Below are 143,628 nucleotides of genomic sequence, written 5' to 3' on the forward strand. Positions count from 1 at the left end.
GTTTGTGTCAAGAACTGCAGCGCTGCTGGGTTTTTCACGCTCAACAGTTTCCCATCTGTGTCAAGAATGGTCCACCACCCAAAGGACATCCAGCCAACTTGACACAGCTGTGGCAAGCATTGGAGTCAACATGGGCCAGCATCCCTTTGGAACGACACCTTGTAGAGTCCATGCCCAGACAAATTGAGGCTGTTCTGAGGGCAAAAGGGGTGGGTGCAACTCAATATTAGGAAGGTGTTCTTAACATTTTGTACACTGTGTATTTGGTTCAATCACTTCACTTGATTGAATGTTCGAATTGCGTCCTCTACAGTAGGCTTTCGGGATTCACTGGTTTTACTGGTCATTTGATTTAACCAATGTTTGAAGGGCTTAAACCCGAACCATCCAATGGGAATTGTGGGCGGGCTTATTTTGAAGTAGGGGGAGCAATATTAGCATTACTACAGCAACATTAAGAATTCCGGTTTTCCGATTTTGCCTTCAAAATTAAGTCTGTGTTAAAACGCTGTGTGTATGATACAAAATTCATAATTTTTGCAGCTTTGCACATCGCATAATGTTAAAATTACGTTACAAAATTTAAACTAAAGAGAATTACTACTTTATATAAGATAAATAATATTATAAAGTGGGGCACAATGAGAAATGTTTGGAGCTTAAGTAAATTAATGTAAAGAAGATGTTCTACAGACCCTACTGATCTAGAACTGGAGTCTATATGGTGTTATTTCTTGGGGGCCTGAGTTGTAAATACTCTGCAACACTTTCTATTAAAATTGATTTAATTGTTACTTTTTTGTCAACAATCTACACAAAATGCTCTAATGTTAAATATATCTTGATTAGATAAGTATTCAACTCCCTGAGTCAATACATGTTAGAATAAGATGTGATTGCAGCTGTGAGTCTTTATGGGTAAGTCTCTAAGAGCTTTCCACAACTGGATTGTGCAACATTTGCCTATTATTCTTTTCAAAATTCTTCAAGCTCTTTCAAACAGGTTGTTGATCATTGCTAGACAACCATTTTCAGGTCTTGCCATAGATTTTCAAGCAGATTTAAGTCAAAACTTTAACTCGGCCATTCAGGAACATTCACTGTCTTTTTGGTAAGCAACTCCAGTGTAGATTTGACCTTGTGTTTTGGATTATTGTCCTGCTGAAAGGTGAATTCATGTAACGTTCGTCGTCTGGAGGAGAAGAAGAGGACCAAGATGCAGCGTGACATGTGTCCATAATGTTTTAATAATAAAACTGAACACTGAAACAAAACAATAAACCGACAAACGAACAGTCCCGAAAGGTGAAACACAAAAACACTAAACAGGAAATATACAAAAATAACAAACGAACAACGAACGTGAAGCTATACAAGAAATGTGCTGACACAAGCAACTAACATAGACAATCACCCACAACCCACAATGACAAAACAGGCTACCTAAATATGGTTCCCAAACAGAGACAACGACTAACACCTGCCTCTGATTGAGAACCATATCAGGCCAAACACAGAAACAGACAAACTAGACATACAACATAGAATGCCCACTCAGATCACACCCTGACCAAACAAAACATATAAAACATACAAAGCAAACTAACTATGATCAGGGCGTGACAGTACGGTGTGGACTCCGGCCGCAAAACCTGAACCTAGAAGGGAGGGTCTGGGTGGGCATCTGTCCGCGGTGGCGGCTCTGGCGCTGGACGTGGACCCCACTCCACCATAGTCTTAGTCCACTTTATTAGCGTCCTTGGAGCGGCGACCCTCGCCGCCGACCTAGGACTGGCAACCCTACTAAAGGGCCCCACTGGACTGAGGGGCAGCTCCGGACTGAGGGGCAGCTCCGGACTGAGGAGCAAGCCCGGACTGAGGGGCAGCTCCGAACTGAAGGGCAGCTCCGGACTGAAGGGCACCTCAGGACTGAAGGGCAGCTCAGGACTGATGTGCAGCTCCGAACTGAGGTGCAGCTCCGGACTGAAGGGCAGCTCCGGACTGAAGGGCAGCTCCGGACTGAAGAGCAGCTCCAGACTGAAGGGCAGCTCCGGACTGAAGGGCAGCTCTGGCAGCTCCTGGCTGACGGACAGCTCTGGCGGCTCCTGGCTGACGGACGGCTCTGGCGGCTCCTGGCTGACGGACGGCTCTGGCGGCTCCTGGCTGACGGACGGCTCTGGCGGCTCCTGGCTGACGGACGGCTCTGGCGGCTCCTGGCTGACGGACGGCTCTGGCGGCTCCTGGCTGACGGACGGCTCTGGCGGCTCCTGGTTGACGGACGGCTCTAGCGGCTCCTGACTGACGGGCGGCTCTGACGGCTCTGGACAGACGGGCGGCTCAGAAGGCGCTGGACAGGCGGGCGGCTCAGACGGCGCTGGACAGACGGGCGGCTCAGACGGCGCTGCCACAGGACCCACCAGACTGGGGAGACCTACAGGAGGCCTGGTGTTTGGAGCCGGAACTGGTGTTACCGGGCTGGGAACACGCTTCTCAGGGCGAGTGCGGGCAGCAGGAACAGGGCATACTGGACCCGGGAGGCGCACAGTAGGCCTGGTGCGTGGTGCCGGAACTGGTGGTACCGGGCTGGGAACACGCACCTCAGGGCGAGTGCGGGGTGCTGGAACTGGAGGCATGGTACGTGGTGCCGGCACCGGAGGACTGGTGCGAGGGGCTGCCACAGGAGGGCTGGTGCGTGGAGAAGGCACCGGATAGACCGGACCGTGGAGGCGGACCACTACAGGTCTCGAGCACCGAGCCTGCCCTACCCTACCTGGCTGAATGCTCACTGTAGCCATGCCAGTGCGGTGAGGTGGAATAGGCCGCACTGGGCTATGCACACGTACAGGAGGCACCATGCGTAGGGCTGGTGCCATGTACCCCGGCCCGAGGTGACGCACTGGAGACCAGATGCGTAGAGCCGGCTTCATGGCACCTGGCTCGATGCCTACTAGCCCGGCCTATACGAGGTGCTGCTATGTACCACACCGGGCTATGCACAGTACTGGAGACACCTTGCGCTCTTCCGCATAACACGGTGTCTGCCCGTACGCTCGCTCTCCACGGTAAGCACGGGGAGTTGGCTCAGGTCTCCTACCTAAGGCGTATTCACATTGCCTTCTCACAAGACTGCTATAGAGAACATTCACACATAAACACCAAAACTGCTACTGTTTTCTAAAAGGCAGATGCTGCGGATCTGACTTTTCTGGACAACACATCTCGGAGGTGCAGGTAAGCATACCCATGACAACCTTTTAAAATACCTACCACTTCTTTCCGAATGAATCCTCTCCAATTCGTCACGAGTCAACGTAAACACACTATTGTTTGGAGTGGCAAGCCTGAATCCTAATTGCCTCATCTGACAAAACACACTTCAGTGTATCCTCGTTTATTTCGCTGTCAACCCGCTCCCTTTACATGTTGCTCATCTGATTCAGTTTTCATAGCGCTTACGATTTCCTCATCTGATAAACCTCTACCACAACTTTCTGTCTCTATGTGGTAGTATTCATTCCCAATACCTTGGGTGTCTGAGATTTGATTGGGTTGCACCACTGACACTCCATCATATGAACTCTTGGCTACATCAAGATGAAGCTCAGGAGCTTGTTCTTTATCCTCAAAGGTCTGTACATTTTGCATATTAAGTTGGCAGTCTGAGGGTCTTCTCTGAGCAGTTGACATTCCCTCATTTAAACTCTCCACAGGCAATAGATTTTGTAACTGAGCCTCAGTTGCATTCTCTGTTTGTACCATTTTGTTTCATTTCACCTTGTTGTCACTAGCAATAGAATGTAGAAATGTGTCACAGTCCACTTTAAGACTAAATCAAATCAAATGATATTTGTCACATGCTTCGTAGTCAACAGGTGAAATACAGTGAAATGCTTACATACGGGCCCTTCCCAACAATGCAAAGAGAAAGAAAATAAAGAAATAATAGAAAAGTAAAACAATGGCTGTAATTTGTAATAGCTGTACTTGAACTCAACATTATTCTGAGTTGCATAGAAAAGTAGCAGATTCTACATCCTTTTGACTATCTAGAGATACGCGAACACAGTCAGCGATACCAATTTGTACAGATGTCACATGCTAGCATTGCTCGTTTACTGTTATTTGGTGATTTACAGAAACAAATTCCTCACCATCTTTACGTTTCACTGCATTTCGCTTCCCCACTGGTGTAAAGTACTTAAGATTAAATTCCTTTAAAGTACTATTGACTTTTTTTGGGGTGGGGGGGTATCTGTACTTTACTTTACTATTTATATTTTTGGCTACTTTTACTTCACTACATTCCTAGAGAGAATAATGTGCTTAGCAGGACAGGAAAATGGTGCAATTCACGCACTTATCATGAGAACATCCCTGGTCATCCCTACTGCCTCTGATTTGGTGGACTCACTGAAAACACAGGCTTAGTCTGTACATTATGTCTGTGTTGGAGTGTGCCCCTGACTATCCATAAATACAAATTAAAAAACAGTGTTGCCGTCTGGTTTGCCTAATATAAGGAATTTTCAATTATTTTTATTTTAGCAATTACATTTACTTTGATGATTAAGTACATTTTAAACCAAATACTTTTAGACTTTTACTCAAGTAGAATTTTACTGGGTGACTTTCACTTTTACTTGAGTCATTTTCTGTTAAGGTATCTTTACTTTTACTCAAGTATGACTATTGGTTACTTTTTTCCACCACTGCAATTAGTGTACTATCTTTGACTGTGTGGCACTGACTTAAGTTTGTGCTGTCATCCTCATCTCCTATCCCAATTCTTTTCTTGAGCGGATGGTCGGGGGCCGGACCATAATTACAAATCATTTGTATGCTATTAAATTGACCGCAAGAAGCCTAAAAATATATAATGTTTGACTAAAACATAATAATTTCAAACCTTGCTTACACACTGCCCTATCCCATCTGGACAAGAGGAATACCTATGTAAGAATGCTGTTCATTGTCTACAGCTCAGCATTCAACACCATAGTACCCTCCAAGCTTATCATTAAGCTTGAGGCCCTGGGTCTCAACCCCGTCCTGTGCAATTGGGTCCTGGACTTTCTGGCGGGCCGCCCCTACGTGGCGAAGGAAGGAAACAACATCTCCACTTCACTGATTCTCAACACTGGGGCCCCACAAGGGTGAGTGCTCAGCCTCCTCCTGTATGCCCTGTTCACCCATGATTGTGTGGCCATGCATGCCTCCAACTCGATCATCATGTTTGCAGACGACACAACAGTAGTAGGCTTGATCACCAACAACGACGAGACAGCCTGTAGGGAGGAGGTGAGGGCACTCGGAGTGTGGTGTCAGGAAAACAACCTCTCACTCAAGGTCAACAAAACAAAGGAGATGATCGTGGACTTCAGGAAACAGCAGAGGGAGCACCTCCCTATCCACATCGACAAGACAGCAGTGGAGAAGGTGCAAAGTTTTAAGTTTCTCGGCATAACCATCACGGACAAACTGAAATGGTCCACCCACACAGACAGTGTGGTGAAGAAGGCGCAACAGCGCCTCTTCAACCACAGGAGGCTGAAGAAATGTGGCTTGTCACCTAAAACCCTCACCAACTTTTACATATGCACAATTGAGAGCATCCTAGCGGGCTGTATCACCGCCTGGTATGGCAACTGCACCGCCTACCACTGCAGGGCTCTCCAGAGGGTGGTGCGGTCTGCACAACGCATCCCCGGGGGCAAACTACCTGCCCTCCAGGACACCTACAGCACCAGATGTCACAGGAAGGCCAAAAAAGATCATCAAGGACAACATCAAGGACAACAACCACCCGAGCCACTGCGTCTACCACCGCTACCATCCAGAAGGCAAGGTCAGTACAGGTGCATCAAAGCTGGGACCGAGAGACTGAAAAATAGCTTATATCTCAAGGCCATCAGACTGTTAAACAGCCATTACTAACACACAGAGGCTGCTGCCTACATACAGACTTGAAATAATTGGCCACTCTAACAAATGGATCACTAGTCAATTTATTAATGCCACTTTAATAATGATGTTTACATATCTTGCATTACTCATCCCATATGTATATACTGTATTTTATACAATCTATTGCATCTTGCCTATGCCGCTCAGTCATTGCTCATCCATATATTTATATGTACATATTCTTATTCCATCCCTTTTTTATTTATTTATTTTTTATTTCACCTTTATTTAACCAGGTAGGCAAATTGAGAACACATTCTCATTTACAATTGCGACCTGGCCAAGATAAAGCAAAGCAGTTCGACACATACAACAACACATAGTTACACATGGAGTAAAACAAACATACAGTCAATAATACAGTGAAAAATAAGTCTATATACAAAATGAGCAAGTGAGGTGAGATAAGGGAGGTGAAGGCAAACAAAATATATATATAAATAAATAAAAATATAAAAGGCCATGGTGGCGAAGTAAATACAATATAGCAAGTAAAAAATAACACTGGAATGGTTGGTTTGCAGTGGAAGAAGGTGCAAAGTAGAGATAGAAATAATGGGGTGCAAAGGAGCAAAATAAATAAATACAGTAGGTAAAGAGGTAGTTGTTTGGGCTAAATTATAGATGGGCTATGTACAGGTGCAGTAATCTATGAGCTGCTCTGACAGCTGGTGCTTAAAGCTAGTGAGGGAGATAAGTGTTTCCAGTTTCAGAGATTTTTGTAGTTCGTTCCAGTCATTGGCAGCAGAGAACTGGAAGGAGAGGCGGCCAAAGGAAGAATTGGTTTTGGGGGTGACCAGAGAGATATACCTGCTGGAGCGCGTGCTACGGGTGGGCGTTGCTATGGTGACCAGCGAGCTGAGATAAGGGGGGACTTTACCTAGCAGGGTCTTGTAGATGACCTGGAGCCAGTGGGTTTGGCGACGAGTGTGAAGCGAGGGCCAGCCAACGAGAGCGTACAGGTCGCAGTGGTGGGTAGTATATGGGGCTTTGGTGACAAAACGGATGGCACTGTGATAGACTGCATCCAATTTATTGAGTAGGGTTTTGGATGCTATTTTGTAAATGACATCACCGAAGTCGAGGATTGGTAGGATGGTCAGTTTTACAAGGGTATGTTTGGCAGCATGAGTGAAGGATGCTTTGTTGCGGAATAGGAAGCCGATTCTAGATTTAACTTTGGATTGGAGATGCTTGATGTGAGTCTGGAAGGAGAGTTTACAGTCTAACCAGACACCTAGGTATTTGTAGTTGTCCACATATTTTAAGTCAGAGCCGTCCAGAGTAGTGATGCTGGACAGGCGGGCAGGTGCAGGCAGCGATCGGTTGAAGAGCATGCATTTAGTTTTACTTGTATTTAAGAGCAATTGGAGGCCACGGAAGGAGAGTTGTATGGCATTGAAGCTCGCCTGGAGGGTTGTTAACACAGTGTCAAGAGAAGGGCCAGAAGTATACAGAATAGTGTCGTCTGCGTAGAGGTGGATCAGAGACTCACCAGCAGCAAGAGCGACATCATTGATGTATACAGAGAAGAGAGTCGGTCCAAGAATTGAACCCTGTGGCACCCCCATAGAGACTGCCAGAGGTCTGGACAACAGACCCTCCGATTTGACACACTGAACTCGATCAGAGAAGTAGTTGGTGAACCAGGCGAGGCAATCATTAGAGAAACCAAGGCTGTCGAGTCTGCCGATGAGGATGTGGTGATTGACAGAGTCAAAAGCCTTGGCCAGGTCAATGAATATGGCTGCACAGTACTGTTTCCTATCGATAGCGGTTAAGATATCCTTTACTTAGATTTGTGTGTATTAGGTAGTTGTTGTGGAATTGTTAGATTACTTGTTGATATTGCTGCACTGTCAGAACTAGAAGCACAAGCATTTCACTACACTCGCAATAACATCTGCTAACCATATGTATGTGACCAATAAAATGTGATTTTATCACGTATCTCTCTATTATGTTTGGGAATACTTGGGAACAGATTTCTTAAATTAAAATCACTTAGAGTGGATTTCCTGGTGGGTTTTTTTACAGTATTTTATGTCCAACAATCAAAATAGTTTTTTGTTGTTGTTTTCTTTGCTCAGAAGACTTGAGGGCCAAATAAAACCAAAAAGCGGCCAGTTGAGGAACCCTGCCCTACTGAGTACTCCCCACCCACTTTTACATCTTCCCAAATAATAGTTTTTTACTCTTGTTATTTGCATTTGGGGCATTTATTGACTTTGAAACACGTTTTAAACCCCACATTAAATGCAAATGTCACTTAAATATGAACAAATATGAATCATCGTTGATATTAAGACAATTCTTTTTCATACGTCATGAATAAATACAGGTTAATGACACTTTTCTATTATTACGAAATTCCGTGACCCGGAAGCACCTTTTTTTTTAGTGTTGGTGACGGGATGCTGTTCTCCACCATGAACAAGTCTAATCGGTTTCGGATGAGCAGTTTTAAAATATTTGATTTAATGTTTAATCAGCGGAACATTCATGAATTAACATGTCGGTTTGCTGTTGTCCTTATTTTAACCTGCCAGTGTCTGGCAGACGATGGATACGAGATGGATGACTTTTTAAAAAGGGAGTACTCGCTTACCAAACCATACCAAGGTAGGCTATCCAAACGCTTTGCTGGCGTTGGGTTTCACAATCAGTAACTATTATTTTTCTTTCGAGACAATGTTCACAAACATTTACATTTGTAGTGTACAAAAACACTATTGAGGTGTTCCGCAAATAAGTATATTATTATTGTCTGTACGATATGGGTATTGGCAGAATAGTGATAACTCAAGTAGCTAACAGTACAGGGTTTCCCAATCTCGGTCTTGGGGACGCCAAGGGGTGCACATTTTGTTTGTTGCCATGCTAATTCAAATAATCAGCTCATCATTAAGCTTTTATTATTTGAATCAGCTATGTAGTGTTAGGGCAAAACCCACAAGTGACACCACGTCATGCAATTGCATTTGATTACACATTGATTCCCAAAAGGAAGCCGGTAGATTATTGACAGTAAAATAATAGGGTGTAGTTACGTAAATGTGGTTGACATTTTTTGAGTGTTGTTTAATCCAAAGTGGATCACCACATTAAACAACCATTTAGTACTGACATTATATGTAGATATGTACTTTACAAATTGGTCCCTAGTCTAAAAGGTCTTGACAAAAATCCATATTTGTTCTCAAAGGTGAGCAAAAGTAATTTTCACATTGTTGTGATCCAATGGTGAGAACACCGGACAAATATGTCCGTTTTTTAAACTGCCTATATCAAGTTATACTGATTGATTGATTGTGTTTGTGTAGGGTTGGGCTCCTCCAGTTCCTCTTATTGGGACCTGATGGGCAATGCCATGATCACCACTGAGCATGTGCGACTGACCCCCGACTTGCAGAGCAGACAAGGAGCAGTGTGGAGCCGCGTTGTGAGTTCAGCTCTTTCCATCCCCGACGTAAACACCAGCACACTGCTGCTTATCCTTGAACAACCTGAAACCCCTACATCTCTGCACTTGAAGAAAATACATCGTAGTCTATCAATAGGCCTAGCAGACGTGCCACAACGTATGGCAAACGCATCACCTCATTTGTAGTGACTATACCATCAATTAGGCCTATGCTTCCTGACTACATGTACAACTCTACAGCACATAGCATTTCAATATACTACGACAGCTAACATGCCTTGCCACAACCGTCTTTTCCTCATTCCCTGTACTGTCTGTGTCTGTATGCGCTCCGACTGCAGCCCTGTTTCCTGCGTGACTGGGAGCTGCAGGTGCACTTTAAGATCCACGGCCACGGGAAGAAGAACCTGAATGGAGATGGAATGGCTCTGTGGTATACCAAAGAACGCATGCAGACCGGTACTGAGCTTGCACTGTCTAACACACAAACCAGGGTTATGTCCCAAAGTGCACCCTATCCCCTATATAGTGCACACACCCAAGGTTAAAAGATGGTCTCAAGTGTTGTGGTAATATTACAATGATCTCAGCATGGTCTTCCTAAAGTGTTGACTGCCAGGGTTTATCACCTGCAGGTCCTGTGTTTGGAAACATGAACCTCTTCACTGGCCTTGGAGTGTTTGTGGACACCTACCCCAATGAAAATAAGAACCATGAGGTATTAAACTAACCCCCCATACGCTCACTCATACACACATACTCAGGTGGACACCCTCAAAACGTATTAGTGATGGGGGTTTGTCTATTCCCAAACACTTATCATGTATAATTGGTTTGGGTGTGCAATGTTGTGTGTTTACGCTGCGTCCTGTGTTTCCTTGCATCCCTCTTGGGCACACAGAAGAAGTACAATCCATCGACTCAGGTAGCTACAGTAACCTATCAGCCAATCCCAGTCATCCTCTGGCTGAATTGAACAGTGCATGCTCATTTATTTCTGTCCTCAACACTCCACCTATCTCATCATTGTTGACTAACCCGCATCATACATATCGCATGTCTCATCCCTTTTGTGTCATGCAGTATGTGATGTATGGATGTACAGACTAGTGTCAGAAGTTGTTCCTGTTTACCTAAGACATTTGGATCTTGGAGTGCTTAATGCATTTAGTCACTGGTTGTCTCTCAAATGACAACATATTTTCTAAATGGGGGTCATTTCAAAAAGCCATGACACCCACCATCTCCGATTGTTCAGAAATAATTTCTGTAGTTAGAAATAGATAAGATTAGCATTCCTGCAACAATTTTTGGGAAATAAAATTAGCTCTGTGTGAAATTAAGATAATTGATTGCACCCAAATTTGAGATTTTTTTATTTAATAGGATTCATATAATATTCAATAGATATGGTACCTTACATTTGATTTTGACAACTTTTTTTCTAACAATGAGTAAGACATGAGGAAACCAAAGAAATTGTACAAATCCACCCACGTATCCCCCCGCCACCCCCCCCCCACGACAATCCCACCCCAACATTGAGTATACAGTATCAGTTCTTTTTGTGTGATAAATAGTTTGTAGCTGCAACTCTGAGCATTGTTTCTTCATACTATGTAAAGTATTCCCAGCACACACAAAAAATATTCTCCCGGTCAAGGATATTAGTCACTGAATACATCCTGAAATTAACAGGTTTTGGCCACTAGATGGTGCTGTTTCTGCTTAATAGTATTAGAATCCCTCAATGTTAAATGGATAGTTTACCCAAATTACAGTAATCCTTTGGCTTCAGCTTTTCATTTTTTATGAATTTGTAAACATTTCTAAAAACATAATTCCACTTTGACATTATGGGGTATAGTGTGTGCATACACATATTACCCCATAATGTCAAAGTGGAGTTATGTTTTTAGAAATGTTTACACACAATCTACTATATACATGTTGTTTGGGTCTGATTGGCGTGGGGGGGGGGGGATCCATGGATGGCTTTTGACCATTTTCTGGATTCCTCATGTGAGTGATTCCTCTCTCATTGTGAGAAAAAAAAAGTTTGGTCCAAGTCAGATGTTAGGTACTATATTTATTGAATATTATATCAATCCTATGAATTAAAATGGCCACTTTGGGTGCAATCAATTATCTTAATTTCTCAGAAACCAATTTAATCAACAAAATGTTTCAGGAATGTTAATATTATTTGTTTCTAACTGGAACAATCAGAGATGGTGCTTGTCAATCCTCTTGCTTGTGCTTTTTGAGGTGGAATGACTCATAGTGAACTTCTTTTGACCAAAGTACTACATAGTAAATAGGGTGCCATTTCAGATGCAACTAGTGTGTTTTAAAGGGATAGTTAGCATTGGCTCACGAAACAACCCCTTAACTTCCTTCATACATAAAAATGGTATCCATGAGTTCATCTGACTCTGGGTAAGTGATCTCGCAGTATCCAGTCTTTCGCAGTATCCCTCTGGTCACTGATTGACATTATCAGCTGGCTTATCACAACTACCTCCGTCTCTGCAGAGGGTCTTTCCATACGTATCTGGGATGGTGGGGAACGGGACTCTGGCTTATGAGCACGATCGGGATGGCCAGTCCACAGAGCTTGGCGGGTGCACAGCCCTGGTGCGCAACATCCCCCATGACACCTTCCTCCTCATCAGATACACCAAAAACCGACTGACGGTGAGAGAAACACACAAAGCACCATGTTCAATAAAGCGTTCACTAACATTACATATTTATTGACCTATGTTTGACCTCCTGACCTACAGATACAGATAGACGTTGATGGTACACAGAAGTGGCAGGACTGTCTGGACCTTCCAGGGGTACGTCTGCCTCGGGGCTACTTCTTTGGAGCCTCCTCTGTTACTGGAGACCTGTCAGGTACTGGGCCTCTCTATGAACATCTCAGAACAACACTGTTTTTATGGTTCACTATTTGCATTCTTCTCACTGGTTTTTGAAGTCCGTTCATAGCAATCAGATCTGTCATGTCTGAATGGAGAATGGTGGAGAGCCTGTGTAGCGCTGGAGACCTGGGTTTGATCCCCGCGTCCACTCTTCCTACTGTGCTTCCACTTTCCTGTTTCCCTCTGTTTCCAGCTGTCTGAATAAAGTGTGTAATGTTAAATAATGTTGGATTGTATTGATTTAGGTGCGGCAGATAGCCTAGCGGTTAAGGTCATTGGGCCAGTAACCGAAAGGTTGCTGGTTCTAATCCCTGAGCCAACTAGGTGAAAAATCTGTCGACGTGCCCTTTAGCAAGGCAATTAACCCTAATTGCTCCTGTAAGTCACTCTGGCTAAGAGTGTCTGCTAAATGACTAAAATGTCAAATTTATTTCTTCCGTCCTCTCGTTTCCTAGACAACCATGATCTCATCTCTATGAAGCTGTACCAGCTGACTGTGGAGCGTACTCAGGAGGAAGAGGAGGAGGAAGAGCTCACCCCCAGTGTTGATAACTTTGAAAACTTGAACAAAGGTAAGATAATGCAAGCCAACAGTTTCACGTCTTGCACGCATGATTTGATTTTGTTTCAGAAAAGGTGTGATGATTTGTTTTGTCTGTCCAGTTTCAATTAAACTGTAGCATGAGGTCATTTTCTTTCGCCAATGTTGTTTGTCTCTCATTACAGTGGAGGTGCAAGAAGAGGGGATGAGTGGAGTCCAGCTCTTCTTCACCATAGTCTTCTCTGTCATTGGTATCTTTGTACTGGGGGTGGTGGCAGTGGTCATGTATGGGCGCTGGAAGGAGAACAGCCGCAAACGCTTCTACTGAGAGGGAGAGCTGGGTAGTCTATGGCTCTATCCCAAATGGCACCCTATTCTCTTTTATAGTGCACTACTTTTGACCTGGGCCAATAGGGGTCTAGTAAAAGTTGTGCTCTCTGTGGGGAATAGGGTGCCATTTGGGACATAATCTGAGGGATACTCTGTGAAGGAGCACGAATGAGGATATAGATTTTTAAACATACAACAAACATGCTGTCTGCCATTCATAGTTTTACTACATAACAATCCCCTTACCTCATTAATACTTCAACTGCGACAAATGGACCGTTCTCGGACCATCTCGGCCAAAATAAATCAAATGTGACCCCTTTTTTTTATGACATTTTTTTTATACTGTGAGATGAATCTTTTTTGCCTTTTGTTTCACCTTAGTGTTGAACGTAAAACCCAACGCTAGCTAATGTAGGGAAGGAGACAATGACCTGTGAATTGCTGACACTGTCATCAGCAGACTGCACTGGCTTATATGCAGTGTGCATGATGGCTTCCAGCCTATCTGTCATGTTCGGCCGTTGAGACTTCCGAATTGTTTGCGCTGACATGAAATGCCCGTGAGAAGACTTATATTGAGCTGCCATAATAACTAAGTAATGAGAGAGAGAATTGTTCTCAACTAAAGTACCTAGCTAGGGCCAGTTTAAGACCAGGGCCATCAAGATAGTAATGAATCAAATAATATTGATGGGGGAACAGATCCTAGATCAGCAGTCCTACTCTGAGATGTGTTCTTGAATATGGGCCCAGGTATCGCTTATTGCAATGTACATGCTCATCCTCTAGCTCTATGTTTTGGTTCATGAGCTAACTTTGTGCTGTATTGCTGTGCTGTAACTACCATTTACCTACAGTTGACATACACTTACCGTAGGTTGAAGTTATTAAAATTAATTTCACTTATAATTCACTGTATCACAATTCCAGTGGGTCAGAAGTTTACATACACTAAGTTGACTGTGCCTTTAAACAGCTTGGAAAATTCCAGAAAATGATGTCATGGCTTTAGAAGCTTCTGATAGGCTAATTGACATCATTTGAGTCAATTGGAAGTGTACCTGTGGATGTATTTCAAGGCCTAACTTCAAACTCAGTGCCTCTTTGCTTGACATCATGGGAAAATCAAAAGAAATCAGCCAAGACCTCAGAAAAAAATTGTAGACCTCCACAAGTCTGGTTCATCCTTGGGAGCAATTTCCAAATGCCTGAAGCTACCACGTTCATCTGTACAAACAATAGTACGCAAGTATAAACACCATGGGACCACGCAGCCATCATACCGCTCAGGAAGGAGCGGTGGCTGTCTCCTAGAGATAAATGTACTTTGGTGCAAAAAGTACAAATCAATCCCAGAACAACAGCAATGGACCTTGTGACGATGCTGCAGGAAACAGGTACATAAGTATGTATATCCACAGTAAAACGAGTCCTATATCAACATAACCTGAAAGACCGCTCAGCAAGGAAGAAGCCACTGCTCGAAAACCGACATAAAAAAGCCAGATTTTCAACTGCACATGGAGAAATGTCCTCTGGTCTGATAAAACAAAAATAGAACTGTTTGGCCATAATGACCATAATTTAGTTCGGAGGAAAATGGGGAGGCATGCAAGCGAAGCACACCATCGCAACCGTGAAGCATGGGGGTGCTTTGCTGCAGGAGTGACTGGTGCACGTCACAAAATAGATGGCATCATGAGGATGGAAAATGATGTGGATATATTGAAGCAACATCTCAAGACATCAGTCAGGAAGTTAAAGCTTGGTCGCAAATGGGTCTTCCAAATGGACAATGACCCCAAACATACTTCCAAAGTTATGGCTTAAGGACAGCAAAGTCGAGGTATTGGAGTGGCCATCACAAAGCCCTGACCTCAATCCCATAGAAAATTTGTTGGTAGAAAAAGCTTGTGCTAGCAAGGAGGCCTACAAACCTGACTCGGTTACACCAGCTGTCAGGAGGAATGGGCCAAAATTCACCCAATTTATTGTGGGAAGCTTGTGGAAGGCTACCCGAAACGTTTGACCTAAGTTAAACAATTTTAAAGGCAATGCTACCAAACACTAATTGAGTGTATATAAACTCACTGGGAATGTGATGAAAGAAATAAAAGCTGAAATAAATAATTCTCTACTATTATTCTGACATTTAACATTCTTAAAATAAAGTGGTGATCCTAACTGACCTAAGATAGGGAATTTTTACACGGATTAAATGTCAGGAGTTTTGGAAAACGGAGTTGAAATGTATTTGGCTAAGGTGTATGTAAACTTTCGACTTCCACTGTATCACACTTTACAGACCATTGGATTGTTTTCTCTGAAACGCTCTACCCTCTTTTGTAAGTTGTTAGACTGTTGTCCACCAGCCATCATCTCAAGCACAGATATCAAAACCGATCATCTCACCTGTGGCATATAGATATATCTAAAAAATATAAATGCAACTATTTTACTGAGGTACAGTTCATATAAGAAATCAGTCAATTGAAATATAATCATTAGGCCCAAATCTATGGATTTCACATGACTGCGCAGGACCAGCCAATCAGAATGTGTTTTTTTCCCCCCAAAAAGGGCTTTATTACAGACAGAAATACTCCTCAGTTTCATCAACTGTCCGGGTGGCTGGTCTCAAACGATCCTGCAGGTGAAGAAGGTGGAGGTCCTGGGCTGGTGCGATTACACGTGGTCTGCGGTTGTGAGTCCGGTTGGACATACTGTCAAATTCTCTAAAATGACGAGGCGGCTTATGGTAGAGAATTGAACATTAAATTCTTTGGTAACAGCTTTGGTGGACGTTCCTGCGGTCAGCATGCCAAATTCATGCTCAACTTGAGACATCTGCCATTGTGATGTGTGACAAAACTGCACATTTTAGAGTGGCCTTTTTATTGTCCTCAGCACAAGGTGCTATGTAATGACGTGCCACAACTGTCAGGTGGATGAATTACCTTGGAAAAGGAGAAATGCTCACTAACAGGGATGTAAACAAATTTGTGCACAAAATTTAAGAGAAGCTTTTTGTGCATATGGAACATTTCTGGGATCTTTTATTTCAGCTCATGAAACAACACTTTACATGTTGCGTTTTATATTTTTGTTCAGTATATTTATTCTAATTAATAATGTCAACCTATATTTACCTTTTATGATTGATCAAATGTCTGTTGTTCACCTGTGAAGTTTGTTGGTTGTTTTCTATGTTGACAATGTTTTTTAAACCATATTATTGTTATGAAAAACTGTACATTGTCCATCCACGGTGTCATTGAGCCTCGTGGCTAAACTGTAATTCAAAAATAAGTTAAAGTATCCTAACGGTTGGTTTGTAATCAGTTACATTACCAATCCTCTCCAGGCACTTATTTTCTGGTTCCTTACCTGGGTCGTATTCATTAATGCAAACCGTAGTAAAACTGTTTTGCAATGGAAACGGCTTAGAGCATTTGGGTAAACGGTTAACATTGCAAAACGTTTTGCTACGATGTGCTCAAATGAATGTCAGTCTCTAAAAGGTTAAAGGTCGTACGTGAGAGTCCAGGGCCGGCCCTGGGCATAAGCGACATAGGTGGTCGCCTGCTGTTGAACGCAATATCGAAATTTGGTTGTGCATCAGTCGTTTTACTCGTGTCATTCACTTAATTAGCCCATGGCAGCATAAATGTTTTTGGGGGTAAATTAATCTGTCCAGCTATCTATGTCTGAATTACTGACCGGGAACAAAGTGCATGTGCCCAGGGACCTCATTTAACAACCATGCGTACATTTCTTACTAAATTCTGGCATTTGTGGAAATCTAGAATTTGCATGCGCAACAAATTGTTGGGGTTTATCACACTGTGGCAGGCAACATACTGTGCACGTTGTTTTGATAAATAAGAGCCATACTATGTTTGTTTGCGCGCTACAACCCCGCCTGGAAACCGTCCTCCTTGAACAAGAGTTTCTAAAAGAAAGCACAATGGCAAATTTGATCACATTTCTGTAGAGGTGTGGGCATAAAGTTTTTATATTTTTCAGAAAATAAGGCATGCCGCCTATAGCAAGTGCCAAACACTGGATATACTGTCCTTTTGCATAAAATAAGCATATTAGACTTCATGGTGATTTGTGATCTCCTTATTAACTGCATCTGTTTTATCATTAGGCCTACTTTTTAATGTTTTTATTAACCTACCATTGTTATAATTCCCGTGCATCAAATACCTAAATTTTCCCCAAAATAGCCGTATTTGCTTGCAATACAGTTGATCAACCACTAGTTGTGTGCGTGGTTTGAGATTTATGTGTCTATAGGCACACTATCCTGTCATGTTCAAAATGGATAAATACCAACCTTTGCGGGAAAACTGAAGTATGCAGGTCTGGAGGCTTTTTGTTGTTGTGTGCACACACCTTGATAAATCAAGCCCCAGGGTCCCTGACCTCCAGGGAGCACCCATTTGATTTTGTTAGTCACTCAAATATCATATTTATGGGAAAATGTGTGGGATTTCAGCAAATTCCTTTTAAAATGTCAAAAATGTCTCTCCGCCTCATGGCAGAATGTATAGAATTGCGAAAAACGAGCATTAAAACTGCAACGTTTTTTCTACACCCCATGTCAAATCTCCCCTAGGCCCCCCAAAAGGGTAGGGCCGGCCCTGTGTGAAACTCCAGCGCTGTATTTCTGTCAGTTCATGATGAAGCTCGAGTAGATAGGGCCCGATGTGCTGTTTTAACCCAAAATGTTTACTTTAATGTTGACATCTATAGTTAATTATGTTTGGGACTGTGTGGTATGAGAGTAATTTATTGTGTCATAAAACATCTTGAAGCGACACAAACTTGACTATTTCAATCTTTATTTTGGTGTAATGAAAATGTGAATGCTGTTTGGCTTCTGTCAAAATGTTAAATTCTTGGAAATCTACCGTTGTAAAATATTATCTTGTTGGTCTATATGAGGAGAATGTGCACTGTAGTGCTCTTGTGTCAAATCTTTTTGAATAAAAATGTATATGACATTCTTTCTCATTTGGAAACGTCCTCCTTTGCCAAATGTCTATTTACCCCTCTTAGTGTTCTTAGACGGGTGTGACTAGGTAAAGAAGGAGGCATACTCAGGTTATGTATGGATAAAATATATATTTTTTACGTTGGTAATTAATACTGTAAACTAAGTAATTACCTCTTCAGCCAAGGACGGGAGGTGACGATGACTGGTGTTTCTGATAACAGTAGATCATCTGGCGTCCAATAGATGATCAGGTAAAAGGGACTCCTTCCAGTCCACTTAAACTCTGTAAATGATTAGAAAAGGCAAGTCATTGCCATCTACAGTATTTGAATACAGTCTATTCATTGTTCTGGCATTTACTTGTTGTAACTTAAAACAATTTGACGCTGTGTACTGTGGGGCGGGCTCTACTCTCAGGTAGTACACTTAGGTGTCAGTCTGCTCACTGCATTGTTCCCTTTTTGATTCTTTTTTTCACTCTTATGCCACCAGGCTCCAGCCCTTACCTTTCAACACCCAGAAGGTTCAGTGTAACACCAATGGTACACAGGTATTATATCTGCTGTTTTAACTGAGGGAACATTGTGGATTACTTTTGATCACTTTGTTTGTAAGGTACTGTGTCCTCTTTGATGTAAAATATATATATATATATGTATTTCCTGTAGAATTTACTGAGATGTTTAAAAGTTATGTTATTTAAAATCAGCACAGTTATTTAGATTTGAAGTAGATTAAAAATATATTTTATTGTACAAAGTATATCTAGACTTTAAAAGAAATCTGCAACGAGCTCTGAAAATGTCTTATTGTTAGTCATTGCTCTGTAATGGTAAATCCTGCAATGAATTGGAAGTCTCAATGGCAATTTAAATGTTAAATGAAATAGAAAATGTGCTTGGAACAATACTTTGCATAGGAGTGGGGCTATAACATGTTTGGATAGGTCAGGCACCGTGCTCGGTGTTGTCATACCAAACAGTGCTGTCTTGTCAACACTTCAACCATCAGACATGAGGAGTAGTCATGGTCACTTGAATCAACTGCTTTCCTACTCTGAAGCGGGATTAGACATTTTGTATCCTGTTTCATTTATTTGCACCGAAGAAAATAAGTGATAAACAACAATAATATAGATCAACCTTTCTTTTTTTTTTAAGGTATGCAGGTGTGGTTGGAAGCCCAAGGGATTATATAAAAACCACATTACAAAAAAAAAAACAGTATACAATACATAAGAACAAAAATTTAAAAAGCTTTAAAACAGATACCAAAACCCACTAATCATAAATATACAAATGAACCGATCAGCAATCACAAAAAATGTATATGTTTTGTTTAAATGTGTGTGTGAGAGAGTTGGGCTATATGAAGGAGATTACTGAGTAGTTTGGTTCATAAGGCTGACCCCCAGTATTCGCTTGAATTTATTGAAGGATGATAAGGTTTTGGCAATGTGAAGATAAGAGTTCCAGAGTATGGTACCTATGTATCTAATAGAGAATTTACTATGTGAGGTGTGGCAGTGTGGAGGGTGAAGGTTATCACAAGACTGTTATATAGATGGATTTCAAAATAAACTTGGAAGAATCCTTTGAATGGTTTAGGTAAACTGTCTGGGAGGTATGAGTATTTGTAAATTAAAATGCATAATTGGTGTACATTAATGTCATCAAGTTATTGAGGGAGCTAAGGACCCAGGGACTGAACATCTCCCTCTGCAACTGGATCCTGGACTTCCTGACGGGCCGCCCCCCCAGGTGGTAAGGGTAGGCAACAACACATCTGCCACGCTGATCCTTAACACTGGGGCCACTCAGGGGCATGTGCTTAGTCCCCTCCTGTAGTCCCTGTTCACCCATGACTGCGTGGCCAAGCACGACTCCAACACCATCATTAAGTTTGCTAACGACAACAGTGGTAGGCCTGATCACCAACAACGATGAGACAGCCTATAGGGAGGAGGTCAGAGACCAGGCAAAGTGGTCCCAGGACAACAACCTGCACTATCGAGAGCATCCTAACCAGCTGCATCACCCCCTGGTATGACAACTGCTCGGCATCTGACGTAAAGGCACTACAGAGGCTAGTGCGTACGGCCCAGTCCATCACTGGGGCCAAGCTTCCTGACATCCAGGACATATATACTAGGCGGTGTCCGAGGAAAGCCCAGTCACCCAAGTCATAGACTGATCTCTCTGCTACTGCACGGCAAGCGGTACCGGAGCGCCAAGTCTAGGACCAAAAGGCTTCTTAACAGCTTCTACCCCCAAGCCATAAGACTGCTGAACAACTAATCAAATGGCAACCCGGACTATTTATATTAACCCCCCACCCTCCTTTGTTGTTACACTGCTGCTACTCTATGTTTATTATCTATGCATAGTCACTTTCCAAATTACTTTGACTAACCTGTACATTGACTCGGTACCGGTACCCCTGTATATAGCCTCGTTATTGTTATGTACATTTATTGTGTTACTTTTTGATTGATTAGATTTTTTACTTTAGTTCATTTAGTAAATATTTTAATAACTATTTTTCTTGAACTACATTGTTGGTTAAGGGCTTGTAAGTAAGCGTTTCACAGTACGGTTGTACATGTGACAAATATGACTTGATTTACATAGACAAGATATTGAGTATCTTAAACAAAGGTGCAGATGGTGCTAAGTAATTAGAGGTGGCTAGTCTTGCAAATGTATTTTGTATGAGTAATTTGTGTAGGTAGGAGTTATATGTACTGGCCCAGACAATATTACAGTAAATGAGATATGGGTCAATTAAACTGTAGTATAAAGTTAGGAAGCAAGCCTTATGAACCAAACCACTAATCTTTCTGATGATACCAACAGATTATCACTTTGCTGCAGAATTCTTTTAATATGATCTTTCCAGGATAACTTTTCATCAATTAGAAGTCCAAAGAATCTAGTGTTCCATTTCATTCCCATCAGCTGAGATTCTGGCTCTCTTTTTACAATACTTATTATTCTTACTATTGAATAAAATAAAGTTGGATATTTTAAAGTTGAAAGGTAATTTGTTTATCCTGAACAATTCAGAAAACTTGGCCATGCCAGAGTTGGCTTCATTAATTAGTGAATCAAAATTCTTGTGTGATAAAATCAAATTGGTATCATCAGCAAAGCGAATGGGAAGTACGGTAGAAGGCCCAGCAGCAAGGTCATTGATATAGATTTGGAATAACAAAGATTAAATTATTGAACCCTGTGGGACTCCACAGGATATATTGGCCCTGGTAGATGCACAGCCGTTTGCATAAACAAATTGTTCTCTATCATAAACATAACTATAGAACCAATTATATGTATATTCATGAAAACCATAGTAATGCAATTTAGAAAGTAATATTTCATGATCAATCGCGTCAAACGCTTTGGATGCATCTAAAAAGATGCCAAGAATGTGTCTGATTCAGAGGGGTTGGGTTAAATGTGCAAGACACATTTCTGTTGAATGCATTCAGTTGTACAACTGACTAGGTATCCCCCATTCCTTTTCCTTTCATTGTTGTTAAGAGCTGTAAATATTTTATCCACAAGTTGCAAAAGAGCCATATCTGTGGAGTAGTTTTTGCAAAAACCATATTGGTGCTCATATAGAATAGTGTTGATTTAAATGTTTCAACATTATCGTTCACACCATGTTTTTCTATGATTTTAGAAAAACATGGTAGTGCAGATATTGGGTGATAATTTGTCAAAGATCTTGGATCCCCAGATTTATAAACCTTTGGCAATTTTCTAATCTGTAGGAACAGTACCAGTTTGCATATATTTGGTGAAGGTATACGTTAGAGGCTCAGTGATCGAGGAAGACACTGATTTCACCAAAGAGGCACCAATCTCATCATGACTTGCAGCTGATATCTTTAAGTTACCAATTACCTTTTACACCTCCATTACATCAGGTGGATCAAATTGAAGCAGAGAAGGGAAATGTAATACAAGGGATTTCCATCAGTTTTCAATTTTCTTTGACAGAGGAACCCACATTCACAAAAAGGTTATTAAATTCACATGAAATAACATCAGGATCACTGTAGCTCTTACAGTCGTATGAAAAAGTTTGGGCACCCCTGACAATTTCCATGATTTCCATTTATAAATAATTGGGTGTTTGGATCAGCAATTTCATTTTGATCTATCAAATAACTGATGGACACAGTAATATTGCAGTAGTGAAATGAGGTTTATTGGATTAACAGAAAATTTGCAATATGCATCAAAACAAAATTAGACAGGTGCATAAATTTGGGCACTCCAATAGAAAAATCACATCAATATTTAGTAGAGCCTCCTTTTGCTAAAATAACAGCCTCTAGACGCTTCCCATAGCCTCTAATGAGTGTCTGGATGAAGGTATTTTGGACCATTCCTCCTTACAAAACATCTCCAGTTCAGTTAGGTTTGATGGTTGCCGAGCATGGACAGCTCGCTTCAAATCATCCCACAGATTCTCAATGATATTCAGGTCTGGGGACTGGGATGGCCATTCCAGAACATTGTACTTGTTCCTCTGCATAAATGCCCGGGTAGATTTTGAGCAGTGTTTTGGGTCGTTGTCTTGTTGAAAAATCCAGCGCCGGCGTAACTTCAATTTTGTGACTGATTCTTCAACATTATTCCCAAGAATCTGCTGATATTGAGTGGAATCCATGCGACCCTCAACTTTAACAAGATTCCCAGTACCGGCACTGGCCACACAGCCCCACAGGATGATGGAACCCCCACCAAATTTTACTGTGGGTAGCAAGTGCTTTTCTTGGAACGCTGTGTTCTTTTGCCGCCATGCATAACGTCCCTTGTTATGACCAAATAACCCAATCTTTGTTTCGTCAGTCCACAGCACCTTATTCCAAAATGAAGCTGGCTTGTCCAAATGTGCGTTTACATACCTCAAGCGACTCTGTGGCGTGTGTGCAGAAAAGGCTTCTTCCACATCACTCTCCCATACAGCTTCTCCTTGTGCACAGAATTGTTGAACGATGCACAGTGACACCATCTGCAGCAAGATGATGTTGTAGGTCTTTGGAGGTGGTCTGTGGGCTGTTTTTGACCGTTCTCACCATCCTTCGCCTTTGCCTCTCCGATATTTTACTTGGCCTGCCACTTCTGGCCTTAACAAGAACTGTGCCTGTGGTCTTCCATTTCCTCACTATGTTCCTCACAGTGGACACTAACAGCTTAAATCTCTGCGATAGCTTTTTGTAGCCTTCCTCTAAACCATAATGTTGAACAATCTTTGTTTTCAGGTCATTTGAGAGTTGTTTTGAGGCCCCCATATTGCCACTCTTCAGAGGAGAGTCAGAGAGAACAATAACTTGCAATTGGCCACCTTAAATACCTTTTCTCATGATTGGATGCACTTGTCTACGAAGTTCAAGGCTTTTAATGAGCTCACCAAACCAATTGTGTGTTCCAATTAATCAGTGCTATGTAGTTACAGGTATTCAAATCAACAGAATGACAAGGGTGCTCACATTTTTGCATAGCCTATTTTTCACATCTGATTTAATTTCATACAACTTAATATTGCTACACTAAAGATCTTTGTCTGGACAATACCCCAGTACTCAGCTTTTATTAGAAAATGAATGGCATGCCACTGTGATCATTTTCTGTGACGACAGATTAAATTATTATGCAGCCTCAGAAGGGTGCCCAAACTTTTTCATACGACTGTATTTCAAACCATTTCCAACAATGAGATGGGATAGTTGTAGAATCCTTTTTCTTATTCAACAGTTAATTAATGATTTTCCAAGTAGAATTTATATTATTTAAGGATTCTTGGAATTTGTTAGTCAAATATATTTTTGGCATATCTGAAGTAGGTGAGTAAATTTGTCATAATTTTAGTAATTTGCATAATTCAAGGTAGAGGGATTTGTGAGAACCCTTTTCCACAACTAGCTTTTCTTTTACTGAGGATTCTTTGAGACCGGATGTAAACCAATGTTTCCAGAACCCTTCTGCTCCACTTTTACGTGGTTTAACTAAGGAAAGGCCTGAACAAATAATATAACAAATATTGTGGTTAAACTCAAATATGCAAATTGATTAAATAAAAAAGTTTTTTTGATAAATAAAAAAGGTATAATCGTTGTAAACAATATTATAAATAGGACTGGTGGAGTTATGTCACACATGCAGCTAACAAAAATATATGGAAAAGTCTGCTCTACCCAAATTTATAACCAACTAATTGCAGCATTACCGCAAAAATTGAGGCAAGTGGAAGGGGGGACAAGTTAGGAACTTGTATGTCGGCTGTGCATTAAAGACCAAAATTGGTTAAGGAAAATTGTGATAAATAAAAATATATACCAGTTTCATATAAGGACCAAAAAATTGACAGCTGTGCTATATAGATTGAAAAATAGTTTCGATGTACCAATTCCATGGCACATGGTTTATGAACTGATATGCAAAATGACGGCAGATTCAAAATCTATAATATTTCAATTATTATACAAAATTCTTGCAACCAATAAAATGTTATATATATGGGGGATACAACCTTCCCAGCTCTGCAGATTTTGCTGCGAAGAGACAGAGTCATTAGATTATTTATTTTGGTACTGTCCATATGTAGCTTGTTTTTGGTCACAGGTCCAGAAATGGCTGAAAAATTTCAACATTTACCTAGAGCTAATGCTGCAGATAGCAATACTGGGTGATTTGAAAAGTCATAGTCAATCAATCAATAATATAATACTTTTAGCAAAAATGTTTATCTTTTATTTATAATCTGTAGAAACTATGAGAATAGAAAGGTTCAGATCTTCTGTGAAGCATCACAGCACAGTTGAAAAATATATGGCAAATAGAAATCCAATATGGATGGTGTTAAGAAATAGATGGGAGGAGTTGAATGGAGCTGTAGATTGGGACTAAAAACAACAAGATAACAAATGTAAAATGTTCTGTGTCTGTGAAATGTATGTAGGTTCAGAACTTTTGTGAAACAGCACAGTTAAAAATATATGGCAATTAAAATTTAAAAAAAGGGCAGAGGAAGTACTGAAAACAAACAAAACTATTGTAAAATACATTGTGTCTGTAAAATGTATATAGTGTGTATAAGCCTTAGTGTTGTTGTTCATTAGTTTACTCCAATTAGGGGAAGGGTTGTTGGGTTAGCGGAAAATAATAAAGGAAAATATATTTTACAAGATATGTGTGTGTGTATATATATACACCGCTCAAAAAAATAAAGGGAACACTTAAACAACACAATGTAACTCCAAGTCAATCACACTTCTGTGAAATCAAACTGTCCACATCAAACTGTTCACAAGCAACACTAATTGACAATAAATTTCACATGCTGTTGTGCAAATGGAATAGACAAAAGGTGGAAATTATAGGCAATTAGCAAGACACCCCCAAAAAAGGAGTGATTCTGCAGGTGGTGACCACAGACCACTTCTCAGTTCCTATGCTTCCTGGCTGATGTTTTGGTCACTTTTGAATGCTGGCGGTGCTCTCACTCTAGTGGTAGCATGAGACGGAGTCTACAACCCACACAAGTGGCTCAGGTAGTGCAGTTCATCCAGGATGGCACATCAATGCGAGCTGTGGCAAAAAGGTTTGCTGTGTCTGTCAGCGTAGTGTCCAGAGCATGGAGGCGCTACCAGGAGACAGGCCAGTACATCAGGAGACGTGGAGGAGGCCGTAGGAGGGCAACAACCCAGCAGCAGGACCGCTACCTCCGCCTTTGTGCAAGGAGGTGCACTGCCAGAGCCCTGCAAAATGACCTCCAGCAGGTCACAAATGATAAACCAAATGATAAACCACAGCTAGATGTTCTTTACCATTCGGCCATCAGATTTGCCACCAATGCTCCTTATAGGACACATCACTGCACTCTATACTCCTCTGTAAACTGGTCATCTCTTTATACCCGTCGCAAGACCCACTGGTTGTTGCTTATTTATAAAACCCTCATAGGCCTCACTCCCCCCTGTCTGAGATGTCTACTGGAGCCCACATCCTCCACATACAACACCCATTCTGCCAGTCACATTCTGTTAAAGGTCCCCAAAGCACCACTGGGTCTCTCCTCTGTTCAGTTCGCTGCAGCTTGCGACTGGAACGAATTGCAACAAACACTGAAACTGGACAGTTTTATCTCAATCTCTTCATTTAAAGACTCAATCGTGAACACTCTTACTGACAGTTGTGGCTGCTTTGTGTGATGTATTGTTGTCTCTACCTTCTTGCCCTTTGTGCTGTTGTCTGTGCCCAATAATGTTTGTACCATGTTTTGTGCTGCCACTATGTTGTGTTGCTACCATGCTGTGTTGTCATGTGTTGCTGCCTTGTTGTCTTAGGTCTCTCTTTATGTAGTGTTGTCTCTTGTTGTGATGTGTGTTTTGTCTTATATTTATATTGTATTTATTTAATTTTTGAAGTCCCAGGCCCCCGTCTTTTGCCTTTTGGTAGGCCGTCATTAGAAATAAGAATGTTTTCTTAACTGACTTGTCTAGTTAAATAAAGGTTAAATATAGTTCATGCCTTACGTGTCCAAGACAACCACACATTTGTGTTAGTTTTGTCAGTTGGGGTGCACTTCCTATGGAATGCACATTGACACAGTCCACATAACACCACTGAAGACTTCAGAGGGTTATGACATTTAGAGCAATGTGTTTTGTTTGGGTCATGTGGTTAGGTGAAACACATGAACAAAGTAGAGTAAATATGGGTGTGGTGTGTATGCGTGTGTCAAATCAGTGGACTATAGCTGAGTCACATGGGGGGGGGGGGGGGGGGGGGGGGGGGTTCTGGGCCATTCATCGGGGAAGAAATTCGCATTTCATATGTGCCCTCTCCATCTCCATCTCAATGAGTTTAGGGCCCAGTTTGAGTTGATCTGCCAGGAGTTTATTGGCCTTGAATTCTGTGTCAAGCTTCAGGCTTTACGTTCTCAATTCCATCGATTTAAAATGTTATTGAGCCTCGATTGATTTTCGAGGTAGTCTTCTTTGAAAGAGTGCTTGTCAGGTGTTTCGTTTGGAAAATGGTGAAATCCTCAGACACGGTTTTGAACGCGGTCTGGCTGGTGACATTCGCACCCTTTAGCTCCTCCCCCATCCTGTTATCAATCAAATGAACGGTAAGCATTAACGGTTCGACATTATATTGAATTGTGTGTTTTTCTTCAGGTTGATGGGATCATCGCCATAAGGAAATATGAATCGTCCCTGTGTGAACTGCTTGAAAGGTTCTGTCACCTTCCTCAACTTCATCTGCTGGGTAGGTTATCATGAACTCTTTATGGTCTCTAAAGCGTGGTGACATCTGTAATATCAAACTCATCCTGTAGAGGGGATAAAAGCATAAACATCACTTTATTCAAGATGCTTTCTATACTTTCTTTATTCCGATACTATACTGTCATCAAAACAAATGATTTTCCTAAGTTAGTTAAAAAAAAATCTAAAATTCCCACATTTTCGTATCAACAATTTGAGAGATCCACAGGATCATGTATTCCCCTTTTTGACCCCAAAGTAAGCCTTTTACACTTGTGTCTTCCAGTTGTGTGGTGCCTTCATCGTGGGTTTTGGAGAGTTCCAGATGGTGCACTCTAGATTTGGCTCCCTCATCACGTCCTTCTGGCCCATCTACCCTGCCAACACCCTGGTAGTCACGGGTACCATTGTGACGTGTGTCTGTTTCCTAGGAATCATGGGGGCCCTGATGGAAAACCGCTGTATGCTCATCACTGTGAGTCTGCACACACATTCTTTCTTTCTTTTATTAGGTCATTTGTCAGGGACCACGCACAGTAAGTCTGTGTCCCAAATGGCACTCTGTAGCCCCCGGTCAAAAGTGGTGCACTCTAAAGGTGCCATTTGGGACGCGCCCATGGTCTACGAGTAATTCGGGATCCATTGTAATTGCAGTTTTTCATCCTGCTGTTTATCTTGATGCTGGTGGAGCTGGCCATGGCCTGTGTGTTTCTGGTGTACGAGAGGGAGGTAAGAAACATCGAAAAGGGTTCTCTGCTGTCCGCATGACTTCTATTGACTAAATAAAGTGTAATGGTGCTAGTAGAAGTCATGTAAACATGTGACCTGTGTGCAATACAGATTGACACTTTCTTTGAGAAAGACCTGATGCGTAGCTTGGCGACATACAAGAATTCTACGTCAGAGGGGAACTTAACCATTAAAGAGGACTTTGATGTTGTCCAGCATATTGTGAGTATTCAGTAGGTGTAACGGTAAATTCGTACATATCGCACTGTATACATAATACAGGCTGTACCTAGACCTCAATAACATTCCAGTACATTTCTCCATTCTGCTTGTCTGGACAATGTTGTTACAGGGTGGTAACCCAGTGGCTTTGCTGTGTTCAGTTCAGGTGCTGTGGGGTCCACGGCGTGGCAGACTGGGAGGGCAACGTGCCCCTCTCCTGTTGTACCAAAAACCCCTGTAACATCATCCCCCAACCTAACTGGCAGGAGGTGTGCTTGTTTCTCTGTCAACATCCCAAAAGGTACCCTATTCCCTATATAGTGCACTGCTTTTGTCCAGAGCCCTATGGGCCCTGGACATGTGTAGTGCACTATAAAAGGGAATAGGGTGTCATTTTGGATGCAGATTTTCATCTTAAAAATTCAAAAAGAAGTATCAAGAACAGCCACAGCAACATAACCTCTGTCTCTTTCAGGGCTGCCATATGAAGCTCAGGAACTGGTTTGCGAGGAACTTTCGAAGCACTGGAGCAGGTGTCGTCTCCCTTTTCCTTCTACAGGTACAGTAAACATCACCTTCTACGTCTTTTCTAATTTGGGTCAATGCGATTACCAGCATAGGAATAGAATTGCTATAGAAATACAAGTGGTCATTATTTTTATGATTACCATCAGCCTGTTTCCTCTTCCTTAGTCTGTATGTACTTTGGTCTGAGTTAGAATGTACTGACAAAGTATCCAAAACATGTTTTTGTTCTTGTTTGCAGTTCCTTTGCATGTGTTTCACCGTTCCCGTCTTCTGCCAGTTCAGTCGTAATGGATATGGTTACAAGTGAAAGGAGAACCCATGACTTTCAACTGGCTTATGATGCAATACAGGATTTAATGAACTTGAGACAAAATAATAATAGATTTAATTTATGTCGAGCTTTTTAATACATGAAAAATCTCAAAGATGTATTGATGTCCTATGTGGCTCAGTTGGTAGAGCACAGCCCTTGCAAAGCCAGGATTGTGTGTTTGATTCCCACGGGGGACCATTGCGATGCACTCACTGTGAGTCGCTCTGGATAATAGCGTCAGCTTAATGACTAAAATGTAGATGTCATAAGGATATCATTTTCCTTCGCGTGTTTAGTTTTTGTTTGATTGTTTATTTAAGCAATAAGGCCCGAGGAGGTGTGATATATGGCTAAGGGCTTTCTATGCAGGACGCAACACGGAGTACCTTATTGCGTTCATTAACTGGTTACCAACGTAATTAGAACATTAAAAATAAATGCTTTGTCTTACCCGTGGTATACAATCTGATATACAACGGCTGTCAGCAAATCAGCATTCAGGGCTCAAACCACCCAGTATATAATTAACCAATAAGGCACGGGGGGGGGGGGGGGGGGTGTGGTGATATATGGCCAGAATACCACGGCGAAGGGCTGTTCTTATGCACGACTCAACGCAGAGTAATTATAAACTGGGTGGTTCGAGCCCAGAATGCTGATTGGCAGACAGCTGCGGTATATCAGACTGTATACCACGGGTATGACAAAACATTTATTTTTACTGCTCTAATTACGTTGGTAACCAGTTTATAATAGCAATAAGGAACCTCTGGGGTTTATATTTGACCTTTCTGAGAGAAGTAATGTTATGAGTAGTAGTACTTAGCATATGACCAAGCATCTAACAAAATAGATTGGCAAGAACAGTTGCTATTGACACTTTGAGTAATTTGAGCACAGGAGGTTGGTGGCACCTTAATTTAGGAGGACAGGCTCACGGTAATGGCTGGAGCGGAATTAGTGGAATGGTATCAAATACATCAAACGCACGGTTTACATGTATTTGATGCCATTCCATTTGCTCCGTTCTGGCCATTATTATGAGCCGTCCTTCCCTCAGCAGCCTCCTGTGAATTTGAGCTATCATTCTGTATTTTTGTCTTTTAATTTCATTCTGGATAAATTGCACCTTAGAGACTAATATGTATGTATGTTATTGTGATTGTTTCAAACCTACAGGAAAATAAACACTACTCAACTGGATTCTTGACTGCTCATACCTGTCTATTAAACCACAGATTTGCATGAAAAATTATGTGGATGTGCATAACAGCTTTTTACTCTTACAGTGTCATTCTGGATATACAGTGCATTTGGAAAGTATTCAGAACCCATTACTTTTCCCCCAAAAAATGTACATTATAGCCTTATTCTAAAATATATATATTTTTTATTCCCCGCATCAATCTACACACAACACCCCATAATGACACAGCAAAAACAGTTTTTTAGAAATATCACATTTACATAAGTATTCAGATGCTTTACTCAGTACATTGTTGAAGCACCTTTGACAGTGATTACAGTCTTGAGTCTTCTTGGGTATGACGCTACAAGCTTGGCACACCTGTATTTGGGGAGTTTCTCCCATTCTTCTCTGCAGGTCCTCTCAAGCTCTGTCAGCTTCGATGGGGAGCGTCACTGCACAGCTATTTTCAGGTCTCTCAAGAGATGTTCGATCGGGTTCAAGTCCGGGCTCTGGCTGGGCCACTCAAGGACATTCAGAGACTTGTCCCGAAGCCACTCATGCGTTGTCTTGGCTGTGTGCTTAGGGTTGTTGTCCTGTTGGAAGGTGAACCTTCACCCAAGTCTGAGGTCCTGAGCGCTCTGGAGCAGGTGTTCATCAAGGATTGCTCTGTTCTTTGCTCCGTTCATCTTTCCCTCGACCCTGACTAGTCTCTCAGTCCCTGCTGCTGAAAAACATCCCCACAGCTTGATGCTGCCACAACCATGCTTCACTGTAGGGATGGTGTCAGGTTCCCTCCAGACGTGACGCTTGGCATTCAGGCCAAAGAGTTCAATCTTGGTTTCATCAGACCAGAGAATCTTGTTTCTCATGTTCTGAGAGTCTTTAGGTGCCTTTTGGCAAACTCCAAGCGGGCTGTTATGTGCCTTTTACTGAGGAGTGGCTTCCGTCTGGCCACTCTACCATAAAGGCCGGATTGATGGAGTGCTGCAGAGATGGCTGTCCTTCTGGAAGGTTCTCCCATCTCCACAGAGGAACTCTGGAGCTCTATCAGAGAGACCATCAAGTTCTTTGTCACCTCCCTGACACAAGGCCAGTCTCCCCCGATTGCTCAGTTTAGCCAGGTGGCCAGCTATAGGAAGAGTCTTGGTGGTTCCAAACTGCTTCATTTAAGAATGATGGACTCTTGGGGACCTTCAATGCTGCAGACATTTTTTGGTACCCTTCCCCAGATCTGTGCCTCGACACAATCCTGTCTCAGAGCTCTACAGACAATTCCTTCGACCTCATATCTTGGTTTTTGCTCTGACATGCATTGTCAACTGTCGGACCTTATATAGACAGGTGTGTGCCTTTCCAAATCATGTCCAATCAATTGAACTTACCACAGGTGGACTCCAATCAAGTTGTAGAAACATCTCAAGGATGATCAATGGAAACAGGATGCACCTGAGCTCAATTTCAAGTCTCAAAGCAAAGGGTCTGAATACGTATGTACATTTCAGTTTTGTATTTGGTATAGCAAAAATTTTAAAAACCCGTTTTCGCTTTGTCATTATGGGGTATTGTGTGTAGATTAATGAGGAAAAAAACTATGCAATCAATTTTAGAATAAGACTGTAACATAACAAAATGTGTAAATAGTCAAGGGGTCTGAATACTTTCCGAATGCACTGTATACTGTATGATTGAAACAACGAGTAATATTTTTCTTCATTAAGTATTTCTGAACATTGTTTTTTTATGGTAGAAAACATCAAGCCCAAATTACCCTCAGCGTAAGGGAGAACAGGGTTCACATCTTTGCTAAACGTGGCAGAGGAGGCTGGTGGGAGAAGCTATAGGAGGATGAGCTCATTGTAATGGCTGGAATGGAATAAACGGAATGGTACCAAACACATAAAGCACATGGAAAGAACATTGATTTCATTCCAGCCTTTACAATGAGCCCCTCCTCCCAAAGCTCCCCCCACCAGCCTCCTCTGGAATGTAGGTAATGCGTCACAGAAGTTGTCATTTTGTCTTTCCCCTCAGTGCTATTTTGAAATGCACGCCCCTCGCAAGTTCTCAGTATAAATTTACCATAATATACCCTAGAATAAGGAAGTAGAATGAATTGCCTTCAGTCTACTGAGAACGGGAAGTACCAGTACAGCCAAGTCAAAGGTGCAGTAATCCTCTAAACAACGGATTGTAAAGGGTATCGGGCTTGATTTAAACTTGTATCACTATTTCAACTGACAAGGTAAGCACAATGTCTCAATTTTATTAATTTAAATGGGAAGTTATCTTTCATTTCCTGTAAAAGAGTGACGACATTTGATTGTCTTTAGATTGTTATGAGTGATGTGTCTAGTCTAATAGACGTCAGGGGATAAGAGAAATTGGTCATGTGTATATGAAAAGCACAGGAGGTTGGTGTCACCTTAGTTGGGGAGGACGGGCTCGTCGTAATGGCTGAAGCGAAATAATATCAATGATGCCATTTCATTCTCTCCTTTCCAGCCATTATTACGAGCCGTCCTCCCCTCAGCAGCCTCCGCTAGATTATTCTCAAACCTATGAGAATAATCTAAAATTAAATGTTGGGAGTGTTATATATTGAAAACATGTGTATTTAATATAAAAACAACATTTCTATAGTAAAATCATATAACAAGAAAGATGAGGAAGTTTGGGGATTCTTAGGCTGTGTTTATACAGGCAGCCAAATTCTGATATTTTTTTTAACTAATTAGTCTTTTGACCAATCAGATCAGCTCTGAAAAAGATTTGATGTTAGAAGATCTCATGTGATTTGTCAAAAGACCAATTAGTGAAAAAAAGATCATAATTGGGCTGCCTGTGCAAACTCAGCCTTAGAGGTTGTTTGGCTCAGTGAGGTACATTTAAATATGACTAATAATCACAGACACAGTATGGTGTCAGAGGATAAGTGTCATTTGGGTTAGACACATTGCACAGGAGGTTGGTAGCACCTTAATATGGGAGGATGGGCTTATGGTAATGGCTGGAGTGGAATTAGTGGAAAGGTATCAAATACAGTACCAGTCAAAAGTTTGGACACACCTACTCATTCAATGGTTTTCTTTATTTTTACTATTTTCTACATTGTAGAATAATAGCGAAGACATCAACACAGTGAAATAGCACATATGGAATCATGTACTAACCAAAAAAGTGTTAAACAAATCAAAATATATTTTATATTTGAGATTCTTCAAAGTAGCCGACCTTGGCCTTGAAGACAGCTTTGCACACTCTTGGCGTTCTCTCAACCAGTTTCACCTGGAATGCTTTTCCAACAGTCTTGAAGGAGTTCCCACAAATGCTGAGCACTTGTTGGCTGCTTTTCCTTCACGCTGCGGTCCAACTTATCCCAAACCATCTCAATTGGGTTGAGGTCGGGGGATTGTGGAGGCTAGGTCATCTGACTCTCCTTCTTGGTCAACTAGCCCTTACACAGTCTGGAGGTGTGTTGGGTCATTGTCCTGTTGAAAAATAAATGATAGTCCCACTAAGTGCAAACCAGAAACGATGGTGTATTGTTGCAGAATGCTGTTGTAGCCATGCTGGTCAAGTGTGCCTTGAATTCTAAATAAATCACAGTGTCACCAGAAAAGCACTCCCACACCATCACACCTCCTCCTCCATGCTTCACGGTAGGAACTACACATGCAGAGATCATCCGTTCACCTACTCTGCGTCTCACAAAGACACAGCGGTTGGAACAAAAAATCGCTAATTTGGACTCAGACCAACGGACAGATTTCCACCAGTCTAATGTCCATTGCCTGTGTTTCTCTTCTTCTTATTGGTGTCCTTTAGTAGTGATTTCTTTGCAGCAATTCGAAGGCCTGATTCACGCAGTCTCCTCTGAACAGTTGATGTTGAGATGCGTCTGTTACTTGAACTCCGAAGCATTTATTTGGGCTGCAATATCTGAGGCTGGTATCTCCAGTGAACTTATCCTCTGCAGCAGAGGGATTTCTGGGTCTTCCTTCCCTGTGGCGGTCCTCATGAGAGTGCTTGATGGTTTGTCTGACTGCACTTGAAGAAACTTTCAAAGTTCTTGACATTTTCTGAATTGACTGACCTTCATGTCTTTAAGTAATGATGGACTGTCGTTTCTCTTTGCTTATTTGAGCTTTTCTTGCCATAATATGGGCTTGGTATTTTACCAAATAGGGCTATCTTCTGTTTACCACCCCCTACCTTGTCACAACACAACTGATTGGCTCAAACGCATTAAGAAGGAAAGAATTTCCACAAATTAACTTTTAACAAGGCACACCTGTTAGTTGGCATGCATTCCACTACCTCATGAAGCTGGTTAAGAGAATGCCAAGAGTGTGCAAAGCTGTCATCAAGGCAAAGGGTGGTTACTTTAAAGAATCTCAAACATAAAATATATTTTGATTTGTTTTTGGTTACTGCATGATTCCATATGTGTTATTTCATAGTTTTGATGTCTTCACTTTTATTGTACAATGTAGAAAATAGTAAAAATAAAGAAATAAGTGAGTAGGTGTGCCCACACTTTTGACTGGTACTGTACATCAAGCACATGGTTTCCATGTGCTTGATTCCATTCCATTAGCTCTGTTCCGGCCATTATTATGAGTCGTCCTCCCCTCACCAGCCTCCTGTGATTGAGTGGGTGTACAATTCCACCCACATTTCCATTCTGCAGTGGGATGAAACACTTATGTTGGTACACTTTCACAGATTTTTCCTCAAGGAATAAGGGCTCTATTAAATCTGTAAAGCTGAAGCGTTACATAGTTTAACATAGAAATCAAAACTGTATTGGTCTAAACATGTTAAAAACTATGATGAAAACCATTTAAAAATGTTCAGCCGAGTCCCATGGGTAAATTTAAAGGAAGTAAACCAGATACAGCAGGCTAATTTCCTCACACTGTGACACTTGATGGCCTCACTACTCACTCAAAAACAGTACCCAGTTCCTTCTAATTTCTTCAGATGGAGAAAAAAAAATCTGACTCAGTGATGTTCTTACTATTTTTAACAATTGTTGCTGTGTATTTGTGTGGTATATGTTGCTGTTTTCGCTGATGGTCTGGGTTGAAGACACGCTTATCATTGATGTATTGGCACAATATGTGTTTATCTGTCTCTTGTTTATTTTGCAGGTCTGGAAGCACTTCTGGGAAATGGCTCAAAATTGCCTCAAGTGTTTGAAATACACCATGTGTATGGTTAACTTCTTGTGCTTTGTACGTATCTCCAACCTCCATCTATTAGCCTTCTACTCTTACTTACTCAATGAGATTGAAACCCATGTTCAGGATTGGGGAGTAACTGATTACATGTAATCAGTTACATGTAATCGGATTACAAAAAGCATTCCGTTACGTTAAAAGCAAAAATGTTGTAATCAGATAAACAGATACAGTACTTCTTAAAAACTACATGATTACTTCTTGGATTACTTTTAAATTTAGAAAAAATGCATTATGCCACCTTTCTGTTTTCTCAATGACATTCAAATCAGCATTGAAAAAGGCACAAGTTGAAGTTTGTCCCACATAAGCGAGTCTGACCACAAGTCAGAGACTACTATGATGACATATTAAATGTGTTTCCCGGATACATTTTGTCTTCTTCTAATGCCTCTTAAGGTTAAGGGGGGAAGTAATCAAAAACAGTTACAATTTTGGACAAGTAATTAGTAACGAATTACATTTAGAAAGTTACGTACCCAACGCAACGCAACCCTGCCCATGTTCAATATTTCAATTTCCATTTATCCTGTATATGGTACATTTTAGGACAGCCTCCTCCTGATAAGCTTGACAAGTCCTAATGAGACTGCCCTAATATGGACACCATAATTATGTTAAATGACACCATATTCTGTATGATGTATGTTGACGCCATGTTGTTGTGTTTGGGTCAGATGTGTGGAACGGCAGTGTTTGGTTTTGGAGTGTTCCTGATGTTGAACACCAAGGTTTCTGCTCTCATCCCCACCCTGTCCTCCTTGAATCTGGCCAACACCCTCTTCATCACCGGCATCATCATCACTTGCGTGTCCTTCCTGGGGTTCCTGGGGGCCCTTAAAGAGAACCGCTGCCTCCTCATCACTGTAGGTCTCACATGGATCTCATATTTGACATTATTTTGTATTCATCAGAGACATCGATCTCTTCCTTCACTGTCCTTGCTTTAAACTGACTTACAAAAACATGTAAATAATCTATTTTTATTTATCAAGGTACAATCAATCATTAAAAGTGCAACGTGATAACATAAGGATGTGCATATACTCCGTTTTTCTTGGTTTGCAGTTTTTCATCCTGCTGTTCATTCTGATGTTGGTGGAACTGACTCTAGCCTGTCTACTGCTGGTATATGAGAAAGAGGTAAGATAAAGCAGGTGCACCATCAGATGTTGGTAGGAGGTTAAGGGGTGAGAGAAAATTAAGTGAAGAGATCATTAATACACTACTAATTAGGACTTATATTAGGACTTGAGGGCCAGAGTTGTGAGGAAAGGTCAAAGATGATAGGAGATCGTGTTTTACGAGACGTTCATACTGCTAAGAAATGAATATGTGCGCTTAGATTGACAGATTCCTAGATAAGGATCTCAAAGAAAGTCTGGCGAAATCCAGGGATTCAACTAAAGGTGGGAATTCCACAATGAACACGGACGACTGGGACATCATTCAGATCACGGTGAGTGTGAATTGAGAAACACAAACTACACAATGAAACTTGGATGCCCCCTCTTTCGCCCTGCCATAGTTCAGAACAAAATTGAGTGGAAATATGTAGCACATGTAATGATAACACTGCTTTTCTCATGCTCAATTCTATTACATTTAGTTCCAGTGCTGTGGGATCCATAACACAAGTGACTGGAAGACCAACGTGCCTAAGTCCTGCTGCCACAAGAGCCAATGTGCTCCCGAGAAGCCAGTATACTGGAAGGCCGTATGACATTATATATACAATATCCTCTCATGATTAACAAGCCTCAAATGAACTAGAATACTGTAGAAAAACAAAGCTGATGTCACTCAATACAGATATGTTCTCTTCTTCATCTCAGGGTTGTTACAATAAGCTGAAGGTGTGGTTTGAGGAGAACTTCCTCGTCACCGGTGTTGGTGTGATTGTGCTCTGCATTATCGAGGTATGATCAGCTTCCCTGCTAGTTAATACAGGGTGTCGGTGATCGGTTTATCTTGGCATTCACGTAAAAAATACGTATTCCAGACCAGAAGCATCTTGTCATCTGGTGAAAAGTAGTGCACTATATAGGGACTAGTGTGCCATTTGGGACGCACACCATATTCCTTAGGACGCTATTCAAGATGAGTAATGTATAGGCGAGAGGCCTATACACTACTCATCTTGAATAGCGTCTAAGGACTAGTGCGTCCCAAATGGCACACTAGTCCCTATATAGTGCACTACTTTTCACCAGATGAATAGGGTGTCATTTGGGATGGTGTTGCATAACTATACCAGAACACCATGTAGGCTAACGCATTCATTTTGTCTTTTCTATGTTGGTAGGTCCTGGGCATGTGTTTCTCCATGACTTTGTTCTGTCACATAAGCCGGTCTGGACTCGGCTACAAATTATGAAAATTCTGCTTACCTGGTTAGGACCTTTCTGTTCTAACTGAAAACATCTGTCTTCAACTGTTTTACAGAGAATTTCCATATACAGAACTATAAACGCACCTTTGAGATTTTATACACTTAAATTAATGATTTGTTTTTTTGTTTGTTTTCTGTAATATAATGCCGTCAGTTCATGCTCTCTGAGGATTCATTTCATGCTAAAAGGCAGGCACTTTATAATGTAAACCCAAATAATGCAATAAACATTGAGCTTTTAATTCATTTTAACACCACAAAGAATCTGACTAAAAGCACTTTTCCCTCCTGATCCGTAATTGTATAGATTTTTCTGCCATCAGCAGAAGACTTGGAAACAGATTTCCTAAATTAAAATATCTTGGGAGTTGAAAAAAAACCTTTCCCATCACCATCTTTCTAACTACACAGTATGACAGCTGCTTGTCAACATCACATGATTTCCTGTTACTTTCCACCTGCATGGTGAAACTGAATTTAACCACTTCTTCTTTTAGTGTAACTGATGGTTTCACTTCACTAATATAACAACGAAGCAGTCAGTAAAAGGACCCTCCTTTCTGCGAGAGAACTTTGTTAAAACTCCTGTGTGAAGGTGTGAAAACACCACCACCTTGTTTGTTGTGGGAGTTTACAAGAATCCTTTCTGTTTTGCATTTCTAACATCTACATTCAGGTCCCTTTCTATGTAGATTTGCAGTTTTTCATACCACCTTAATGTTTTCTCAATCCTCGGGCAAGATATATTTCACTTCAGATTGAGATATGAAGTGGAATCAAAAGCAACACCTTGCAGGGACATTTACAAATATACTTAAGAATAAAAAAATACATTTAAGCATTGCACAGTTTTATTTAAACAATAAAATCCTGCATCCTCAATATTTTAAGACAAAAACTAAAAAAATACTAAGACTTCCTTTAAAATAATTGTGTTCTTTTTTGAAACCGTCACAAAAAATAGAAACAAGTACAATTTTGTCATTTAAAAAAAATGTAACTGTACACAGCAGAATATACCATTTATTGCAAACTGAACACCCCTGATACCTCAGAAACTATACACACACAATTATTGCAATTCACCTAGAGATATGCAAAACTAGACTGACAGATTCATTCATTCTCTTTACTGCTCTGAAATATGACAGCTGTTAAATGAGTCCGGTTCATTTCCCCACGCTGCCCCTGTAATTACCCGGTGTCTGAAGCACAGCAACTGCTATCTTCAATGTGATGTCATGCCTTTAGCGCAGTCAATTTCAGGGGAGGTCCATTTCTTTCTATTTAACTTGTACAAAATTTCAGTAACTGTGGCACTTTTGTCCTCCTCTCTGAACACACAACAGAAGAAACAATATCCTCTTTGGAAGAGAGAGGGAGATGCATTTGACTAAACTGAAATGGTAAGATATGTCACTTAGAGAAGATATCTTATTTAATAGGGAGGTCATTAAAGAAACCAGAGTCCCTCTGAGTAACAAACGTACTCACTATCAATTCAGCAGAAACCGACTGCCATTATGGTAAAGCAATGCCACCAAACATAAGAAGCTAGACTATTCCTGCATCATGGACACCTCTAAAATGCACTGGATACTTTAAGAGATAAACTCGTCTGTAAAAGGGATTTCATTTGGAAAGATATGTTTCATTCTGAAGCCTTTGGGCTATTCAAATTATTTGTGTATGACCTACACCTGGGACAAATTCATGTTTGATGTGCAATGTCTTCAAAAACAGATTTTCCATGCCTTTTTCTTTCTTTTGCTGCATATTGCATTGCTAACAGTATAAATGCCACTTCAATGACATTCCATATTTCCTGGGTCTGACCAGAGGAGGGTAACGACAATGTATCCCAAGTCTCAGGAGGATACTGAATCCGCAGTAGGGCGGGTATATACACCCCACCTCAGTGGGGTGTATACCACATTATTCCACCCCAGTAAATAATGCAGTGCTCACTACAGCCATGGGTGAAGTTAGAGTTGCAGAGGAAAATGTAATGCAATCAAAAGCCAATTAAATGCACTTGACAGAGTATCAGCAATCTGAAGCTCAATTAGAGTAGTTTGAGACAGTACCATGTCTTGAAAGTACATTCCGCTAGGTTAGAGAACCCAAACCATCCATGATTTAAATGCTGCAAAGAGTGAGCTCTTATCACTCGGTAAACATTTCATCCACCAAAAGGTCCATGACAGCAGATGTATCACACCGCTATCTGCAATGACAATAACATCAATAAATAAAATGAGAAATGTAGTCTTTCCCAACCCTTGTCTACCAAAATCTCCAAGTCAAACCTATTCACAAAAGCCAACATAATTGGAATGAGTAAATAACAATAGGGTACCCAGCCCCTCTTGAAAACATTAAAACATCTAGGTTAAAAACCTGTATATCTGCTTTTTATAGTAAAAAAAAAAAAAAAAGTCAGTTATTGTTTGTTCAGTAACCATCACCCCACAATACAATCTGCACTAATTTAAATTGATCGTGTCAAATACAGTATTACGAAATCACGCCCTCTACTGTCCAAGCCATTTCCAGCACACATAAGACCAAAAACAACAGACCCCTTATGGGTTAAAATCACAGTTACGATTAGTTCAAATTAAGCATGACACAAAACATAACAAGTTACCATTGACGATTCAAATCTGCCCCTCGTTGTAACCAGTATGCAGCAACAAATAACAGTCATCCCATCCCAGTTGCACCATGGAGCAATCTACTTAGTATCAATTGAAAAAGCCTCACTCAAAATAACCATCAATGCACTTTCACTGAAAGGAGGAGGAAACCAATAGGCCCGGGGTATTCAACTCTTACCCTATGTCCCGGAGCCTGCTGTTTCTCTGTCCTACCTTAATTACACCCACCTGGTGTCACGTGTCTAAATCAGTCCCTGATTAGAGGGGAACAATGAAAAAAACAAACAGTGGAACTGGCTTTGCGGTCCAGAGTCGAGTCTGAGGGCAATAGGCTAATCACTGTTAATACCAAGCAAGCAACCAACCATCTTTCACTAGGTACAACACTCAATTTAAGTAGCAACCCACGATCAACAGCAATTGGAAGCAGGAAGAGGAGAAGTCATTCATTTAAGTTAAAGGCTACCATTTCCTAAAGGCCAGTCAAAGTGTAAAAGCTAATACAATCAGGAATTAAGAAAACAAACAACGTTCCAAACATTGACATCTTCAAGTTATTATACCCCCATAAAAGTTATATTGAAAGCAGGATTCAGATAAACTAGGTGTCACGTGATTGATAATGAGTAAGCTTCCTGTGTCACAATGAGCAAAAAGCAACTACATATAAGTAAGGCAGCTTGTTTTAACCAGATCTGCTAGCACACGTGCTTGTCCATGGTGCAATGTAGTCAAGCTGACTTTAAGCTTGTAAAGCATTGAGAATACTCTTTACTTGTTAAGACTACAGGTTTCAGGCCATACAGAAGGCCTCTGGGTTAAACTAGCCTATGTATTCACTGGAAACAATGCAAAGGTTTATATACGGGTCTGGGTCATATTAACTAGGCACCAAATGAAAGAAAATGGACTGAAACAGGGAGGGACTACCTAACCATGTCCAATAAGAAGCTCTTGTTTTCGTATTTCCGTCGCAAAAAAGTTTTGCTTTGGTGTGCACTAATAAATACGACCCTGCTGTGTCTATTAAAATGGTGCCGTACACATTTGATGCCGCCGTTAACTTGAGTCCCAAACTGCTTGTCTTCGACAGTGGCATTTCAAATCCATGTTGTATAGCAGCTTATTCATGGTCATATCCTAAGACTGCACGACGACACTATGATTAACCGAAACCATTATGGGACCAAAAGGACCAATAACTTAAAATATGGTCACAACAACCAAGTGAAAGTCATCTTCTGTGCATGCCATTGTGGTTCTGTAAGCATTTCTCTTTCATCGCTTGCACTCAAAAGCGCAAAACACTGACGTCATTATGACACGACTTCAAAGTCTGGCGTCCCGCACTTAAAAGCAGCCTTGAGAAATCCATAGCCAGGCCAGTATAGGAATGTAGGGGTTCAGACCTGGCCTGGCCAGTAGAGTGACAGTATAGGAATGTAGGGGTTCAGACCTGGCCTGGCCAGTAGAGTGACAGTATAGGAATGTAGGGGTTCTGACCTGGCCTGGCCAGTAGAGTGACAGTATAGGAATGTAGGGGTTCTGACCTGGCCTGGCCAGTAGAGTGACAGTATAGGAATGTAGGGGTTCTGACCTGGCCTGGCCAGTAGAGTGACAGTATAGGAATGTAGGGGTTCTGACCTGGCCTGGCCATTAGAGTGACAGTATAGGAATGTAGGGGTTCTGACCTGGCCTGGCCAGTAGAGTGACAGTATAGGAATGTAGGGGTTCTGACCTGGCCTGGCCAGTAGAGTGACAGTATAGGAATGTAGGGGTTCTGACCTGGCCTGGCCAGCATGTGTTCCAGTGTGTCTAGGCCTGTGAGCAGGGGGAGAGGGAGGGGAGCTGTGTGGTTCTGATGTGTAGTAGGGAGAGTCTGAGGGCTCAGGGGGTTGTGCTGTGGAGTGTCGGCGTGAGGAGGGGTTACATTTGGTGGTGGTGGTGTTGTCTGTAGGAGCCCCAACCAGTGCCAGAGGAAGGGGAATGCTGGGTTGCGTCCCAAACAGCAGCCGATTCACCTTATACTGCATTACCTTGACCGGGGCCCATAGGGCCCAGGTCAAAAGTAGTGCACTATGGAGGGAAGAGAGTGCCATTTGGGACACAGTCCTGGGGGTGTTTAGATGGGCAGCTGTCTGTGGACTCGCTCTCATGGGAGTAATGCAGCCAGCGTTGGCGTCAGTGGTGATGGTCTCTTCCCTCAGAAGGACAGACAACTCCTGGGCCTGGCTTGGCAGAGCTCACAGGGGCATCAGCCGAGTGGTGTGGAACAGGAGTGGGTTCAGTTCCTCCGCATGGACAGCCCGGTGGAGGGAGGGCTCCGAGGCACTCCGCTCAATTTTTGGCAACAGGTCCTGGACCTGCTCAATGCCTAACATGATCTGGGGCGAAACAAAACAAACATTGTAATAAATTGGCAAATGTACTCCTGCTCATAAACAGCAAAAACCAAGGAGGCCGACATGCATGAAATAAGACAATAAGAGAACAGTAAGTAAAGAGAGGAATAAGTAAAACACCCTCTTGTTGCTGACTATGATAAACCAAGCACACAACAAATGCTTTGGCAGTGCTCTCTCACCTGTGGAAAGAGGGGCCTCTCATCACGTTTGAACTTCAGGCAGTCAATGATGAGCCTCTTCATGGACTTGGGTGAGCTACTGGACAGCAAACTGAGGTCTGGAGACAAGTAGCCACGCCCAACCATAAAGAGTATCTGAGAGGAAAGACAGGTTGGTAAGCACGATATACAGTACAGCAGTATCGTGTTTTTTATGCATGAGAGGTTTTAATGTGAATTATCTTACATAGCATGCATGTTAGCTGCACCCTTCAGATACACTACCGTCGCAAAGAAATGACCTTGTTTTTGAAAGAAAAGCACATGTTTTGTCCATTAAAGTAACATAAAATTGATCAGAAATAGAGTTTAGACATTGTTAATGTTGTAAAGGACTATTGTAGCTGGAAACAGCTGATTTTGAATGGAATCTCTACATAGGCGTACAGAGGCCCATTGTCAGCAACCATCACTCCTGTGTTCGTTAATCCAAGTTTATCATTTAAAAAGGCTAATTGATCATTAGAAAACACTTTTGCAATTATGGTTAGCACAGCTGAAAACTGTTGTTCTAATTAAAGAAGCAATAAAACTGGCCTTCTTTGGACTAGTTGAGTATCTGGAGCATCAGCATTTGTGGGTTCAATTACAGGCTCTCTTTAATCAGGACAACAGTTTTCAGCTGTGCTAACATAATTGCAAAAGGGTTTTCTAATGAAAAAATTTGCCCTTTAAAACTATAAACTTGGATCAGCTAACACAACGTGCCATTGGAACACAGGATTGATGGTTGCTGATAAATGTAGATATTCCATTCAAGATCAGCCGTTTCCAGCTACAATAGTCATTTACAACATTAACAATGTATACACTGTATTTCTGATCAATTTGATGTTATTTTAAAAATGGACAAAAAAATGTGCTTTCCTTTCAAAAAACAAGGACATTTCTAAGTGACCCCAAACTTTTGAACGGTAGTGCATATACAAAACAGTTCCTATCCTCCTCTCAGCAAGTGTTATATTTATTGTGGTTTGTAAACTTTTAATACTTACATATTTAATAATTTCATTGTAAGTATGTGTGCTGGAAGCTGCAACTTGTAAAAAAAAAAAAAAAAACATTATCTCACCTGGTCTCGGTTGTTAATCTGGGAATAAGGCAGAGTCCCCGACATCAGCTCAAACAGCACCACCCCGTAGCCGTACACATCTGACTGGAACGTGTAAGGGTTGGCGTCCTGCATCCGGATCACCTCAGGAGCCTTCAACGGAAACACACACACACACACACACACACATTATTGGACAGCTGACGTAAGCAGATATTTTCTTTGAGAAAATGTCCCTTTTCTAGCTGATGTTACAACTGTTCTCTTTATACCAAAATAATATAAATCACACAAGAGAAATGCTACTCCTTGAAAGTCTAGAACACTCACAAGACATAAAAAAAATCACATGGCTAAATGTAGATTGACAGTTGATGTGAAATGACGCTACACGCAATACCAGACAGTGATATCTAGGTCGTACTCCCTAGACACCAAATGGAAGACAACGGACCGAAACAGGTAGGGACTACCTGAAATTGTTGCAAAACGTTTCTCATTGCAAAATGGTTTGCTACAGTGTGCCGTAATGAATACGACCCGGGAGTGCCAGTAACTTACCATCCACAGAATGGAGCCGCTGGGCTGTTCTACCTGCTCAGAGCCACTCCATCGAGACTTCACCGTTGCCAGCCCAAAGTCCCCGATCTTCACAGTCCAGCCCTCATGGAGGAAGATGTCTGACAACAGAGCTCAGGAACATGGCAGCAAGTAGGTTGGTAGGTGTATACATTGGGAAAAGCCAATCAATCACACATCTAAATAGACGTGAAATTGATAACATTCTACAAAGGTGATCTAGACTTGGACACAAAATATCTTTCTCTGATGGGGCGGACAAACATTTGATCCATTTTATGTTGAAGTGTGACAAATACGAGAGTTAGATCAATTTGTTCTAATACATCTCCATGGATCTGCTAGAAAGCCTGATGTAACACATTCTACTTAGCCTTTAAAAGAGGAAGAAGAAGAGATGCTGTGACACAGTTTGAAGCCAAACAGGCTCACACCAAGCAACATAAAACACTCAAATCATCATGCATAGATTTCACAACTGTCACACAGTGCCACACTATAAAAACATGAATATTAGTGGTTAGCACAGCTCTGAACTGAAAGAAACACAAAATAAAAGGGGTGTTTAAAAATACTTCTGTGGTATTGGCCAGTAGAGGTAAAGGAAGCTCTGACAGAGCCTCACCACACCACAATATTCATAAAGCGTCGTAAGAGTATGACTGCTGATCTAGGATCAGGGCCTTCTTATCCATATAATGGTATTAATCTTCAGAGAGAAAAGCCCAGCTCAAGAAAGGATACTGTTTGATTTCAGGTCTCGATGAATTATATTCTTGGCATGAAGATAACTGGAAAAAAAGACTAATGTTATTTAAAATTGAATATACCAAAGCAGTCAAGCTAACAAAAAAAATACAAATCTGCGACTAAAAAGCACCACGTGTTGTGACGAAAAAGACAGTTGAACCCAGCTCATGAGGCATTTATAAGTAATATTTAAGAATCCATTGCTACGAATCAAGAATTTAAAAGTTCAAAAATAGATGTACAAATTCCAGATTTCCCCTTTAATAACGGTGTGCAAAGAGCTGCAGCCTTACTCCATGCCCTGTGCTGTCTGCCTGGCCACGTCGATGCGACGCATGGTCTCAAACTTGGTCTCAGAGACGTGCAGATGGCGGTACAGGCTGCTGCCCTCACACCACTGTGTGATGATGGCAAAGTTAGGCTTAGTCATGAAGCCCATGAACAGCAGAATGTTGACGTGGCGTGTCTTTCTGCAGGGGAGGGAACCCACCAGGGAGAAATATTAGTCACAACACACACTGCATAACTCTCAATATCACACCTAAAACTGCATGTTTCCTCAACCCACCATCCACCACATTCCGGTACAGCACCGTCATTGAGTAATGTACATACCGGTATACCAGGACCTGATAAAAATAGCATTCATTAATTTGTCAATGTAACTAACAAGAAGAGGGCAGCTACTCACCGTAGCACTTGCATTTCATTTTTAAAGGCTTGCAACTGCTCAGGTGTTGGCTCTGTCACTTTGAGGATCTTGATGGCCACGTCTCCGTGCCACTTGCCCTTGAAGACAGTCCCGAAGGAGCCTGCACCTATCCTTTTCTGGATGTTGACTTCTCGCGAGTGGACCTCCCAGTAGTAACTTGAGTCTCTATAGCCTCCACGGTGCTAAAACACAAACCTATACTCAACACTATTTTCAACAACATCCCCATCACTAATTAACAGCAAACACCAAGGGCTCAGAGTCCCGGACATCACTTTCTAAAAAAGGTGATGGCATCTCCAAAAAAAGACTGGAACAACCGTTGATGCCGTCACCTTTACATTTTTGGGTCTTTCCCCAGATGAAAATCGCCTTCCATAGAAGCCTTTTTAGTACCGCCAGCATATCTAATTTCTACTTACCACTTTCTTTTTGTCGTCAGATGAGGAGGGCTTGCGCTCCTTGTGCTCTGAGGGGGATTTGGGGGGTCTCCTGCCAGGGGAGCCCAGAGAGGGCGGGCTGGTAGAGGGTTTGGGTGATGGTTCAGGAACTGTATATAATACAATACAGTACCAAATGAGCAAGTTATTAAACACTTGCAAGGGGCGAACAATCTCAATAATAATCTCAAATAAATAAATCTGATCATTTTAAAATCTCACCCATTGTATTGTTTTGTATTTTTAACGCATCCTAAAAAGAGAACAAAAACACTTTGCATAACCACTAACGTCCAATATCATTTAAACATTCAGACTCAGATTGATGCCCGCTATAGGTGCGATGTATTCTATTGTAGGGAATGAGAAATGAGCTGTAATAAATGGACTGCTGAAATTGCATTGCATAGTAAATCCTGGCGTGTAATACCAGGCCCTACATTGTGGGTGTGACTGTCTCACCTCTATGATGCTGACACCGGCAGGGCCCACGATGCTGACCATGTGGACGTTGGGGGTGGAGGTGGACCGATGCCTCTGTAGGGACTGACCATCTCCACCTGGCAGAGGGAACCGGAAGGCCGAGGTTGGGGACAGTAGTCCGTGCCTATATGAAAACATAGGAGCACAACAGTACAGGTTAAGGTTCATTTTTGAAGAGTTACCGTTATCTATTGGAGGGGCCCCACATGGCACTCTATTCCCTTTATAGCGCACTACTACTGACCAGAGCCCTATGGGACTAGTAGTGCACTATATAAGGAATAGGGTACCATTTGGGATGCATTTGACTACGGTTCAGATCCACTTACCCAGAAGGATCCGGGGTTAAGGCTATGTCGCTCTGGGATATGGAGTTGTCTGGCAACAGTATGGATATCTGAGGGTACTCATCTGGGCAAGGATTAGGTGTGCACCTGGAAACAAGGTACAGTACACACAGAGGGTAAACAAGTGGTGAGGAGCACTGTTCCAGTCACACAATGCTAACAGTACAACAAATATGAAGTGACATGAGTGACCTTGTGAAAACAGGGTATCTGCAGGTTCCATGAAGTTGAATTCAAGACTTTTTAAAAGACCTTAATGCCACTTGAAATTCAATTTAATGCCAATTCTGAGGTCTGCATGCAACACACATGCTAATATTCTCCTCCAGAAGTGAGCCCATGTAGGTAAAAAAGTACTATTTTTAGTGCTAGCCCATTGAAAGGCTATAGCCTACATGGCTCATATTATCAGGCAGGTGTGCCTTCTTAGCAATGAGCCTGACAGATGTAGTAGCATAGTAGCTACTGGCTAGGCTATACATGGCTGAAGCGCGTGGTTGCCCATCTGCATTTGTTTAGGCTACCCTGGTGGGCTAATCATTAACTAGATTACAAACTAGGTTAAGAATTTTGGCTTCGATATCAATACTAGCTTAGTATAATGATACTCAATACCATAACGGTGGGATAAAAATGCCTTAGTCAAATATACAGCACTGTTACTGTATAAAACATATGTGCTCTCCATCTTTAGAGCTTGGCCACTGGGTATGCAGGCTTTTGATCACACCTGGACCAGCTTAACAAGGTCCTGTTGAGCAGTGGATTTGTAGAATCTTGTGTGTTATAGTGGGCTGGAAGAAAGGTCTACACACACACATTAGCTCTCCCGGAGGTATTATTCTATAACATTAGACCATAAGCCTACACCCAAAAAGTCACACACAAAAAAAAACTAATTCAGTGAATCATGTATCAAATGCCTATACTTTGAGGCAAGGTAGCTAAGCAGGATGCTCTAGACATACTTTTTCCAGTGCCAAGTAAGACCTGAAAGAAGTTAGATGAAATAGCTAACATGCTCAGGGAATAGATGATGGCTATTCAAAATAATCAGATACATTTCCGTCTCTTTAGAGATTAATTTGCCTGCATGTGTTTATGTATATTGTCCTAGGCTATATCCTACGTTACATCATTTACAACCTGAGGAAGTGGGAACTCAAAACACATTAGCTAAATTGCTAACGCTAAATATGAAAAGATTGCTTTAGCCATGCAATTAATCTAACGGTAAATGTAAATATCCTAACAAAACGTATTATTGGTAGGCCTATATACAGTGCATTCGGAAAGTATTTAGGCCCCTTCACATTTTCTACATTTTGTTACATTACAGCCTTATTTTAGAAACCTGCTTTTGCTTTGTCATTATAAGGTATTGTGTGTAGATTGATGAGGGAAAAAAACAATTAAATCCATTTTAGAATAAGCCTGTAACGTAACAAAATGTGGAAAAGGTCAAGGGGTCTGAATACTTTCCGAATGCACTGTCAGCTACTTGATGTATTCACTGGATAGCCTACTCTTTTCAAAGTGGTGTTATTTCTGCTATATAAACCACGTTTCCATCCAGTTTTTATGCGAGTAAAATCACACTGAATAAAAATAAATCATGACAGGTTTGATGAAAACAGGTACGTTCGGTACAATTTTATAAATGCCGACAGATCATTTGTTCGTTCGACACGGTGGGATCTTTTGGTGTCTGTAAAATGTATTATGCGCCAAATTGTGGTGTAAGCACAAATACTGATATAATAACCATCATATCGAATGAAACACGGAGTAACGTGATGATTTGGTGTGTGTGGTCCTCCCACTATGACTTGAAAAACTATGCAATTTATTAGGCTACAGATTAAATAAGTTAATGAACTTCACAGGGTGGTAAAAGTGCATGGTGAGCTTGAAGCTCCTTTCCATTAAATTTCGAAGGTGTTATATTCCGGTGATATGATGATTGATGCTTGACTGCAGTTTGACAAATAAAAATGTTCTCGCTCTTATCCATAATTATTATCATAATTATCTCTCTAGCCAACGCAAGCTGTTGGCTAGAGAGCATGTGCCAAGACCAGAGTGGGCACATTTGCTATTTAACGCAACAGTTTGTGACAAAAGTATCGCTAGAGTTGAAAGTACGATGGAAACGCATTGAATGAAAAATCGTATATATCGTGCACTACATCACGCTTATCAGAATTAATCTCTTCACCAGAAAAACAGGGATAGGGCAGATGCTATAACTCTACCTACATGTACAGATGACCTCAATTACCACGACTAACCGGTGCCCCCGCACATTAACTCTGTACCGGTACCCCCTTGTACATTGCCTCGCTATTGTTATTTTACAGCTGCTCTTTAATTATTTTTACTTTAAATTTGTTACTTTTAAGGTATATAAAAAAAACTGCATTGTTGGTTAAGGGCTTGTAAGTAAGCATTTCACTGTAAGGTCTACTACACCTGTTGTATTCGGTGCATGTGACAAATAAAATTTGATATGCTTTCATTGCAGGAAGCAGGCTAATGCACATTACTGTTCTCCAAAAATGGTTTTAGAACCCCAAAAAAATCACCAGGAACGTTGTGTAGCCCAATCACCGACATAAAAAAACATTGCATTGGTAAGAGGACAGTTTATCATCCCAGCTTTAGTTAATGTTGTCTATCAAACTGTACAGTCGTGGCCAAAAGTTGAGACTGACACAAACATTAATTTCCAAAGTTTGCTGCTTCAGTGTCTTTAGATATTTTTGTCAGATGTTACTATGGAATACTGAAATATAATTACAAGCATTTCATACGTGTCAAAGGCTTTAATTGACAATTATATGAAGTTGATGCAAAGAGTCAATATTTCCAGTGTTGACCCTTCTTTTTGAAGACCTCTGCAATCCGCCCTGGCATGCTGTCAATTAACTTTTGGGCCACATCCTGACAGATGGCAGCCCATTCTTGCATAATCAATGCTTGGAGTTTGTCAGAATTTGTGGGTTTTTGTTTGTCCACCCACCTCTTGAGGATTGACCACAAGTTCAATGGGATTAAGGTCTGGGGAGTTTCCTGGCCATGGACCCAAAATATCGATGTTTGGTTTCCCGAGCCACTTAGTTATCACTTTTGCCTTATGGCAAGGTGCTCCATCATGCTGGAAAAGCCATTGTTTGTCAACAAACTGTTCCTAGATGGTTGGGAGAAGTTGCTCTCGGAGGATGTGTTGGTACCATTATTTATTCATGGCTTTGTTCTTAGGCAAAATTTTGAGCCCAATCCCTTGGCTGAGAAGCAACCACACACATGAATAGTTTCAGGATGCTTTACTGTTGGCATGACACAGGACTCATGGTAGTGCTCAACTTGTTTTCGCCGGACAATCTTTTTTCCGGATGCCCCAAACAATCAGAAATGGGATTCAGAGAAAATGACTTTACCCCAGTCTTCAGCAGTCCAATCCCTGTACCTTTTGCAGAACATCAGTGTGTCCCTGACGTTTTTCCTGGAGAGAAGGGGCTTCTTTGCTGCCCTTCTTGACATCAGGCCATCCTCCAAAAGTCTTCGCCTCACTGTGCATGCAGATGCACTCACACCTGCCTGCTGCCATTGCTGAGCAAGCTCTGTACTGGTGGTGCCCCAATCTCACAGCTGAATCAAATTTAGGAGATGGTCCTGGCGCTTGCTGGACTTTGTTGGGCGCCCTGAAGCCTTCTTCAACAACAATTGAACCGCTCTCCTTGAGGTTCTTGATGATCCGATAAATGGTTGATTTAGGTGCAATCTTACTGGCAGCAATATCCTTGCCTGTGAAGCCCTTTTTGTGCAAAGCAATGATGACGGCATGTGTTTCCTTGCAGGTAACCATGATTGACAGAGGAAGAACAATGATTCCAAGCACCACCCTCCTTTTGAAGCTTCCAGTCTGTTATTTGAACTCAATCAGCATGACAGTGATCTCCAGCCTTGTCCTCGTCAACACTCACACCTGTGTTAACTTCTTATGGCTGCAGGGGAAGTATTGAGTAGCTTGGATGAAAGGTACACAGAGGTGCCCATAGTAAACTGCCTGCTCCTCAGTCCCAGTTACTAATATATGCATATTATTATTTATATTGGATAGAAAACAATCTGAAGTTTCTAAAACTGTTTGAATTATGTCTGAGTATAACATAACTCATATGGCAGGCAAAAACCTGAGAAGTTCCACTTCCTGTTTGAATTTTTGGTGGCAGATTTTCAACCAAGCTCTCATTGAAATTACAGCGAGATATGAGTTCACTTCCTAAGGCTTCCACTAGATGTCAACAGTAAATAGAACTTTGTCTGATGACTAATGTGAAGGGGGGGTCGAAGGAGACAGGAATGAGTAATCACTGCCATGAGGTGACCACGCATTGAACACGCGCGTTCATGTGATAAGTTGAGCGATGGAACGGCGATGCCTAAGTCAATCTAATTCTCCGGTTGGAACGTTATTCAAGATGTATGTTAACAACATTCTAAAGAATGATTCAGTACATCGTTTGACATGTTTCTACTGACTGTTACGGAACTTTTGGACATTGTCACGTTATAGTGGTCGCGCTTTGTGACTTTGGAATTGTTCACCAAAAGCGCTAACCAAAGTAGCTAATTGGACATAAATAACAGACATTATCGATCAAATCAAGCATTTATTGTGGACCTGGGATTCCTAGGACTGCTTTCTGATGAAGTTCATCAAAGGTAAGGAAACATTTATCATGTTATTCTGGTTTCTGTTGACCCCAACATGGCGGCGAATTTGGCTATTGTTCTGAGCTCCGTCTCAGGTTATTGCATGATTTGCTTTTTCCATAAAGTTTTTGGGAAATCTGACAGCGGTTGCATTAAGGAGAGGTATATCTATAATTTCATGTGTATAACTTATATTATCATCTATATTTATGATGAGTATTTCTGGTGAAACGATGTGGCAAAATCACTTGATGTTTTTGGAACTAGTAAATGCAACGCGCCAATGTAGACTCAGATTTTGTGTCATAAATATGAACTTTATCAAACAAAACATACATGTATTGTGTAACATGAAGTCCTATGAGTGTCATCAGATGAAGATAAAAGGTTAGTGATTAATTTTATCTCTATTTCTGCTTTTTGTGACTGCTATATTTCGCTGGAAAAATGGCTGTGCTTATTGTGGTTTGGTGGTAACCTAACATAATCGTTTGTAGTGCTTTCGCTGAAAATCATATCTGAAATCGGACGGGATTTGGTGGGATTAACAACAAGATTACCTTTTAAATGAAATAAGACACATGTATGTTTGAGGAATTTTAATTATGAGATTTCTGTTGTTTGAATTTGGCGCCCTGCACTTTCAACTGGCTGTTGTCATATCGATCCCGGTAGCGGGATGCAGCCATAAGAAGTTATCGAGAGAATCACTGACATGTCAGCTGGTCCTTTTGTGGCAGGGCTGAAATGCATTGGAAATATTTATTTGGGATTCAATTAATTTCCAAGGCAAAGAGGGACTTTGCAATTAATTGCAATTCATCTGATCACTTCATAACATTCTGGAGTATATGCAAATTGCCATCATACAAACTGAGGCAGCAGACTTTTTGAAAATGTATATTTGTGTCATTCTCAAAACTTTTGGCCACGACTGTATAGGCTACCTTGCTCTGCTCTGGCAACAGCCCGACTCACACTGGCACACACGTGACGTGCACACACACAGGCGCACATGTAGATAGCTCTTGAACATCTTAAAATTGCACTTACAGTATTTGATTATTTAATTTTGTTTATTTTTCGTGGTGGCAAGAGTTAAGCAGCGGCACAATATAACGGAAACACTGTAATCGTCTCCTTCATATTTTTTAAGACCTTTGACAATGGGATTTAAGACATTTTAAGATGTAAGACCTCTAAATCAAAAAAATGAATATAAGACTTCTTAATAACCCGTGGACACCCTGTGAAAAGCACAACAAAATTAATCAAGAACATTGTGGGATTTTAAACCTTTTATCACAATGTACTGGAGACTCACCACGCTATTGACTCATAAATCTAGGACAGTATCCCTGTTCCGTCTCCATGTCCTCGACACTCACCGTTTTGTTATAGTGTCCATGTCCACACACACAGTGGGGACTTTGCTGCTGCAGTGCTGGTGAAACTTGTAGCCACATGTCTGACATCTGAAGCCGTTGAACAGAAACTTGTGACAGAAGTCACAATAGGCCAACTTAAAGAAGGTTTTTCGTACCTGGAATACAAATTACTTTAAATATGGTGTGTATTTTTCAGACATTTCAATTGAAGCAATAGGGCAGTATTTAAGAAGGAAAGTGAGGCGAGGGTTTGTGGCAAAGTAGTGAAAGGTCCAGTATTCTAACAAGCACATTCATTAAACGTGGTGGTGGTAACCACTACTGGAAAAATAGGTGTTGCCATACAATACACGAACGCAGAGTGAAACAATCACAAGAGCTACTTACAAAGTTATGCATGGTGAGGGGGACATCATCCAACACCTCTACCAGCAGCTCTTCTCCTACCAGTGGGGTGATGTCAGTGTTCCAATCAGTTAGTCTCTTGCGACTGCAGGAGGGGGTGGTGGATAAAAAGACAAAGGAAATGGGGAGAACAAAACTGAATCAGAAAACTGTATTGCCATGAAAGACAAAGTTGCTAAAAAATGTATTCCGGGGTTGTACATAGAAAGTTAAGAAATATTGTTTGAGCAAAAAAACAAAAAAATTGTGTTATAAATCAGGTTAAAGGTGGAGTGACCCAAAAGGAATCAAATCAGGCTGCCAGTTTAGTTAACCGTTCATAAAGTATGACACTGAGAATATGTCTGAGTCACAAATGGCACCCTGTTCCTTATATAGCGCACTACTTTTGACCAGAGCCATATGGGCTACGACAGACACTTACCCTTCTAGGAGTCGAAACACAGCGCAACAGTCCTGGCTCAGGCCCCTTACTTTAAGGGCTTTATCCAAACTGTCATAAACGGTCTGCCCAGGGCGAACATTCACCTGCCGACACAAATAGTAGATTTTTGAACAAAATAAGAGTTTTATGAAAGCTAGTTCAGCATGTGAACGTGGCTGCTTGTGTCAGAGAAATAACTACTTTCACGTGATAAAATACAACACTAAAAACCATTTGGAGTTATGAAATTTTGTAAGTCACGTAGACAGTTCGTTGTTAAGCAACAAAACCGACGTGTGCGCAATTATGGGTCTCAACAGACAGGGTTGGCTTAGATCGTTGACATGTAAATTATATTTTGTCTCCAATGTTTATTGAAAACAAATACATTTGCACAATGAGCACTTGTCTCTAAAATACACACACACGTGTGTGTGTGTGTATGTATATATATACACTGCTCAAAAAAATAAAGGGAACACTTAAACAACACAATGTAACTCCAAGTCAATCACACTTCTGTGAAATCAAACTGTCCACTTAGGAAGCAACACTGATTGACAATAAATTTCACATGCTGTTGTGCAAATGGAATAGACAAAAGGTGGAAATTATAGGCAATTAGCAAGACACCCCAAAAAAGGAGTGATTCTGCAGGTGGTGACCACAGACCACTTCTCAGTTCCTATGCTTCCTGGCTGATGTCTTGGTCACTTTTGAATGCTGGCGGTGCTCTCACTCTAGTGGTAGCATGAGACGGAGTCTACAACCCACACAAGTGGCTCAGGTAGTGCAGTTCATCCAGGATGGCACATCAATGCGAACTGTGGCAAAAAGGTTTGCTGTGTCTGTCAGCGTAGTGTCCAGAGCATGCAGGCGCTACCAGGAGACAGGCCAGTACATCAGGAGACGTGGAGGAGGCCGTAGGAGGGCAACAACCCAGCAGCAGGACCGCTACCTCCGCCTTTGTGCAAGGAGGTGCACTGCCAGAGCCCTGCAAAATGACCTCCAGCAAGCCACAAATGTGCATGTGTCAGCATATGGTCTCACAAGGGGTCTGAGGATCTCATCTCGGTACCTAATGGCAGTCAGGCTACCTCTGACGAGCACGGAGGGCTGTGCGGCCCCACAAAGAAATGCCACCCCACACCATGACTGACCCATCGCCAAACCGGTCATGCTGGAGGATGTTGCAGGCAGCAGAACGTTCTCCACGGCGTCTCCAGACTCTGTCACGTCTGTCACATGTGCTCATGTGCTCAGTGTGAACCTGCTTTCATCTGTGAAGAGCACAGGGCGCCAGTGGCGAATTTGCCAATCTTGGTGTTCTCTGGCAAATGCGAAACGTCCTGCACGGTGTTGGGCTGGAAGCACAACCCCCACCCGTGGACGTCGGGCCCTCATACCACCCTCATGGAGTCTGTTTCTGACCGTTTGAGCAGACACATGCACATTTGTGGCCTGCTGGAGGTCATTTTGCAGGGCTCTGGCAGTGCACCTCCTTGCACAAAGGCGGAGGTAGCGGTCCTGCTGCTGGGTTGTTGCCCTCCTACGGCCTCCTCCACGTCTCCTGGTGTACTGGCCTGTCTCCTGGTAGCGCCTGCATGCTCTGGACACTTCGCTGACAGACACAGCAAACCTTTTTGCCACAGTTCGCATTGATGTGCCATCCTGGATGAGCTGCACTACCTGAGCTACTTGTGTGGGTTGTAGACTCCGTCTCATGCTACCACTAGAGTGAAAGCACCACCAGCATTCAAAAGTGACCAAAACATCAGCCAGGAAGCATAGGAACTGAGAAGTGGTCTGTGGTCACCACCTGCAGAATCACTCCTGTTTTGGGGGGTGTCTTGCTAATTGCCTATAATTTCCACCTTTTGTCTATTCCATTTGCACAACAGCATGTGAAATTTATTGTCAATCAGTGTTGCTTCCTAAGTGGACAGTTTGATTTCACAGAAGTGTGATTGACTTGGAGTTACATTGTGTTGTTTAAGTGTTCCCTTTATTTTTTGGAGCAGTATATATATATATATATATATATATATATATATATTTACACACATACACACAAAAGTATGTGAACACCCCTTCAAATGAGTGGATTCTGCTATTCTAGCCACATGCGTTGCTGACAGGTGTATAAAAATCGAGCACACAGCCATGCAATCTCCATAGACAAACATTGGCAGTAGAATGGCCTTATTGAAGAGCTCAGTGACTTTCAACGTGGCACCGTCATAGGATGCCACCTTTCCAACAATTCAGTTCGTCAAATGGAAACCCATGAAATGGGTCGGCTGGAGTGGTGTAAAGCTCGCCACCATTGGACTCTGGAGAAGTGGAAACGCGTTCTTTGGAGTGATTGTCACGCTTCACCATCTGGCAGTCTGATGGACTAATCTGGGTTTGGCGGATACCAGGACAACGCTACCTGCCCAAATGCATAGTGCCAACTGTAAAGTTTGCTGGAGGAGGAATAATGGTCTGGGGCTGTTTTTCATGGTTCGGGCTAGGCCCCTTAGTTCCAGTGAAGTGAAATCTTAATGTTACAGCATTCAATGACATTCTATACTATTCTGTGCTTCCAACTTCATGGCAACAGCTTGGAGAAGGCCCTTTCCTGTTTCAACATAACAATGTCCCCCATGCACAAAGCGAGGTCCATACAGAAATGGTTTGTCGAGATCGGTGTGAAAGAACTTGACTGGCCTGCACAGAGCCCTGACCTCAACCCCATCGAACACCTTTGGGATGAATTGGAATGCCGACTGCAAACCAGGCGTAATCACCCAACATCAGTGCCCGACCTCAATAATGCTTGTGGCTGAATGGAAGCAAATCCAACATCAAGTGGAAAGCTATACCTGTTATTGCAACAAAGGGGGGACTGACTCCATATTAAACGCCCATGATTTTGGAATGAGATGTTCGATGTGCAAGACTTTTGGTAATGTAGTGTACATCGTTACAGTTGTTGGTTAGCTAGCTAGCGAATTTTAGCATTGACATGAAAACAGTCAAAACAAGACATGGTATCAAAAGCCACTCAACTCCCCACATGACAGTTTCTGGTCATTGTTGCTAGCCATCTGGCCATCAAAATTAAAAACAACTCACGGCTTCTGCCCCAATAGGTTCTAGGGTTGGTCGGTATGCAAATTTCCATACCTTCATTATCTGCCATCCCGGGATATAAAGTATTACAGGTAGGGGAGCAATTCTTTTCAAACGTAAACTGGCTCTGTTCACTTAACAGAAAACAAACAAAATTCTTACAAATAGCGATGAATCCCCATAACGGATTCTAGGCAAATGATAAGTGCATGCAAACATTTACTACTAAAGACACTTTCTCAACAAGTCTCAATATATACCAGCATATGTTTTGTTTATGACACTGTTCATTGCCAATTGAGAAATATCGTCCTGGCAATCCGCCAATTATTTATGTGGAACATGTTTGCTTTTTGAGTATTTTCACATGTGAAGATAAGCTTTTGACCAATAGAGATTGTTATCTGGGACACTGCCACTGACTGTGGGTTTGTTGTGTGAATTACTGAATTTCTCTCTGCCTGTTTTTTTTTTTTACATTTGCAATGCATGAGTACAGCAATGTATCAATTTAACTAATGTGATCACATCACACCAGAGCTACACGTTGCTCTCACCAATATAATAATATCATATAATGTTGCATGATATCTGGAAACGTCAGTACTTTTTCAATTCAACCCCCCCCCCAAAAAAAACAGTTGGAACTAGAATTTTGTTACGTTCAGTAATTGTCAAATGTGTCTCACGTGATTGTGAGGATCAAGTCTGTATCAGCGCAGCCCCTTTGTAGCGCGATGAGCAAAGTACCTGCTCCACTTATTCATTGCTATTGCTGTCTGGGCAGCATTAGCTCCCAGTCCCCACTCATGCTGGACAGAAGCTAACACACTTGAATTTTATTTTATTTATTTATTTATCCGTTATTTTACCAGGTAAGTTGACTGAGAACACGTTCTCATTTGCAGCAACGACCTGGGGAATAGTTACAGGGGAGAGGAGGGTGATGAATGAGCCAATTGTAAACTGGGGATTATTAGGTGACCGTGATGGTTTGAGGGACAGATTGGGAATTTAGCCAGGACACCGGGGTTAACACCCCTACTCTTACGATAAGTGCCATGGGATCTTTAATGACCTCAGAGAGTCAGGACACCCGTTTAACGTCCCATCCAAAAGACAGCACCCTACACAGAGCAGTGTCCCCAATCACTGCCTGGGACATTGGGATCTTTGTTTAGACCAGAGGAAAGAGTGCCTCCTTCTGGCCCTCCAACACCACTTCCAGCAGCATCTGGTCTCCCATCCAGGGACTGACCAGGACCAACCCTGCTTAGCTTCAGAAGCAAGCCAGCAGTGGTATGCAGGGTGGTATGCTGCAACACGGTATAATGCAACACAGTATGTAAACATTGAAACGGTTCATTACTGTTCGTAGAAAATGTATATCCACACAGGCTAAAACACTTTTACAATGCAACACAATACTGGTAGCTTCCAGCTTGAATTATAGGCTACCTTTCCTTGTTAGTTTAAACGGTGACAATTGACAAATGCAAATGACAATTAACGTCTTAAAAAGACAGCACACACTTTTAGAAAAGATATTGCTTCTTCCATGCAAATGCTGTTAATCAGAACAATAAAATAATGTACTCTTAAGCAGTTGCCAATAAAATAAGTCCTAAATAGTAAAGATTGTTTGTCATCTGTAGCATAAAATGTTCAAATGTCATGATTGTGAATGACCATAGCTGAGTGTCTGGATCAAGTGCCATTCTACGACTTTGGCTAATACGTATTTTTTTGTGGTATTGATTTGGTATTGAGTATTGTGACGGCAAACCTGGTAATCAAGTAAAAATTCTGGTATCGTGACACCATTTTATAGCCATTCAGCAAGCAAGAGGATCGATAGCTGTTTCTCTCCTCGAATATGCCTACTAGTTGTTATTTTTTTATTGCTAGAAATAAGTTGAACTATATTGCTGTTCATTATCTTATATAGGCTACTCGTTCAAGAGCTAGAGAGAGGGGGAATGAGATAGGAGAGTGGAGTAGCCAGCAGAGATGTGTGAATTGCGCAAGAAAGGAACAGTGAAGACAGAGATGTGTAAATTGAAAGTTAATATATTATAGGCCTGCTAAAGTGAATCTTTGGCAAAAAAAGATATACCTTTATCAATAAGTGGTTGCACAGATTTAGATAAATCATGCGCTCAAATTAAGATGTCAAAATAACCACCCATTGCTTCACTAAAATTGATCAATGGCTGATCATTAGGCTATGGACTGCTTGCGTGCATGAGTTTCTATTGTCAATTTCATCTTCATAGCTGTCTCTCTATATCTCCCCCTGAAACGTCTCTTCGTCATTTTAAATTATTTTTAAATAAGAATCTGTAGGACGAAAAGATCACAACGCAGTTGGTGAGAAAAGGCCTTAAGACAGACACAGCTCGTACAGTTATGCAAGTGCCGGTATATCAAAATGCAGTTTGCAGAACGCACAAAAACAAATATTAGACAGCAGGGACCTTAATCCAGGAGGGGATTGTCTCTGCTGCGGTTACAAAGAAGCTTGATCCTGCAAGCATTAGCCACTTACCTAATATTAGCAAAACCTAGCTAGAAATAAGTTATTTAGCTACTCTTAGTTAATACTTATAAGATAAATATCTGTCAAACAGTAGTGAATTTCATACAAGTGTAACCTGATCACCTCACTTAAGTTCTGCTGCAGGAGTGACTCCCCTCACGAAGCTGCTGTTTTTGCTCGTTGTGTTTCTTTGTAAACAAACATGTGAATGGCTCAACCAGCTGTTTTGGGAAACTAGTACCAGTAAGCTTCATAATAAAACAATCTAACAGGTGAAATTATGAACATGATCTGCTTTATCTACACTACATGACCAGAAGTTTGTGGACACCTGCTCATTCCAAAACCATGAGCATTATTATGGAGTTGGTCCCCCCTTGCAGCTATAACAGCCTCCAATCTTCTGGGAAGGCTTTCCACCAGATGAATGGAAGAAAGTCCCTGCAGCAACAAGACCATTAGTGAGGTCGGGCACTGATGTTGGGCGATTAGGCCTGGCTCGCAATCAGCGTTTCAATTAATCCCAAAGGTGTACAATTGTGTTGAGGTCAGGTTTCTGTGCGGGCCAGTCAAGTTCTTCCACACCAATCTTGACAAACCATTTCTGTATGGACCTCACTTTGTGCACGGGGCATTGTCATGCTGAAACAGGAAAGGGCCTTCCCCACACTGTTACCACAAAGTTGGAAGCACAGAATAGTATAGAATGTCATTGTATGCTGTAGCGATAAAATTGCCCTTCACTGGAACTAAGGGGCCTAGCCCAAACCATGAAAAACAGCCCCAGACCATTATTCCTCCTCCACCAAACTTTACAGTTGGCCTATGCATTTGGGCAGGTAGCGTTCTCCTGGCATCCGCCAAACCCAGATTCGTACTTCAGACTGCCAAATGGTGAAGCGTGATTCATCACGCCAGAGAACGCATTTCCACTGCTCCAGAGACCAATAGTGGCGAGCTTTACACCACTCCAGCCGACGCTTGGCATTGCACATGGTGATCTTCGGCTTGTGTGCGGCTGCCCAGCCATGGAAACCCATTTCAAAAAGCTCTCAACTAAGATAATTTTTTTACACGACACGCGCTTCAGCACCCCATTCTGTGAGCTTGTGTGGCCTACCACTTCCTGGCTGAGCTGTTGTTGTTCCTAGACGTTTCCTCTTCACAATAACAGTCTTTCAGTTGACCGGGGCAGCTCTAGCAGGGCAGACATTTGACGAACTGACTTGTTGGAAAGGTGGCAACCTATGACAGTGCCACGTTGAAAGTCACTGAGCTCTTCAGTAAGGCCATTCTACTGCCAATGTCCGCCTTTGGAGATTGCATGGCTGTGTGCTCGATTTTATACACCTGTCAACAATGGGTGTGGCTGAAATAGTCGAATCCACTCATTTGAAGGGGTGTCCACATTCTTTTGCATATATAGTGTATTACCAAGTGCACAAGTTGACCTCAGGTAATTATTTAAAACATACAAATATTCAAATGTATTTAAAAATAGTTTTGGAAAATCATATCGAGGGCATTTCAAAACACCCCGGGATACTGTATATACGGTACACCGCCCAACCCTAATGGGTTCTCATGTTTGAGAGACAAGGCCCAGTTCCAATTTCTCATCTTAGGCACCAGCTGGTGCACAACATTAACTGTCTGCTGCGTAGGGGTTGGGCCTAGTCATTAAAAAGCCGTGAAATATTACTGTTGAAAATAATTCAAATGTACTTGTATGTGAGGGCCCCAAGAGATTATTCTGAATGTCTTACCACGGTCCTCTGTTGATTGGGGAGGAAGACACGGATGGTGCCCCCACCTCGGGGCACGTCCTCCGGACTAGTCTCTCCCGAGGAGGAGCAGGAGGAAGAGTTTGAGGACATAATGACAGGCAAGAAGAGCAAGGGAGGCAGCACTGAGATCCTTCAACAACAGGAGAACTTCATGCACTGGGGATCCGGGGGAGTGAGCCCTTACCTGGAACCTGAGACAAACAGTGCTACTAATTAACAACAATCCATCTGACGCCAATGACCGAGTGAAACAAATGTGCCCATAATCATGATCTTAGATCGACAGAGTATGTTGCAACTAGCTAGGATGATACCACACTGGTGTGTGTACAGAACTGGTAAATAAACAGAAGAGGCCTCATTTTGACATTCCAAAATCCAGCTGCTCACAATAAAATCATTGACTGTTGGGGTTGTTTGCACCACACAAGTGAGCTGGTGTAAATTGTCAATGATTCGAGCAACGGTTATTTCTCATATGAAAATATTACTATTTTGACACGTCAACTAAATGTACTAACTAACCAGCTATAGTAGCTTTATAGGCAACTTTTCATAGCCTAGACATCTAGTTAACATTAGCTAACGTTACACTATGTCTCGCTGCACTTTTACTCTAAGCTGGAAACATTTCATGTGTATGCGAAATGGCACTAACCAGTAACGTTATTGTAAGAGCCATGTTGTTGGCTCATCATAGCCCAAAGTAATTAGCTATCTACAAATGCTATAGCTAGCAAATAAGATAACTACTTACGTATCCTAGTTTAGCATAGTGTGATTTGACTGCTTAGCAATATGACATTTCAAAAATTTGGAAGCCATGTTTGTCTCAGTAAACCACTTTAGATTACTATTCATTTATAATTATTTTGATGAAATGACAATACCGCTTCGACGAGGCTAAATTATAAATAGTTTCTTAATTCCTGTCAGGTGTTTTTTCACGTTCGAGTGAGCGCTTTCATGAGGCGGAAAGGGATTAGTTAGCTAGATGGCAAGCTAGCTAGTAAAGCCAGAGCTAACGTAGCGCGTTAGCTTACAACTTTTGCTGTCTGACATTGTCAAGTAATGAAAAGCTTGTTTACGCATAAGCAACTATTTTATTTATATTGGGCAATTAAAGACCACTGCAAAACGAGTCATTCATAAACAACTAATTGCATATTTGGTTTTTGGAATAAAGTCTTACCTGAAGCAGCCATCTTGAATTCTCTCAATCTGAAGTAGAATCTGTCAAGTATTTCTGGGAAAGCGGAACACCTCCGTGATGCACGCTCTGTATTGGTCCATTCTCACATTTACACTCGTTCATTGGATGACAGAATCGATACATAAAGGGGCGGGTGTTACAAGCAACAACAAAAAATTACATTGTATAAATTCATGTCACAGTATGCTACACAGACAAATTACGTGGATGATTCAGTTTACCGTTCATGGTTCAGGGGAACCATTGTTACATCAGAATGTGTAAAATTAAACTACAAAAAGAAGAAGCAAAAAGCAAAACAGCTGCATACCATAAATTGAGTTAGGGCCTCAATGTCAGTGGAGGCTCCTCAGAGGAGGAAGGGGAGGACCATCCTCAGTGAATAAAAAAATAAAAAATAGTGAAACATTTCAAAACTTATCATTTTTAGATAAAACTATACAAAATATTTTCACGTCGCTAAATAATTGATTAAAACACACTGTTTTGCAATGAAGGTCTACAGTAGCTTCATTGCACTCTGTAGGGTAGCAGCATGGCGTAGCCGGAGGACAGCTAGCTTTCGTCCTCCTCTGGGTGCCTTGACTTCAATACAAAACCTAGGAGGCTCATGGTTCTCACCCCCTTCCATCACCCCATACAGAACCAATCAGTCAATATAATTGAGAACAATCATCAGAAATCACGTGATATGAATCAGACAGTGGGACACCACCTGATCCACTAGTTGGTCAGAAGGTTCAAATCAACGTTTCATATCGTAATTTCCATGTAGGCGGTAAAGATAATTTTTTATTGTGCTGTAGCTGAAACTAGAAGATCTTCTGATGTCCTTTCCTTTCGTCAAAAGTACGTAATGGATTTTTAAAGTGTTTTTACCCCGGGATAGCCCGCTATTATGACCCATAGTATGGAAGAACATTTATGATTTGAACCTTCTGTCAGGCGGCGCCTCATTGTCTGATTCATATTGTTTGATTTCTGATGATAGTTGTCGATTATATCGACTGATTGCAATTGTATCGGGTGATTCCATAGACTTACACAGTAATTATGACAACTTTCAGGGGATATCCTCCAACCTATCAGAGCTCTTGCAGCATGAACTGACATGTTGTCCACCCAATCAAAGGATCAGAATGAATCTAGCATAAACATAAGCTACAGCTAGCTAGCACTGCACAACATGTGGTGAGTAGCTGACTCAAAGACAATGACAATAGTTGAACAGTTTTGAACAAATTAATAACTTCAAAATGAAGGAGCTAGAGAGATAGCTATATTTCAAAATGTTTTTCACTTTCACTTACTTAGCTGGATAATTTAGCCTACTCAAACAGAGGGGTGCTATGTTAGCTAGCTGGCTATGACTATCCAACACTGGAACTCTTCCAAGGTAAGCTTTTGGTTTTACTAATGTATTGCCACCTGTGTTCCTGCTAAACTGCTTACTGGCTGTACACTGTGCTGCATGATTGTAGCGGGTTTACTAACACGCTATATCTAACTATGTTAACTTTGACGTTACTTTAGCTAATATGGTGACAACTATGTAGGCTGTGTGTAGCGTTTATGATATGAAGGTTTGGCTTGGAAAGGTTTTTTCGCCTGGTCATGGACAGCTGATGTGTTGTGCACTTTAGTCCACAAGTGAAGGGAAAAGGTAAGAGGAGAGTGTGTAGATGCGAGAAGGTATACAAAAAGGTGTTTATATGTGGCTATGAGAGTTAACGGTTTGTGTTTGATCATGGGTGTATTCATTCCACCGATTCTGTTGAAAAACATTTCTTAAACAGAAGCAAATGGAACAGGATTAATCATATCTGAATTTGTCCAATAAAAACTCTCGTTTGCAACTGTTGGACTAATGATTACACCCTAAATCGGTGTGTACCTACGTTGCAAACTTTCATTCATAGGATAGGTTGAAGCAACCGCAAGATGGGTATAGGGTCAAATTTAGTATCATGTAGTAGCCTGAACCTGTTATATTGAAGTGGGTGAATGGAATATGAATGACAGTCATCCAACATGCTGTAATAGAAATAAGGTGATGCTCATAAAAAATAAACATCCTCAAACGGCACCGACCACCAACACATGCTGTGAACAGGCAAATGTTCAGATTGTATGTATGATTCAGATTAACAACAGTAATGTGGAAAGGTGGTATGTATCATAAGAGAAAGGAAAAACAAGGTTAAAACCTGGAACTGTTTTTATTTTTTACATATTGTTCATCTCTGGGCGAGTCACTACCTCAGATACAGTGCAAATGTAGTACAAAATTATATGTCTATAATATTGTGAGGCTGATAAAGGAAAAATGTATATTTTAGCCATCTGGAAAAAAGTATTGAGTATTTTTGTAGCCCCCTGGAAAATAAGTAAATAACTAAAACATCTGACATACGGCAAAGCCAACAATAGCCTTGTTTTGAATCATATTTTTCTTTAGTTCTGTTAATTTCATGGAAAATAGTCAAATTTGGAGTTAGGCCAATTGTAGCATACATAACTTCTCTGGTATAGTCTGTTTCAATGAAATGATTTAATGTCTGATGCCATATTTCCATGAAAAACAAATCTGAGGTATGGTGTGTAAAACTGAAAACACAACATTAGACTACTATGTGGTTAGGCTGCTTTGGCCATGCCCTGTCAATGAGGGGCACACTGAGATGTGGCTAATGTTACTCCATGCTGAGAAACTTCCTCTTTTTGGCAGTGTGTGTATATGAGTGGTGGCGCCATTCAACGTCCGCTGTAGCCTCATTTTCCAGGGTACCAAGCTTGATCATGTACACTACAGACAGAAAAACAGTTATATCACTAGATTATAATATAACAATTACAATATAACAAAAACAATATAACAATATAACAATTACAATACACACAATATCTTTAAAAAAAACACTAAATGTATAGGGGGAGCAGTGCAGGAAAGGGTCAAACTGCAATTAATCCAAAATTACACATTGTTCAAAAACATGGTGTTGCTTATGATGAGAAAGGTAAAACATTGTACTTACATTTGATTTCAAATCTGGGCCCAACTTCTGACAACTCAACGTTCCTGTGGTCCGTTTTCTTGTAAGTGTGATGTCTGCAATAAAAATAGGTCCTTAAGTAAATAAGAATGTGTAACTACATTCCGCTACCTGAAGGAGTCTACAGTCAACCTATCTGCCCAAGATTAGGTACGTTCGCAAATAGCTCTTTCAATGCATCCCTCTACTCACCTGAAAGATATAAAATCCTCCTGGTTGGCAAATGTGATAACTCGTCTACTGTCCTCTTTAGGCACCGGGAACAAATACTTGAGGATATTGGAAACCTGATTTTAAGAGAGATTTACTTACAGTCAGTGTCAGAAACTTTTGGATGCACTCACAGTACGAGGGTAAACATTTATTGAGAATTGTGAAGTGCCAAGTCTCTCACCCTCTGGCCAAGTCGTGAGGAGAAGTTGTGAAAGATGAGGTGGGGGTAGGCTTCAGACATGGTTCCAATGTCTGGCACATCATGTCTCATTACCACATTGTAAAGAGTGAAGTACGCAGTTGGTCCAAAAGGTAGGTGGCACACCACCAGCCCATCTATACAGTTCACACAGACAATATTAAAGTAGTTATTTAAAAGTTCCCTTGATGCAGTGTTTTTACTTGGAACGATGCATTCCAGCCTGTAATTTTTTTTTATATACACTACAGGTCAAAAGTTTTAGAACACCTACTCATTCAAGGGTTTTTCTTTCTTTTTACTATTTTCTACATTGTAGAATAATAGTGAAGACATCACAACTATGAAATAACACATATGGAATCATGTAGTAACCAAAAAAGTATGTAACAAATCTAAATATATTTTATATTTGAGATTCTTCAAATAGCCACCATTTGCCTTGATGACAGCTTTGCACACTCTTGGCATATGTGTTATTTCATAGTTTATGTCTTCACTATTATTTTACAATGTAGAAAATAGTAGAAATAAAGAAAAACCCTTGAATGAGTAGGTGTTCTAAAACTTCTGACCGGTAGTGTGTATGTGTATATGCATATATAATGTAAATGGATATGATAACCTGGGTGCTAGTCTCTGTTTCTGCTCTCTTATCAAGTCCTTATAGAATTGTCATGCCAAACATGCTGACAATGACAGCAATGGAGTTGGAAAGAGCATAAACAGACCTGGAACCAGGCTATGGCTATAATCATTTGGTGTTGGTAATAGATTCTAGATGGTTCTAGATGATTATAGTTGGTTAATTAAACATTTGAAATTGGGAGGTGCTTTGCAAGCCACTCAGTTAAAAAAAATATGATTGAATTTTAAAACATAAAACCCACCTGCTTACAAGCCCCTCAACATATACATGACATTTTAGTCATTTAGCAAACACTCCCATCCAGAGTAACCCACGGGAACAATCATGGTCAAGCACCCAGCTCAAGGGCACATCGACACATCGTCCACCCAGTCGACGCAGGGACCCGAACCAGCGACCTCTCGGCCTCTGGCCCAACACTTCCAACCATCCAAGACCCCTCTGAAAACCTCAGTTTTTTTTAACCACTTCTGCGCAGGCACGTTTCACTTGCCTTTTAAACTCTGATTACATTGTTTTGTATTTTCTTGTGTGGAAATAAATAAATACAAATATATTTAAAAAAGTATTGTTATATGCCTAGATGGGCTTACCTGGCTGTCCTCTAGTCTCATGAACGATGACCAGGTCTGTAACATTGTTCGCTTTACAGGCTTGTACCAGAGCTTTAATTTCATGACCTCCCCTGTTCATACGCTGAGCCCCAGGGAAGATCAGCTTCACCTCCTGTCAATAGCAAACATTGCACATCAGCAAAATTTGAGGGTGAGTCATTATTACTTGTATAAAACTTAATCTATTATACTGTCTGTTAGCGCCTTCTTGGGAATTATTTTTTCCTGGTTACAATATGCTCTCTAATAGAGGTGGAGCAGAGGATAGACATTGAATAAGAATTGAGACATAAATGAACATACCTTGACAAACATCTTGAGTCGAGAGCTGGGGTCTCTTGATGTTGTGACCATGACCTTTGGATCCTCCACTCCAGCCCATTTATACTCATCATCCATGTGAGAGCTGACACCTGCACACACAGAGTATCTCTCAGTCCCTGTTTGCACATTTCTTATAAGAAACTGTGGTAAAGGCGGCTTTTCCATGAGATGTGTTGTCAACATCATAAACAAGACAACACTGGGGATGCGTCCCAAAGGGTACCCTATACAATATATAGTTCAATACTTTTGACCGGAGCCTAGTGTCTCGGTGGTCAACAGTTGTGCACTATATAGGGAATGGGGTGTCGTTTAAATGTTGATGTGCAGAAACAAACCTTCTGCTCCCTCATCATCATACTCCAGCAATTTCTGTAACTGTACAGCTTCTCTGCGAACCTCAGTAGGGATGAGACGATTGTCTGTAGGGAAAAACAAAAGTCAATGACTTTTACAGGTACCCAAATTGTAATTTGTTAGCGCTGCCATTTTAAAAAGTCTCAAGCTATTTTAGATTGGTGGGTGGATGAACAATCTCCATTACACACAGTCCTCACCATCTAGAGCAGATTTCAGCTTCTGTTTCTTCTCCTCAATAGTCCGCACCCTGTCCTCTTGGGACTTCCTATACAGGTACTCCCGTCTCAGTCTTGTCTCACGACGAAGCTACAATCATCAGAGACAAACACACCATGATGAACAGTAGACAGCTGACTATCAGCATTGTACTGTTCATTATGGCTCAGAAATTATACAGAATAGTTATAACACACATCAGACACAAGAATTGTAGGGGGAAAAAACACGAGAATAATCAAACACGAGAATTGCTCAGAAAGACCACTCTATAATCCAAGATCAATACTAGTGAAATCGGAATTACATCAATCCAACATGCCCATCTGGCAGTGTTTAGCTAGCAAACTAGCTAATAATCTAGCACGGTAACATAGATCAGCAACGACAATATCTGTTTCTTTACAACACTGTGGAGCTAAATAATCCGATGCTTCAAGCTGATATGAAGTTTTAAAAAGCTAAACAAATACTCAATGGAGTTACCATTTTGTTGATTTGATTGCACGCACTCACAGCCAAACACACCGACTACCGCGAGGAAGTCACCAACACTCTTTTTCATTGGATAGGCCAACATCCAATGGGAGTGTGCGAAACTGGCAAGAAGATTGGACGATAGACGTTTCAAAATAAAAGCCCCAAATACGAGCTATCAAAGTAAAAGTCCCAAGTACAAGCCATATACAAACGTTGAACATACACCGGAAATGCATTTAACATTTGCATGTTTGATTCATTAGCTCTTTTTATTTTCCCAGATCTCAGAAAAAGATTTAAATAAGCCATATGTTTCTAATTGTGTGGCTGCGTAGTTTCTAATTGTGTGGCTGCGTACTGAACCAGTTCCTGGGCAAAGGAGACGACGAATATGACGTTATCTCCTCTCTGCCCAGAAAACTACAATTTAACCGACAATTCACCAGCTCTGCAAGCGTTATAATGTCAAAATACGTTCGTTACTCACGAAATATGTCTGCCTGCAAACTATCGATACCTGCAGGCAGGAAAACAACATTATGAACTAAAACTAAATAAAAACAAGCAAATCAGGTCTGAAAACTAACTGAAACTAAAGTGAATTTGAAAAAAAAGAGCCTCATATAAAAACACAAAACTACACTGAACAAAAATATGTTTCATGAGCTGAAATAAAAGATACCAGAAATGTTCCAAATGCACAACATTCTTATTTCGCGCAAATTTGGTGCACAACTTTGTTTACATCCCACAGCCCCATGTACAATTCCTGGAAGCTGAAAATATACCAATTCTTTCATGGCCTGCATACTCACCAGACACCCATTGACCATGTTTGGGATGCTATGGATCGACGTGTACGAAAGCGTGTTCCAGTTTCCGCCAATATCCAACAACTTCACTCAGCCATTGAAGAGGAGTGGGACAACATTCCACAAGCCACAATCAACAGCATGATCAACTCTATGTGAAGGAGATGTGTCACGCTGCATGAGACAAATGGTGGTCACACCATATACTGACTGGTTTTCTGGTCCACACCCTATTTTTTTTATTGGTACCTGTGACCATTTTCAAACAGAAATTTGCATCCTGTAGCACTAATTCCACAAAGTTTTGGGACACTGTAAAGTCCATGGAGAATAAGAGCACCTCCTCCCAGCTGCCCACTGCACTGAGGCCAGGAAACACTGTCACCACCGATAAATCTACGACAATCAATCATTTCAACAAGCATTTTTCTACAGCTGGCCATTCTTTCCTCCTGGCTACCCCTACCCCGGCCAACAGCTCAGCACAGCAACTTGTCAAAGCCCCCCCCCCCCCGCTTCTCCTCCCCCCAAATACAAACTGCTTATGTTCTGAAAGAGCTGCAAAATCTGGATTCCTACAAATCAGCTGGGCTGGACAATCTGGACCCTCTCTTTCTAAAATTATCTGCCAAAATTGTTGCAACCCCTATTACTAGCCTGTTCAACCTCTCTTTCGTATCGTCTGAGATCCCCAAAGCTTGGAAAGCTGCCGTGGTCATACCACTCTTCAAAGGGGGAGACACTCCAGACCCAAACTGTTATAGACCTATATCCACCCTGCCCTGCCTTTCTAAAATATTCGAAAGCCAAGTTAACAAACAGATCACCGATCATTTCGAATCCCACTGTACCTTCTCCACTATGCAATCTGGTTTCTGAGCTGGTCACGGGTGCACCTCAGCCACAATCAAGGTCCTAAACGATATCATAACCACCAACGACAAAAGACAGTACTGTGCAGCCGTCTTCATCGACCTGGCCAAGGCTTTCGATTCTGTCAATCACCGCATTCTTATAGGCAGACTCAATAGCCTTGGTTTCTCAAATGACTGCCTCGCCTGGTTCACCAACTACTTCTCAGATAAAGTTCAGTGTGTCAAATAGGAGGGCCTGTTGTCCCGGACCTCTCTATGGAGGAGCCACAGGGTTCAATTCTCTGGCCGACTCTTTTCTCTGTATATATCAATGATGTCGCTCTTGCTGCTGGTGATGCTTTGATCCACCTCTACACAGACGACACCATTCTGTATACATCTGGCCCTTCTTTGGACACTGTTAACAAACCTCCAAACGAACTTCAATGCCATACAACATTCCTTCCGTGGCCTCCAACTGCTTTTAAGTACTAGTAAAACGAAATGCATGCTCTTCAACCGATTATTGCCCTCACCCGCCCGCCCTACTAGCATCACTACTCTGGACGGTTCTGACTTAGAATATGTGGACAACTACAAATACCTAGGTGTCTGGTTAGACGGCTTCCTATTTTGCAACAAAGCCTCCTTCACTCATGCTGCCAAACATACCCTCGTAAAACTGACTATCCTACCGATCCTTGACTTCGGCGATGTCATTTATAAAATAGCCTCCAACACTCTACTCAGCAAACTGGATGTAGTCTATCACAGTGCCATCCGTTTTGTCACCAAAGCCCCATAAACTACCCACCACTGCGATCTGTATGCTCTCGTTGGCTGGCCCTCACTACATATTAGTCGCCAAACCCACTGGCTCCAGGTGATTTATAAGTCTTTGCTAAGTTAAGCCCCACCTTATCTCAGCTCACTGGTCGCCATAGCAACACCCACCCATAGCATGCACTCCAGCAGGTATATTTCACTAGTCATCCCCAAAGCCAACACTTCCTTTGGCCTCCTTTCCTTCCAGTTCTCTGCGGCCAATGATTGGAACGAATTGCAAAAATCACTGAAGCTGGAGTTTTATATCTCCCTCTCTAACTTTAAGCATCAGCTCAGAGCAGCTTACCGATCACTGTACCTGTACACAGCCAATCTGTAAATAGCACACCCAACTACCTCATCCCCATATTGTTATTTTTCCTCTTGCTCTTTTGCACCCCAGTATCTCTACTTGCACATCATCATCTGCACATCTATCACTCCAGTGTTAATGCTAAATTGTAATTATTTCGCCTCTATAGCCTATTTATTGCCTTACCTCCCTAGTCTTCTGCATTTGCACACACTGTACATATATTTTTCTATTGTGTTATTGAATGTACATTTGTTTATGTGTAACTCTGTGTTTTTGTTTTTGTCGCACTGCTTTGCTTTATCTTGGCCAGGTCGCAGTTGTAAATGTTAACTTGTTCTCAACTGGCATACCTGGTTAAAAAATGGTGAAATAAAAAGAATAAAACAAATCTGTGACCAACAGATGCATATCTGTATTCCCAGTCATGTGAAATCCATAGATTAGGGATTGTTGTGTTTATATTTTTGTTCAGTGTATAATAACCTTGCTGCGTACTGAGCCTATCTGTTTGCCTTTTTTAAAATCACAAGTCAACCTAACTATGCAAAAAAGAAAAAATAGTTCTCTCTATATTAGGCAAGACTACTGTGGTTGGCCATTTCCTGACATCTTCCATAGCAAAGCCTGACATACTGTCTTCTGTGTTTTACTTCATATTTTGACTCCAGCAACATTCAGCAACAAAAATGCTTCTACTGACTACATTGGTTTTCTGGCTTGCTGGTAAGGACCATGTGTGTGCCATGTACATTTGTATGTTGCCTGCACTTCATAGTAAACAGCTTATGACTATGTATTTATTTTGCATATTGCCATCTTTAATCTGACCAATGATGGAGTTCAGACGGACATTTTCAGTAATGTAAGGTAAATGAAGGCATAGCAACAAAAACCTGGATTACAGAGGGATTATTGATTTGACTGAACTGATTTTCAATAATGGAATGAGTCAAGTCAAAACATACTGTACATTTCATAGTATTCACAATTCTTTGTAAGTGTTTGTTACAAAGTTACAACTCATACTGTCAGTGGGTTTCAAAATGGCGGTGATGTAAAGTACTTAAGTAAAAATACTTAAGTCGTTTTTTTTGGGGGGGGGGGGTATCTGTACTTTACTATTTATATTTTTAACAACTTTATACTTTTACTTCACTACATTCCTAAAGAAAATGATGTACTTTTTATTCCATACATTTTCCCTGATACCCAAAAGTTACATTTTGAATGCTTAGCGGGATAGGAAAATGGTCTAATTCACACAATTATCAAAAGAAAATCGCTGGTTATCCCTCTGATCTGGCTGACTCACTAAATACATGCTTAGTTTGTAAATTATGTTTGAGGGTTGCAGCATGCCCTTGGCTATCCGTAAATTAAAAAAAAAACAAGAAAATGGTGCGTTCTGGTTTGCTCAATATAAGGAATTTGAAATGATTTATACTTTTACTTTTGATACTTAAGTATATTTAAAACCAAATACTTTTAGACGTACTAAAGTAGGGTTTTACTGGGTAAATTTTACATTTACTTGAGTCATTTTCTATTAAGGTATCTTTACTTTTACTCAAGTATGACAATTGGGTACTTTTTCCACCACTGCAAAATGGAGATGAGAAAATTATAGATTAAATTGTCAGTGTAATTTACTCCAAATGATTCAAAGAACAATTCAATCTTTTACTTCATGAAACAATTTGGGCTGAATAACAAGTTACGTTGTACAAAACATCCTCTGCGCTTGACACATGCTACATGGTTGGTTGTGATATTTGAGACAGGAAATGAAAAACTTTTCTGGGAACTTTCGTCTTGATAGATCCACTATATATACAAAAGTATGTGGACACCCCTTCAAATGAGTGGATATGTCTATTTCAGCCACACCCATTGCTGACAGGTGTATACAATCGAGCACACAGCCATGCAATCTCAATAGACAAACATTGGCAGAAGAATGGCCTTACTGAAGAGCTCAGTGACTTTCATTGTGGCACTGTCATAGAATGCCACCTTTCCAACAAGTTTTCCCTGCTAGAGCTGCCCTGGTCCACTGTAAGTGCTGTTATTGTGACATGGAAACGACTAGGAGCAACAACGGCTCAGCCACAAGGTGGTAGGCCACACAAGCTCAGAGAACAGGACCGCCATGTGCTGAAGTGCACTCACTACCGAGTTCCAAACTGCCTCTGGAAGCAACATCAGCATAAAAACTGTTCGTCGGGAGCTTCATGAAATGGGTTTCCATGGCTGAGCAGCCGCACACAAGCCTAAGATCACCATGCGCAATGCCATGTGTCGGCTACAGTGGTGTAAAGCTCACCACCATTGGACTCTGGAGCAGTGGAAACGCGTTCTCTGGAGTGATGAATCACGCTTCACCATCTGGCAGTCCGACAGACTAATCTGGGTTTGGTGGATGCCAGGAGAACGCTATCTGCCCGAATGCTTAGTGATAACTGTAAAGTTTGGTGGATGAGGAATAATGGTCTGGGGCTGTTTTTCATGGTTTGGGCTAGGCCCCTTAGTTCCAGTGAAGGGAAATCTTAACGCTACAGCATACAATGACATTCTAGACGATTCTGTGCTTCTAACTTTGTGGTAACAGTTTGGTGAAGGCCATTTCCTGTTTCAGCATGACAATGCCTCATGCACAAGGCAAGGCCCATACAGAAATGGTTTGTCGAGATCGGTGTGGAAGAACTTTACTAGCCTGCACAGAGCCCTGACCTCAATCTAACAACTTGAATGAATTGATGGTGATTTGGAGCGCCGACTGCGAGCCAGGCCTAATTGCCCAACCTCACTAATGCACTTGTGGCTGAATGGAAGCAAGTCCTCGCAACAATGTTCCAACATCTAGTGGAAAGCCTTCCCAGAAGAGTGGAGGCTGTTATAGCAGTAAAGGGGGGACCAACTCCATATGAATGTCCATGATTTTAGAATGAGATGTTCGATGAGCAGTCCACATACTCTTGGTCATGTAGTGTACGTAACGTATAGGTTGGTCAGTATAATTCTTTCATCAAGATATCATATACACTCCCCTCTGTATGTATTTGGACAGTGAAGTAACATTTTAAAATGTCGCCCTACGCTCCATAATTTTGGATTTGAGATCAAATGTTTCATATTTTACAAGTATTTGGACAAATTAGTGGTCAAGCTATTACCTTACCAGCTATTTCTATGATTGAAAGGACACCCACTCTGTATTCAAAAGCATGTTGTGTCAACCGATGGCAGACACAATACAAAAACCTCAGAAAGAATAAAATCGGGTCTAAGCTACAACATATGCGGATATGTATATTTTGATGTGGAATTAATGCATTTATATATCTTTTTTTACTTTTAAAGAAATAATTAAATTAGTGTGACAACCCCATTTGTAATCTTTTAAATAATATAAATCTCAACCGTTTGTCATTTCCAGTGATGAAAACATGGATGTCTCATGGTATGGTGAGGTATGGAAAATAAGTCCATTTTGAGCACCTTTATCTCTTGAATGTTTTGGCATTCAGGTAAAAACATTCTGGTCCAAAAATGTTTTGGTATTCAGGTCCACTTTCCAAACACTCCTATAAATGGACAAATATGGCACCTTGCATTCAGGCTGCCGAGTGGCACAGTGGTCAAAAGCACTGCATCTCAGTGCTAGAAGTGTCACTACAGACCCTGGTTCGATTCTAGACTGCATCACAACTGGCCGTGATTGGGAGTCCCATAGGGCGGCGTAGTCTGGTTTAGGGTTTGGCTGGGGTAGGCCGTCATTGTAAATAATAATTTTCTTTTAACTGCCTTGCCTAGTTAAATAACAGTTACACACATATACATACATGGAAGGTTTTATTCAAAACAAAAAAGGTTGCCTTCAAAAAGTGATTGAATTCAAATTGATTTACCCCTCTATAACTTTATCAATAATCATGATTTATTCATGATTTTCCTTAATCATGGCATTATCAGGATTAACTTAAAAGTATTTAGAAACATCTTATCTACTCCCAGAAATAAAATTACTCCAGTCATTATTTACCATTCATTTCCTATTGGACAAACATATATAAGAAACGCAACCAAAACACACTGCAAATGCATCCAATGAGTGTGAAGAGTCACAAGCTTAATGTAGTCATTGTGTGCTAGGATGTAGGAAAAAAAAATACTACACTTTTAACTACTTCAATACACTATACATGAATTTTGTCTTCACATGGGTGTACTAGATAGTGTTTTCATCTCTAAATGGTAAAAAATACATGTATAAAAATAGCCTCAAATTAAAGATGACATTCTTTACTGTCGCATCATATGAAACATTTAATCAAAAATTATAATTTTAGCTTCACTGTCCAAATACAGTACATATGGAGGGGAGTGTAGGTATTCGATTTTTCAAATAATGAGTCTAAGATTTCTAATATTAATCTATAATTATATTTCACAGGCACATGTGATGGTGTGCAGAGACTGACCTGTCCTTATGATCTAAAGGACAAGGACCTCCCCAGGGTGTGGTGTAAGGAGACGTCCCCACAGTGCTGTTCAGGCTTCAGCTTCAGCAGGGAGAGCAAGTCTTTGGATGCAGGAAGGTTGAAGGTGACCCAGGGTGTTGACTCCTTCATTGTGGATGTCCTGGGCCTGGCCCAGGGAGAGGGAATGTATTGGTGCGGTGTGCTGAGCAGCAATAAAACCATCATCAAACTGGCTGAGGAGTACTTCTACAGCAGTAAGTGTGATACTTGTTCTTGACTGTGCACAGACAGACATCGCCAGATGATGTCTTGATGTAAGTCAAAGTAACCCTGAGTGAAGAAGCGAGAACCCTGAAATGTAGCCTATGGTACCTACACTGATAGGCCTGCTAGCCTAATTGCTATCCAACCTCTTACAAGTCCATCACAAGGTCTTGGATTACATGTGCTCTGCTGTAAATGGTCCTCTCTGATTTTTTTTATGTAGACAGTGCCTTCGGAAAGTATTCAGACCCCTTCACTTTTTCCACATTTTTTCACTCACCAAACAACACAATATCCCATAACGAAAAACCAGGTTTCTAAATTTTAGCAAAATTATTAAAGTTCGGGCTCTGGCTGGGCCACTCAAGGACATTCAGAGATTTGTCCCGTAGCCACTCCTGAGATGTCTTGGCTGTGTGCTTAGGGTCATTGTCCTATTGGAAGGTGAACCGTCGCCCCAGTCTGAGGTCCTGCGTGCTCTGGAGCAGGTGTTCATCAAGGATCTCTGTACATTGCTCCGTTCATCTTTCCCTTAATCCTGACTAGTCTCCCAGTACCTACCACTGAAAAACATCCCCACAGCATCACCGTAGGGATGGTGCCAGGTTTCCTCCAGACGTGACGCTTGGCATTCAGGCCAAAGAGTTCAATCTTTGGTTTCATAAGACCAGAGAATCTTGTTTCTCATGGTCTGCGAGTCCTTTAGGTGTCTTTTGGCAAACTCCAAGCGGGCTGTCATGTGCCTTTTACTGAGGAGTGGCTTCCGTCTGGCCACTCTACCATAAAGGCCTGATTGGTGGAGTGCTGTAGATATGGTTGTCCTTCTGGAAGTTTCTCCCATCTCCACAGAGGAACTCTGGAGGTCTGTCAGAGTGACCATCAGGTTCTTGGTCACCTCCCTGACCAAGGCCCTTCTCCCCCGATTGATCAGTTTGGCCAGGCGGACAGCTCTAGGAAGAGTCTGAGTGGTTCCTGCAGACATTGTTTAGTACCCTTCTCCAGATCTGTGGCTCGACACAATCCTGTCTCGGAGCTCTACGGATAATTCCTTCGACCTCATTTCTTGGTTTTTGCTCGGACATGCACTGTCAACTGTTGGACCTTACATAGACAGGTGTGTCCCTTTCCAAATCATGTCCAATCAATGTAATTTACCACAGGTGGACTCCAATCAAGTTGAAAACATCTCAAGGATGATCAATGGAAACCTGATGCACCTGAGCTCAATTTCGAGTCTTATAGCAAAGGGTCTGAATACTTTTGTAAATATTTCTGTTTTCAATTTTTTATAAATTAGCAAACATTTCTAAAAACCTGTGTTCGCTTTGATTGATGAGGAAAATGTTTTATTTAATACATTTTTGGAATAAGTCTAACGTAACAAAATGTGGAAAAAGGTAATGTGGCCGGAATACTTTCCGAATGCACTGTAGAGAACTTTTGACTTAATTTGTATCTCCTCTACTCGCTTCGGCCTCAGGTTCCTACGTTTGGGACATTCTTCGCTGGATTCTGATGCCTCTGCTCCCCATGGCGATCCTCTTTTCTTACTGTTACTTAAAAAGTAAGTCCTTACAACCTCCAAGCATGCAATGAGCCCAAATGCATCCATAAAGTACTGCTCTTCCACTGACAAATACTAGTCCATAACATTTTAAGTAACTAACTTCACTTTCTCTCCAAACAACAGGAAAAGACCAAAACAAGGTAAAGTATGACATTAAAACATTTCATTCCTTAAACAGAATAGCAATTGCCATGTAGCTACTGTTTTTCAACAGCTATAACATACACCTGGTATTTCTTAATTCAGAAGGAGGGAGTATACATGGACATCCCTATGATCTCAGATCTGGGAAAAAATCATCCACATACTGAAGAAGAGATAACTGAGCTGGAATGATGGACATTGCTAAAGGCCACACAAAATGCTAAAGGGGCTTTCAATTCTATGCTACGAAACAAGACAGCCATTACAGCTTTTTACAGTTACACAAACTGAAGTTCTGTACCTCAAGAAAATGTATTAGTCTCCCTGGTGGTTACAAGAGCTAAGTGAAAAGAATCTAAACCAATAGTTTGTCGTAGCTTTCATGATTTACATAATGGAAAAAAATGGAAACGCCATCTATGAAGAAATACGTCTGCATTTATTAGGATGAGCCAAACACAGGTTCACATCCAGTGAAAATATGGAAACATTTCATGGGATGAAAATAAATATCAATTTACCTTTGTATACATTATTTTCTTATTGTACAACATAAGCCTCATGCGCCAATTGGAAATTTGCTCTTAGCATTATTTTTGCCTCATGAACCACCCATTGAATGACAACAATAGACAGACAATGCCGCAGTATTTTAGATTAATGCATAGTTTCATATTTTGAAAGATACATTTGACATTTTAAACCTTCGAATGTAATCGAACGTGACAAGTATATAATACATCTAAAAGTCTGTTGTCTCGTCAGTTAATAAACATACCTTGTAACATCGTCGAAATAAAAGCTTCATGTACCGTGTATCATTCCTGAATACCACCTGCATTTATTTTCTTGTCTAATATGAATTCATGCTGCTTTTAATTCAATTGATGGGTGTCTGTCATCATTACAGAATAGCATGGTATCTTTGCAATGTAAACAGATTGCAACGACTGCTTTCATCTGCAGTGATGCATTTACATACTAGTTTTGGCGATGCAACTAGTCAACCTGCTTTAGCACACTAACACATGGGAAATATGTATACATTTAGAGCGGGCAATATAAACCTTATGTTTAAGTCAAACCAGATGACAATCAACCACATCGTAGGTATTAATCAATCCCATTTGTATTTCCTCGTCAGGAAAATATGATCATGACAAATACCATAGATGAGAGTAGTAATAATGAAGCACTATTGTTGGTGACATGTTTCAGTCCAAAAATAGCTGCATTCAATGTTAGTAGGCTGCCATTAAAATATCTCCCAAGAACTACAGCTATTGCAAGAAATTGTATTTCAAATGGACATCTGAAGCAAACCTCCTGAGACAGACACGCTAACGGTTATGTAAAGTTAACACAAGAACAATAGGAGCCTTGGAATGCAGGAAAAGATTGAGATTTGTTTTTATAGTAAGCAGTTCATTATTTAAGTTACCTTATTGTGTAAGCAGTTGATGACTTTAGCAATCATTCATTTCTAAACTGGTAGGAGTCCCTTAACAACATAAATCAAGATAATTATCTAAAAGCAAACGTTTACATATATTGTGTAGTGTGCTGCCAAGATTTTGGTACTGGCTTCAGCAAAAAAAAAGAAAAAGACAGTATATGATACATTTCAGAGTGACATAACATTACAGTTCACCAATAGAAGGCACCAGACATCTCACATCTGTCTGAAGCTACTACCTGTCAGTTCTGATGCATTACAGTCTTGACTTCCCGTAAGAACACTTGACAAATGGTCGATAAGGATTGCAGACATGTACGTGTGTTGTATGTCACTTCCTTTTAAGGCATCTAATTAAAACACACTGAAATGTGTACTGAGGCGGTAGAAAAGGTGACAAAAGCTACATCCCAAATAGCACTCAATTCCTTATATATTATACATAGGGAATAAGGTGCCAATTTGGGAGGCAGACAAACTGAAAACTACAGTCACTGTAAAATGGTGTTGTGGAGGGGAGTAAATTATCAAATGGAGTGAGATAGTACTTTGTCAAAAATAGAAAAAGTCAACGAAAGCAGCACAACTTTCAACAACCATTACATCACTGAGTCGGAGAAACAAAACCAGAGGATCTAAGTAAGAGGACAATCTTCAATATGTGAAATATGACCATCAAGCATGTATATGCTCCACTATGTAATATCAACACTGTCAAGCAACCATCACTTTACAGGCATATGCTCTCAAGCAATTCTTACACCAAATAGAGGACATTCAGACAATAAACGTTAGCCCTGCCAAGCCCATTTGGAGTGGTTCACTTCAGGAGAGCATCATTTAAAAAGTTAAAATAAAATAGTAAGCAAATACACATTTTAAGTTAAACGTCTGAAAATTAAAAAAAGTCAAATCTTTCCTTAGTGGCTCTACTAATTATCATATAGTTTGTATCACACCACAGTGAGTGTCAGTCATCTCCTCTAGGTTGAAGGTAACAAGATTGTATCTTCAACCTAGTTTCTCATCTCAACTCATTCAAAGATAATGTGTGACATCATCAGTAGTGCTCATGGGAAATAATATTAATGCATCATACAGCCCCAGCAGAGTCTAGATTTTTGCCTGGGAATGGGTGACCATGAACCATGGGTATGGCTTGCGGATGCTGTTTGTGCACAAATTAATCTGGTTCTAGGAACCAAACAAGTTTCAAATGACAACTTGGGTTCCTTTGGTTCTTTGGGTTCCTTGGGTTCTTTAGAGTCAAGTTCCAAAAAAAAAGATAACTTGGGATCTAGAGTTCTTCATAGTCTCCACCCTCTCTATTTGCTGACCCCTCCCCTCCAGCCAAGAAATCCTCCAAGTCATCCATTTTCTTGGTCCGAGATTTCTTCTTTTTCCTCTCTTTGTCATCTTCTGTTCCGGTCTCATCTTTATCCTTTTTCTTGTCCTTTTTAAGCTTCTTCTTGCTGCTCTTCTCATCCTCCTAAGAAAAAAGTTTTTTTTAAATGTATGTCTACTATGCTGTATAAACATGATCGCCACATAAAAAGACATCCACTCCCTTACCTCTTTGCTTTTCTTCTTCTTTTTCTTCTTTTCTTTTGCGGAGTATTTGCTTTCCTTCTCTGAAAAGTAATTAATAGAATTTGAGAAATGAATGAATACAATGTAATTTTGTTTTATAATGTGATATCCTTTGGTACAGTTCTCTGTCATGTGCTAGGATACTATTCTATGGTATTTGGTTGTACTCACTAGATGCCAAACGGAAGAAAACTGATTTAAACAGAGAAGGACTATCTAAACTCTTGTGCAAAAATAAACAATTGTTTTCATTTTACGTTGCTAAACTTTGAAATACAGTATGCACTAATGAATACGACCCTGTTCTCTATAGATTTGTGGTAGTGGACTTGCCTTCTAGGTCCTCACTGCTGTCCTTGGCTTTGGGGGCTTCTTCCTCCATTAAGCCCAAGCCAAACAGGTCTGTCTCATTCTTGCTCTGAAAGGAGGGCTTCAGGACCGGTGTGGGCTTCAGAGGCTCTGGGATGAGTGTGGCTGGAGGGATGTCATCATCTGACAGCTCCAGATCAGACAGTACTTCATCCCTGACTGGGAAAACCTCCTGTGGACGGATGCAGAGGGAAATAATGAAGTCCGAACTATTACAAATACTAATATACATTGTAACCATGCATCCAAACCAAAAAGGCCCATCAAATAATTTATTGAAAATGTATTGGATATTTCACAAATGCAGCACTACATACTTTACGAGGAAAGCCATTTCAATAGGCTGACTACTCAATCTAAAAATGATGACTTGTAACCTACAACCCTAAATAACATCCTTTTGACCTAGCTACCTTAGTTATCTTCTGGATGACTGCCTCCTCCTCAGACTCAAAGTCAAGATCATCCATCACGAAGGAGAGCATCTGCTCAGCAACAGTGGCCCCTGGGTCAGAGTCCGAGTCCACCCCAGGGGTTCCTCCCTTTTTCCCTCTGGGTAGGCCTGGCTGCTCCAGGGCTACTGCAGGTGCAGAGGTTAGGGTGAGGGTGATGGGCTCAGCCACCTGGGGGACAGTGTTCTCCAAGAGTTGGCCAGCAGGTGCCAAAGGCTCCGGAGCTTGGGGCATTATGGACTCAGTGCCCGGTCTAAAACAGAGTACAAAAACATTCCTTAAAACCAGAAATGTTTTACTCTTGATGACAAGAGTCATCTAATAACATATACAATAGAAATTAGTTTCTAAAACAGATGACAAAAAAAACAAAGAAATAGATAAGAGCTTATATAATTCTAAATTTAACAAAAGTTACTTAAATTGAAATGGTTAACACTTGATAAGACTACAGTACATTAACGGATATGCTGGATATAAGAGGCTTACTTTCTCAGCTCTGAATCACTGTCAAGGTCGAGGTGGTCATCCTGAGTGACAGCAGGTACTGGTGGTGATATTGGTGGGGGCTGTGCTTCCACCTCCTCCTCATCACTAGACATAGTGAAGTCTTTACTGGTGAGAAGGCCCAGGGTGTTGGGCAGGGGCAGCGGGGGCTCCTTGTCATCTGGGTCCAGCTCATCCTGATAACCTGCCACCATGGGGTTCCCTCTGTCCTCTACATCACTGTAATAGATGATGATGATGATGATGATGATAATAATAATAATAATAATAAATACAGTATATATATATATACACACACACACACACACACAGTATATACATATATACACATATACACTGTGTGTGTATATACAGTGGGGAGAACAAGTATTTGATACACTGACGATTTTGCAGGTTTTCCTACTTACAAAGCATGTAGAGGTCTGTACTTTTTATCATAGGTACACTTCAACTGTGAGAGATGGAATCTAAAACAGAAATCCATAAAATCACATTGTATGATTTTTAAGTAATTAATTTGCATTTTATTGCATGACATAAGTATTTGATACATCAGAAAAGCAGAACTTAATATTTGGTACAGAAACCTTTGTTTGCAATTACAGAGATCATACGTTTCCTGTAGTTCTTGACCAGGTTTGCACACACTGCAACAGGGATTTTGTACCTATGATAAAAATTACAGACCTTTGTAAGTAGGAAAACCTGCAAAATCGGCAGTGTATCAAATACTTGTTCTCCCCACTGTATATATACATATATATATACAGTGGCTTGCGAAAGTATTCACACCCCTTGGCATTTTTCCAATTTTGTTGGCTTACAACCTGGAATTAAAATACACAACATGCCTACCACTTTGAAGATGCAAAGTATTTTTATTGTGAAACAAACAAGAAGTAAACAAAAAAACAGAAAACTTGAGCGTGCATAACTATTCACCCTCCCAAATTCAATACTTTGTTAGAGCCACCTTTTGCAGCAATTACAGCTGCAAGTCTCTTGGGGTATGTCTCTATAAGCTTGGCACATCTAGCCACTGGGATTTTTGCCCATTCTTCAAGGCAAAACTGCTCCAGCTCCTTCAAGTTGGATGGGTTCCGCTGGTGTACATCAATCTTTAAATCATACCACAGATTCTCAATTAGATTGAGGTCTGGGCTTTGACTAGACATTTAAATATTTCTCCTTAAACCACTCAAGTGTTGCTTTAGCAGTATGCTTAGGGCTGTTGTCCTGCTGGAAGGTGAACCTCCGTCCCAGTCTCAAATCTCTGGAAGACTGAAACAGGTTTCTCTCAAGAATTTCCCTGTATTTAGCGCCATCCATCTTTCCTTCAATTCTGACCAGTTTCCCAGTCCCTGCCGATGAAAAACATCCCCACAGCATGATGCTGCCACCACCATGCTTCACTGTGGGGATGGTGTTCTTAGAGTAATGAGAGGTGTTGGGTTTGCGCCAGACATAGCGTTTTCCTTGATGGCCAAAAAGCCCAACTTTAGTCTCATCTGAAGAGTACTTTCTTCCATATGTTTGGGGAGTCTCCTACATGCCTTTTGGCGAACACCAAATGTGTTTGCTTATTATTTTCTTTAAGCAATGGCTTTTTTTCTGGCCACTCTTCTGTAAAGCCCAGCTCTGTGGAGTGTACGGCTTAAAGTGGTACAATGGACAGATACTCCAATCTCCGCTGTGGAGCTTTGCAGCTCATCCAGGGTTATCTTTGGTCTCTTTGTTGCCTCTCTGATTAATACCCTCCTTCCTGGTCCATTAGTTTTGGTGGGCGGCCCTCTCTTGGCAGGTTTGTTGTAGTGCCATATTCTTTCCATTTTTTAGTAATGGATTTAATGGTGGGATGTTCAAAGTTTCTGATATTTTTTTTTATAACCCAACCCTGATCTGTACTTCTCCACAACTTTGTCCCTGACCTGTTAGGAGAGCTCCTTGGTCTTCATGATGCCTTTTGCTTGGTGGTGTTGCAGACTGGGGCCTTTCAGAACAGTATATATACTGTGATCATGTGACAGATCATGTGACACTTAGATTGCACACAGGTGGACTTTATTTAACAAATTATGTGACTTCCGAAGGTAATTGGTTGCACCAGATCTTATTTAGAGGCTTCATAGCAAAGGGTACATACATACATATGGGTACATACATACATATGCTCGCACCACTTTTCCGTTTAAATGTTTTTGTAAACAAGTATTTTTTTTCATTTCAATTCACCAGTTTGGACTATTTTGTGTATGTTCATTACATGAAATACAAATAAAAACCCATTTAAATTACAGGTTGTAAAGCAACAAAATACGGAAAACCCCTAGGGGGATGAATACCTTTTTGCAAGGCACTGTATATGGTACTTTAATACAAGATGACACAAAAGAAGGAATTTCTGTAGAAACTTAAATTCTACGAAAATTAGAGAATGCTGGAATACTCTTTGGTTCTACCCCCTAGAACGTATAAAATAACAACTGTCTATTAAATGAAACATTGTTTGCAATTCTTAAATCCTTTCTTTCCACAATTTATTCAATGGAAGCATTGAATAAATAGAGCCATCTGGAAACTCTCACCACAGATGGCCTGCTCCAGATAGTACTGTGTACTGTAAACATAGAGCATGTTTTCCAGCAGGGAAGGAAATAAACCGTGGAAACACAGACCACGTTCTAAATGTCATCTTATTATATAGCGCACAAATCAGTTTTTACCAGAGCCCTATGTGAATAGGGTGCCATTTGAGACGCATCCAGGGATAAGAACCCCTACTCTACTACTCCTTACCTGTCACTGTCCAGTGCAGGTTGGGGAACCTTAACTTTAGAGGGCAGGCTGTCCTCCAGGAAGCTTTTATCCAGACCCTCGTCTGGCACAAAGTCATCCACACTCTGAACGTTAGCAGGACACACGGGGGCAGGCTCCGGCTCTGAATACAGACAGCAGTGATCAGAAGAGCCTTTGATGTGTTCCAAATGGGAACCTATTTTCACAGTGCACTACTGTGTGTTTTGACCCTATTCAAAAGTATTGCACTATATAGGGAATAGGGTGCCAATTGGGACTCATCCTTTGTTATTATTCACCAGCATAGACTTACTTACACTGACATTGAACAGTATCAGGCCTTACTCATCTCATGATGATGGTTTACATGAAAACAACCCAGCATCATGTAAGTGTGACTGTCTGGATGTGGAGAGCAAATAGGCACACTAAACCCTTCCTTCTTAACTCTATTGAGTTAAAAGATGAATGATTTACTTCCCTCAATATAAAGTGTTGTTCCAATGCCAGGCAGGGCAGTGATCCTTAACAGCACTTCAAAGAAATCCAATTATTCAAGAAGATATCCTGTGACTACTTTCTGGTCTAATACACTCATGTGTATAACATGCATAGTCTAGTCCTTTTCCGGGCATTTAGGATAAAATATTGGACAAAACACATCGACGACAAAACGATTAAAATCAGCGGGTGGCCGTCCTATCGCCGCTGACCGGAACATTGGTCATAATTTTCTGTTAATATCCCGACGATTCTACATGTTGAACTGCCACACCACAGGTGATCGCCAGCACTCCGCGGCCACTCGCTGCTTTTAGCCGTTCGTCTTTGCGGTGTTTATTTGCTTTAACGGAGTAGCGGAACACTGAAGCACCAACCAGACTCACCTGGCATGGTGGCAGTCACCTCTGGGGCGGGAGCGGAGCCAAAGAGGCGTGAGATCAGGCCACGTTTCTGAGGAGGCGGGGCCTGGGCAGGGCACGATGCTGGGGGAAGCGGTGACGGTCCAGGATGCTCAGGACTCGGAGCCTGCGTCAGAGTGGGGGATTGAAGCTCAGCTGTGGGGGAAACCATCCCAGCTGCCAGGGCAGGAGGCGGAGGAGAGGGCGAGGGTGAGGCGGCCTGGAAGCCGGGGACCTGGGCAGGGATGGTTGGCTGATGAGGGGTGCCAGGGCTAGAGCTGCCAGTGGAGGCCCCGCTTGGAGGAACGGTAGGGGACTGGGAGCCCGAGGGGCTCCGGCCATTGGCTGGACCAGGAGAACCATAGCCTTTACTGCGGGTCTCTATGTTCTCCAAGAAACTGCAAAACAATGGGTGCTGTGCTGTTAATACTGGCAAATCGGTGCTGCATGAAGAAAGCAAGAACATCTAAAAAACGTGGCTACAAGTGTTAAGGATCAAAACAAAGTGATACACAGAGGGAAAATGTCGCTGAACATGCCAAACAAACTGATACACAGAGGGAAAATATCGCTGAACATGCCAAACAAACTGATACACAGAGGGAAAATATCGCTGAACATGCCAAACAAAGTGATACAGAGAGGGAAAATATCACATTACATTTCATAGTTTTGATCCTCAGTCTCCTGCTGCACGGTGAGCTCCTCCAGAGTGGCGTCCATGTCTAACTGGTTGGTCTCGAGCTGCCGTAACAGAGTCTCCCTCTGTAGAGATCAACAGGATGGTGGCTGGGAATGACTGACCATGAATTCCCAATTTGGCCCTCAACCATCACGGTCACCTAATAATCCCCAGTTTACAATTGGCTCATTCATTCCCCTCCTCTCCCCTGTAACTATTCCCCAGGTCGTTGCTGCAAATGAGAACGTGTTCTCAGTCAACTTACCTGGTAAAATAACGGATAAATAAATAAATAAAAATAAATAAAAAACCAGAGCACACCCTTTCACAGGGTGTGCCCGTGGTATTTCTGATCAGACCTTCCCGACCTTCACGAAATTCATTGGGGAGGCAGGTAGCCTAGTGGTTAGAGCGTCGGACTAGTAACCGAAAGATCGAATCCCCAAGCTGACAAGGTAAAAATCTATCGTTCTGCCCCTGAACTAGGCAGTTAACCAACTGTTCCCCGGTAGGCCGTCATTGTAAATAAGAATTTGTTCTTAACTGACTTGCCTAGTTAAATAAAGGTTGTATTAAAAAAAAACAAGACGGTTATGACAATAGCAAAGCTATACATTTCACAATACAATGTAGTCTAAGCTAGAACTAACCTGAAGTTGCAGGAAAGGAATGTTGAAAAATCGGTGTAAATATTTCAAACCAAATCCATTCTTCATAGAGGCTTCAGCGTAGTGAATATAAGAGGAACCCATGGGTCTGCAAGAACCATAGAAACCATCAGTCAAGTATATGGACACATTAACCATTGCAAAATTCTGGTAGCTTTACCCCAATTCCGAAGTGTGTTTATTCCCTCCTGATTCCAGGAATAATCCAACAGGGATTTCAGGAAAATCCAGACATTTTGGTAATGATAACACAACTTTGTAAACCTCATAAGACTAAAACAGAGTTAAATTCACTACCTATTCAGATTAGCGATAACCTGGCGGATGTCATCAGGTAGAATGACACGGTGGTCACCCATGTCCCTGTGGTTGCCTAGGACACACACTGGAACATGAGTGGGTACTTTGGGCAGCTCTCTCAGGATGTAGTTGAATGTCCTGCAATGACATTAAAAAAAAGGAATGGAACAATTTATAGCTACTATTGTTTCTCCATAAGAGAGGAATTACAAATATGTGTGTCTCCCCATACTTGGCCCAGTTCAAAGTGAGTATACTGGTAATCTTTTTCACATTGTTCTGCTTTTGAAGCAAAGCAGTTAGAAGCCAGCCAACCACTGTGGGCTAAGTGGTTAATAGCCACACACAGGCTTACGGAAATCTAATCCCACCCATGCACATTGTTTAATTAAAACTCATTGATTTATTAATTGAACCATGGCTACGTTCCAAATGTCACCTTATTGCCTATGTAGTGCACCACTTTTGACCAGAGCCTTATGGGCCCTGGTCATAAGTAGTTCACTTTGTAGGGATTAAGGTGCCATTTGGGATGTACTCCATGTTTATATGGACAATACTTTTGCTGTTGTTGCTATAAAGTTGATTGTTTTTCAACATAAAACAAAGAATAACAGTATAAACAAAACACCAAAACTGTTCTTGATGTCTGCCATTTTCAAAATGATATGTAGTGGAAACCTTACAGAACAGAGCGGTATACTACGAAGCAAGCTAGATCTACTTGGGGATTTTCTAAAGCTAACCAGCTTCAGCTAGCTTCCCATTCCAGCTCAGGCTTCATCCTACTACGACGGTGGATATTGCTCGTCTGCCTGCCGCTAACTGTAGCAGGCTTGTAACTGCGTGTGCATGTCGCACATGGCTATTTGAACACCGAACTCTTCACTGAGACCATGCTGAAACGTCAATCCAAAACCAAAAATTTAAATGAAAGAAAAATGATCTTGCAAATTCAGCAGGCTATGATGTGGAATAGGCTTTAAGCAGTACCGTCTTTATTTTATAATGTATCATTAATACCATCTTTATTTTATAATGTATCATTAATACCGTCTTTGGTGTGCTTATCAATGCACGACCACATTTCCCCCACTTCTATCACTCCTGTGGAACAGCTTGCTGCGTTGTGGCCATAGACATATAATCCATTGAAGGGTTTTGGAACCTCTAAAACTGGCAATTTTACTGTTAAAAACTTCTTATGGCTGAAGGGGCAGTATTGAGTAGTTTGGATGAAAGGTGCACAGAGGTGCCCATATTAAACTGTGTGCTCCTCAGTCCCAGCTGCTAATATATGCATATTAGTATTCATATTGGATAGAAAACACTCTGAAGTTTATAAAACTGTTTGAATGATGTCTGTGAGTATAACAGAACTCATATGGCAGGCAAAAAACGGAGAAAAAATCCAAACAGGAAGTGGGAATTATGAGGCTGGTCGATTTTCAACCAAGATCCTTTTGAAATCACAGCGAGATATGGATGAGTTTGCAATTCCTACAGCCTCCACTAGATGTCAACAGTCTGTAGAACTTTGTCTGATGCCTCTACTGTGAAGGGTGGGCCGAATGAGAGGGGAATTAGTCAGGTCTGCCATGACCTGACCATGCTCTAACCATGCGCGTTCACATGAGAGGGAGCTCTGTTCCATCGCTCATCTGAAGTCAATGTAATTCGCCGGTTGGAACGTTATTCAAGAATTATGTTAAAAACATTCTAAAGATTGATTCAATACATCGTTTAACATGTTTCTACTGACTGTTACGGAACTTTTGGACATTTCGTCAGCATTTAGGGAACGCGCTTCGTGACTTTGGATTTGTTTACCAAACGCGCTAACAAAAGTAGCTATTTGGACATAAATGGACATTACAGAACAAAACAAACATTTCTTGAGGAAGTGGGAGTCCTGGGAGTGCATTCCGACGAAGATCAGCAAAGGTAAGTGAAGATTTATAATGCTATATATGAGTTTTGTTGACTGCACAATTTGGCGGGTAACTGTTAGGCTTGCCGTAAAGCTTTTTGAAATCTGACACAGCGGTTGCATTAAGAACAAGTGTATCTTTAATTCTATGTAAAACATGTATCTTTCATCAAAGTCTATGATGAATATTTATGTTATTTGACGTGGCTCTCTGCAACTTCTCTGGACATTTTGGAGGCATTTCTGAACATGGCGCCAATGTAAACTGAGGTTTTTGGATATAAAAATATTAACTTTATCGAAAAAATATATATGTATTGTGTAACATGAAGTCCTATGAGTGTCATCTTATGAAGATCATCAAAGTTCAGTGATTAATTTTATCTCTATTTCTGCTTTTTGTGACTCCTGTCTTTGGCTGGAAAAATTACTGTGTTTGTCTGTGATTTTGCTGTGACCTAACATAATCGTTTGTGGTGCTTTCGCTGAAAAGCCTATTTGAAATCGGACACTTTGGTGGGATTAACAACAAGATTACCTTTAAAATGGTATGAGATACATGTATGTTTGAGGAATTTTAATTATGAGATTTCGGTTGTTTGAATTTGGCGCCCTGCACTTTCACTGGCTGTTGTCATATCGATTTCAGCCATAAGAAGTTTTAAAAGTATGGCTACGCTATTGCCGCTAGTCTCTTCTATGGGTTTATATGTCTACGGTTGGTTGCGGCTGTCATTTGCCTTTTGCAAATGTCTAAATACAATTGCGCAAAAAACGTACAGTTTGGAAAGCAAATGCTATCATTACTAAAAGTGTCATGTAATGAATATTTTAAAATTGCGCAAAAAACGTACCGTTTGGAAAGCAAATGCTATCATTACTAAAAGTGTCATGTGATGGGTATTTTAACATTACTATATTTTTTACACACAAAAAACATTTTATTAATAAAACATTGAAAATCAGTTGTCTTCCTTAAATGAGGGGCATGATAACACAATCTTTGAGAGCTATCTGAGCAGCTAACCGATCACTGCAGCTGTACACAGACCATCTGTAAATAGCCCATTGAATCTACCTACCTCCTCCCCATATTGTTTTTATTTACTTTTTGCACACCAGTATTTCTACTTGCACATCATCATCATCTGCACATCTATCACTCCAGTGTTAATTTGCTAAATTGTAATTACTTCGCTACTATGGCCTATTTATTGCCTTACTTCCTCACTCCATTTGCACACACTGTATATATACTGTCACGACTTCCGCCGAAGTCGGCTCCTCTCCTTGTTCGGGCGTGTCGCGATCGTCTTCTTGAATGACAGTGGACCAAGGCGCAGCGTCTGCAAAATACATCTCTTTATTTTTTAAGAGAGGGAAAACCACGAAACAAACACTATACACAAACTAACCAACCAAAACCACAAACGACCGTGAAGCTACAAACGCAAGTGCACACACAAACTACTTACGTTCAACATAGACAATTCCCCACAAACAGCTAAAGCCTATGGTTGCCTTAAATATGGCTCCCAATCAGAGACAACAATAACCAGCTGTCTCTAATTGAAACCCAATTCAGGCAACCATAGACTTTCCTAGATACCTACACTCAACCATAGACACAGCTAGACTTCTATACTAAACATAAACCCAACTACTCTAATAAACCCCCTAAACCTTACAACCACCCTAGACACTACAAAAAACACATACATTCCCCATGTCACACCCTGACCTAACTAAAATAATTAAGAAAACAAAGAATACTAAGGCCAGGGCGTGACATAAACCCCCCCCTTAAGGTGCAAACTCCGGGCGCACCAGCACACATTCTAGGGGAGGGTCTGGGTGGGCGTCCGTCCACGGCGGCGGCTCCGGCACTGGTCGTGGTCCCCACCCCACCACAGTCACTACCCGCCTCCGTAGCCTCCTCCAAATAGCCACCCTCCACATTAACCCCACCGGACTAAGGGGCAGCACCGGACTAAGGGGCAGCACCGGACTAAGGGGCAGCACCGGACTAAGGGGCAACACCGGACTAAGGGGCAGCACCGGACTAAGGGGCAGCACCGGACTAAGGGGCAGCACCGGACTAAGGGGCAGCTCCGGACTAAGGGGCAGCTCCGGACTGAGGGACGGCAGCTCCGGACTGAGGGACGGATCCTGGCTGGATGGCGGATCCTGGCTGGCTGGCTCTGGCGGATCCTGGCTGGCTGGCGGATCCTGGCTGGCTGGCTCTGGCGGATACTGGCTGGATGACGGCTCTGGCGGATCCTGGCTGGATGGCTCATGGCTGGCTGACGGATCTGGCTGCTCATGGCTGGCTGGCGGATCTGGCTGCTCATGGCTGGCTGGCGGATCTGGCTGCTCATGGCTGGCTGGCGGCTCTGGCGGATCCTGTCTGGTTGGCGGCTCTGGCGGATCCTGTCTGGTTGGCGGCTCTGGCGGATCCTGTCTGGTTGGCGGCTCTGGCGGATCCTGTCTGGTTGGCGGCTCCTGTCTGGTTGGCGGCTCTGGCGGATCCTGTCTGGTTGGCGGCTCTGGCGGATCCTGTCTGGTTGGCGGCTCTGGCGGATCCTGTCTGGTTGGCGGCTCTGGCGGATCCTGTCTGGTTGGCGGCTCTGGCGGATCCTGTCTGGTTGGCGGCTCCTGTCTGGTTGGCGGCTCTGGCGGATCCTGTCTGACGAACGGTTCTAGCGGCTCCTGACTGACGAATGGCTCTGACGGCTCGGGACAGACGCGCGGCTTTAATGGCTCGGGGCAGACGGATGGCTCAGATGGCGCTGGGCAGACGGATGGCTCAGATGGCGCTGGGCAGACGGATGGCTCAGATGGCGCTGGGCAGACGGATGGCTCAGATGGCGCTGGGCAGACGGATGGCTCAGATGGCGCTGGGCAGACGGATGGCTCAGATGGCGCTGGGCAGACGGATGGCTCAGATGGCGCTGGGCAGACGGATGGCTCAGATGGCGCTGGGCAGACGGATGGCTCAGATGGCGCTGGGCAGACGGATGGCTCAGATGGCGCTGGGCAGACGGATGGCTCAGATGGCGCTGGGCAGACGGATGGCTCAGATGGCGCTGGGCAGACGGATGGCTCAGATGGCGCTGGGCAGACGGATGGCTCAGATGGCGCTGGGCAGACGGGCAGTTCAGGCACCGCTGTGCAGACGGCAGACTCTGGCCGGCTGAGGCGCACTGTAGGCCTGGTGCGTGGTGCCGGAACTGGTGTTACCGGGCTGGGGACACGCACCTTCAGGCTAGTGCGGGGAGAAGGAACAGGGCATACTGGACCCTGGAGACGCACATTAGGCCTAGTGCGTGGTGCCGGAACTGGTGGTACCAGGCTGGGGACACGCATCTCAGGGCTAGTGCGGGGAGCAGCAACAGGACGCACAGGACTCTGGGGACACACAGGAGGCTTGGTGCGTGGTGTAGGCACTGGTGGTAATGGGCTGGAGACACGCACCACAGGGTTAGTGCGTGGAGGAGGAACAGGGCTCTGTTGACACACAGGAAGCTTGGTGCGTGGTACCAGACTGGAGACACGCACCATAGGGCTAGTACGTGGAGGAGGAACTTGGCACACTGGACTCTCGAGGCGCACTATAGGCCTGGTGCGTGGTACCAGTACTGGTGGTACCGGGCTGAGGGCACGCACCTCAGGAAGAGTGCGGGGAGAAGGAACAGTGCGTACAGGGCTCAGGAGACGCACAGGAGGCTTCCCAACCTTACCTGGTTGTATGCTCCCCCATATCAACATCTCTCTCTCTTCGCTCTCCTCCAATAACACCAACAACTCCTCAAATGTTTCATAATCTCCCATCCTTTCACTTTCCTCCAATCTGTCCAATAACTCCTCCACATTCTCCGACTCATACCTTAGTTTAGCCAACTGCTCCTGATGGTAAGCACGGGGAACTGGCTCAATTCTCCCACTTGACCCAGCCACACTCCCTGTGTGCCCTCCCCCAATAAATTTTTGGGGGAGCCTCTCGGGCTTCCAGCCACTCTGCCTTGATTTACGCTGCTTGGTCCGATGAAGGTGGGGAATTCTGTCACGATCGTCTTCTTGAATGACAGTGGACCAAGGCGCAGCGTATGCAAAATACATCTCTTTATTTTGTAAGAGAGGGAAAACCACGAAACAAACACTATACACAAACTAACCAACCAACCAAAACCACAAACGACCGTGAAGCAACAACCGCAAGTGCACACACAAACTACTTACGTTCAACATAGACAATTCCCCACAAACAGCTAAAGCCTATGGTTGACTTAAATATGGCTCCCAATCAGACACAACAATAACCAGCGGTCTCTAATTGAGACCCAATTCAGGCAACCATAGACTTTCCTAGATACCTACACTCAACCATAGACACAGCTAGACTTCTATACTAAACATAAACCCAACTACTCTAATAAACCCCCTAAACCTTACAACCACCCTAGACACTACAAAAAACACATACATTCCGCATGTCACACCCTGACCTAACTAAAATAATTAAGAAAACAAAGAATACTAAGGCCAGGGCGTGACAGGGCGGCGTTCGGCGGTCGTCATCACCGTCATTCTAGCCATCGCCGCTCCATTTTTCATTTATCCATTTGTTTTGTCTTGTTCCCTGCACACCTGGTTTTCATTCCCCAATCACATTGCATGTATTTATTCCTGTTCCCCCTCATGTCTTTGTGTGAAATTGTTTTGTGTTACGTGTCAGTTTTGACACGCCAGACTGGTGTTCGTATATTCCGTGTTTTGTCACGAGGTCTGTTTTTTTGTTTGAACAATATTATTGTGACTGTTTGCGCGTTTTGCACTTTTGCCAATTGGCTGGAGGTTTTGACGCAGTGGCGTCCGTCTGTTGGTTTCTCCTGCCTAAATAAAATGTGTGCCTGTTCACAACTCTCTGCTCTCCTGCACCTGACTCCGCTACCAGTACGCACACTATTGACATATACTTTTTTTTCTATTGTGTTATTGACTGTACGTTTCTATATTCCATGTGTAACTCTGTGTTGTTGTTTGTGTCGCACTGCTTTGCTTTATCTTGGCCAGGTCGCAGTTGTAAATGAGAACTTGTTCTCAAGTGGCCTACCTGGTTAAATAAAGGTGAAATAAAAAAAAATTAAAAAAGAGGGAGGATATGTGATTTCACTGGTCATCAACTCATGGCTCAGACACTTCATTCAAGATAAATGGAGTTAGCCCTGAGTTAGCCTGCCCCAGAAGGATTCTTTGCCATAGAAATGTACCTGGCTAAAAGGTGAGCCACTTTCGTAAAACCGGTTATCCCGAGTTGAAAGTTACCTCATAACTCCTCAAACCCAATACCCCTCAGCGATAAGTATAGTTATAGTTAAATATGCTTTGGGTGAATAAATATTTACTTTGGAGATGACGGCAACTATTTGAATACAGATCCCCAAAAAGTACTCATTTTTAAAACTATTTGAATACAGATCTGAGAAAGCAACTACTTAAAACAAATATTTGAATACAGATCTCAGGAAGTGACTACTTTTCTGAAACTATTAGATTGGCTACCTTAACTAATGGCAGAGCTGGAACTGTATGTTGAAGATAGATTGCAATAGTATAGGAGATTGTGTGTGCTCTTCATTCTGACAGTCATATTTGATCTACACAATACATTTCTATCTGAACATTTTGTAAATGTACAATCTCCTGAATGTCCACTGCCCCAGATATACATATTCAAGTCAAACCAATTAACCAATGATATTTTGTAAAGATAAGTATAAATAAGTTGTGACCCTCAACTACTGTATGGGGCTCTATTTTAACAAACCTAATGCCAGTGGTGTAAAATACTAACGTAAAAATACTTTAAAATACTACTTCAGTTATTTTGGGCATTTGTACTTTACTATTTATATATTTTTTAAAAACTTTTACTTCACTACATTCTTAAAGAAAATAATGTACTTTTTACTCCATACATTTTCTCTAACACCCAAAAGTACTCGTTACATGTTGAATGCTTAGCAGGACAGGACAATGGTCCAACTCACACACATAAAAAGAACATCCATGGTCATCCCTACTGCCTCTAATCTGGCCGACTCACTAAACATACATGCTTCGTTTGTAAATTATGCCTGAGTGTTGGAGTGTGCCCCTGGCTATCCATATTTTTTTTTTTAAAGAAAAGAAAATGGTGCCATCTGGTTTGCTTAATATAAGGAACTTGACATGATTTATACTTTTACATTTGAGACTTAAGTATATTTTAGCAATTACATTTACTTTTGATACTTAAGTATATTTAAAACCAAATACTTTTAGACTTTTACTCAGCAGTATTTTACTGGGTGACTTTCACTTTTACTTGAGTCATTTTCTTTTAAGGTATCTTTACTCTTACTCAAGTATGACGATTGGGTACTTTTCCCACCACTGCCTAACACAATGGTAGATCTTAGTTCTGGCGGTAGTGCTATAGGTCCGGAGATGTCCGTTTTTTTGTTTGCATATTTGCTAAATACACTGCATATGCAAAAGTATGTGGACACCCTTTCAAATTAGGGATTCGGCTATTTCAGCCACACCCGTTGCTGACAAGTGTATAAAATCAAACACACAGCAATGCAATCTCCATAGACAAACATTGGTAGTAGAATGGCCTTACTGAAGAGCACAGTGACTTTCAACGTGGCACCTTCCTTTCATAGGATGCCACCTTCCCAACAAGTCAAATTTCAACCCTGCTAGAGCTTCTCCGGTCAACTGTAAGTGCTGTTATTGTTCAATGGAAACGTCTAGGAGCAACAACGGCTCAACCGGGAAGTGGTAGACCACACAAGCTCACAGAATGGGACCGCCGAGTGCTGAAGCGTGTAAAAAAACATCTGGTTGCAACACTCACTACCGAGTTCCAAACCTCTCCCGGAAACAACGTCAGCACAAGAACTGTTCGCTGGGAGCTTCAGGAAATGGGTTTCCATGGCCAAGCAGTGGGGCACAACCCTAAGATCACCAGGCGCAATGCCAAGAGTCGCCTGGAGTGGTGTAAAGCTCGATGTCATTGGACTCTGGAGCAGTGGAAGTGCGTTCTCTGGAGTGATTGAATCACGCTTCACCATCTGGCAGTCCGATAGACAAATCTGGGTTTGGTGGATGCCAGGAGAACGCTAGCTGCCCGAATGCTTAGAGCCAACTGTTAAGTTTAGTGGAGGAGGAATAATGGTCTGGGGCTGTTTTTCATGGTTCGGGCTAGGCCCCTTAATTCCAGTGAAGGGAAATCTTAATGCTACAGCATACAATGACATTCTAGATGATTCTGTGCTTCCAACTTTGTGGCAACAGTTTGGAGAAGGCCCTTTCCTGTTTCAGCATGACAATGCCCCGTGCACAAAGCGAGGTCCACACAGAATTGGTTTGTCCACATCAGTTTGGAAGAACTTGATTGGCCTGCACAGAGCCCTGATTACCTTCATTGATTACCTCCTAAAAATACAGCGTATAATTCCAATCAAATTGTAATAAAAATGTCTAAATACAGTCACAGGCACCATAATTGCTCCCCGTGGGCGTATAATACAGACAATCCAATTTATACTATGGAGGGTTTTTACGCACATGCAAACTTGTCACAGGACTTGGACAAAGATCCTATATAAAGAGAAAGGGGGAATGTCCACTGACCATTATACTGCTCCCAAATGTAATGTTTTATAAACATCATAGAACCATCTTACAGAACATATTTGCACTTCTCCAGAAATAGGAGCCATAATTGCATAGCATTTGAGCCATATACGTTCTCACCATAAACCCGCGGATGGTGAATCTTTCTAAGTTAGTTTTTTGTTTAATTTGAATAAAAAACAATCATTGTTTGAAAACAACAACATTTTCTAAACAGGATCAGGTCAGAAGCATGATGTCATAAATCGCATCTCTAGTTCCATGACCATAAGGCAATGTGTGCACACTTAGTCCTAAGGGCTATTCGGCAAGAGGCTTGGATGTTTGTCCTATCCATTGAAGTTTATTAACCAGTATACAATAACCATACAACAGACCTAGTTATAACAAACATATAGCCAATCAATTTATTTTTATTTTTACATTGAATAAGTAATTGGCTTCGTCTACACACATTGAATTCGCATTTCGAAAATGCACTGCATGTTCGAGGCATGGACAATTGGACATTGCCTAAATGTTCTACCTGTCACGGCAGCCTTCCCCCTCTTCACTAAAAGAGGGGGTGAAACAGGGATCGGACCAACACGCAGCGTAGCCAGTGCTCAACATGTTTAATTAAACAAAAACAGTGAACACTTACAACGAACAAAAAATAAAAGTGTGGCAAACCGAAACAGTCCTATCTGGTGCAGAACACAAACACAGAGACAGGAAACAACCACCCACAATCCCCAACACAAAACAAGCCACCTATATATGATTCTCAATCAGGGACAACGATTGACAGCTGTCTCTGATTGAGAACCATATTAGGCTGGACACAGAAACAGACGAACTAGACACACAACATAGAATTCCCACCCAGCTCACGTCCTGACCAACACTAAACAAGCAAAACACATAAGAACTCTGGTCAGGACGTTACACTACCACGATTACCCTACCATCGCTGTCGATATGGCCTGTTAGTGACTTTGCCATGTGAAAGGTAAACAAACAAACAGGCAAATAGCCTAGGCTACAAGCGGATTCAGCACCAAGGACATTGATTGTAATTCCCGCGATTTGACAGTTAGGTCCAACAGATGAAAATGGAAGATGCAAATGTTTTAAACAAAATGATAAAGGAAAAACAAAACAATAAACTGTCTTTTGTAATAACTTCATGTTCCTAAACAGACTTCCAACAGTCACTGACACCTTTCATTCAATAGGCATTGCACATAGGCCTAATGAGTCCAAACTTCTCACAGAAGCTGGACAAAAATAATGTCCAGTAAAAAGAATGCATGCTTTATATGATTAAATAAACATAAATGTATAGTTACAGTAAACTCAAAATGTAGCCATGGATGTGTTACTCATTTTAAGTTGGATGTTACATTAGTTTGTAAGATAGCCTTAACTTATGGCTATTTACTGTATTACAAAAGTAATATTGCAACCAAATATCAACATTTAAAGGAGATATATTTACTGCTTGGATAGTTCCATCTGAGCCACTGGCTTAATCACATTCTTAACTTTTATTTCTGGTTGAATTGTGTTTGGTTTTCAACACAACTATGCAAGCTGATATAAGACAAGTAAATTACCAACCCTGGCACCACGATTGGAAAATTGCAGAGCGCTGGCTTTTACAAGTCGAAATTGCCGAAGAGTGTGTTTTTGAGACTAGTGCCGCCTTAACGCCAGCCAAAAATAGAGCCCTATGACTCCCTCAACATGCCACTGAAAAGGTTGAAAGCTGCAATTAATTTGAAGATACCTGAAAATAATTCAAAGCCATTTGCAAACGGCAAGTTGGATGCTTAGCAAAATCAACTTCGAACATCTTTGTCCATCTGAGGGGAAGTGTTCTTGTTTAAAGTACACACTATACTGTTGTGAAAGGAATGGTTTACTCAGAATACAAACGAACATGATTTTCCAACTACCTTGGCTGCAGTTGATTCAACAAGGCAGTTTTGGGATATTTTGTTTCCTTTTGACAATACTTTGTTACTGTTATCATTCTCAGAACATTAAACTGTTCTTGTGCCTGTGTAATAAAACTGTAATTACTTTTGGAGCAACATTTTATTAGCACGTTGTCATAATACTTTGGTAATTGTATTTTAATTCCATAGCAATGAGATTAGTTTTTGTAACTACTGTACACAAGAGAAATAGTGACGGTTCCTTATTCCACTTGTAATAACTATTATGTAATTATAAAGCAATTGTCAGTACTATGTAATAACAATGTTGCTATTGTAACAATCACAAAAAGTGGTCTACTGTAATGTTGATGTGATTTCATGTCCCTCATGTATTTCATTCTATGCTATATTAAGATCTATATCTAAGATCCCTCTAAACCATGTGCTTATGATCATACTGTCTATTTAGACTAATTCAACTGCCAACAAATAAATATGTTTTTGTTTTCAAATAACTTTACTATTATTTAGTTTTCTGAGAGGTATTCAAAATGTTCTAATATTATTTGTTTTTCTAAGATCTGTATCTGAATATCAAAGAAAATAGTTGCCTTTTAGTTGAAACTATATATAAACTATATTTGATTACCTTGACTAATTGAAAAGTTGGTATTTTCAAATAACCTACAAATTACAAGTATTTTGTGCCCAGGTCTGAAACCTTGTAACTAATGTATTGAATGTTTGTATAATACACGACACTGACTCTTACCATTGCTTGGTAATGTCAAACATCATGATCACACCGTTGCAGTTCTTGTAAACATCGAGGAACTCTGCATCCAAGGCCACTTCGTCAGACTGCAACAAATCAAGCGTTATTAATTAATTATAATTATTGAACATGAATGAGTCTTATGAGAATGTGACCTTTGTTTACATCTTACTAGCTACTATACAAAAAAATGCCCCAGGGAGACTCCTTAGACGACCCAAATAAAGGAAAGGACTCTTAAACGTTCTCAGCATGTGATAATCACCTCTTGGGGTTCATTCTCTACTTTCAAAGTGTCCCCTCGCTTTTTACCTCTGCCTGTGGGAAAGCAGAATGTCAAGAAGCTGCAATTCAGAACATAAAACTGGACATAACATTGAACTATTGCCTTCAAGTGTTAACAATGTGAGAAGGCCATACCAAAGAAATAGAATGACTAGAATGGGTATCCCATTTCAAATAAATGGGTCTAATGTGGTCTGAGGGGCTATTCTCGTTCTAGTGATTATATTTATATGAGCCCTACATACAGTATGATTACACATGGAATTTATTTTAAAACACAAAAACTTGAATCGCTTTATTTTATAGCTTTGATGTTAGCAAAGTGCAGCAAATACAGTAGTAACAGAAGCAGAAAAGCTCTTGTTATATTTTAATTGGCAAACATACTCAATTCTGTCCTTTCAAAAAGTGAGAGTCAAACCTTTCTTGACTGTAGCTCCAGGTTATTGTACACAAAGTAGTCAAACAGAACATTTTCTAACAAGCAATCAGCCATATTTCTATTTCAGCCACGCTGCAAACTAAGCAAGGACTAACTTTCACTGTGTTTGCATTCAGATAACACAGAAGCACAAGAGGGACAAACCCACTGCACACAAACAAATAACTTCTAGGAACTACACACAGTGACTCTCACCTACACCCTCAGGGAGAGGGTATTTTTGGCCTGAGGCAAGTGCAAGAGAGGAGCAAGAAAAACAAAATTAATATAGTGAGGAGAAAAACATCCACAGACAGAAGACTCTTGAACATTTCTGAAAATAATTTGCAATAGGCACAGATGGACAATGGGATAATACAAAATACATGGGCACTTCTAATAGAGCAGTAGGTAGATGTCAATTGAATGACTCGTGTGAGTCTCACGTATGCACCCAAAGTAAGGAATCACACTGACCTTTATCCACCACGTCCCACACTTCCACCTTGACCACGTCATCAGTGGCTGAGGGATAGAGAAAGTCATCACAACAAGCATCACAACAGACAAAGCCTGTCCCATACTCAAGCTCTAACCACTAATATGTGTCCCAAGGCTCCATCCTCAAGCTCTAACCACTAGTATGTGTCCCAAGGCTGTAATGGCTTTCTTCCTCCTCTTCATCCGAAGAGGAGGAGCAGGGATTTGACCAAAACGCAGCGTTGTGAAAATGACATGATGATTTATTGAACAAGACGAAGACGAAACGAAATACACTTGATAAATTAACAAAATAACAAAACGACGTAGACAGACCTGAACGACGAACTCACATGAAACACGAAGAACGCATGAACAGGGAAACTGACTACATAAAAGAACAAACATATAAACAAACCGAAAACAGTCCCGTGTGGAGCAACGACATACACAGACACAGGAGACAACCACCCACAACAAACAGTGTGAAAACACCTACCTTAATATGACTCTCAATCAGAGGAAATGAAAACCACCTGCCTCTAATTGAGAGCCATATTAGGTCACCCTTAAACAAACATAGAAACAGAAAACATAGACTGCCCACCCAAACTCACGTCCTGACCAACTAACACATACAAAAACTAACAGAAAACAGGTCAGGAACGTGACAAAGGCTCCATACTCAAGCTCTAACCACTAGTATGTGTCCCAAAGCTATGTGCATTTGGACTTGGCGATATGGCCAAAATATCAAATTTAAATAGTTTTCAGATTTTTGACGGAATTTTATGTATTTGAATAATAAAAGTGCACTTTCACCACACTGTGAAGTTCATCATAACTTATTTGATCTGTAGCTTAATAAACTGCATGCTTTCTTGAGTCGTAGTTGAAGGACCACACAATATATCATCGCGTGACTCCAAGTTTACTTTGATATGATGGTTATTACAGTTGAAGTCGGAAGTTTACATACACTTAGGTTAGAGTCATTAAAACTCGTTTTTCAACCACTCCACAAATTTCTTGTTAACAAACTATAGTTTTGGCAAGTCGGTTAGGAAATCTACTTTGTGCAAGACACAAGTAATTTTTCCAACAATTGTTTACAGACAGATTATTTCACGTATAATTAACTACATCACAATTCCAGTGGGTCAGAAGTTTACATACACTAAGTTGACTATCCCTTTAAACAGCTTTGAAAATTCCAGAAAATGATGTCATGGCTTTAGAAGCTTCTGATAGGCTAATTGACACCCTTTGGGTCAATTGGAGGTGTACCTGTGGATGTATTTCAAGGCCTACCTTCAAACTCAGTGCCTCTATGCGTGACATTATGGGTAAATAAAAAGAAATCAGCCAAGATCTCAGAAAAAAAAATGTTCATCCTTGGGAGCAAAAAAAGTCTGGTTCATCCTTGGGAGCAATTTCCAAACGCCTGAAGGTACCACGTTCATCTGTACAAACAATAGTACGCAAGTATGAACACCATGGGACCACGCATCCGTCATACTGCTCAGGAAGGAGACGCGTTCTGTCTCCTAGAGATGAACGTACTTTGGTGCGAAAAGTGCAAATCAATCCTAGAACAACAGCAAAGGACCTTGTGAAGATACTGGAGGAAACGGGTACAAAAATATGTATATCCACAGTAAAACGAGTCCTATATCGACATAACCTGAAATACCGCTCAGCAAGGAAGAAACCACTGCTCCAAAACCGCCATAAAAAAGCCTGACTACGGTTTGCAACTGCACATGGGGACAAAGATCGTACTTTTTGGAGAAATGGCCTCTGGTCTGATGAAACAAAAATAGAACTGTTTGGCCATAATGACCATCATTATGTTTGGAGGAAAAAGGGGGAGGCTTGCAAGCCGAAGAACACCATCCCAACCGTTAAGCACGGGGGTGGCAGCATCATGTTGTGGGGGTGCTTTGCTGCAGGAGAGACTGGTGCACTTCAGAAAATAGATGGTATCATGAGGGAGGACAATTATGTGGATATATTGAAGTAACATCAGTCAGGAAGTTAACGCTTGGTCGCAAATGGGTCTTCCAAATGGACATTGACCCCATGCATACTTCCAATGTTGTGGCAAAATGGCTTAAGGACAACAAAGTCAAGGTATTGGAGTGGCCATCACAAAGCCCTGACCTCCATCCCATCGAAAATATGTGGGCAAAACTGAAAAAGCAGGAGGCCTACGAACCTGCCTGTTACACCAGCACTGTCAGGATGAATAGGCCAAAATTCACCCAACTTATTGTGGGAAGCTTGTGGAAGGCTACCCGAAACGTTTGACCCAAGTTAAACAATTTAAAGGCAATACTACTGTAAGGGCTGTCGTTCTCCTCATCCTCGGACGAGGAGAGGAGAGAAGGATCATCAGACCAAAATGCAGCATTCGGGAAATAAGCCATCTTTTATTTGATACGACGACGGCAACACGAAAAACAAAACACTTTCAAAATTACAAAACAAGAAAACGACGTAGACGAAAAAACCTGAACATGAACTTACTTAACTAAAACGTAAAACTCACGGACAGGAACAGACTACATCGAAACGAAACGAACAACCGAACAGTCCCGTATGGTGCAAGACATAACACAGATACGGAAGACAATCACCCACAAACAAACAGTGAGAACACCCTACCTAAATATGACTCTTAATTAGAGGAGAACGCAAAACACCTGCCTCTAATTAAGAGCCATACCAGGCAACCACAACCAACATAGAAACAGAAAACATAGACTGCCCACCCAAAACACACGCCCTGACCATAAACACATACAAAAACAACATAAAACAGGTCAGGACCGTTACAACTACTAAATACTAATTGAGTGTATGTAAACTTCTGACCCACTGGAAATGTGATGAAAGAAATAAAAGCTGAAATAAATAATTCTCTCTACTATTATTCTGATATTTCACATTCTTAAAATAAAGTGGTGATCCTAACTGACCTAAGACAGGGAATTTTTACTACGATTAAATGTCAGGAATTGTGAAAAACTAAGTTTAAATGTATTTGGCTAAGGTGTATATAAACTTCCAACTTCAACTGTATATCAATATTTGCGAAATAAAGGCGTTTCCACCACCGTTTCTCTCATAATACATTTTACACACAAAAAGATCCCAACTTGTCTTGTGTAATTTGTTTCGTCGACATTTGGAAAGTTTACTGACAAAGGTTCTGTTTGCTGTCTCCATTTGCTGTTTCCATCAGTCTTTAGTGACATTTTTTATCCGACATGAACTTATGAACTTTACTCGCTTAAAAAAGTTGGATGGAAACCTGGTTTATGAACACGTAGGATACATTTGGAAAGTATTCAGACCTCATCCCTTTTTCCACATTTATTTACGTTACAGCCTTATTCTAAAATTGATGAATTACTTTTTTTCTCATCAATCTACACACAATACCCCATAATGACAAAATGTAAACAGGATTTTGCAAATTTATTACAAATAAAAAACAAAAATACATTATTTACAAAAGTATTCAGACCCTTTGCTTTGAGACTCGAAATTGAGCTCAGGTGCAAACTGTTTTCATTGATCACCCTTGAGATGTTTCTGCAACTTGATTGGAGTCCACCTGTGGTCAATTCAATTGATTGGACATGATTTGGAAAGGCCCACACCTGTCTATATGAGGTCCCACAGTTGACAGTGCTTGTCAGAGCAAAAACCAAGCCATGAGGTCGAAGGAATTGTTCGTTGAGCTAAGAGACAGGATTGTGTCAAGGCACCGATCTGGGGAAATGTAACTAAAAATGTCTGCAGCATTGAAGGTCCCCAAGAACAGTGGCCTCCATCATTCTTCAATAGAAGAAGTTTGGAACCACCAAGACTCTTCCTAGAGCTGGCCGCAAGGACAAGTGAGCAATCGGGGGAGAAGGGCCCTGGTCAGGGAGAGGGAGGTGAACACGATGGTCCCTCTGACAGAGCTGCAGAGTTCCTCTGTGGAGATGGGAGAACCTTTCTTAAGGACAACCATCTCTGCAGCACTCCACCAATCAGGCCTTTATGGTAGAGTGGCCAGACAGAAGCCACTCCTCAGTAAAAGGCACATAACAACCCGCTTAGAGTTTGCCAAAAGGCACCTAAAGGACTCTCAGAACATGAGAAACAAGATTCTCTGGTCTGATGAAACCAAGATTGAACTATTTGGCCTGAATGCCAAGCATCACGTCTGGAGGAAACCTCGCACCATCCCTACGGTGAAGCATGATGGTGGCAGCATCATGCTGTGGGGATGTTTTTCAGCAGCAGGAACTGGGAGACTAGTCAGTATCGAAGGAAAGATGAACGGAACAAAGTACAGAGAGATCCTTGATGAAAATCTGCTCCAGAGCGCTCAGGACCTCAGACTTCGGGACAAGTCTCTGAATGTCCTTGAGTGGCCCAGCCAGAGCCTGGACTTGAACCCGATCGAACATCTCTGGAGAGACCTGAAAATAGCTGTGCAGCAACGCTCCCCATCCAACCTGACAGAGCTTGAGAGGATCTGCAGAGAAGAATGGGAAAAAGTCCCCAAATACAGGTGTGCAAAACTTGTAGCGTGATACTCAAGAAGACTCGAGGCTGTAATCACTGCCAAAGGTGCTTCAACAAAGTACTGAGTAAAGGGTCTGAATACTTATAAGTTTGCAACAATTTCTAAAAACCTGTTTTTGCATTGTCATTATGGGGTGTTGCGTGTCGATTGAAGAGGGGGGAAAAAACAATTGAATCAAATTTAGAATCAGGCTGTAATGTAACAAAATGTGGAAAATGGAAAGGAGTCTGAATAATTTCCGAATGCACTGAACATTTTCATAAACCAGGTTTCCATCCAACCTTTTTTATGCCAGTAAAGTACAAGTCGGATAAAAAATGTCACGACAGGCCTGATTGAAACAGCACATAGAAACAGCAAACAACTGTGCTTTTTCACAAGTGCCCAGTTATTTAAAAGGTTATCTGGATTTTGCCTATCGTATAGGATTAAATGCATAGAAATAGAAACTGTTTGTGAGAATAGGTCTATTGTGGTCTGGATGTACACAAGAGATGTGTGTTCACCATCCCACTATTGGCACAAAACACTTGTAGGCAAAGCTATTTATCTAGCTAACTATGCAAGGCTATTTCTCAAACCTAGTGGGCTTACCTAGATAGTATTTACCTTTATATGTGCCATGTTCAACTGAAGTGAATTACAGTTGCAGGAGCAGGAAAAATACACGTCAGAAATATACAATGACAACATGTTGGCATAATTAGATACTGTAGGCTAAGCCTGGGGTGATTAAAAACACCATAGGACTAAAACATAGATACATGTTGTGACGGCCCTGAATATTTCTGAACCGTCTCAGTGCTTCTCCTTCTAATAGGGCGCTTCCCCTTTAATTCCCCATTAAATAGCCAGCATCAGCTGCGCAAAAAGGTAGTTGTGATTGAGACATGAATGAGGATGTGTACTACCTTCAGTTCATGAAGCTTCGCTATTACGTTTGTTTGTTGCCTTACAGTGGGTTTTGTAGCCTTAAAACGAGTTTACCCAGGATTGGATCCACTCTGTGCGTCTGTGGACTACAACTCTCCGTTGGTTTTCGTGGCCTTTTCTCCGCTGGAGATCTGTTGGCGGATTGTCTGACTGACCAACTGACTACAACTTTTTGTACACGGTATTTCATTTGTTTGGGTGATGTATACTGTGATTTATGTAGTTGTGAGGACGTATTATTCTTTGGTTCATCTTTGATACGCTTTATATTTGTGTTGCAAAATAAGTGTGATTTTGAGTGTATGAATATACTGGTTCTACACTACAGACAAACGTTGCGTGACTAAGGTCACTTGAGTCACTGAACTTATTTACCGGGCTGGACTCTTTTTATGCCCGAGGTACAGGACATTTCTAAATGATCATAAGTGCATTGATTTGTTATATTGTTGAGTGTGGGTGTGTGTGATCATTTATGTTGTTAATACAACCACGCAAAAGAATACACTTGTTTGAAGTTCTTTCCAATGTTTTAAGGGGTTTATGAAAAGTATATTTCCATCCTTACTTTTAATAAGTCCTTTGTATTGGTGTGACTTGACGGACCAGATGGGACTCATTCCCTCCCAAACTAAAAGGAGAAACCAATGTTTTCTCTGGTAGGCTCAACCTACCTGGCACCCCTAGAAATAACCTCAAGTCAAAACCGTTACATAAAAAATGGCACCCCAGATGGGACCTCAACATTGAGAACTAACCAAAGCAAATCTTTTGTGTGTAATTAAAACAATGGATTCACTCCAAGAAAATGTGCTCATCCATATCATACCTGTCAATGGGAATACACAGGGTCATTCTGACTACCAAGCCAACAATACAAATCATAATGTGAATGGAAATAAAGGAGTTGATTTGGGCCAGAGCCCTGGGAATCTGAATGCTCGGTCTGGACCACAGGCCACAGGTCTAACTAGTAACTCACTTATTGACATGGATCTGTGTGGAAGTACTGAGCTAGCCCTCCCTCTGACGCCAAACCTTCCTCCATTGTCTGGTTTATCTCCAGAGATTGTAGTCTTACAACTTCAAGGTGACATCCTTGATATTCGTCAGACTCAACAACATCTCCAAACTCTAATCCACCATAAATTCAAATGTCTGAGTGAAGAGCAACAACAGAGCACCATGGAATTCAGAAACTCCCTGAGTAGTCTAACCCACACTCTGACAGAGCTCAGTGAGAACAGAAGACAGGAAATTACTGGTGCCATGGACAGGCAGTTTGACTACCAACAAAGCCAACTCACTGCCACTCTCCAGTGGCGCCTGCAACATCATCACACTGAGGTCCTCAAGGACGTCAATTCTGTATTTTCTCCCCTGGTTAACACTGTAGACCACTTGCAGACAGCGCTCTCTAATTGTGTTAAAATGTTGGATGATGTGTCTGTTGACATGGCCTCCATTAGGCACAACTCCTTGCACAGAGCTTCTCTTGTGTCCACTTCTGTTCAGACCACTGAGGGCCAAGCGGGCACCTCAGAACAGCCAAGACAAGGCCATGCTGCAGCCACCCCTTGCAGGATGCAATCCACCATGCATCCTGGTGTTCATTTTCATGGTCCGATAACTCCCTCACCCTCTACTTCCTCAATCCCTCCTAGCTCTTTTGTTCATGGTGATTTGAGTAGACGTCATGTGGGAGCGATGCCCATTAAATTGCAATTTCCCACCTTTGGGAAAAAGGATGACAGTCCTGATCCGCTAATGTATCTGGAAAGATGTCATGACTTTCTTGCCCTCAATCCCCTGGCTGACGAAGAACTCCTTGCCACATTGAGGAATGTGTTGCATGGGACAGCTCGAGACTGGTGGGATGTGGCACGTCTCACCACTACCTCCTGGGCTGACTTTGAGGCCAAGTTTTCCTCTGCATTTCTGTCTGAGGACTACACAGATGAGCTGGCAGACAGAGTCAGAAATCGAGTGCAAAGAGAGAAAGAGAGTATCCGTGACTTTGCATACGGTTACCACTCACTGTGCAGAAGGTGGAAACCTGGCATTGAGGAGGAAGAGGTCATTAAGTTGATCTTGAAGAACATCAACCCACTACTAGCCAGTCAACTCAGAGAAAGAGTCACCACTGTCGATGGACTGGTTCGACTGGGACAGCAGTTCGAGAAGGACAGAGAATGCCAACAGCAATATGAGCAGAGAAAGAAACAGACACCCAAACAGACACCCAAGCCAGACCATCAACAACAGCCAGAGTCTCCAGCCAAGACCCCTCCCATGTTCTGTTGGAGATGTAGCCAAAAGGGACATTCTTCAGCTACATGTCCAAGACCGTATCAAGTAAACCCTTCCAGAAACCACAAATCACAACAGGCCAACACACCTAACACACTTCGCAGGAACGACCATCCTACTATGGGTGCTTTGACCAGAGCTGAAACCTCAAGAGTCACTACCTACGCCCCTCCGCCGACATCCCCTTCCTTTCAGTTAATACCGCACCAGCTGGTGTTACCCCTGTCAATAGGCCCATGGACAGGAAGAGCCATCCTGGACACCGGGTCATCCTACACACTGCTCAATGAGAAACTGTGGAAGGAGGTTCAAGGTCCAAAATACAACTTGAAGCCATGGACAGAAGGTCCACTGTATCTGGCTGACGGTGAGGCTAAACGACCACTTGGATGGAGTGAGGTGGAGTTCCGCCTGTGTAACCGCTCCTATATGATTCCTTCGGTTATCCTACAAACCAAGAACCTTGCTTTTCCTGTCGTGTTGGGAATTGATTTCATGTACTTCAGTGGTGTCCAGATTGATATCGCACACAATTGCTACTGGTTTCCAAACAATCCGAGCAAGAAGCATTTCTTCCAATCAGAAGCTACAAAGTTACATGATTGGGGTCCAAATGTGGCAGTCTTCTCTGCCGTTGCTCCGGTACCACTAACCCTGGGTAATCCTTCTGATGATCTCCTTTTACAGGCTGTAAGAAGAGCTCAGCTGGAACAGCCAGAGGAGTTAAGGCTGTTGGAACAGCTGCAGAATAATGCTGATGTGTGTACTTCAAAGCTAGGACGCACCGGACTCCTGAAGCACAAAATATTCCTTACACAGGAAATGCCAATCAAGCAAAAGCCATATCGTTTGTCCCCAGCGAAGCTAATAATCCAAAAGGGACTCATTAATGATATGTTGACACAAGATATAATAGAACGTTCCTCCTCTCCCTGGGCTGCTCCTGTTGTCCTCATTCCAAAAAAGACCGGTGGTCTTAGATTTTGTGTGGACTATAGGAAGACCAACAATGTTTCCCAGACTGATGCCTATCCTCTTCCCACCATCCACGAGATCCTGGAGTCATTGTCTGGCGCTGTTGTGTTCACTACCCTTGACCTCAATAGTGGCTATTGGCAGGTTGAGATGGACCAGGAAAGCAAGGACAAGACTGCTTTTGTCTGTGCTGAGGGCTTGTTTTCATTTAAGGTGATGCCTTTTGGATTAAAGAATGCACCTGCCACTTTCCAAAGACTCATGGAGATTGCGTTAGGTGAGCTCAAAGGGAAGATATGTTTCGTCTACCTGGACGATATAATTATCTACTCCCAGAACAGAGAGCAACACTTTCAAGATCTTCAAGCAGTGTTGGACAAGCTAAGAGAAGCTGGTCTGACATTGAATATGAAGAAGAGCAACTTCTGCCAAACCTCCCTGAAGTTCCTTGGCCATATTGTGTCTTTTGACGGCATTCATGTGGATCCTGAAAAGACCAAGGCTGTACAAGACTTCCCTGTGCCAACCACACTCAAGGCCCTTCAACGGTTCCTTGGGATGGCTGGATGGTACCATCGGTTTGTGTGGAACTTCTCCCAGGTGGCAGAACCCCTCAACGCGTTGAAGCGAAAAGGAGCGAAATTCCGATGGACGGCAGAGTGCCAGACCTCCTTTGAAACCCTGAAACGACACCTCGTCACACCTCCCATTTTGGGTCATCCCAACTTTGATTGCCCTTTTGTTGTTTACACTGATGCAAGTGATGTTGGACTTGGTGCTGTCCTAGTCCAACAGACTGGACTTGGTACTGAAGAAGTGCTAGCGTTTGCCAGTCGGACATTGAATGGAGCAGAACGGAACTACTCAACAACCGAGCAAGAGTGCCTTGCAGTTGTCTGGGCTTTGGAAAAGTGGAGGTGCTACCTGGAGGGAAGACACTTCACTGTGGTCACTGACCATTCCTCCCTTGTGTGGGTGTTCAAGACCAACAAACCAAGCACCAGGCTCATCAGATGGGCTCTACGGTTACAAGAGTTCACCTTTGCAGTAGAATACAGGAAAGGAAAATACAACACTGTTCCAGATGCCTTATCCAGAGCTCCTGCTTGTGATAATGGTGGCCCTCATCTTACATGTGCTACTGTCCTGTCTAGCAGTCGAGACTCACCCAAAACTGACTTTCCCATCTCTGATGAGGTCATTTGGAAAGCCCAACAGGATGATCCAGAAGTACAGGCTTTGTACCAGACTATCCTAGAAGATGGAGAAAAGATGGTCAACCCTACCACAAAGCTGACCATCATTGAAGACAAAGTCTACCGAGTTGTACAACTACCTCACAGAACACTCTACCAAATGTACATACCTAAAACTCTACGCCTTCAACTGCTTCAACATTTCCATGAAGACCCATTAGCTGGTCATTTGGGCAGGTTCAAAACCTACAAACGTTTGCAAGCATTACTGTACTGGCCACATCTGAGCATGGATGTGATGTCACACATCCGAAACTGCCAGGTTTGTCAAATGTACAAACCAGAAGGTAGAAAACCTGCTGGCAAGTTGCAGCAAACGGTGGTTACCCGACCTTGGGAAATGTTAGGAGTGGATTTGATGGGTCCATTTCCTAGAAGCTCCAAGCAGAATGTGTACATGCTTGTTTTTGTTGATTACTATTCCAAGTGGGTGGAGCTCTTTGCCCTGCGTCAGGCCACAGCAAGGACAGTCTCTAACATCCTTACGAAAGAGATCCTGACTCGCTGGGGAGTGCCTGATTACATCCTGTCTGATCGAGGTTCCCAATTTGTCTCTGATCTCTTTGAGGAGACCTGCCAAAGATGGAACCTGAGACAGAAGTTGACCACGGCCTATCACCCACAGACCAACCTCACTGAGAGAGTAAATCGAACCTTGAAGACGATGGTTGCTTCCTATGTAGGAACCCAGCACAAACACTGGGACAAGCACCTTCACGAGTTTCGATTTGCCCTGAATTCTGCTGTGCAAGAATCCACTGGAGTCACACCTGCCGAGCTGAACCTAAGTCGTCCCCTCCGAGGACCCTTGGATATGGTGCTACAGCCCCAGCAGCTTACTCCAGACGCTGCTTGCTATGACCAGGTAGTCCATCTCCACGACTTGAGAGCTCTTGTCTCGAAGAACATGATCCAGGCTCGACTCAAGCAGAAGAGAAATTATGATAAGAACAGACGAGACATGCAGTTCCAGCTTCGTGATCGGGTGTGGCTTCGCTCTCATCCTTACTCGAAAGCTGAACAATTCTTCTCGGCCAAGCTCGCTCCTAAATGGCAAGGACCATATAGGATTGTGGAGCAGATGGGCCCTTTGAACTACCGAGTGGTGAAAGAGGACACAGGTGAAGATATGCGCGTTGTCCATGTCTCACGCCTTAAGGCCTGTTACCCCTCGGCTGAGGAATTGGAGGAGATTGAGCGCCGCAAGGTCCTGGATATCTTTGAAGAGGAAAGTGAGGAGACTTTTCTCGGATTCCCAGACCCAGAAGTCTCACGCCTTAATGCCTGTGACCCCTCAGTTGAGGAGCGTGAGCGCCAAAAAGTAATGAATATTTTTGTAGAGGAAAGTGATGAGGAGACCTTTCTCGGTTTCCCCGACCAAGATGTGCCTTCCCGGGCAATGGTCGGCTTTTTCCAGGGGAGGGGGTGTGTGACGGCCCTGAATATTTCTGAACCGTCTCAGTGCTTCTCCTTCTAATAGGGCGCTTCCCCTTTAATTCCCCATTAAATAGCCAGCATCAGCTGCGCAAAAAGGTAGTTGTGATTGAGACATGAATGAGGATGTGTACTACCTTCAGTTCATGAAGCTTCGCTATTACGTTTGTTTGTTGCCTTACAGTGGGTTTTGTAGCCTTAAAACGAGTTTACCCAGGATTGGATCCACTCTGTGCGTCTGTGGACTACAACTCTCCGTTGGTTTTCGTGGCCTTTTCTCCGCTGGAGATCTGTTGGCGGATTGTCTGACTGACCAACTGACTACAACTTTTTGTACACGGTATTTCATTTGTTTGGGTGATGTATACTGTGATTTATGTAGTTGTGAGGACGTATTATTCTTTGGTTCATCTTTGATACGCTTTATATTTGTGTTGCAAAATAAGTGTGATTTTGAGTGTATGAATATACTGGTTCTACACTACAGACAAACGTTGCGTGACTAAGGTCACTTGAGTCACTGAACTTATTTACCGGGCTGGACTCTTTTTATGCCCGAGGTACAGGACATTTCTAAATGATCATAAGTGCATTGATTTGTTATATTGTTGAGTGTGGGTGTGTGTGATCATTTATGTTGTTAATACAACCACGCAAAAGAATACACTTGTTTGAAGTTCTTTCCAATGTTTTAAGGGGTTTATGAAAAGTATATTTCCATCCTTACTTTTAATAAGTCCTTTGTATTGGTGTGACTTGACGGACCAGATGGGACTCATTCCCTCCCAAACTAAAAGGAGAAACCAATGTTTTCTCTGGTAGGCTCAACCTACCTGGCACCCCTAGAAATAACCTCAAGTCAAAACCGTTACAATGTGTGTAAGTAAAGAGCCCAATTCTCTTACTTTTGTAGTTCCAATGGATGCTGGTTGCCTGGATCTCTTGAGTGGGTATGTAGTCATCCGTGAATTTCTTTCCTTGAAGTCGATGCCATAGAGTGCTCTTGCCAGTATTTCGGTCTCCGCGGATAACTATTTTCACTTGGAAGAAATAACGAAACAAAGTAAGACTAGCCTGCCTCTAAATATATGTACAGTAGCCTATATTCTATAATACATATTGCTATGAGCGTAACAAAATATGCATCACTTACTGTTGTATTGTACTCCTTTGGCAAAGCGTCTCTGTAAACTCTGGTTCATGGACTGCATGCCAGCAGGGATGCTCTTGTCTCTCGGCTGGCCTGGTTCAGAACCAACTAACTTCTTCAAAGCTGAAAACATCTTGACAGGAAGCTGATCTAACTAACCCTGTCAGAAATGTGAGAAATATAGTGTATTTGACTGAAACAAAATGGTGGAAGAGTTTCTAGACTACTGATGTAGATTTAAATGTTATATTGAGTGATGATCTGATCAACACAAGTAGGCCTAAGCTATGAATCCAGAATTTTAAAGTAGTACTGTATTTTCGTACACAGAAGTAGCATTACCCCCCATCAGGAAGATACATGGGTAGGTAGGTAAGCTTGCATATTTCAGTATACGACTAGATTTTTCTACTAAGAGGATTCCTCAAGGGCAGACAATAGCTTTATCAGTTATCAGTTTCTTCTCTCATGTGGTTTTGGGTTACGATCATCTGCAAGAAAGAAACCACATGCGAAATTGAACTACCAGTGTTTCCCCTATTTGCATTTAGCAGTAGCGCAGCATTTAACAGTTTTAGTGGGGGTTCCCCCAATTCTCCCATATTGGCGAATAAGTGATTTGAAAGTCTAGGTTTGAGATAAAATATGTCACAAATTGCTGTTGAAAAAGGCTTGCTCCAAATTCCCATTGGAACACAGCCATTTTAAAAGTGCAGGGCTTGTGCAGCGTGCCATACCTTTTTCATCTTACAGGAATGATAAACATATGAGGAGAAAGCTGAAGTCTACCTATCCATTGATTGTAAATATATCCGCTGTCCGGTTCCCAGTTCGTCCACTAGACAGCAGTAGGAGATCACAAAGTCTCTTGGCCACTTGAAACCAGTTGCATCTGGTTTGGGTAGTGAGTCACTGTGCCAAAATGGCTGAATGGATTTTCACGCCTGACATCTTAATACAACCTTAGTAATCAGGGCTTTCACATTATTGAGTTTGTCTTTTTGAAAAAAGACACAGGTGAAGAAAATTCAAACGTATTTTCCTATTTCTATGAACGCTGAGCTAGCTAAACATAGCGTGTATACAAGGTAATGTGGCTGAAGACTATCAGGGTGTACCCTTTCCATGCATACTAAATGTTTGTACTTTCAGTTACTTGACCTACATTGCAGGAATATGACCAGTGATGTATGAAAAAAAAAAAAAAAGCTAATTACCTGCAATTCTACATATTTTGACATGGCTTAGGCTTATGACCAGGGTGAAAAATAAAAATAATTCTAACCACAGGTCAGGTGTATTCAGGATACTTTGAACATGAAATGAACACTCAAAATTCAACAACTTTGTTACTTAGACATTTTTGGGGGATGACATTTAAAGTATGTAAACATTGTTTGGGTGGTTTGACACTACTCAGACAGTAATGAAATTAGATAGGGAGATAGGCAAATGCTAGAAAGAGCAGGAAGGGTTGAACCAGTGATTGATCCCTGTTCTCTGGTGGAAAGTTGTATGTGGCACGTGCCAGGAAGTTACCACTACACACCAAGGCTCTACAGGAAATACTAATATTAATCAAAATCACCCAACCTTCAAGAAAAATCTAATGAATATCAGTACTAATGATAGTACTAAATCTAATGAATATCAGTACTCAGGTGGTTTATGCCTACTAGTTGAAGATCCTTGCCATCATCTTACTCTACATAGACAAAATATGATGCGTTTATGAGTTGTGAGTCCCCCTACCATCCCTGCCTAGCATGTGCACAATATTACACTTTATATTTTCTGATTGTCTTTTTTTGGGACTCACCGAGGGCCCAAAACAGCCTCAGACATCATGAAAACGCCTTTGTCCATTAACTCTTAAATGTAATATAATGGAACAGTCATGATCAAGGGCTAGTGAAAACCGATTCTTGACTATTCAGATTTTGCAACTGAGCAATAGGGTAACTTACATAACAGTATATTCTTCTAATATTGTCAGTGTTAACCAAGGTTAACAGTGTAACACTTTTCCTTGGGCATCAGCTGATACAAGGTATACCGAACAAAAATATAAATGCAACAATTTCAACTATTTTGGTTGGGCCTGGGAGGGTTTTATTTCTTATTAGACCTTTTTTATTTAACTAGGCAAGTCAGTTAAGTATAGGCCCACCCACTGGGGAGCCATTTCCCCCACAAAAGAGCTTCCTTTCAGACAGAAATACTCCTCCGTTTCATCAGCTGTCCGGGTGGCTGGTCTCAGACAATCCCGCAGGTGAAGAAACCAGATGTGGAGGTCCTGGGCTGGCGTGGTTACACGTGGTCTGCGGTTGCGAGTCCGGTTGGACGTACTGACAAATTCTCTAAAACAACGCTGGAGGAGGCGTATGGCAGAAAATGAACATTAAATTCTCTGGAAACAGCTTTGGTGGCCATTCCTGCAGTCAGCATGCCAATTGCACACCCCCTCAAAGCTTGAGACATCTGTGTTGTGTGACAAAACTGCACATTTCAGTGGCCTTTTATTGTTCCCAGCACAAGTGGCACTTGTGTAACGATCATGCTGTTTAATAATCTTCTTGAAATGCCACACCTGTCAGGTGGATGGATTATCTTGGCAAAGGAGAAATGATCACTAACTGGGACGTAAACAAATTTGTGCACAACAATTCAGAGAAATAAGCTTTTGTGCATATGGAACATTTCTTGGATCTTTTATTACAGCTCATGAAACATGGGACCAACACTTTCCATGTTGCGTTTATAATTTTTGTTCAGTATAGTAACAGTTAACTAGCTAGCCGGCAGAGTCTGGTGTAACTAGGGAACACGTTAGATACCTAGCTAGTGTGATGTTGATCTAACTATCTGATATGCCCTCGGATTATATTACTTTGTTAACTAGCTAACGTTTGATAGCTACCTGCTTACCTGTTTTGCGATTGCATCTAATAGTCACAAACTCACCAGCACATATGCTGCCATTACTAATGTGTTTACTACCTAGCTTATGTCGTTATTGACGATGTGGCTTGTTAGTTAGCATCACGATAAAGTAGCTTGCTAGCGGTAACATTGGATTACGTTGACAGTACTGAGTGGTGTCCTAAAAATACCCACCGGCAATCAAAGGATTCTTCAATGTAGCAAAGGTGACATGGTTATTTCCAAATCCAACTCCTCCTGATGCACGTGAAAGACGCTAACGTTACACACTCTTAGCTAAACAGCTTGCTTCCTGGTGGCACCATAGATACTTTTGAGGAGATAGGAACCTCCAGTGGAATCGTATTAACGCCCATTGTGTGAGAAGCCCCTGTGCAGTTCCGGGCCGGGCTCAATGTGGGCGGAGTCAAACGTCGGGTCCGGTCTCAATGTGGGCGGAGTCAAACGCGTTTCAACCGAACCCTTCCCATCTCCTTCAAGGTTACCCAAATTGAGGTAAACGTCAACGAATCTTAATCGAACTTAACCTACATGAAAAAAAATATAAACCATGGAAGTAAGTGCGACTGTCATTATGCATAATGTACTTTGTAATATTCATGTTATACCAGTGTAGTGGTATATCTTTATATGACCAACTACCGCACCGATTTTAGCATAGCGTTAATTAGCACCCATTTGCACGTGAGCTAGCTAATTGCTCTACAATGAGGGAATCTTATTTGGACAAATTTGGACCTACTTGAGCAATAAGCCTAGGTTTACATGTACAGTTATGTAATCGATTTGATCGTTGATTTTTCCTGTGTTTCTTCAATGTATGCGTTGTTGTGTTTGGCTGGCTCCAAATGTGTATCGTTGATGCCATTCCCTTAATTACACATAGTGAGTCTACACAGCCTACACAGTGTATATACAATAATGAAATCACCTGGTCCCAACATACATGAAAAGTCATTTTAACTTGTCCACACTGCAAACTGAAGAAAAAAAAAGAAACTTCAAAACACATTTACGAAGAAAGCATACACATTGCTTTGAAACTGTATCCAAGGAAAGATTTTTGGCATGTGAGTGCATTGTGAGAAATGGTGTGTTTGCAGTCAAATACATTTTCTGGTCCAGCAACACCAATAAATGTTGTGAAAAAATACTTTGGCTAATTCAGTTCCAACTGTGTTCAAACCTGTTATGCATGCTAGAGTATTAAAAAGCTGCTGAATTGTACTTTTTCTTTACTTTCACACACACTGTGTTCACAGAAATATTGCTTGGATCTTGTTCCCTGAACCTTGGAGGGCTTTTGGTGTGGATGATGTTCAGGTTAGATAGTCCTTTAAATTGTTCCACTGAACTGTACCATTTGTCATTCCTTTATTGAAAATTGTACCTTGTTCACACAGCAGGGCCTACCAAAGCAAGGTTTCTCAAACAACCGTGGGGTGTTTGTTTTGATGGTAAGATGCTGGCTATTCAGTTTTATGTTAGTCCTATTTTCTGTTATAACAATATATGAAAATGTGTTATTTCTGTGCTTGCAAGCATGTAAAACACACTATTGTTATTGCTCATACTTTTTCTTGTTTATTATTCTTGACACTTTGGGACCTATTTCCTACAGTTTTTACACAATTCATACATCAAACTCCTGCAGAGCTGGATGCTGGTGTGACATGCAGTGATTTCTTGAGGGGGTGTATTATTTATTGTTATAACTATCAAACTTAACAACCTACTCTTAACTTACAGTAAGCTCTGTACATTGCAATGGAAGCACAGTGTGATTTCACTGAGGTATGTATAAATTATGAAATTCTCATCACTAATGGATATGTTTTTTGGGATCCCCATCTGTTTTAATTTTATTTTTTCAAAGCCTAATTTGCTGCATGTTTTCCTATGGTGGTGCTTGGTTCTCCTGTAGAACTTTCCTATGCTGTAACATTAGAAACGTGTTTTAATTTGCATCCTTAAAAACAAAGGCTTCGCTGTAGCCAGACTGACCTGAATATATGTTCATATTGAATGTATGTCATTCACTGACTGAGGTCTGAAGAAGAGAGGTTGAAAGATCAAAAAAGGCAGTGAAAACAAAACACTACAGGTAGTTGTCATATGATGAGTGGTAATCTTAAACCAATGTTTAAAGATGTAACCCCCCCCCCCCCCATTTCAGGGTGATGTAGAAGACGTCACATCAGCATCCAGCTCTATAGGATCAGGTACTGTATTGGCTCTTAGCTAAAGTAAGGTACATTCTTGTACACACATCCCTAGAGGTTCCCTTACATTACTTAATGACCACAATCTGTTTTCTTTCTAGACGATACTGAAAACAAAATGCACTGGGAGCTGTGAACTGGGTACGTAGTCTGTGTGTAATGCCCATAGGCTTGATGCATGGCAAGATATTATAGTTGTGATGACTTGAGTAGTTATATCACTGAAAACCCCTTTAGTAATAGTGGCTTTTGTTTGCATGGTGGTATTGTGGAAGTGGGGTGTAATTTGACTTGCTCACCCAATGAGGCACTACTCTTAATATTTATTCTTCCTTTTTCTTCAAGGAAGCAGCTGTTCTTCTAAGGGACACCCTAGAGGCAGCAAGGTGGTGCGAACTCTGAACATTTAAAGGCACTGTTTCCCTCCCTAGTGTAATTGGGGTGGATGGGGAAGACTGCATTACAACCTTTTAAAGAACTACGGTTGTACGATGGCCAGGATGAAGAGGAAAATATTGTCCTCAAGGAACCATTCATGTTACAGAGAGATTATGAGATTTATGTGGAGGCAGTCGTCAAGGAAATGACTCTTTGCCTCTTGAGTAGCAGGAGTGAAGCCATTTTTGAGGTGTGGTCAAACCTTGTTTTTGTCTGCTTTGTTAATTGTGTTGTTTAGTAAAGATGATGTAGAAGTCACCCGAGTCTCTGATCTATTTTACTGGAGCTGGTATAACTTAATGTACAAAGCACATTCAGTATGTCTATATGGTATAGTCTGTCTCCATTCTCACGAGGAAAGGAAAGGAAATAAATCAGGATTGGTAGTAACTGGGTGTGTATATGCTCAATGAAATAATATAATTAGTGATAACATTTATCACCACAATTTTTACCAGTACATGACTTGCATAACAAGTCCGTTGTTCACTGCAACAATATCAGTAGCATGAGGCAAAAAAAGTATTACAACACAGCTGCTGGTACCACTTCATATTTCTTACGATCTTCCAATACGTTTGTATTCAACGTGTTTCTTGCGCTAACGTGTCTGCATTCAGTGTGTGACTGTCAAATCTTTGATGGCCAAAAGGTGGGCGGGGCCAAACTTTGACTCCGCCCACATGGAGCCTTGCGGTAATTGCACACTGCAGTCAAGAAGTACTTGCATTGTGCAAGTGCATTCTAGGCTATTTTGGGACAAGGATGTTCTTCAAGTAATGAATGGTAGTCAATTGAGTGCCAACTCAAACACTTGGCATGAATTACATTAACAAAAACTACAACATTGCGAATATTTCCTAGATGTAAGATTAACTTGATTTCTGGAATATCGTATAGCTTTGAAACCGTGAAATCACGTACTTATGAGGAAAATGGGCAGGTTACCCTGACTTTTAGACGGGATTGCATGACGACGTGAACGCGATTGGTCGACAGTCTGCCTGGCGGAGCTTCATACGTTGCACCAGTAATTTCTGCTGTGATTCTTATCTACTCCTTTTCTAATATCTCTGGTGGTACTTGCTCCATCAAGCTACACGTAGTTCGATTATTTTCTGGCTCACCCTGGCAGTTGCTATGGGTGAATACTGTACAAGGGGCAAGTAGCTAGCTACCGTAGCTAGACTTTTCATAGGCTTTCGATGGATTTCTTGTGACCACTGAACTTGAGCTATATATGAAAGGGATAGTTCACCCAAAATACACAATTACATATTGGTTTCCTTACGGTGTATGCAGTCTATGTACAATATATTACACAAAGCCATGCTTTGGTTTAGTTTCCCTGGCACTGTTTCCAAATCCTGTTTTAGCATTTGGGGCACAAATCTCATTCAAGTCATGGTACCGATATTAGCCATTTTCGCGCATCATGTTCATATCTATAAGTGACTTTGTTGAGCTTCACAGTGAATTCTAGATACGTTCGGATGATGTGGACATGGTGTGCGAAAATGGCAAATATCGGTACCATGACTTGAATGAGATTTGTGCCATTTGTACATGGAAATGTAACAGTATAACTTTAAACCGTCCCCTCGCCCCGACACTTGCGCGAGCCAGGGACCCTCTGCCAGGGACCCAACGGTCGCCCACGAAGCACGGTCGTTACCCATCGCTCCACAAAGGCCGCGGCCCTTGCAGAGCAAGGAGCAACCCTACTTAAAGTCTCAGAGCAAGTGACGTAACTGATTGAAATGCTACTAGCGCGTACCCGCTAACTAGCTAGCCATTTCACATTTCATTTCACACTTGTTCTTGATACCTTGTCTTGTTTTGAGGTGTTTTGGCTTATACCAGGTCTATTGGCAGGTTCCCACGTTTGTTACACAAAAGCAACGTCGAAAAAAAGAAGCATTGCAACATGTGTAATGGAAATGGCAGCTATAGGATAAATGTCCTAAAGATCAACAACATTTTTATCTGTTCGACAGTGGTGTCTTTTTCTTAATTAATGATGATTGCCGAATAATGATTAAAATCAGTGAAATTGTTAATTGCTGCATATTGCCTTTATTTTTGTTCAGTGTAGGTAAGTTAAATATTCTTCAAGAATCAATGGCTACATATTAATTTAAGTCAAACAATGTATGTAGCAACTGCAGTAAAAACAAATAGATGTTTCACATTTTTATCTAACTATGACAAGCTATTCATGTCCATAGCAGTGATTATATCTAAATGTAGATCACATGAATGTAGCAAAAACGTTGGAAGTTCGGCTTGAGTTCAATCAGCTGTTCCAGCCAAACATTGCTCTCCTGAAAGCGCCCCCAGCGGCAGCGTCATTCTCTTGCATGTTCGGGGAGAAATGGCTGCACAAGAGCCATCACCACCATCTTCACTGGAAGGCAACAAACCAGGGTTTCCTAAGAAAATTTTGGCGAACAACCTCGAAGAAAAACACATGTGTAATTCTTGTTTGAAAATATTGAGAAGGCCTCTACAAGCCCAATGTGGCCATCGTTTTTGTTCATTCTGTTTCAACAAAATTGTTAGGTGAGTGTCGTGCTCAGACTGATTGATGTTGCTCTACAAACGCTAACATTAGCTAGCTCTTTCGCTAGTTACACTTGCCCATAGTATTCATGAACAAGTTAACTGTCAGTGTATGTCAACACGTTGCGAGGCTTGCCAGGTGTTTATAAACTCAGTTAATCTATGGTCAAGTATTGATCTAGGTACTGTCACCCTGTTGTATCCCCACAATGACCTTGTTCAAACACATCAATGGTTCTGCAAGTGCAAGCTAACTACCCAGGGGACGAGGATTGTTAATGTTAACAGTCCGTAGGCAATCATCAGTGATTGGTTAGCTATAACGTTAGCTCTTGCAACTGGCTGTTAATTGAGATTAGGTAACAGTTAGCTAGCTAAATTAACTGTTTATCTGTATGTAGAAGACTAGAGAAATGGCTATGTTACATATTTTGTCTTTCAAGTTCTGGACCACATAAATGCAGTGCTTGCATCAAAGAGGACTTGTTTGAGGACCCCACATCTATTCTTAAAGAAGGCGGTGTAAGTACTTGTGTAATTGATTCAGATATTTGCACAGACTACTGTACATAGCTGACAGTAGCTAATATAATGTCAATGATTACCAGAGACTAAGTAGATTTTTTGTAACAGAGGCTATAGTAGTGCATTGATTTTGCAGTCTGTTAAACAGTATTATTCCTACTGACTAGACACTTAATTACATACTGTAACCCAGTGGTACTAGACAGATTGGATCTCCGTCTAGCAGTATAACATACACCTACCTCAGTGGAGGCCATTATTAAGAGCCATCCTCCCCTCAGCAGCCTCCACTGACCTAAATTGCGAGTTATTTACTGACCCGTGCTATACTTGTTTGGCAACACTTTTCCCACAGCCGAGCCTATATCCGTAGACGGTTCAGATTAGGAACTCGTTGTTTACATCGCTGAGCATTGCCCAAGAATAATTAAATCCAATGGTTAGATGCTACCACCCTTCCCCTCCTAATCAAAACTGAACATGAATGTCAATGTTTGCACATACACGCTCCATTCTACTTGTCTTGCGAGGCTGATTAGCTGGGACCAACAGGTGTGAAACGACAGGTGTCTGCTCAAAATTGGGGCACAACATTTGGCAAGATCGTTTTGTATGGCCCGGTGCCCCTGGTGAGTGGAGATTTCACGTAAGAACCAATGGATCCGTCTAAAATGTGCGAACTCCACCTACCCGGACAGAGTATGTGAGCGGAGTGTGAAGGCTGGAGTGTCGGCCTTCTCACCCGCTCTAATTTTGCTCCAACAGCACTCCCTTCTCGAGCTCAGGGCATGCCCGGCCCAGCATGCATTTGTAGTCTACTTGTGTGCTGTTATAGCCCCTTGCTTTATCTACTGTCATGGAGTTCGCTAAATATTTTCATAAAGAAACTGATAAAACACACAGGTGCTATATCAAGGTGACTTACAAAGATGAGGACCAAGAGCAAGAGAGGGCGTACAGTGATGTAGTGTCCACAACTAAATAATTATTTTGCAATGTGAAAAGACACGTATCCCAAAAGCATGATGGTGTACCAACACATGCTAAAAGAAAGGATCAAATTAAAGTTTATTTGCGCCGAATACAAAATAATCTAAATAATATAGCCTAAATAATTCATTTTCGTTCCTTCTTAGGCTCCCTGTCTGGCTCCTGACCTATTTAGTGTTTTTATATGCTGTTTAATACGACATGTAGCCTATTTGAAATGATGTGTGCTTCTTACATTCATATTTTCTTGTTTATTCAAATACTCTTCATTCAAGTCCAAATGGTTTGGTTTCAATACTTCAAAACCAATTGGTATGTCCAGGTAGTCACAACAATAGATGGGTGTTGGTTAAATTGTCATTTTAATGAATGGATCGAATTTGGAGCTACGTTTTTTTTCTTCCTGTGAGTGCAGAGGGGTTTTTAGTGGCGCTGTTGGAAAGGACATGCTCCATGAATGATGAGTAGGATTGCTCAACTCCGCTCATAGGCTCTTCACCCTGAGCACCGGGCCATGTTAAACGAACTCGTCCATGGAATCCATGTTTGGTTTTTATTTGGAATGGGGGGTGGTAGCATCTAACAATTGGGTTTAATTCTTTCTTGGGCACTACTCAGCGACCCAAAGAACGACTTTCGAATCAGAACCCACTGCGGATATAGGCTCGGACATGGGGAAAGTGTTGCCAAACAACAATAAGCTCAGGTTGGCAAATATCTCAGAAGTTTATAAGACTAAATTGGGCTATGCATACTGGTTTGGTGTTCTCATTTACTCAGAAAACATGTATGTGTTGAATCTTTGTGCTTTAATATTACAATAGTCTAACCTTCCCTTTCCCTCAAGGCTTTTCCTGACAATGCAGCGCGGAGAGAGGTGGAAGCATTGGCAGCTGTTTGTCCAAATGAAGGATGCACTTGGACGGGCAATATCAAAGAATATGAGGTATGGGATTGTTTTTTATTTCTTTATACCAAATAATGTACATGTTTAAAAACTTGTTAATAGTTGTAGGTTTTAAATATTCTGCTCCACTTTTAATTTAACGTCAAATTTGTGCAATCAATAAACACTTTTCCATCCATAGTTGTGAGTGATGTCATACCAAAAAAAATCATGACAGTTGTGATGGAAACAGGAAGTTTTGGTACAATTTTATAAATGCCGACAGATAATTTGTTCTTTCGACATGGTGGGATCTTTTTGTATCGGTAAAGCAAATGATGTGAGAAGTGGTGGTGGAAACGCCTTTATGTGCAAATATTGATATAAAACCATCAAATCAAAGTAAACTTGGAGTCACGCGATGATATGGTGTGTGGTTCTCCCTTGGGCTGTGGCGGTTATGACATTTTGTCAGCCGGTGATTGTCAAGCAAATGACTGCCGGTCTCACGGTAATTGACAGTTAATAAACATAAACACATTTAGCATCTCCTGCCTTCCACACACAGCCTATAAGCCACATATGCAGACCTTTGGAACATTTATGTTTGATGGAAAAACACTACGGGTGGGAAAGTAGCATATTATCTTCGTGGCGGATTTGAGAATATTTACATAAATCTGTCGCCGATTGGATGGAACCTAGCTATTGTCATTTGTATTTTTTGCAACTCTCAAATAGCACTGATAATTTAAAAAAATCCTGTTTCAATTACAGATGAACAAGTATAGAAAAAATTGCTACCTCTACTACATGAATGTTCTTAATAGATTACTAAACCTACAGTATATTAATTTGTTTTGAAGTGTTGTTGTCGTGTGTTTTCCAGGTGAACCACGAGGGAAAGTGTGACTTCATGGTCATTCTCTGTCCCTCCTGTAAAGAACTCATGAGAACCAATGAGCTGGAGCGCCACAACGAACGAGAATGTCCTGAGAGGACTTTAAACTGCAAATACTGCAAAGAACCTTTCCATTTCAAGAACATCAAGGTAAATCACCATACTTGTCTGCGTTTTGTTTCATTATCGAAATCAGATGTAGAACATGTACTGTTTTGTTATTGGGTGTAGCCTATATAAAAATACATTACATTTACATTTACATTTAAGTCATTTAGCAGACGCTCTTATCCAGAGCGACTTACAAATTGGTGCATTCACCTTATGACATCCAAAACATTAACAGTTTTGTTTTCTAGGCTCACGATGAGATCTGTCCAAAGTACCCTATGATTTGTGAAGGCTGCGCAAAGAAAAAGATTCCTAGAGAAAAGGCAAGGATGGACACATTGTTTACTGATTGATTAACCAATTAAAAATGTTGTTACAGTGCAATCGGAAAGTTTTCAGACCACTGAACTGACTTTTTCCAAAAAGTTTTTTTTTGCACTTTTACTGCAAAAGTATTCAGTTCCTTTCATGAGTTCTTTACAGGAGTATTCAGACCCCTTGACTTTTTCCAAATTTTGTTACGTTACAGCCATATACTAAAAATGATTAAACAAACCATTTTCCTCATCAATCTACACACAATACACCATAATGACAAAGAAAAAACATTATTATTTTTTTTTTTGCAAATGTATTAAAATAATTGAAGTACCTTATTTACATAAGTATTCAGACCCTTTGCAGTGAGACCTGAAATTGCGCTCCGGTGCATCCTGTTTTCATTGATCACCCTTGAGATGTTTCTACAGATTGGAGTCCACCTGTGATAAATTCAATTAATTGGACATGATTTGGAAAGACACACACCTGTCTATATAAGGTCCCACAGTTGACAGTGCATCTCAGAGCAAAAGCCAAGCCATGAAATCGAAGGAATTGTCCGTAGAGCTCCGAGACAGGAATGTGTCGAGGCACAGATCTGGGGAAGGGTACCAAAAAATGTCTGCAGCATTGAAGGTCCCCAAGAACACAGTGGCCTCATCATTCTTAAATGGAAGAAGTTTGGAACCACCAAGACTCTTCCTATAGCTGGCCGCCCGGCCAAACTGAGCAATAGGGGGAGAAGGGCCTTGGTCAGGGAGGTGACCAAGAACCCGATGGTGACTCTGACAGAGCTGCAGAGTTCCTCTGTGGAGATGGGAGAACCTTCCAGAAGGACAACCATCTCTGCAGCACTCCACCAATCAGGCTTTTATGGTAGAGTTGCCAGACGGACGCCACTTCTCAGTAAAAGGCACATGACAGCCCGCTTGGAGTTAACCAGAAGGCACCTAAAGACTCTCAGACCATGAGAAACAAGATTCTCTAGTCTGAATCCAAGATTGAACCTAACAGAGCTTGAGAGGATCTGGGAATGGGAGAATCTCCACAAATACACGTGTACCAAGCTTGTAGAGTCATACCCAAAAAGATTCCAGGCTGTAATCGCGACCAAAGGTGCTTCAACAAAGTACTGAGTGAAGGGTATAAATACTTGTGTAAATTTTATATTTCTGTTTTTTCAAAATTTGCTAACATTTCCAAAAACCTGTTTTTGCTTTGTCATTATGGGGTATTATGTGTAGATTGATGAGGAAATAAACTAAATGAAGCCATTTTAGAATAAGGCTGTAACGTATCAAAATGTGGAAAAAGTCAAGGGGTCTGAATACTTATGAAAGGTACTGAATATTTTTGCAGTAAAAGTGCTTGGATGTTGCTTGATATAAGTTTGTTCTCTCCCTGCAGTATGTGGACCACATCAAGTTCTGCAGTAAATTCAGAGCACCTTGCAGATTTCACGTCGTTGGCTGTGATATGTCTGTAAGTGAACTTTATTTTATCATTACTATATGGATGCCACCTGTAAGTTTACTGGGTGAAATTGGAGTGGATATCTTAAGATTACCAGTTTTTGTGAATGTGTTGGCCTTAACCCTACTGTGTATGTGTGTGTGTTTGTATGCAACAACTTTGCCCAAGGTGGAGAAGGAGAAGACCCATGACCATGAGCGTGCATGTTCCTACGAACACTTAAATCTACTCTTGCATTTCATCATGGGCATCAAGGTGAGCCTGGAGAGCTTGCAGCCCCAGAGCCTGGAGCTCGCAGGTCACAAGATCCACGAGCTGCACCAGGCCTTGAGAGAGCTGGAGTTGAAGCTGGGACAGCTGACTCTGGGTGAGGGAGCCCCCGTGCAGGGAGCCTGTGCCCCTACCCTTCCTACCCTGGCCCTCCCTGCCCTGGCCACCTCCTTCACCCCCCTGCCCAGTGCGGTGGGCGCTGCCCTGGAGCTGCAGCTCCACAGTGAGAAGACCAAGGTGGCAGAGCTGAGCCGGCGGTGCCAGGAACTGGAGCTGAAAGTGGGCACCTTCGAGAACATTGTCTGCGTCCTCAACCGAGAGATGGAGCGCTCCTCCACCACCATCGAGGCCTACAACCGCCAGCATCGCCTGGACCAGGACAAGGTGGAGATCCTCAATAACAAGGTAAGGAGGAAGACATCCCCAGTCCCCACTCTGCTTCTATCGACACCAGTCAACTTGCCTCTCTTGTGGCCTGGCTGGTCTAGTGCTAATGCCGCAGCCATTGGCACACATGTCTAAGGTGTTGTCTTTGGTCTGTTACTAGTCCAATGCTCTAACCACTAGGCTACCTGCCACCCCATATAAGGAGGTTTGTAATGGCTGGTTCAGAATGCCACCATGGCGCAGCTATCAGAATGCAGATTAAATGAGGTGACAGAGCAGGGATCCAAATACTGTGTTTTTATTGCACATACAGACACAGGAGTACGTGGGGGAAGGGTTGCAGGATAAGGCATTGTTGTGGTTTACTAGGGAAATACAACAGGGAGATACAAACACCTATTAAAAGGAAAAGAAACTGAAATGCATCTTACTAACAAATTGTGGATATTGGAAATTGTACTAAGGAATATGGCAGCAACATTATTATTATTATTATTACTATTATCAAACTAAAATTATCTTAACATTAACATTTATACATTAGTAAGGAAGACTAGAGGGCAAAACCTACTGCTTGAGTAGTCAAGGGGTGCTAATGAGCAGAGTTTGGACAGCTGAGGTGAGTGTCAAGGAAGGGGTAAGGCCTAAGGTTAGGGCTGAGGGCATGAGCCTTCAAAACAGGTACAGAATTGTTTCTAATATTATTATTATTATAATGATATGATTTTCTCCCCAATTTCGATCTTGTCTCATCTATGCAACTCCCCAATGGGGTTGGGAGGCAAAGGTCGAGTCATGCGTCCTCCGAAACATAACCCGCCAAACCGCGCTTCTTAACACCCGCCCACTTAACCCTGAAGCCAGCCGCACCAATGTGTCGAAGGAAACACAGTTCAGCCTGCAGGAGCCCGGCCTGCCACAAGGAGTCACTAGAGCACGATGTGCCAAGTAAAGGCTCCCCGGCCAAACCCTCCCCTGACCCGGACACCGCTGGGCCAATTTGTGCGCCGCCGTATGAGACTCCTCAAACCGCTGCACCACTCGGGAGGCCCCAGAATATGTTTTTTAAGACCATAGCTAGGTTTTCATCCAATTGCCAACATATATCTATGCAAATATTCTAAAATCTGCACCAGAGATGGGTTTCTATCAAATTGACTTGTTGCTGATAAAAGGCTGTGCGTGATAACGTAGTTTACATTAAAATAACTTTTGTGGTTAAATTGCCATGTACCGAAGAAAAAAATACAAGTTAAATGGGTTTCCAGCGCATTTTTCACATATACAGTGCGGGTATAGCCTACATAATGAGATTATTATGGGCAAAAGAGCAAGATTCTTTTTATTTGACAAACTGCAGCCAAGCATCGATAATCATGTCACCAGAAAAAGTCCCTTGATATTTATTGAAAGGAGCATCAAGCTCATCACCTTGCACTTTGACACCCTGGGAAGTTTATCATAACTTATTTTATCTGTAGCCTTCGTAGTGGGAAGACCACGCAACACGTCATCGCGTGTTTCCAAGTTTACTTCAAAATGTTTTTAAAGTAAATATTTGCTCATAAAAACGTTCCCACTGTCATTTCTCCCCTAATTTTACTTACACAAAAAAATCCCACTTTGTCTAGTGTGTTTGGTTGACATTTGTGAAGTTCACTGACAAATTAGCTGTTTCCATCAGGCCTGTCGTGAAATGTTTCATCCGCCATGTACTTTACTCGCATAAAAAGGTCGGATGGAAACCTGGTTAATTCCTGTCTTTTGTTGCTGCAGGTGCGTCAGCTGGAGAGAACTGTGGGCCTGAGAGACCTGTCCATTGTGGAGATGGAGGGGAATATTCGGGAAATGTCTGCAGCTACGTTTGATGGTATCTTTGTCTGGAAAATCTCCGATTTCACAAAGAAAAGACAGGACGCTGTTGCTGGCAGAGCCCCAGCTATGTTCTCCCCAGGTAATGTTTTTTACATTTTTTATCTACCACTTTTATAATTCAAACATCAAAGTAAACCACTCTATGGTACATTGTGCCTAATGTCCAATCATGCATTCTGTATTACTCTATTTTATAATTGTTCATTCATGTTTGAAAAATGGTCTGGTTCTGACAAGGCTTACTTCCTAATCATGTTTATTCATTTTGTAGCATTTTTCACCAGCAAATATGGCTACAAGATGTGCCTACGGATTTATCTGAATGGGGATGGGACGGGACGGGCCAGTCACTTGTCTCTGTTCTTTGTGGTGATGAGGGGACACAGTGACGCCCTCCTCAAGTGGCCCTTCAACCAGAAGGTAAAACTCACTCCTATAACATATGTTATATATCCTACCTGCAATATATACTGTACGTTAAACACTCATTACCCTTTTGAACAATATTTCACTCATGATATCTTGAATGCGTTGCTGCTTGTACCCTTTTTGTTCGTTGTGTGTGATACTGTGAGAAGCAGCATGTTAATGTCAGTGTTGTATCTACTGTACCTGTATCATAATGACTGGAATGACAAAGGTCATTATTTATTTCAAGGGCAGTAACATCACTAGTAGCTATCTGCCCTTCTGCCTGGTCTAATCTTGGTATTTGTCTTGCATGGTAAATGTAGGTAGATAAATGTTTATTTTGTACATTTTAATCAGTTCCTTGCTACTTGTGTATATTTGTAAAAACAAAATAAACAATTGTTCGTCACAAAAGCATGAATCTTGTCATTGAGGCTCGATGTACAGTAGGCCTAGCCTAGATGTAGCGATCTGCCAATCCTCTTGTGTTCAGGTGACCCTGATGCTGCTGGATCAGAATAACCGAGAGCACATCATCGATGCCTTCCGTCCCGACATCTCCTCCTCCTCCTTCCAGAGGCCCGTCAGTGACATGAACATCGCCAGCGGCTGCCCACTCTTCTGCCCTCTTCCCAAACTGGACACCAAAAACTCCTACATACGAGATGATACTATATTCATCAAGGCTATTGTTGACCTCACTGGCCTCTAGGTACATAGTGTGTCCACTGCCCAGGCTCTCTCCCTTGGTTACTTATGTAATCCACTTGTAGGGGTCTGCCATGCCATCCAGGGGCCTTGCTGTGCTGTTTTATGTCTCAAATGGCACCCTATTCCCTATGTCGTGCACTACTTTTGCCCAGAGCATTATGGGCCCTTGTCCAAAGTAGTACACTACATGGGGAATCGGGTGCCATTTGGAACACGTCCGAGATCTTCGGTTAGTATGTGGTTTCTTGGCTGGTTGAAGAGTCCACCATTCACAGCACAGTGTTGTGCTAGCCATCATTTAGCTTGACGCCATTGTTACCAAGCAACCAATATCACAATCACATTTTGCGATGTAGTTCTTGTTAAATTGAAAATAGAAAGTGTTGTTTGAGATTTCCCTTCAGTTAGTGGGACAGCCGTTTGCTGTTATTCTATTGATACAACTATGCTACTGCTAACGCTTGTACCATGGACCTCTGGCACTTTAGCTTTGTAGGATGAAAACAGAAACAGCGCAATGGTCATTCTGTTAGCGTTAGGCGCTTGTGTAACTGCATTTGATGCTAGATATTTGGTAAACCACTCATTTCGAGCAACTTTTGCATAGACAGACGTGGAGTTCCAACAACTACAATTGATGCCCATTATCTTACATTTTAAGTGGTCAGCTTGGCACATACTTTGCAGTGCATTTAAGAGTAGGCATTTGAAGTCATCTGACATTTGTGTCAAGCGTTGTGTGCGTCTAATCTCAAGTCCTGTGTTTGTAGTGGTGGCAATTTCTTGAATTCCATGAATTCCAGGTGCAGTATTTGGATTTTGAATCAATGTTGTCTGCGCACATTTTCTTTCCTCTTTTTGAGCTGAGTTGCTATATTAGTTTGCATGTTGGATCTGTGGAAGATACACTGTAGTTTGCAACAGGGTAGTTCACTAAACCTGAATCGCAGCGACCGAGAAGTTGTCATCAGCCTGGTGTTATAGCTTGACGTGGGAAGGACTTTTATTGGGAAGAGATCAAGGATTGTTTACAAATCACTAAACAGGGTCTTAGAAATCTAATGACATTCAAGGGTAAATGTTTATTTGTATTAGTGTTTTCTTCACAGCTTTGAGCTGTTCATTGATTCCAGATCAAATCTGTGACCTAGCTTTTACGATAAGAAGTGCCTGCATCCGTCATAAGTTAATTCTGATCAAGGAGCCGTTGAACTGTTGATGTGCTCTCCTGTGAAATAGATGGATCCAAAAAAGTTTCAGTTGTGTGAAAAAGAGCAGTTCTATATCCTTATAAAAACCCTTTACTGTGGTGTATTTTGGTATGTTCATATGTCCGGTGAAATAATTGTTTGATTTTACTACACCACACAGGCCTAAATATTGCACACTGATGAATTCATGTCATTATATCTGGGATCCTTCAGTTGAATAGGGGAGTCTTAGATAACTAACAATTGGCTTTACATCTAAATGCAAATTAACCCAGGATGTTTTCAAGCCAGTCTCAACACATATTGAAACCTCTCTGTGCATGAGGTGTTTCAATAAAGATAAACATAATATTAAGTATTGGTTAACTTTAAAGAACAACATTTTATTTGTAATTGTTCTTAATATATGATTGAGTGTTCTATTGCTAATTTACGTCACATACGCAAATCGGCAAATGCTGTTAAATTACAGGTTTTGCTATTGATGTATGCAGAGAGTGAAATATAGTTACATATACTCTCCTCCGTATTTATCTGGACATTGAAGAAAACATTTGTAAATCTCACCCTATACGCCAGCATTTTGGATTTGAGATCAAATGTTTCCTATGAGACGACAGTACAGAATGTCACCTTTTCATTTGAGGGTATATTCATCCATATCTGTTTTACCATTTAGAAATGAAAGAACTTTATGTATCTAGTCTCCATTCAGTACCTATTGGGAAAAACATAATCCGATACACAACAAAAACAAACTGTAAATGCATCCAACAAGATTGTGGAGTCACAAGCTTGATGTAGTCCTTTCGTGCTAGGAATATGGGACCAAATATACAACTTTTGACTACTTTAATACACTATATGTGGATTTGTCCAAATACTTATGAATTAATAGGGGGACTAGATACATAAAGTGTTTTCATTTCTAAACAGTAAAACAGATATGTATGAAAATACCCCTCCAAAAAGTGACATTCTATAGTGTCGCCTCATGAGACATTTGATCTCAAATCCAAAATGCTGGGGAATAGGGCAACATTTGCAAATTTTTGCTCCACTGTCCAAATAAATACGGAGGGGAGTTTATCTATAGAATATATATATATATGAGAGATTTTATTTATTGATAACATATTATACTGTATGTTGAGATGGTTTAAAAGCATGTCTGGGCTCATTTGAATTGATGTAGGCAAATCAAGAATATAAATATCAGTGGGAACGTTTCTTGATTTCCTCAACATTTTGAGGGTAAAGACATGTTCAATTGCAGTTTACACGCCTTCAGTAATCAGTCTGAGAAATTGTCTGTGGTATTGTTTGTACATGCATAAATAATATACTATTTATTTTATCTAGCCAGTAGACATGGTTGTCATCTCCCATTATGCAGACTGCATGTACAGTTGTGTTAATTATAACATATACATGCTGCTAGAATATATACAATTATTCTCATACTAGTCTACGCTGTAGCATATTACATCCATATCTTTGCATTTATGTGCCAACTATTGCTAATTGATATGGTATCTATTTTTGTATGTCTTGCAAAAGTAACTTTGTGTTGTAACATTAATTTGATCGTCTTAAGGCTGTGGTTAATAACGTTTTCAGTTCTCTCCCCCTCCATAGACTTTCAGCAGTGCCATCTGATGATCATACTGATCTGCACATGATCTATGAGGTAATTACCTTAGAAATAGAATCACTAGAATAGGCCTGCAGGAACCTCAGACCATGGCATGTTCACTGGTAAATTCATGGGTACACTCCAAATGGCAAACCTTGTATTCTATTTCTACGGGGACATTACTCACCACTCCTTTTTTTTTCTGTCCATCCAAATGTGTTGAATGCTCTGTTGCTTGTTTCATCTTGATCAATTTGTTGCTTTAGCAAGGTTTTGCATGAGTCCTTGCCTGTTAAGGGGAAACATCAAACGTACTGTATCGTCATAGGAAATACCCTCTATGGTTACATTGCAAGACGTTGTTCGTTAGATGCTGTTATTCTTTAGTCATATATAAAAACATGTTTCTCTACCTGGACTACTTTTTGTTATTGTCTTTGCTCCTTGTTTTTCTTTTCTTGATATTTCCAAACTACTGACTGAAGGTCAAATCAAAGATAATTAGTCCTATACACATGTTTTAAAATGTGATAAGTCAGTTGGTTTCCAGAACTCATTTCACCACATGGGGGCACACTATACTAGCGGTTGAAAAAGTAATGTATGGTAAGGAAAATAACAATTGTGTTACATCAGAGACCTGACAAGTTTTATTGAGAAGAAAATGGAAAGAAATGGGATTGGAAATTGATAAACAAATCTGATTCTAATCATATAAAATGTCATTGCCAAATGAAAGAACATGGATCTTATAATAAACATCCTGGCTAATTTAATGGATGAAAATACAGGGGTACTAGAAAGTTTTCCTTTTATATGATCTGTTTGCCCCTTACATGACACTCTGCTCTACCCTCCTGTCCCCTCTTCTCTCATGTCACACTCACACATAGTCCTTAAGGTATGACAGAAAGGACATGTAGAATGGTGCGGAGAGGACACCCTCTGTGCTGATGTTTTTCCCAGAGCTCAGTCTTACTTCAGAGACCCTGTGGTTTAGGTCTGTGTGGTGTGTATCCCCATCTTCCTGACAAAACTATGTCTGTGAGAGTGTCTGATCTCTGTTGGATAGTAGAGGTTCTGTCAAAGCCTCTTTCTTTTCATGTTCCACAAACAATGGCCCCCTTGTATAGAGAGCCCATCCAAGATGGCACCAGCTTATTCTACATCTGTTGCTGTATGTACATCATTGGCTCCTTATTGCTCAGAACAGCTAACAGTGGTTCTCATTGAATGTCTCCCAACATCTGATAAAGATTTACCTTAGTAGTCCTGATAGAGGTATAGTCTACAATGCAAGATATGCGGCTGTAACCTGACATTTGCAGTAGCAAGAAGATATAAATGTCATTCATGTATTAAGGGGTTGTTGAAGGTTTTATACTACTGTAGCCTTTGAATGGATTGGCTAATATGTTAGCGAACAAATCAAGGAACTTGGCAGTGAATAGTTAGAGCTAGTAAGCAAAGTAAGCATCCAGGTGTGTTCTGCCAGTTGTCTTGTCATGAGTACAGCAGTATTGGTTTGATACCCATGGGAGACCAGTACGAAAAATGTGTGCACTCACTACTGCTCTGGATAAGAGTGTCTGCTAAATGACGCCTAAAATGTAATACTAGTATTAATGTTTTTAGTTAAACAATTATTGGTTGTAAAACAACTTTTGAGTCCCTTGAACATGTCCATATGTAAAGCTAAGCAAATACTATAGCACTATAAATTAAAAAAAAAAGAAGGCATACATACAATACATCCCAAGTGACACCCTATCCCCTACATAGTGCACTACTTTTGATCAGAGCTCTATGGGCCTAGTTGAAAGTTGTGCCCTATATAGGGGATAGGGTGCCATTTCACACACAGACACCAACATATTTATTCATTTCTCTAGAGAGAGTCAAAGGTTCAAGGTGATTTTTTTTTTTTGTTGAATGCGGAGGTTCAAAAATGGTGTCCACTTTGAGTAAACTATGCACCGCAGGGATTAGAGGAAATGACCAATGACAAGTCCTCTGGAGGAAGGGTGAGAGTAGGTTAAGGATGCTCAAACATTACCTGACATCTTTATGAATGAGCCCATGGTTGTCCACACCAGCACATCATTGTAAACGTTGCCTGTATACCTAGCTTCTGGTTTAAATATTGAACATCAAAAGAGTTCAAAATACAAGTTGGGAAGTGCATGAAGAGGTTTTCTCCGGTTGGGAGCCATTAAAGTTATGCATCAGTGGTTAGTTATGTATTATTTATATAAATAATTTTCTCTTGCGGTTGGTCCTAAACAGAGTAGCCTATTGCCGCATTCAGGTCATGTCAGAAACTCGGGATGTTAGAGAACATTCTGCTGCAAATATATGTAATTTATGGTGGGGCGGAGAGTAGATTTAGCAATTTTGTGACTCATTTCATGCAATTCTACTCATGTTGCCATGGGCAAACTTTTCAGTTTCAGTTTTACAGCAAGTTTCCTGCGATTTCTACACATTTTGCCATAGGTTGGACATATTGTTTCAGTTTTTTTTATATGATATCTGACAGTGATTAACAAAATCAATGTGGACCCTAGTCATAAATTGACCATGATTACTACAAGTTTGAATGTTAGTCAAGCTATCTAATCGACATTTCTTTTTTACTGACATGGGTTAATTGAGTGACTGTCGGTGACTGACCTAACAAGAGAGAAACTGCTGATGCAGTTGTATATTTCGAAATGACATCTTGTATATTCTTTAACTCTCAGCAGTAAGTTGAGACACCAACGGACATTTCTGAGTTTCCGAGTTTCCGGCATGACGTGAATATATATGAGGACATTGTAATCTACTTAATATAATAATGTGCATTCCTTTTGGTGAGACAGATTTTTTTAGCTGGATTCACCGAAAAGAGACGTTCATTTGGCTCCCAAACGGCTCTTTTTTTGTTCAGTGGTGCTTAAAAATGTATGAGAAATCGAATATTTCTAATGTAACGCCTAAAGGGTCGCCTACCATTATGTCAGATTGTGACATGTGAGTTCAAATTAAAAAAAATATCTGACGAAATTAAATCGTGTGCAAAAAAAAAAGACTATGAATGAGGCTTTCTCCTCACTATGTTTTTATAACCTATGTTTTTATAACTTATCTGCAGAATGTTGTTGTCTGGAGCTCAAAAACAAGCAGTAACAGTCTTCAAATCAGAGACAGCCAAATGAACTTATCTTTCACAGACGCAATTTGGTTCCCGACGTTCACCAAAAAGAGCCGTTCGTTCGGGTACGACCACTATTATATAAAGTTATCGGCAAGCAGCGAGCGCTATAAATGCCAGTTAAGGTATAATTTAGGGATTAACTGAAGAAATACACTAAGGGAATTCTTCTACGTGCCTAGTGTAGCTAAACGAAAGAGTGGGGGTGGATTTGGACACAGACAGACGCTTAATTGTAAATCATGAGTCATCTGAGAGAGAAAATATTCTACGGTAACCATACTGTACTGAAGGCTTCAATATCCTTATTTTAATTTTACCTTTAAGGTCAATTGGGAATGTTATTACCTAAAGCTATAACATGAGATAGCAAGTGTATGACCATATTCAATATGGTGAATTAAGAATAAATGGGACAAATCTGCCTCTTTCGACATCTATCTAACATATTAGCCCAACACATGATACATTTCTGAAATCTGAAAGATGTTTTCTAACGCAGGTTAGATAAACTGTGACCCTTATTATAGTCCTAGTTGTACCTCAATGACAATTCAATGTTGTGGGATTAGGAAACATCTGAGGATTTCAGAAATGTATGGGTTTATAGCGAGAGAAGATTAAGATGGGCAAAAGAACACAGGCACTGGACAGAGGAACTCTGCCTAGAAGGCCAACATCCCGGAGTCCCCTCTTCACTGTTGACGCTGAGACTTGTCTTTTATGGGTACTATTTCATGAAGATGCCAGTTGAGGACTAGTTTTTCAAACTAGACACTCTAATGTACTTCAAATCAAAGTTTATTTGTCACGTGTGCCAAATACAACAGAAATGCTTACTTACAGGCTCTAACCAAGTGCAAAAAATGTATTAGGTAAACAATAGGTAGGTAAAGAAATAAAACAACAGTAAAAAGAAAGGCTATATACAGTAGCGAGGCTATATACAGTAGCGAGGCTACATACAGGCACCGGGTTAGTCAGGCTGATTGAGGTAGTATGTACATGTAGATATGGTTAAAGTGACTATAAATATATGATGAACAGAGAGTAGCAGTAGCGTTTAAAGAGAGGGTGGCGGGACACAATGCAGATAGCCAATGTGCGGGAGCACTGGTTGGTCGGCCCAATTGAGGTAGTATGTACATGTATTGTTCCCCCCCCCCCCCCTTTTCGTGGTATCCAATTGTTAGTAGTTAATGTCTTATCGCTGCAACTCCCGTACGGACTTGGGAGAGGCGAAGGTCGAGAGCCATGCATCCTCCAAAACACAACCCAACCAAGCCAAGCCACACTGCTTCTTAACACAGCACGCATCCAACCCGGAAGCCAGCTGCGCCAATGTGTCGGAGGAAACGTCATACACCTAGCGACCTGGTCAGCGTGCACTGCGCCCGAGTCACTAGTGCGCGATGAGACAAGGATATCCCTGCCGGCCAAACCCTCCCTAACCCCGACGACACTGGGCCAATTGTGCACCGCCCTATGGGCCTCCCAGTCAGCTGCGACAGAGCCTGGGCTCGAACCCAGAGTCTCTGGTGACACAGCTAGCACTGCGATGCAGTGCCTTAGACCACTGCGCCACCCGGGAGGGCATGAATGTATAGTTAAAGTGACTATGCATATATGATAAACAGAGAGTAACAGCAGTGTAAAAAGAGGGGTTTAGGGGGGCACAAAATGCAAATAGTCCGGGTAGCCATTTGATTACCTGTTCAGGAGTCTTATGGCTTGGGGGTAAAAACTGTTGAGAAGCCTTTTTGTCCTAGACTTGGCACTCCGGTACTGCTTGCCATGCGGTAGTAGAGAGATTTCTGGGGTGGATGGGGTCTTTGACAATTTTTAGGGCCTTCCTCTGACACTACATGGTGTAGAGGTCCTGGATGGCAGGCAGCTTAGCCCCAGTGATGTACTGGGCCGTACGCACTACCCTCTGTTGTGCCTTGCGGTCAGAGGCCGAACAATTGCTATACCAGGCAGTGATGCAATCAGTCAGGATGCTCTCGATGTTGCAGCTGTTGAACCTTTTGAGGATCTCAGGACCCATGCCACATCTTTTTAGTTTCCTGAGGGGGAATAGGCTTTGTCGTGCCCTCTTCCCGACTGTCTTGGTATTTTTGGACCATTCTAGTTTGTTGTTGATGTGGACACCAAGGAACTCGAAGCTCTCAACCTGCTCCACTACAGCCCCGTCGATGAGAATGGGGGCGTGCTCGGTCCTCCTTTTCCTGTAGTCCACAATAATCTCCTTAGTCTTGGTTACGTTGAGGGATAGGTTGTTATTCTGGCACAACCCGACCAGGTCTCTGATTTCCTCCCTATAGGCTGTCTCGTCGTTGTCGGTGATCAGGCCTACCACTGTTGTTTCGTCTGCAAACGTAATGATGATGTTGGAGTCATGACTGGCCATGCAGTCGTGGGTGAACAGGGAGTACAGGAGGGGACTGAGCACACACCCCTGGGGAGCTCCAGTGTTGAGGATCAGCGTGGCAGATGTGTTGCCTAACCTCACCACCTGGGGGCGGCCCGTCAGGAAGTCCAGGATCCAGTTGCAGAGGGAGGGGTTTAGTCCCAGGATCCTTAGCTTAGTGATGAGCTTTGAGGGTACTATGGTGTTGAACGCTGAGCTGTAGTCAATGAATAGCGTTCTCACATTAATGTTCCTTTTGTCCAGGTGGGAAAGGGCAGTGTGGAGTGCAATAGAGATTGCATCATCTGTGGATCTGTTTGGGCGGTATGCAAATTGGAGTGGGTCTAGGGTTTCTGGGATAATGGTGTTGATGTGGGCCATTATCCACCTTACAAAGCACTTCATGGCTACGGACGTGAGTGCTACGGGTCTGTAGTCATTTAGGCAGGTTGCCTTTGTGTTTTGGGGCACAGGGACTATGGTGGTCTGCTTGAAACTTGTTGGTATTACAGACTCAATCAGGGACATGTTGAAATGTCAGTGAAGACACCTGCCAGTTGGTCAGCACATACCTCTTGCTCAGTTGTGCACCAGGGCCTCCCACTCCTCTTTCTATTCTGGTTAGAGCCAGTTTGCGCTGTTCTGTGAAGGGAGCAGTACACAGTATTGGACGAGATCTTCAGTTTCATGGCAATATCTCACATAGAATAGCCTTCATTTCTCAGAACAAGAATAGACTGACGAGTTTCAGAAGAAAGTCCTTTGTTTCTGGCCTTGTTGAGCCTGTAATTGAAACCCACAAATGCTGATGCTCCAGACACTCAACTAGTCTAAAGAAGGCCAGTTCTATTGCTTCTTTAATCAGGACAACAGTTTTCAGCTGTGCTAACATAATTGCAAAAGGGTTTTCTAATGATCAATTAGCCTTTTAAAATGATAAACTTGGATTAGCTAACACACCGTGCCATTGGAACACAGGAGTGATGATTGCTGATAATAGACCTCTGTATGCCTATGTAGATATTCCATAAAAAATCTGCCGTTTCCAGCTACAATAGTCATTTACAACATTAACAATGTCTACACTGTATTTCTGGTCAGTTTGATGTTATTTTAATGGACAAAAAATATGCTTTTCTTTCGAAAACAAGGACATTTCTAAGTGACCCCAAATCTTTGAACGGTAGTGTAAGTACAGGGGGTCTCTAATGTAAACTGGATCTCTTTTCTCCTTTGGAAAAGCCTATAAGACTGTCCCACTTTAGCTACTCCATGCTGTCCTACTTTAGCTAGCTATGGTTGGTAAAGCAGGACAAATCAAAAAATGACAATGACAAAATTTAAACATAATATTGGCAACTTTTTAATGTGTTTTGATCCACCAGTATGCACATTTACATCACAATCTGGCACTGTGGATTATTTATGACGGTTTTATAACCTTAACATCAAAACAGAAAAAAAGCTATGTCACTGATCTTACCGTGTGTTTCGCAGGGTGAGCTTCCTGTTTGAAGCTTGCTCTGCCCATCTCTATGATGTCACACCAGTGAAGTGATGTGATTTGGATCATGTGGTGTCTCTGCAAGGGCTTAGTAACAATATTTTTGATTTTCTCTTGTCATACCAATAAATAAATGCATCAGGATTATGATGTCCCACTCTTTCCAAATTCACCCTACAGTGCATTCGGAAAGTATTCAGACCCCTTGACTTTTTCCACATTGTTGCATTACATAATTATTCACACACAAACAATACCCCATAATGACAAAGCTAAAACAGATATTGAGAATTTTTTTAGCAAGTGTATAAAATAAAAAACCCTGAAATATCACATTTACATAAGTATTCAGACCCCTTTCTCAGTACTTTGTTGAATCACCTTTGGCAGTGATTACAGCCTCAAGTCTTCTTGGGTATGACGCTACAAGCTTGGCACACCCATTCTTCTCTGCAGATTCTCTCGAGCTCGGGCAAGTTGGATGGGGAGTGTTGCTGCACAGCTATTTTCAGGTCTCTCCAGAGATGTTCGATCGGGTTCAAGTCCAGGCTCTGGCTGGACCACTCAAAGACATTCAGAGACTTGTCCCGAAGCCACTCCTGCGTTGTCTTGGCTATGTGCTTAGGGTCGTTGTCCTGTTGGAAGGTGAACATTCACCCCAGTCTGCAGTCCCGAGCGCTCTTGAGAAGGTTTTCATCAACAATCTCTCTGTACTTTGCTCCGAAAAACATCCCCACAGCATGATGCTGCCACCACCATGCTTCACCGTAGGGATGGTGCCAGGTTTCCTGCAGCCGTGACACTTGGCATTCAGGCCAAAGAGTTCAATCTTGGTTTCATCAGACCAGAGAATCTTGTTTTTCATGGTCTGAGAGTCCTTTAGGTGCCTTTTGGCAAACTCCAAGTGAGCTGTCATGTGCATTTTTATTGAGGAGTGGCTTTCATCTGGCCACTCTACCATAAAGGCCTGATTTGTGGAACGCTGCAGAGATGTTTGTCTTTCTGGAAGGTTCTCCCATCTCTGCCCGAATGACCATTGGGTTCTTGGTCACCTCCCTGACCAAGGCCCTTCTCCCCATTATTGCTCAGTTTGGCCTGGTGGCCAGCTCTCGGAAGAGTCTTGGTGGTTTGAAACTTCTTCCATTTTAGAATAATGGAGGCCACTGTGTTTTTGGGGACCTTCAATGCTGCAGAAATGTTTTGGTACCCTTCCACAGGGCTGTGCCTCGACACAATCCTGTCTCGGAGCTCTACAGACAATTCCTTCAACCTCATAGCTTGGTTTTTGCTCTGACATGCACTGTCAACTGTGGGACCTTATATAGACAAGTGTGTGCCTCTGTTTTTTTTTGCTATGTCATTATGGGGTATTGTGTGTAGATTGATGAAAAAAAAGATTTACTCAATTTTTAAATAAGGCATAACAAAATGTTGAAAAAGGGAAGGGGTCTGAATACTTTCCGAATGCACTGTATGTTAATTAAACCAAAAATATATATTTTGTGTATGTTGAAGAACATGAGGTAAAAGTCCTTTACATACATCAGATATGAAATCTTCGGTGGCATTTCGTTTCTAGTGAAAGGTTATTTTACCAAGAGAGAACTAAATATACCCCGTCATACAGTAGTAAACTGTAGAAAAACTTTCATAATCAGCAATGAGGTTTCAGAAAATAAAATACATATTTTTGAAAGGCCAAACCCTTTAATGCTTTCAAGTCCAATCCCTCGGTATTGGCTTAGAGTAAAGTAAAGGTGAGGAAGATATCGTATCTAACTATATCAATAGAAGGAACAGGGAAATAAGGAATGCAATACAGAATGGAAATACATTTGATACATTTTACTGTAGGGAAAGGGCAGTCATACGTATCTTGCAACCCTGCTTCAAACTAAGACCATAAGAATCCAGCTGTCTCGAATGGTAAGTGCTATCAGGTGTATGTCCCAAATGGCACCCTATTCCCTTATAGGTCACTGAACAGGGTGCCATTTGGGACGCAGGCAAGGGGTGTTCATCATAGCAAAGAAAGGGACTGACACCTTAGTGTTTGCCAGGGTGCATGCACTGT

General features: G+C 41.6%; 8 protein-coding genes across 16 annotated transcripts; 5 read left to right on the top strand and 3 right to left on the bottom strand.

Annotated features, from left to right (window-relative positions):
• Nucleotides 1-8,348: 8,348 nt before the first annotated feature.
• Nucleotides 8,349-18,206, top strand: LOC129853769 (VIP36-like protein). 3 transcript variants are annotated; one of them, XM_055920155.1, is made up of 9 exons: nucleotides 8,349-8,586; nucleotides 9,288-9,406; nucleotides 9,730-9,847; nucleotides 10,024-10,106; nucleotides 10,290-10,313; nucleotides 11,924-12,085; nucleotides 12,175-12,289; nucleotides 12,771-12,887; nucleotides 13,042-18,206. In XM_055920155.1, the coding sequence occupies exons 1-9, from the start codon at nucleotides 8,379-8,381 to the stop codon at nucleotides 13,182-13,184; spliced, it is 1,089 nt and encodes a 362-aa protein (XP_055776130.1). In that variant the 5' UTR covers nucleotides 8,349-8,378; the 3' UTR covers nucleotides 13,185-18,206. The 3 variants fall into 3 exon arrangements, with proteins under 3 accessions (XP_055776130.1, XP_055776131.1, XP_055776132.1); XM_055920156.1 differs by having other exon boundaries at nucleotides 10,293-10,313; XM_055920157.1 differs by lacking the exon at nucleotides 10,290-10,313.
• An 8,851-nt stretch (nucleotides 18,207-27,057) lies between these two features.
• On the top strand, nucleotides 27,058-29,690 carry LOC129852786 (leukocyte surface antigen CD53-like). Its single transcript, XM_055918443.1, has 7 exons — nucleotides 27,058-27,481; nucleotides 27,767-27,955; nucleotides 28,135-28,209; nucleotides 28,321-28,431; nucleotides 28,593-28,700; nucleotides 28,907-28,990; nucleotides 29,198-29,690. Exons 1-7 carry the CDS (start codon nucleotides 27,419-27,421, stop codon nucleotides 29,264-29,266), a joined length of 699 nt encoding a protein of 232 aa, XP_055774418.1. The 5' UTR covers nucleotides 27,058-27,418; the 3' UTR covers nucleotides 29,267-29,690.
• Nucleotides 29,691-32,563: 2,873 nt separating this feature from the next.
• Nucleotides 32,564-38,342, top strand: LOC129853771 (leukocyte surface antigen CD53-like). The gene is made up of 8 exons (XM_055920159.1): nucleotides 32,564-32,703; nucleotides 35,615-35,698; nucleotides 36,382-36,570; nucleotides 36,773-36,847; nucleotides 37,050-37,163; nucleotides 37,314-37,421; nucleotides 37,540-37,623; nucleotides 38,010-38,342. The coding sequence occupies exons 2-8, from the start codon at nucleotides 35,636-35,638 to the stop codon at nucleotides 38,079-38,081; spliced, it is 705 nt and encodes a 234-aa protein (XP_055776134.1). The 5' UTR covers nucleotides 32,564-32,703; nucleotides 35,615-35,635; the 3' UTR covers nucleotides 38,082-38,342.
• Nucleotides 38,343-38,929: 587 nt separating this feature from the next.
• Nucleotides 38,930-63,506, bottom strand: LOC129853770 (serine/threonine-protein kinase A-Raf-like). The gene is made up of 16 exons (XM_055920158.1): nucleotides 63,313-63,506; nucleotides 62,100-62,311; nucleotides 54,678-54,781; nucleotides 54,236-54,338; nucleotides 53,849-54,003; nucleotides 47,724-47,828; nucleotides 47,374-47,518; nucleotides 47,134-47,164; nucleotides 46,894-47,021; nucleotides 46,451-46,653; nucleotides 46,053-46,229; nucleotides 45,754-45,800; nucleotides 44,992-45,110; nucleotides 44,452-44,583; nucleotides 43,341-43,475; nucleotides 38,930-43,140 (listed from the first exon to the last, which is right to left on the bottom strand). The coding sequence occupies exons 2-16, from the start codon at nucleotides 62,208-62,210 to the stop codon at nucleotides 43,000-43,002; spliced, it is 1,836 nt and encodes a 611-aa protein (XP_055776133.1). The 5' UTR covers nucleotides 62,211-62,311; nucleotides 63,313-63,506; the 3' UTR covers nucleotides 38,930-42,999.
• Nucleotides 63,507-65,533: 2,027 nt separating this feature from the next.
• On the bottom strand, nucleotides 65,534-69,553 carry LOC129853772 (U3 small nucleolar ribonucleoprotein protein IMP4-like). Of its 2 annotated transcripts, none has more exons than XM_055920160.1 (9): nucleotides 69,448-69,553; nucleotides 68,943-69,051; nucleotides 68,724-68,807; nucleotides 68,365-68,474; nucleotides 68,041-68,173; nucleotides 66,781-66,935; nucleotides 66,579-66,673; nucleotides 66,369-66,442; nucleotides 65,534-66,139 (listed from the first exon to the last, which is right to left on the bottom strand). In XM_055920160.1, the coding sequence occupies exons 1-9, from the start codon at nucleotides 69,448-69,450 to the stop codon at nucleotides 66,027-66,029; spliced, it is 876 nt and encodes a 291-aa protein (XP_055776135.1). In that variant the 5' UTR covers nucleotides 69,451-69,553; the 3' UTR covers nucleotides 65,534-66,026. The 2 variants fall into 2 exon arrangements, with proteins under 2 accessions (XP_055776135.1, XP_055776136.1); XM_055920161.1 differs by having other exon boundaries at nucleotides 68,943-69,034; nucleotides 69,435-69,541.
• Nucleotides 69,554-72,863: 3,310 nt separating this feature from the next.
• Nucleotides 72,864-79,525, top strand: si:ch211-102c2.4 (uncharacterized protein LOC568178 homolog). The gene is made up of 4 exons (XM_055920176.1): nucleotides 72,864-72,971; nucleotides 76,702-76,983; nucleotides 78,474-78,557; nucleotides 78,684-79,525. The coding sequence occupies exons 1-4, from the start codon at nucleotides 72,935-72,937 to the stop codon at nucleotides 78,755-78,757; spliced, it is 477 nt and encodes a 158-aa protein (XP_055776151.1). The 5' UTR covers nucleotides 72,864-72,934; the 3' UTR covers nucleotides 78,758-79,525.
• Nucleotides 79,123-117,777, bottom strand: LOC129853775 (rab-like protein 6). Of its 4 annotated transcripts, XM_055920165.1 has the most exons (18): nucleotides 117,689-117,777; nucleotides 114,575-114,731; nucleotides 114,327-114,461; nucleotides 107,123-107,143; nucleotides 101,926-101,973; nucleotides 101,665-101,694; nucleotides 101,008-101,060; nucleotides 100,740-100,828; nucleotides 88,424-88,564; nucleotides 88,109-88,214; nucleotides 87,438-87,541; nucleotides 86,762-87,174; nucleotides 85,875-86,016; nucleotides 83,061-83,297; nucleotides 82,533-82,824; nucleotides 82,084-82,291; nucleotides 81,733-81,791; nucleotides 79,123-81,649 (listed from the first exon to the last, which is right to left on the bottom strand). In XM_055920165.1, exons 2-18 carry the CDS (start codon nucleotides 114,702-114,704, stop codon nucleotides 81,458-81,460), a joined length of 2,400 nt encoding a protein of 799 aa, XP_055776140.1. In that variant the 5' UTR covers nucleotides 114,705-114,731; nucleotides 117,689-117,777; the 3' UTR covers nucleotides 79,123-81,457. The 4 variants fall into 4 exon arrangements, with proteins under 4 accessions (XP_055776140.1, XP_055776141.1, XP_055776142.1 ...); XM_055920166.1 differs by lacking the exon at nucleotides 107,123-107,143; XM_055920167.1 differs by lacking the exon at nucleotides 101,665-101,694.
• A 4,646-nt stretch (nucleotides 117,778-122,423) lies between these two features.
• On the top strand, nucleotides 122,424-134,856 carry traf2a (Tnf receptor-associated factor 2a). Of its 3 annotated transcripts, XM_055920170.1 has the most exons (10): nucleotides 122,447-122,736; nucleotides 123,180-123,258; nucleotides 125,099-125,197; nucleotides 126,027-126,188; nucleotides 126,398-126,472; nucleotides 127,878-127,952; nucleotides 128,112-128,618; nucleotides 130,377-130,554; nucleotides 130,747-130,895; nucleotides 131,380-134,856. In XM_055920170.1, exons 1-10 carry the CDS (start codon nucleotides 122,549-122,551, stop codon nucleotides 131,596-131,598), a joined length of 1,731 nt encoding a protein of 576 aa, XP_055776145.1. In that variant the 5' UTR covers nucleotides 122,447-122,548; the 3' UTR covers nucleotides 131,599-134,856. The 3 variants fall into 3 exon arrangements, with proteins under 3 accessions (XP_055776146.1, XP_055776144.1, XP_055776145.1); XM_055920171.1 differs by having other exon boundaries at nucleotides 122,424-122,736; nucleotides 128,199-128,618; nucleotides 130,747-131,473; XM_055920169.1 differs by having other exon boundaries at nucleotides 122,425-122,736; nucleotides 130,747-131,473.
• Nucleotides 134,857-143,628: the final 8,772 nt, after the last annotated feature.

The sequence above is a fragment of the Salvelinus fontinalis genome, chromosome 4 (genome assembly GCF_029448725.1).
Source record: "Salvelinus fontinalis isolate EN_2023a chromosome 4, ASM2944872v1, whole genome shotgun sequence".
In the NCBI taxonomy this organism is placed as follows: domain Eukaryota; kingdom Metazoa; phylum Chordata; class Actinopteri; order Salmoniformes; family Salmonidae; genus Salvelinus; species Salvelinus fontinalis.

Bases quoted from the DNA above. Each gene is read 5' to 3' on its own strand.
- LOC129853769 (XM_055920155.1), top strand. From the start codon at position 8,379: ATGCTGTTCTCCACCATGAACAAGTCTAATCGGTTTCGGATGAGCAGT. The intron at 8,587-9,287 runs GTAGGCTATCCA...GTGTTTGTGTAG, and splicing joins GCTTACCAAACCATACCAAG to GGTTGGGCTCCTCCAGTTCC. The intron at 12,086-12,174 runs GTGAGAGAAACA...CCTGACCTACAG, and splicing joins ACACCAAAAACCGACTGACG to ATACAGATAGACGTTGATGG.
- LOC129852786 (XM_055918443.1), top strand. From the start codon at position 27,419: ATGAATCGTCCCTGTGTGAACTGCTTGAAAGGTTCTGTCACCTTCCTC. The intron at 27,482-27,766 runs GTAGGTTATCAT...TGTGTCTTCCAG, and splicing joins TCCTCAACTTCATCTGCTGG to TTGTGTGGTGCCTTCATCGT. The intron at 27,956-28,134 runs GTGAGTCTGCAC...TTGTAATTGCAG, and splicing joins ACCGCTGTATGCTCATCACT to TTTTTCATCCTGCTGTTTAT.
- LOC129853771 (XM_055920159.1), top strand. From the start codon at position 35,636: ATGGCTCAAAATTGCCTCAAGTGTTTGAAATACACCATGTGTATGGTT. The intron at 35,699-36,381 runs GTACGTATCTCC...TGTTTGGGTCAG, and splicing joins TGGTTAACTTCTTGTGCTTT to ATGTGTGGAACGGCAGTGTT. The intron at 36,571-36,772 runs GTAGGTCTCACA...CTTGGTTTGCAG, and splicing joins ACCGCTGCCTCCTCATCACT to TTTTTCATCCTGCTGTTCAT.
- LOC129853770 (XM_055920158.1), bottom strand. From the start codon at position 62,210: ATGTCCTCAAACTCTTCCTCCTGCTCCTCCTCGGGAGAGACTAGTCCG. The intron at 46,654-46,893 runs GTAAGTAGAAAT...TTTGTGTTTTAG, and splicing joins CTGACGACAAAAAGAAAGTG to CACCGTGGAGGCTATAGAGA. The intron at 44,584-44,991 runs GTAAGTTACTGG...TTTCCGTTGAAG, and splicing joins GCGGCTCCATTCTGTGGATG to GCTCCTGAGGTGATCCGGAT.
- LOC129853772 (XM_055920161.1), bottom strand. From the start codon at position 69,541: ATGTTGGCCTATCCAATGAAAAAGAGTGTTGGTGACTTCCTCGCGGTA. The intron at 68,808-68,942 runs GTGAGGACTGTG...TTTTCCCTACAG, and splicing joins GCTGAAATCTGCTCTAGATG to ACAATCGTCTCATCCCTACT. The intron at 66,443-66,578 runs GTGAGTAGAGGG...TTTTTATTGCAG, and splicing joins GAGGATTTTATATCTTTCAG to ACATCACACTTACAAGAAAA.
- si:ch211-102c2.4 (XM_055920176.1), top strand. From the start codon at position 72,935: ATGCTTCTACTGACTACATTGGTTTTCTGGCTTGCTG. The intron at 72,972-76,701 runs GTAAGGACCATG...TATATTTCACAG, and splicing joins ATTGGTTTTCTGGCTTGCTG to GCACATGTGATGGTGTGCAG. The intron at 78,558-78,683 runs GTAAGTCCTTAC...TCCAAACAACAG, and splicing joins TTCTTACTGTTACTTAAAAA to GAAAAGACCAAAACAAGGTA.
- LOC129853775 (XM_055920165.1), bottom strand. From the start codon at position 114,704: ATGTTTTCAGCTTTGAAGAAGTTAGTTGGTTCTGAACCAGGCCAGCCG. The intron at 101,974-107,122 runs GTAAATACTATC...TCTATCCCTCAG, and splicing joins TGAACATGGCACATATAAAG to CCACTGATGACGTGGTCAAG. The intron at 86,017-86,761 runs GTGAGTCTGGTT...GTCTGTATTCAG, and splicing joins GGTGACTGCCACCATGCCAG to AGCCGGAGCCTGCCCCCGTG.
- traf2a (XM_055920169.1), top strand. From the start codon at position 122,549: ATGGCTGCACAAGAGCCATCACCACCATCTTCACTGGAAGGCAACAAA. The intron at 127,953-128,111 runs GTAAGTGAACTT...ACTTTGCCCAAG, and splicing joins TCGTTGGCTGTGATATGTCT to GTGGAGAAGGAGAAGACCCA. The intron at 130,555-130,746 runs GTAATGTTTTTT...TTCATTTTGTAG, and splicing joins CCCAGCTATGTTCTCCCCAG to CATTTTTCACCAGCAAATAT.